This window comes from Galendromus occidentalis, unplaced genomic scaffold (genome assembly GCF_000255335.2).
Source record: "Galendromus occidentalis unplaced genomic scaffold, Mocc_1.1 scf7180000076383, whole genome shotgun sequence".
Taxonomy (NCBI): Eukaryota; Metazoa; Arthropoda; class Arachnida; order Mesostigmata; family Phytoseiidae; genus Galendromus; species Galendromus occidentalis.
In genome coordinates this window covers 41,470-179,326 of record NW_003804372.1, presented here as the reverse complement: position 1 = coordinate 179,326, position 137,857 = coordinate 41,470, and the positions used below count along the sequence as shown (strand labels likewise).

The 137,857-nt window shown below is 51.2% G+C and overlaps 15 protein-coding genes and 2 pseudogenes across 15 annotated transcripts in view; 7 read left to right on the top strand and 10 right to left on the bottom strand.

Moving 5' to 3' along the window:
* Window positions 1–19,072: 19,072 nt before the first annotated feature.
* LOC100902196 (neurocalcin homolog) lies at window positions 19,073–20,176 on the bottom strand. The gene has a single exon (XM_003739077.2). It carries the CDS (start codon window positions 20,117–20,119, stop codon window positions 19,556–19,558), a length of 564 nt encoding a protein of 187 aa, XP_003739125.1. The 5' UTR covers window positions 20,120–20,176; the 3' UTR covers window positions 19,073–19,555.
* Window positions 20,177–24,407: 4,231 nt separating this feature from the next.
* Window positions 24,408–28,309, bottom strand: fws (Conserved oligomeric Golgi complex subunit 5 four way stop). The gene is made up of 11 exons (XM_003739076.1): window positions 28,132–28,309; window positions 27,849–27,982; window positions 27,590–27,736; window positions 26,745–27,073; window positions 26,424–26,632; window positions 26,169–26,328; window positions 25,914–26,052; window positions 25,553–25,801; window positions 25,105–25,383; window positions 24,727–25,004; window positions 24,408–24,633 (listed from the first exon to the last, which is right to left on the bottom strand). The coding sequence occupies exons 1-11, from the start codon at window positions 28,307–28,309 to the stop codon at window positions 24,408–24,410; spliced, it is 2,328 nt and encodes a 775-aa protein (XP_003739124.1).
* A 458-nt stretch (window positions 28,310–28,767) lies between these two features.
* On the top strand, window positions 28,768–31,246 carry Tdg (Thymine DNA glycosylase). Its single transcript, XM_003739075.2, has 5 exons — window positions 28,768–28,881; window positions 29,391–29,612; window positions 29,829–30,033; window positions 30,256–30,461; window positions 30,571–31,246. The coding sequence occupies exons 2-5, from the start codon at window positions 29,478–29,480 to the stop codon at window positions 30,745–30,747; spliced, it is 723 nt and encodes a 240-aa protein (XP_003739123.1). The 5' UTR covers window positions 28,768–28,881; window positions 29,391–29,477; the 3' UTR covers window positions 30,748–31,246.
* Window positions 31,247–45,689: 14,443 nt separating this feature from the next.
* LOC100901758 (facilitated trehalose transporter Tret1-2 homolog) lies at window positions 45,690–49,688 on the bottom strand. Its single transcript, XM_003739074.3, has 5 exons — window positions 49,379–49,688; window positions 48,561–48,844; window positions 47,802–48,041; window positions 47,367–47,508; window positions 45,690–47,227 (listed from the first exon to the last, which is right to left on the bottom strand). Exons 1-5 carry the CDS (start codon window positions 49,420–49,422, stop codon window positions 46,390–46,392), a joined length of 1,548 nt encoding a protein of 515 aa, XP_003739122.1. The 5' UTR covers window positions 49,423–49,688; the 3' UTR covers window positions 45,690–46,389.
* A 3,776-nt stretch (window positions 49,689–53,464) lies between these two features.
* Window positions 53,465–55,405, top strand: LOC100901618 (cell growth-regulating nucleolar protein). The gene is made up of 6 exons (XM_003739073.3): window positions 53,465–53,575; window positions 53,764–53,974; window positions 54,061–54,263; window positions 54,445–54,675; window positions 54,912–55,061; window positions 55,214–55,405. Exons 2-6 carry the CDS (start codon window positions 53,764–53,766, stop codon window positions 55,403–55,405), a joined length of 987 nt encoding a protein of 328 aa, XP_003739121.1. The 5' UTR covers window positions 53,465–53,575.
* Window positions 55,406–56,391: 986 nt separating this feature from the next.
* Gnmt (Glycine N-methyltransferase) lies at window positions 56,392–58,245 on the top strand. Its single transcript, XM_003739062.2, has 6 exons — window positions 56,392–56,783; window positions 56,904–57,060; window positions 57,177–57,361; window positions 57,448–57,644; window positions 57,758–57,898; window positions 57,995–58,245. The coding sequence occupies exons 1-6, from the start codon at window positions 56,738–56,740 to the stop codon at window positions 58,184–58,186; spliced, it is 918 nt and encodes a 305-aa protein (XP_003739110.1). The 5' UTR covers window positions 56,392–56,737; the 3' UTR covers window positions 58,187–58,245.
* Window positions 58,246–59,546: 1,301 nt separating this feature from the next.
* On the bottom strand, window positions 59,547–62,607 carry LOC100901475 (phosphatidylinositol glycan anchor biosynthesis class O). Its single transcript, XM_003739072.2, has 2 exons — window positions 61,649–62,607; window positions 59,547–61,534 (listed from the first exon to the last, which is right to left on the bottom strand). Exons 1-2 carry the CDS (start codon window positions 62,232–62,234, stop codon window positions 59,547–59,549), a joined length of 2,574 nt encoding a protein of 857 aa, XP_003739120.1. The 5' UTR covers window positions 62,235–62,607.
* A 369-nt stretch (window positions 62,608–62,976) lies between these two features.
* On the top strand, window positions 62,977–64,767 carry LOC100901333 (coiled-coil domain-containing protein 22). The gene has a single exon (XM_003739071.2). It carries the CDS (start codon window positions 63,139–63,141, stop codon window positions 64,765–64,767), a length of 1,629 nt encoding a protein of 542 aa, XP_003739119.1. The 5' UTR covers window positions 62,977–63,138.
* Window positions 64,768–65,916: 1,149 nt separating this feature from the next.
* On the top strand, window positions 65,917–66,956 carry LOC100899908 (uncharacterized). The gene has a single exon (XM_003739061.3). It carries the CDS (start codon window positions 66,040–66,042, stop codon window positions 66,829–66,831), a length of 792 nt encoding a protein of 263 aa, XP_003739109.1. The 5' UTR covers window positions 65,917–66,039; the 3' UTR covers window positions 66,832–66,956.
* Window positions 66,957–67,325: 369 nt separating this feature from the next.
* On the bottom strand, window positions 67,326–80,268 carry LOC100901191 (basic leucine zipper (bZIP) transcription factor atfB). The gene is made up of 6 exons (XM_003739070.2): window positions 80,036–80,268; window positions 68,895–69,049; window positions 68,515–68,774; window positions 68,294–68,422; window positions 68,089–68,217; window positions 67,326–67,999 (listed from the first exon to the last, which is right to left on the bottom strand). The coding sequence occupies exons 1-6, from the start codon at window positions 80,245–80,247 to the stop codon at window positions 67,958–67,960; spliced, it is 927 nt and encodes a 308-aa protein (XP_003739118.1). The 5' UTR covers window positions 80,248–80,268; the 3' UTR covers window positions 67,326–67,957.
* Window positions 80,269–95,145: 14,877 nt separating this feature from the next.
* Window positions 95,146–97,200, bottom strand: LOC100901053 (elongation of very long chain fatty acids protein 4 pseudogene; annotated as a pseudogene).
* Window positions 97,201–105,822: 8,622 nt separating this feature from the next.
* On the top strand, window positions 105,823–107,214 carry Trmt61 (tRNA methyltransferase 61). The gene is made up of 3 exons (XM_003739067.2): window positions 105,823–106,318; window positions 106,469–106,901; window positions 106,991–107,214. Exons 1-3 carry the CDS (start codon window positions 105,911–105,913, stop codon window positions 107,212–107,214), a joined length of 1,065 nt encoding a protein of 354 aa, XP_003739115.1. The 5' UTR covers window positions 105,823–105,910.
* A 133-nt stretch (window positions 107,215–107,347) lies between these two features.
* On the bottom strand, window positions 107,348–109,710 carry LOC100899775 (nicotinamide N-methyltransferase). The gene is made up of 3 exons (XM_018641939.1): window positions 109,128–109,710; window positions 108,584–108,855; window positions 107,348–107,974 (listed from the first exon to the last, which is right to left on the bottom strand). Exons 1-3 carry the CDS (start codon window positions 109,646–109,648, stop codon window positions 107,796–107,798), a joined length of 972 nt encoding a protein of 323 aa, XP_018497455.1. The 5' UTR covers window positions 109,649–109,710; the 3' UTR covers window positions 107,348–107,795.
* A 3,076-nt stretch (window positions 109,711–112,786) lies between these two features.
* On the bottom strand, window positions 112,787–113,392 carry LOC108865172 (transmembrane emp24 domain-containing protein 7 pseudogene; annotated as a pseudogene).
* Window positions 113,393–114,890: 1,498 nt separating this feature from the next.
* LOC100899632 (transmembrane emp24 domain-containing protein 7) lies at window positions 114,891–115,917 on the bottom strand. Its single transcript, XM_003739060.2, has one exon. The coding sequence runs from the start codon at window positions 115,786–115,788 to the stop codon at window positions 115,183–115,185; it is 606 nt and encodes a 201-aa protein (XP_003739108.1). The 5' UTR covers window positions 115,789–115,917; the 3' UTR covers window positions 114,891–115,182.
* Window positions 115,918–116,681: 764 nt separating this feature from the next.
* LOC100899488 (Tetratricopeptide repeat domain 1) lies at window positions 116,682–118,488 on the bottom strand. The gene is made up of 5 exons (XM_003739059.2): window positions 118,320–118,488; window positions 117,622–117,826; window positions 117,280–117,490; window positions 116,968–117,171; window positions 116,682–116,877 (listed from the first exon to the last, which is right to left on the bottom strand). The coding sequence occupies exons 2-5, from the start codon at window positions 117,817–117,819 to the stop codon at window positions 116,759–116,761; spliced, it is 732 nt and encodes a 243-aa protein (XP_003739107.1). The 5' UTR covers window positions 117,820–117,826; window positions 118,320–118,488; the 3' UTR covers window positions 116,682–116,758.
* An 11,945-nt stretch (window positions 118,489–130,433) lies between these two features.
* The window catches only part of LOC100899349 (homeobox protein Meis1), a 32,979-nt gene continuing 25,555 nt past the window's right edge, over window positions 130,434–137,857 (top strand). The window contains exons 1-3 of the mRNA XM_029113194.1: window positions 130,434–130,719; window positions 132,702–132,898; window positions 135,245–135,770. Of these exons, the coding sequence (XP_028969027.1) occupies window positions 130,663–130,719; window positions 132,702–132,898; window positions 135,245–135,770 (780 nt within the window). The 5' untranslated portion in view covers window positions 130,434–130,662. The remainder of the gene's footprint in view (window positions 130,720–132,701; window positions 132,899–135,244; window positions 135,771–137,857) is intronic.

Sequence of the window (137,857 nt, the reverse complement as noted above, 5' to 3'; positions counted from 1 at the left end):
GTAGACGCACGCTGATCGCCCCAAGCCATAGCGTTAGATTTCCTGGAAGACGAAGACAGAAAACGGGTAAGATGGAGGGCAACGGAGGTCAGGTCAGTGAATACTCTGATACGCCCCGTAAAAGACTCCGCTCCAGAGCGCTCTGACTCGAGCCCTTGTGGTCCCCCTCTTTCCTCGGCGGAGAAGTCGAAAATGTACCCAAGCAGGGAAGATTCACTGTTCTGATATCTTGTTCATTTTGGACTTCCACCGAGCATCCCGAAGAACGCTCATCTGTTGCCATCGAATCTGACGGGACGCAGTTCTTCAGCGCCTCTTGCTTCGCTCGCTCGGCTGCATTATGTTAGAGCGAAATTACTTTTCCAAAATTGACTTCGCAGTCATTTCCTGTCCTCAGCCAGTCAATACTCGACCCACGCAATCCCACCGGCGCGGCACTGCCGAGCTGGGGCTCTCGATTTATACGTCTGGGACGGAATTGCAAGGGGGAGGTAGCGGGCCTCACATCAGGATGATTCCATGAAATCGGCACATCGATACCGAATTTTTTCTTGCTGAATCCACAATTGCACAAACTTACCTACCTACTCGGAGCTTTACGTTCCTGGGCTGACACAGGAGCTGATCAACGGCGATGAGCCCGAAAATCGAGGGAAAACGTGGACTACGTCTGCGTCCGCCGAGAGAATCGCCGCAGGCTGCCGAAAGTTTGCTGCATCGCACGTGCAGCGAAATGAGGCTCCAGGGAAGCGTGGCAATTAATTCGGTCGGAGTTGATGTGCGCCGATGATTCGATATCAGTATTCGGGGTAATTCCGATGCGGGATCACTTGTGCCATCCCCTAACTTGTGCCTTCTCTTTGACGATTATACTCCCCCCTCTCCCGCGTCCTCGCGAGGCTCTCAATCACTTCTCTTGACCCCGTGCCGATGAGGTTTCCCAGAGGTCATGAACGATTCTAAGGCTTCAGAAGCCACGAGCTATTGAGCACTGTACTCGGAGTCAGCGATCTCGGCGATTAAGACATCCGTCAGAGGTTGAGACCGGACGGAGGACCGGAGCTGTCCTCTGTTGAATGCTTATTGATGTTCCCCTTTCCCACGGAATCTGAGTCTAGGTTGGATTTCTCAGTCTCGCACTCGAATTAGGAACATTACTTCGCGAGTCCTTATGCGTCTGCAGCACATGGAGACCTCACTCTGTCAGGAGAACCCATACCGCGGTCCGGACGGATCAACTCCAGTGCGGCGACTGGTGAGATCTTCTGGTCTCCTGGGATCTCGGTCGTCGATTCAGGAGGAACATGGCAACCGATTCACATGATGGTCGCGGTGAGGATCGGTTGAATCGAGCTGACTTGCTCGTTGCGGTGTTTTCTAGCCATGCGGGGGCTTGCATTGACTTCGCATTCTGTATCCGCCAATATGCACGGCGAAGCTGGATGTCGCTGCGGCTCGGAAATGCTCTCCAGAAATTCTTCCGGATCTAGAGCTCGTCAAAATCTCATCAAGCAAGAAGGCTCCCACCGGATTTTCTTTTGGTCTTGCGCTCAGGAACACATTCATGTGCTACTCCGATTTTCATTGTCAGAAATTCCCGCGAGAGTCCTTTCCCCTGAAGTCGTCAGTGAGATTCCGTTCTGTTTATTCTGACTTGTCCGAGTCCACTTCTCCTTGCCGTTCCCATGTGCGCGAATTATATCTGCCCCCCGGAATCTCATCAGGAGTAAGACTCGATTCCTAGTGATGAGCCGAGGATTCCCGCCCACCGCCCTTAAAATTCAACTCTGTAGGACAGGTTTTCCCCTGCTCGGGACCTAAGGCTAGGTGGGAGACCGTGTCCCAAGTATTGCCCATTTCTCTCGAGCCCTTCGTTATCGGCTCGGGTCTCTTTCAACTCTACATCGACCTCATCTTTCCTCACTATATGGCGCGTGAGCCGTGAGGCAGGGAATTCCGCCGCATCAAGTTCGGACTTGAATGAACTCGTCACATTTGGGGGCTGACCTCATTGGTAGAGAAAAGTTCTGTTCCGACGAAATCCTTCGTCCTCACTAATTCTTTCCCTCCGCCCGTCTTCTCATGCAGTACCCGACAAAGTGGTCGAAAAGTTTGCTTGCTTTCAGAAGCGCTAAGCCGGAGTCACGCACTTGGAATACAGTTCACGAACAGATGTTGGAGCTTCACACAGCGAACTGAATTCCACAAAGGTCGCCTCGAAGACTTCCGGGACAGATTTATTTTGGGGAACACTCTGATCGTTCCCGGAATGAGCCGATCCGGCATCAACCGGTCCCAACATCACGACATCTCTCCATATTTTCTCAGCGGCCGACAATCTTTCCGAATGACACGAATGAGACAATGTATCGAATCGATTCGGCAGCCTAATAGAAAGGGAAATTCGGGACCACAAGAAGAGAACGGAAAATAGAAAAACGGAAGTAGGAATGCTTTCTTTCATGACATTTCTCCGCAGCTGCCAACATCCGCGGAGACCGGAACTGTCGAATGGATGAGACGGTAAATGTCAGCTCTCTTCCGGATCTGACAGCTTCGACAGGTGCGAATTGCCTCCGAATCGAATAGTGCCCCCGGGAGCCCCAGGAGGCGCAATGAAGCGAATTCTATCATTCACCGGAGCCGTGCGCTCATCAGTTATTCACAAGCCCTTTGAAATAAACATCAAGACGTCAAAGTAGCCTCTAGCTCGACCTCCGATCCGATTGTGTTGCGGTTCGTGTCCTCGACAGGATCCTGAAGTCCCGACGCTGGGCATGGGAGCATCGATCCTCCGCGCTGACTGAGCCCCGAGCTCCGCGATCCATCTTTTGGACAAGCGAAAACCTCTTCGTTCAGCATGCGAATCTGAGTGCCCCACTGAACTATGCGAGGAGAGTTCGAGAACTTTCCCCGGGTACCGACTGGAGAGAGGACGGAGCGACGCCAGAGTTGGGAAATTTGCCAAGAACAAGCTGATTTCGCGTCAGAGCTCTGCCTCACCAGAAGGATACGCGATGTCCGGCTCATTGTGGCAAACGGCTGCCGTTTCCTCGACTCTGATCTAACTTGTTTTCCCGTGACAACGATGTATCAAAAGATCCTAATTGGGTCCCAAGCTACAAGATCTTCTCTCGACTCCGACGCCAAGATTCTCCGTGGGGTCTCAGAGGACTCGCGATGGCTGGAATGGGGATCGATGCTCGCGGAAGAATTCGACGCAACCGGTATTTCGAGAAGAACCGGCTGCGACAAGCTTGAGACTATGACGTACGCCGTGAATGAGCCTTCTCTGAGGAAGGGATAATGTGAAGTTCCCGAGACGCGAGAGGAATCATGACAGCTATCGTTAGTTAGGCGAGAAATCGCTTGACTACTCGTTCAGCAGCAGCGTTCCAGCTGAGGATGTCGATTTCGACTCCGACACAGCGCTTACTCCACGTATCGTCGTACGAGGGACTCTGGTCGAGGGAAGCATCGAATCCTCGGGAATGTTTCGAAAATGAAGCTCCATCGCTCTTCGAGGTCCTTACAATGGATGACTCGAATTCAATGAGCCCTCCGCTGCCGGATCGGCAATCGAGAATAATTCGAAATGATCGGCTGTCCCTATCGACGCTCGGTGAGGCAGAGAATACAATTCGATCCTCAGACGCCGACACACCCTCTAGAATCCTACCGAGGTTTTCGAGATGGGAGTAGCTTGACGAGGCCTGAAAGTCATCACTGTCATCACAATATTATTCGACATTGACAGCTTTCTGTGACTCGGCATGTCTCCCGACTCAGTTTGGCGCGAATTGGAGTGAACTTTCAAGAAAGTATTGGGAAGTTCGATTGTGGGCTTTGTACTCGGCAGTTGGATGGCTTAAGCTCGGAACCCATCATCTTTCCGGAGATTAGTACGGCTCCGGTAAGACAGGAAGGTTCAGAAACTTGAGTGCGTGTACAGCGTTTTCCATAATGAGCACTTCACGGTGAGCGTTTGCCCCATCTGATCAACGCTTCCAGGGGAAGACGAGACTAGATAGAGATTATCTGAATTCACGCCACACGGCGTTCCGTCCCAATTATCGTCTCTCGACGGGGAGTCGAGCTCCTCCCAACCCACCCATGCGATTAACGTTTACTCTATTCGCGGATCGTGGCAGACCCGAATTCCCTTTTTCCAATCGATTTTACTTCCAAAACGCTTACATGAGCCCTCACGTGGAAGATCTAAATGCTTCTCCTGTGTAAACGGGACAATGTGAACCTGAATAATGTACTCGACTCGTGCTAGGTGCGAAAACGCTCGATCTTACGAATATGGATCGGAGAGCTGGAATCGGATATGCATGCGAGCCTAATGAACCGCTCATATCTACCTAATTGAAACTTTCGTAGATCGGGAGGCTCATCTGAGTGAGAGGTCATCCTTATTGACCCGAAACTTCTCCTGAGTCACTTTCCGCGATTTTTCGATTCGGGAACTCACTCACTGATGCGCCTCGGGCGATCGCTGACTGGCTCCATGTCTCATAAGGGGTGTGGGTCGCTTACAGAGCTGAATCGATGACGATCAATTTCAGTTCTACAGCAATTCCGGCGGACATCCAGCGACTCAAGGGGTCCTCCATCGATCGTTACGAAACAGCGGCAGGCTCGTGGCCCTAACTGATTAGATGACAGTCATCGATAATAATCTCGGAGATTTTCGGATTCCCAATGCCAGTGGGAGACCCGACAGATATATAGGTACACGGATTCCATCGACCGAGAGGAATTTCGTTCTGGTTGCATAATTGAATCTTCATATAAAATTGAAGGGAGGAGTTGTGCAGAAGGAGGGTCGAATACGCATTTCGTTGAACAGGGACAAGCTCCGTTCGAATTCAGGCTTGCGCCGATGTCGTCGACCGAAAAGACGTCCACAACGACACGATTCGATTCGTTCTCCAGAGCGTTCCTGTCCTCCCGCATTTCGAGCTCAGTCTCCCTACGCATGCGGACTCCGCATGTTGTTACGTCTCAATGATCGATCCGTGAAAACGACGCGAATCGCTCCCGCTCCAGGTCGAAGAGGAAACAGCAACTCCGTCGTTATATGGAACTTCTTTCCTCAAGGGGGACGAGCTCATGGCAATGTTACGAGCCGCGGTTCAGCGAGTAATAAATACGGGTGCGCTTCCCTCAACGGAACGCCATGCCACGATCCACGCTCCGGCTCCCTGCGTTCGGAGCCAGGCACAGCGATTAGAATCGCGAAGTCCCCGCGCATGTATCGGTCCAAGCCGACGCAAACAATCATGAATTCGCCAAATCTTTATGAAGTTTTCGGGATCAAGCCGCTTTTATTCTGAGCCCGCTGCCGTCTCCATGATCCCATGGCATTTGACCAAGGCTGGAGCTCGGAGACGACCTTCGGGGTTTTTCCGCTCTCCAAGAGTTTTTTCTCCTATGTTCTAGAACTGGATCCTCGCAATCGGCTCAAATCATATCGTGTTTCTCCTTGGGTCATTCACGGACCCTCATATTGGATAGAAATCTCTCGAACTCCGGTCTCTGCGGCCCGAGTCGCGTACGGATGGTAAGGTCAAGAGGCGACCGTTCCGATTGATTTTGAACAAGGCGGAGAATCCAGGACCCCGAAGCCCCGAGATATTGAAGTTTATATCAAACGAATAGCGTTCGAATGCTCCGGGGACAAGGCTTGGAGGACAGCTGGCTCGGCAGTCGGCAGGGATGGGGTATTCGCCGAAGTTAAATTTGGAACAGCGCGCTGCGCCACGAAATGTTCCCTACGGTTTCGTATTCGTTATCGTGACGTTCTATTACCTCATTCAAGTTGTACGTCATCGTGTCTCTTGCCTATGTCGTCGTAAAGCTTCATTCATCCGCCGGGATTTCGAGAGCTTGTCACATAGATGCCTGCAATTCCGTTTGCCTATACTTGCTCGTCGCTGCAAAACATCGACCGTCGAGGGAGCCTGAACCGTATTGAACGAATTTTGCCAAAGGTCTCGGCGGAACGACACGAACTGGACTCCGAAGTCCCGGGCTCGTTGAGACTCTGCGTCTCCGCATTCAGGACCGGCAGAAAACACTAAGCGTCGGAAATCGGGTTCGTCGATTGGATCCTCCGATTCCCATTCCCCAATTATACCGATTTTTATCGAGGAAGGACTCAGTCAGCCAGACGCCGGATTGTCTGCTGGTCCCCCTCTGTTTTCGGAAAGCGGAAAGAATTAGGAAAGTCGAATCGATCCCAGCCTCATCCCAATCGGACTCGGGAAATCCTACGGACGACGATTCAGGAATAAATCATCGAGCGAAACTTCAAATTGGAAAATCGGAAGTTCGCTGAAAAGTCGTGGATTGTTTTCCGTCCGGTTGATGGGGGTTGCGAGCACTCTTCGACGGGACGTGACGCTCTCGGGAGTCATTCATGGGAAGCAGATCACAATCTCGCCGAGTATCGAGTGTCCCATGGGCCTACTACTGTCATCGACATATCTCGACCGAGTCAGTGAACCCATCTGAGGCAATTCGAGAGATATATGTACTTGGCACATATCTGACTGAGAGGACAATTCTTCCTAGATCGACCGAGCTCTGACAAACGGAGTCAGGAGCGCTTCCAGTCCCGTCGAGGGAACCGCCCGGAGGTCTCAAAAGACGTCACTTCTTTTCGAGACCTGAACTGAAGAGTCTCAAACCCTCTGCAGACCTACACCCACGCGAGTCGTATCCTGTCGGATCACAGGTGTTCCGACAAGAGTTTCTCCGCTACCGCTCAAAATCTGAGAGCCTAACGTTTACTTCGGACGGATGAGCCCCTGGAATTTCCCTCAGAATACCGATGCGTAGCGAAATTGAGTCCTGGGTCCAGCAGTTCCAGGTGTTGGAGCAAGGTTTGAACATGGCAATGCGCCGCAAAATCCTCATCGATCTAAAAACGTCCGGAGCATTCGGATTTCAGTTCGCGGCGCTACTAGAGGATGCTCTCGAGTCGCCCAGAAAAGTTCGAACCTGCAGGAATGTCGCCCGACCGAGATTCGCCTTGAGGGCCGAGGTCCTACAAGAGGCAATTTCGCTCGTCCCCCTGCCGGCCAGAACATCTTGTTTATCGGCCGCCTCCCTTGCGATCAAACTTTCCCTCAGAACTCAGGAGTCGCGAAGTAATTTTTCCCCCTCGATACCCGGCGATGAACTCTGTCCAAGAGTGTTGGACACGCGCGAAATTGAGCGTCAGACTCCCATCAGTGAGCTCTTTCTAATAGAAGCTCGTATAATACATAGCGTTCCCGTTCGGCTGATGACAGATCGCTCGATCCGCACGAAGATTCATGTGCCGTTTAAGGAGTAGATAGACTGACCGACTTACTGGCAATAAGCAGCCACGCACATACATTTTGATGAAGGTCCAATATATCCCCACCAGCTGGCCTCGACTCGGCCAGGGCGGTGCCGAGGGCGGAGGCTGCGCGGGCGTATCGGCGATTGTTTCCATGAATCGTGCGAAAATCTTATCCGGGAACTCGGATATTCGCCTCGTGGTGTCTCAATCGAAATTTCTCTCCGCGATGGCATTTCTCTCCGACTTCCCATCGGCTCAGGATTCTCAAACCCATGTCCGCTGGTCGGTGGCCGCCGTCGCGCAGAGGAACGAATATCTCGCGATCTGATTTCTGAATTGTGGTGATTCTGTCGAAACCGGGATTTTAGGGGCGGCCGGTCCTCTTCTCCAATTCATCGGTACTCCGCGAGCTCCATTCAAGCTTAATGAGAGGACTCCCCAATTATGAGTGCGCACGGGGCGACGCAGTCTGGTGTTCTCGAATCGACAGATATTCGCATTGATTGGCAAGCGAGCCTCACCTCACGCCGAACAGGGAAGTTTCGTCGACAAGACTGGTCGAGAATAAATGAGGCGAACAGTACGGGAATTTTCCGAAGCGAATTTGCGTCGCACTCTCTTCTTCGGCGCCGAGCTCAGCTTTGAAATTCCGAGCGCGAAAACAAACCCGCTTATGCCGAGGCTACGGAAACATGGATTTCAATCAAAACGAGAAGGAGGGGAATTCCGCTTCGGGATCGACTAACCAATGGTATGGATTTCTGAAAACGTCCTCGATCTCGGGAGCAGTTCGAAAGTTCCGGCTCCGGATGGCGCAATATGGTACCTCCCCTCGGTCTTGAATTCTTCCTCAAGGGCTCATGACGATCTTGAATAACTCCATTCAGAGCTTCTTTTACCACCTGTTGCCAGACACGTCTTGAATGGAAGAAATTCCTCGCCGACTCTATCGGGATCAAAGCTCGCCCGCTCGGTGGTTCCAGCCCGCAGCACGAGTCCGGTCGCGAGTTTCTCACTTTTTCGCCCGGAGATCCCTTTCCCATGTGGAAAGCATGTTTACTCAGCACGGTATGCCGACCAGCAACATTCTTGAATAAAATTCGCGAGTACCCGTTGTCATATCAAGCAACGAATGATGTCACAATCTCTCGCGAGCGATGGACAACATAGCAGATGCTCTCATCACGAGTGAACATCTGGACGAGCGGGGCACGAGCGTTCCATCTGGAAAGTCGCGTGCTCCTGGGGACTACCTAGATATTTCGGAATTCGTGGTCGGGAGCGACCGGGGACGCGGGTCTAGAATCCATTTTCGGCCTGAGCCGGAACTCACCAGATGTCAGTCGAGACTGAAGACGCTGGAACGAGATCGGGAGGCCGATGGTCGTTCTACCGTGGTTCCACGCGGACTGCGCGGGGTTCGAGTCTGCCGTTTTTCTATGAGGACCTCACGGCGCAACAGGTTCGAAGGGCATGGTCTAGAGGGCGCTGTTGGCTATGGAGAGAAAATACAGAAGCCATCCTGTTAGCGAAGAAGGAGTCAGCCAACCAAGTTACCCAGCCAGCCGGCGAGCACGCGAGCAGATGGTGGCCATACGACAAGTTACTGCTCTGCGAAACGACAGACTCTTCCCGAGACGATGAGCATTGACGTTTCCGATCGAGTCGGTCATTCATCTGGATGAAGCCCAATTATTGGGGGAAAGGGAGGGGCAAGGCCGAGATGCGGGAGAAGTCGATAAGCCGCGCTCTCAATCGGTTCGGTGAAGGGATGAACCAAGGACGGTCTTCCCCGATCCCAAACGAATAAAGTAATCGGCTACATCGCCTACCAGCAGGATCAAGCTTTGTTTCTGACCGTGTAGGCGGCTTATTGAATAAAAATTCCTGAAAACATCGGAGAGGCGAGGCTTCGGTAGACGGACCTTTAAAGCTCTTGCACTCGGACGGGAGATAGGCCGGGATTCGGGTGCTTCTCGGTCGGAATTGAACTTTCCTCCGGATTCTTCTCCTGGAGACCCGTCAAAGACTTTAGCGAGAAACCTTACAGAAAACCCTGACGCAATGCCTGAATGGGACGCTCGGAGGGGTTTCCGCAAAGGGCGGCACTCGTCTTTTCGCGAAACCGAGTTCGCGCGGAGGGGCTCACGTCACGCGCCCAGAGCTAGAAGCGCTACGGCGCTCATCCGGTAGTCGACCGCTCGGTGAGTCGAGACCTCGAATCATGGAGACCGAGACTACCTACGAGAACGCTTAGCATTCGCTGCGTATTCGACTGGGACATTGATCAATCAAATAACGAGGCGAATGTCCGATGAGGCTCTTCCAGGAGGCGTCCAGGAAGTGGAGGGAAAAGTTTCTGCTCAGCTGGCGATGAGTTCAGCTTTAGTTCTTGTAGATCAGATTTCTTCGTCGTACCTATAACTAGGTTCAACTAAAGAGAAAAGGCTCCAGTTTCCCCCGTCTTCTTCCACACGGGTAAGAGGTCATATGCAAATGTTACGGCCTCGTTCCTTAACTCGAGTTTGTTTTGTGGACCAAGGTGCCTTGATAGAGTGGTGATGCCTCGACCCACTTAGGAAGTTCGAGGGGTACTACTTACGACAAGTGATCATGATCATCTAAGACGACATGTAAATCCTAGATGATCGAAAACAGGGTGAGAGGTACCGGAAGATATGGGAGACACGCTTCTATTGAGCTCCCGCGTGCCACTGGAGAGACTCTCCGTCAGACTCCAGGTTGTCGATAGATACACAGGGACTGTTGTCCCCCGAGATCTCAGACAAAGCGGTCGAAGCGAGGCTTTCAGTGAGAAAAAGTGAACTATGTAGAAGTGGAGCCGCTTATGGAACAATCGTGTTCCGTCAAGAACTACCACAGCCAGAATCCAGCTCACTTTTGCGCTAGAACCTCGTGAGGGAACGAGACTCCGTGAAAAACGAGCGCGGGATAAGCATTTGCGATCGATTCCTCATCGACTGATCACCGAGGCTTCACGTGGGTCGGGTGGTCAGAGATTGAGATAATCGTCATTCCCCCGCTCGCCTTATCGAGATGGGGCTATCGAGGTGACCGACTCGCTATCTCGGGAATGGGTGTCGTTCTTTCTCATAACGTCGACCAGCGAGAGGTGAACCACACGGAGATCGAGGGATGTGGAGATCTGTGCATGAGCCAGCCCCAGCCAAAAGAGCCTAATCTGTGATATCGGACCACTCTGCGACTCCAAAGCTCAGAGCTGCCACAGAAACGTCCGCGGCCTCGAGGGTGCAGACGTCTTCGAAAGCATAAATAATGAATTGCTTCGCAACCCTAGCAACTGAATTCAGAGGCAAGCACTTCCGCCGGAGAATCTCCGAGAAAGATCTAGAAATTGCATCGTAGATTCAGCCTCGCCTTTTTTCTCGTCAAGTTTGAAGGGTCTTTCCTCAGATTGAAGCCATTCCTGATGAACTTGGGGGTCGAAACCTGCCACCGCGCGCATGGGAAAAAGAAGATGACTCGTCAGAGCCATCCAGCTTCGAGCGACCGCCAACGACGATGTAATAATTCCTGCTCAAAATTCGGGCTTGCGCACAATTCCTCTTTCTGGGACTTTCACCACCGAGGAGCGTATGATTTGGAGTCATCTGAAAAAAGGGCATGCGGACCGTTTCGAGGAAATATCGGGACGATTGACGTCCGCATGGGAAGGCGAGGACGCTGCCTCCAGCGGGGGATCCGTGACAGCTCGCCTTCTACCGAAAAAGATCTCGCCTATCGCGGAAAGATTCTCTCGAAGATTATTCCTTCATTGATTGTAATGGCCCCGTTGCTCTCCGCCGAGCCTAAGGGCGTCACCTGCTTCCGCGTTCGAGTCCTTTCCGAGAATAATGGGCGAATGATGGCCTCCGAAACTTGGCAGATTTCGAGTCCCGGAGGCCGGTAGACCATGGGGCGGAACGAGCCCGCGGCATGTGACGATAATAATTGTTATAATGAGTGGTTTGGGGCGAAACGTGATCCGGAACTAACAGATCCTAGCTAATTCCATGATCAGACTGCCCGAGCTCCTTAGCGGCATCCGCTTCTCAGCTTGCGCCTAATTAGCTTGATGTCGATTCAGGGTCGTCTGAGAAGTTGACAAGAGAAACCCACTCTCGATAGACCCGCATCATCGCGCGACGCAAAGGGGTCGACTTCGCGCATTAGGAGAGGGTTCTCAATCGGGATGCTGTCCGAGTCCTCTTTGGATGTTCCGAGAATTTCCCCCCGGTTCAGGGGCCTGAAATCTGAATGGGGCCTTGCCCGAGTAGAAGGCCGACGCGCGGTTCCCGAAGAAAATTTCACTCCCGGCCCTCAGGAATACGTGAGATTCATGGAAGCATGGCGACTCGAGCGGGGAATGTTGGGAGCGCTGGTTCGGAAGAGTTTCAGCGGTCTGACCCGCGGAGTTTCTCGTCCCCTCGCTCCCCGTTCCTTTCATAGAGGATTACAGTCAGAGCCTTCAGCAACAAATCGCGAACTCATTGCGTCAATTTAGAGGGTCTGTCGCATTGAGCATTCTTCGGAGCAGGCCATTTTCTTGCGTTGAGAGCTTCGGGGATCCCTAGCTTTGCTGGAAACCCTCCTCCCGCAGAAATCAAGTTCCGTCACGTTTTAGGACGGTCTAGAAAATCCAGATGGAGGTCGTTGAGCGGCTGGGGGATGCCGAATGGTGAGCGAAAATTTGACTTCCTGCGGGCTTATCCTCTGGAGAGCTCCTTCAGCTCGGGGTGGGTGGCTGCGAGCCGTTGCGGGACTCTGAAGTCCGAAGGTCAAGCTCCCTCCAGATACTTCAGACACGCATATTGCGAACGCTCGCGTTTTCCGAAAATGAAGGGATTAGAGCGAAATCCCCCACACGTTGACATTTCATACATCGATAGAACAATCTTTGCAGCCACTCTACACATGAGTCGGTTGCATTTCTTCGGAGCCAAGCTTCGTCGGACCAATATCGCAGAGCTTGACTTTTCGGGCCGGGTGCTCATACGGTAAAATGTCACACATGGATACAACGGAGCTTCTGATTACAAAATTCGCTCCCGCGCTGGTGGGGCGTGGCCTCCCGCGGACTCGGAAGAATGGTATCGATGGCCTTTGATTTCATTGGCGTGGCTGATCGCTCGAGCGCATCAAATCGGGTTTTTGTTCTTTGGGTTTGTTTTATAATGAATGCTCCGGGGTACTCTCATCTGCATTGTTCCATTCAAACTTTTTTCTGCTCCCTGGAGAGGCCCAGGGCCATAATAACCCGCCGCCATCTCACCTCTTTGACACTCATGTGTGTTGGCGTCAAGAGCCCTCTGGGTCATCCGCGTGGCTTCCGACGAGCCAGAGAAACAGTTTTCGAGCATCGAGCGATCCCACGATGCTCATCGTTAGCCTAATGCTTCGAAACTTAACGAGAGTCTGAAACAAAGCAGTCAGGTCTACATCGAGCGGATACCCCGTCCTGGTGAGGCTTCTTGACGTCTCTAATTGATTCCAGTCTACATTCCCCAGGAATACTCAATCAATCTTCCTGTGTGCCTTATACTAAACTTGGTCACATTACTCAGAAAGGCATCCTGTGGTCTGCTTGGCTCCGGGTCGGGTAGCCAGACTGGTCTCGGGTCCTACCGGAACCCATCAATCGTTGCTGAAGGCAGTCTGCGAAGGAGACGGATGCTTGTTGAGTAAGCGTATTCCGACCAGCCATCCAGACTTCCACTCGAGGATCGGCTAGACGGAAGAGTCCGATGGGGCGATCGACCTCCTCGAGAGCCCCGATAGAACCCCCCCCCCCCTCCTCCGCCCCTCCAAGGTCCGAACTTATGACCGCCATAATAACGGAGGAAACGCTGTTTCTCTTCGACGTAGACTGATTTCAGGGGAAATGACGATCGAACCCGAGAGTGGCGAGCTCCGGCTGCGCGAGCTGATAGGAGGTCTACCGTGAAACCTCGAGTTCGCAGGATACGCTCCCTGCCGGCCCTCCCATCAGATCTCGATCCACGGGAAATCGTAGATCAATCCAAGAAAATGAACGGGTGCCATGAGGCTTTGTTTTCCATTTCATTTCGTAGGATTGTTGTGAGCTGTGGTAATACGTGCCATCCCAAAACAAATACCTAATTGATAACAGCAATGTCGTTGCTTTTGGCTTCAGCGGCCGCGAGCCAATGCGATTTGCAGTCAGATCGGCGAGGCTAAGCTGATGCCCTATTTTGGAGATATTTGTCTTATTTCCAGGTATTCCTGGAGGTCTGCAACGCGGGAATACAGCGTCAGGAAAATTCCCGCGACCTTCGGGTCTTTTTTCGAGCCCTCGGATCAGCATCAGAAGGTGCATGTCGGGGCTGAGCGAATGAAAGACGTTGCGTTGCTCTCTCCAATTCCTCCCCCAGCGCTCCCGTCTGCAGAAGAAGGATCGGGGGCGGAAATTCCCAATTTTATGGTACTTTCCCCCCTGCGCGGCGTCTGTCCCCCCTAGAACTATCATTAGCTTCTCGTCTCCTTGCTTTCCGGTTCGTCGTGTATTTTGCCTCGGTAATCAGATCTGGAAAGTCCCCGACACCGGTTTCAAATTCTCCGAGGAGCGCCTGATTCATCCGTGTTACAGAATTGAAGCACAGTCCGCTTTCGGGGAGGCATGTTCTGGTCGTTGAGTGGACTAACGTCGGCCTCACACCGCCGCTAATCACGACCTTTGGCAGGACGGTCGAGAGTGCAATCCCCTCGACCGAGCCGCTTCGTTCCGGTGAGAGCAAGGAGATCAGAGTGAACTGTCCGGGGAAGCTTGCCTAGTACTGATTAGACTAATTAGGACGATAATTCTGAGCATTCGGAAGTCTATTGACCGATTGCAACACCTCATCTAGAGTCTGTTCCGCCTCGAAGTCGAGAGGGGGCCAGGAGCATTCGAAATCGAGCCATGATCTACGATCTTGTGACCCCTCCCTCGGCGGACCTTGAGACGACGCGCGGCGGTGGGAGGAAGTCCGCTCCAGCTCAAAAAAAAATATATTGATCTCACAGGAAACAAATCGGGCGACCGAAGGGACAGACTCCAGCTCTCCAGGCTGTCGATTGATGTCCTGAGGAACGTCGGTCGGATGGATCGATCGGGATCAATCGATCGATCGCTACAGGACTTTCGATCGGAGACACTGGGAAGTTCGGATCGAAGAGCGATATCGAATCATGGATGCGGTATCCTGATTTTGACTCTATTGGGAGTTCGAATCGTTCTCGATCCACGCACTCACGACCTCGATTCTCCAAAGCTGCTTGTACTCCCTCCAATTAATTATTCGACTGCATGCGATTCCTGAATGGAAGATCAATAGGGATGGCGAAAATCTGGGCCCGAAAGCAGCGAGGCCTCCGAAGCGCGTTGGCGAAGTCGGTCTGTCGACGCTGCAGCGTCGAGCGCCCATCAAGCTATGCCAAACAGGTGTATGGCCGTAGGAGCACGTGATACGCAATCCCGCACAGGGGGGAGCGCTCGATGGAGGGTATGTGAGTCCCCTGTGTGAAGTCCTCACACCAGAAGCATGAGGATGGGGTACGTCGATACCATCCCATGACGAGGTCGATCTGGATTTTTTATTCTCGAGAAAGGGAAACAATCCGCTCCAAGACTTGGATGTAGATTTCGGAACTCCGATGAGTGCGGTGGAGAGATAAACTTCAGCGCTGTTGGGTGTTCAATGGACGCGGTCGAATAATCAATTGGAGGGAGTACAAGCAGCTTTGGAGAATAGGGGTCGTGAATGCGTGGATCGAGAACGATTCGAACTCCCAATAGAGTCAAAATCAGGATACCGCATCCATGATTCGATATCGCTCTTCGATCCGAACTTCCTAGTGTCTCCGATCGAAAGTCCTGTACCGAATCAGATTCATCCCGATCCCGATCGATCCATCCGACAATCCTCAGAACATCAATCGACAGTCTGGAGAGCTGGAGTCTGTCCCTTCAGTCGCCCGATTTGTTCCCAGTGAGATCAAGAAATTTTTTTTTGAGCTGGAGCGGACTTTCTCCCACCGCCATTCTGGACCACTGTGCGCTGCCTCCCGTCTCATCGGGGGGTGAATCCATCGCGACAGCCTTCTCGGAAGATTGGAAGTGACAAGAAACAAATGATCCGGGATAACTCTCAGAGAGAACCTTCCCTCGATGCATATCAGAAAATGAAAACGCCACCCGTACGCTGGACTTGACATCTTGTCGGACCCGATTCCCTCCACTCGATTACGGCTGTTGTGGCGTTTCTGCCTCCGTCCACGGTTTGTCGTCAATTGCATCCTAGAATGTGGGCGTCCGTCTACGGCGACGATTCTCATGACTCAGCCGGAGCGGCGAAGATCCACCAGCTTCTTCCAGCTCAGACAATTCCGAAAATTCGGAGCTCGCCGATATTTAGATGATCGGTCTTTGCCTTCTTGGAACCTTCCCGAAGCAAACCGTGGGGTCCGGGGTTTCGGCTGATTCCCCTCCGCACGGCCTTGTATCCTTGCTCGTTCGAGTCGAGTGATCGGCTGTGTTGGTGAGCAATACCAATCTGAGAAGGTTCATTGAGAAACATCCCGTCACATATAAGCTCCGAGCATCGCACATCGGGATGAAAAAAATCTGTGCAAGCACTATACCTGGAAAACAGACGCTTTCCGTGCTGTGAAGGACGGGACGTGGCATAAACGCATCGCTCGCGGAGCGCAATATCGGCAAACGGAAACGCCCGACCTGGAGTTGATGACTAACATGGGAGCTGTGAGAGAATCGAAAGGAGGAGGACCTCCGATACCGTCAACCGTCGAGCGAACTGGACTTGTCGGGACCTGTTGTCCAAACAAAAGGGTCACTCAAAATATACGTACGACCGCCCACGGACCGCTTTCGTTCCGGGAAATCCGAAAGCGAAGTTTCCAGAGCTACGATTTTCGTAAGCCGCGATTGCTCCGCGGGATTCTTCCAACCCCACGCTCGCTGTTCGGTTAACTTTTCTAGAATTTTTCTAGAAGCACGAGAAATCTTAGTTTTGATCTTCATTCATCTTACAGCTTTTGATACCTATACCTTATTGGATGATGGGGATCGGGAATCACATGCCACTTGACCATTCCGAACCGTGCGAAAATGATGCGATTCCGGTACGAGATGAATCCGCTCGTCATCCGACGCATTCTCGTATAGACAAAAATCTCAATGATTATCATCAAAGAGGGGATTCCCCTGTTCCTCGTGAAGTCTAACATGACGGTCGTGGGCTCGCGGGCTGGTTCTGGTTAATGTTGCATTCTGAACTCCTCAGTGCTCCGCAGATCATTGCTGCGGTTTTCCACTGTTTCCGTCAATTGACTTACGCTCTCGCGCGGCAAAATATCTGCACAAAAATATCTGCGGTACCGTCTGGGTTTGAGTGCCACTGCTCGAATAACCTGACCTGCCTGTCGGATGGAACGCGTACGCGAAAATCGCAGAGGAAGCTTTCTCCGTCTCTACCACAGACTGACGACACTGGAAAGTCTGAGCACACGGTCTCATCTCAACTCTACATTTCGGACGCCGGGGAAGACCTCCGAAGCTCATCTGCGTGACAGAGCTCGTCCACAAGAGGGCGGCTCAGGGGTCAGGGGATACCCATGAGGTTCGACTCTCGACGGGGCAGATAAGTTCGGTTCGGAGGATATAGATCCGACATTGATCAGTGATTATCAGGTAGAATTCCGGGCTCGGGCGGCTCGCATCCACACGATAGCGGTGAAGTCAGCATCCTGACTTCTCTCTTCGTTCTCGAAATACTCATGCCTCATCGTCGGGGCTGCTGCGCCGATCGAGGCCGGAGAGAGAGTCGATTCTTTCTCTTACACTTTCTTCTTCTCGTGTTCGTGCGGATTTCGGAAATGCTTATACAATTTTATTGCGCTCCGATGAGCGCGCAGAATTTCGGATAATTCCCGCACGCACCTAGAGTTTCACCCTCTCCACTCAACGAGACATACAAAGAAAAGTAGTATTTTACGTTTCGAATGCCTCCACCTTGGCTACAATTCGTTCTGGCGGAGAGGTTTGATCGGAAAATTCTTGTTTTCCTCGCCGCTCCCTCACCGCCGGAACATCGTGAACTCTGTAATGAAGCATTTTCGAAAAACCTGCGATTTACATGAACATCGGGCGGCCAGCGTGTCAATCTTCTGCAGGTGCTCCGGAGACCCTTTCTTGCGTTCTGTACGGGGAACGTATCGTCAATCAATGAGGGAGGAGCCACCGTGATTACTGACAGGAATTTCGATGGATACCATCGGTTGAATTTCGGACTCCGGAGGCTGCTTCTCACGCAATAGACGCGCGATTGTCACGAAACAATTCCGCGTTTCTGCGATGCCCTGGAATTGATGACCCAGCATATCTCCATATATCCAGGTCTAAGCGGACTCGCCTCAAACAGGAGAAGGAACAGAGCTGCATAATTCGGACGATCGGAGGAAGAGGAGAAGCCATCCTCAATCGCAACCGCTCTTTCTGTTTCACGGTAAATCTTTGCGGCGCGAATTTTGACAGAGCACTTGTCGAGATTGTGCGGCTGCTAATCGCACGAGTTGTTTTCCTCAAGTATCGCTACGAACGCAGCGTATAAATGTAAATAGCGAAATTCCAGGTTTTATCTCCGAGCGCTTTCCGCGATCCCGCGGAATTCCGTCTCTTTAATCCAGTTTCCAGATTAGACCGTTCCGGTGGACTTGCGCGTCTTCGTCCCGTGACACAGGTCGCGTCACTCTTCGACTCAAACAATCTTCCGGCCCGCGATCAGGCCATCATCTTGGCAGCCGGTCGAGAATCAAGTCAGCAAAGATTTTCTTCAACGCGGAACATGCAGGAAAACCCCAATCGCTCTCGGAAGGACTAGGGTGACTATCGATCGGTTCTCGAATTTTCGGTGAGCTCCTCAGAACTCGATCGAGATATCCACATTGAGTTAGGGTATCTGAAAATATTGGACTTCATAATTGAAGCGAAGATATGCACTCCAGGGATTGGAGCTGCTGGTTTTGGATCTGGTCAAGTCTCGGCTCAAGTCGAGTCGCTCGAGTCACTCTGACGTCTGTGACCATATATACAAAAAAAATGGAAGATCTACATTCTGAGTCCTTGAGAAGAGCGATTTCTCAGTTTCCGTACGGTTTTCGGAGGCTGCGCAAAGCATGAGCTCGTTGCATGCGTTTGTCGCTCCTCGCCTCTCTCATTGGAGCTGTGAATTGGGATTCGAAGCCTTCACGGTGACAAATCGTCGGAGTTCGCTTGAGTAGTAATGAATAAGCCGATCACGGATTCTGACCGTGACGCGAGCATCGCCTCATCGCCTGCGTATCATATCCTCGGAGTTAGCTAAGAAGGTCTCGTTCCATGACACAATTCGACTCTCTGATTCATTTAAGCACAAATGGCATAAAGACTTCTGCGTCAGGTGGAGCCGGTCTGGGCTTCACGTTTGCTTGCGCATTGAAAAAAGTCGTCCCATATCTGAGCGAGTTCTTGCTCAAAATCTCGGGTTCATGATTATACTCGAGGTTGTACAGTTTTCGTGAATTGGAAGTTTTCGAATTCGCCGAAGGAAAAGAGAAGGAACCGCGGGACGCCGTGAATTTCGCCGAAAGTCGTCTTGAAAAGGGTCCGCGTAGTGAAGCGGGTAAGATCGACAGGTCACTCACTCAGTTCAGGTGAACAGATAGATTTATTTGTTCATAAATAGCGTAGAATTACAGGTCATTGTCTGGATTCAATAATATATTACACATACAGGGAGTCTCGCTGTTTCGCAGCGGGACATAATTTGAGCATCGTGTGACCGAGTCACACTCCAGCCGTGCTTGTGAGTAGATCCGAACAGCGCCACTCCTTCGTTTGAGCCGATAAAAGTCACTCCAATCGATGAATGCATTCAACGTCGCTAATCATCGCCAGAATGTCGACCCTTGATCTATCGATCGATCGATCCGGGAAGGGATTCTGAGCGTACCCGCGGAGTTCGAGCCTAACCTTTTTTTCGCCGCTCTGTTTCCGTCATCTGGAGCTCCCGAAGGAGTTGACCCCGGGATCGACTCATTTGTAAACAGAACTTAGTCCCGCTTCTCTCGGAAACTAAGCTTCGGACTTCGGAATGATTCGGGGTCGTTTGGGGCAATGCTGGTAAAATTCTCATCGACTCACTTGGTCGCAACGCTTGCCCGCCGTTGTGAAATCATCTGGTCCACGATTTTGGGAATTTTTTGAGCACACTGAATGAACTCTTCGAAACTCAATTTCTGGTCTTTATCCTTGTCGAATTGCTTTATGATCGCCTTCGCACTCTGGTCGAGCTCACCGGAACCACCGCGGAGCCGATGATAACTCTGGAATATAGCACTCATCTCCTCCTCGGTAATGAAACCGTCGCCGTCAACATCGTATAACAGGAACGCTCGCCGAAATATTTCGAGCGGATCACCTCTGAGCGTCGCACTCATGGAGAACAAGTACTCTCGAAAATCGACGGTTCCATCGCCGTCAACGTCAATCACGCGGAACACATTCTCTGCAAACTTGTCGGCGTTGCCATCGGGGAACAGCTTTGCGTACATCTCCTGCAGCTGTTCAGAAGACATGCGTCCTTTCGGGTAGGCTCGGTGAAAATTCGCATAGAAATCGGTGATTTCTTTCTCGGTGAAATGACAGCAGCTCTTGAAGTCTTTCAGGTCTTCGGGCGACAGTTTGCTGCTATTCTTCCCCATTTTCGATCGCACGGTCACTTGAAAATTGGTTTGTTTGCAACAATCAGCCGTTTGTTCGAAACTAGCTGGCTCAGTCGACGGTGACAGCTTCGTTGATTCCCACCAGAGGTCGCCCATATGCAACGGCAGAGAGGGAGCAAGCGACAACGCGGATACTAAGCGTTGAACGACAAGACCTTCTCTCCGCGTAACCGCGCCGAGTCGTTCGGCGAGAACCCTCGTCGACGAAAAGGCTCGAGAGTCGCGATTCGCGCTTCGAGGAAAGTGTTCGTGAGATGCATGTTTACGCATACCATCAATTGATATCTCAGATGGTTTCGTCTCACCTTGATGTTGCAATAAGTGGATCCATCGGAGGTATCCCTTCCCTACGACACACCCAGTTTCGCTTACACTTTGATAGCCAATACTCTGCTTTATTTGTTCTCTGATGGTAAATATCGGCTCGTATCATCAGCATGCCTCTTCGGCACTTGCGCGCAAGTGATCCCTTCCCGAGCTATTGTGGGGGTGAGTGACGCTCATGCGTCGCTCTCAACCCTTTTCGAACACGATTCCACTGCTGGGCATGTCTATTGAAGCCACTCTTAAAAACTGCATTTCTCTGGACAAAGGCAGATCATGCAACGCAACATTGGTGCACTTCGCCTGGTTCCCGATGGGTCCGCCACTCGAGATCGCAGGAGTGGTCGGGAACGTGTTCAGAAACATGACGCAGCCCTCATCAGGCAGGTATTCAGCGCTGCGAGCTTCTTACGCCGCTCTTGAGCCAGAATAAAAAAACTGATTTCATGGCGGCACGGTACAAGAACCGCGGAGATGAGGGAATAAACCGGGTGGGCCAGACTATCGCGGATTCGGGTTAAACCCAAGCGAGAGGATTCATCTCGTGGAGGACTCATTCTCCTGAAATCGCCAAATGTAAGCCAAGCTGAGGGAGCGTCATAAGGCCTACCAAAACCGATTTCTGGTCGCGGCTCCCCTACGAAAGTTCGAACCCCTACCAGGGGATATCTACGAGAATGGATTCGGGGCTCAGGATCTTTAAGGATCACGATCCCGTCCCATGCTCTACTCGATCCTAGGAAAAGCGGGACTGTAGTCGATGGAGCCTCCGCTCTCTTACACAGAAAGTTGCCACAAGAGTGGATACCCCGTCCTCACACTTTACCGATTTTCTCAGACTGAAAAGCTCCGAGGCTTGATGAAGTCTTCTGACGTCAATATCGTGGTTAGGGTCTATCTATGACACTATACCACCTCTTTCTGACTAATGACGCGGGACTATTTCCAGCATATCCCTCCATCCCTGATATCGGTGCTTCTTGGAATCGGATGGGATTTGTCAGGCAATCTATCTTCGCGATTGAATTGATCCGCTACTCGTGGAGAATGGAGCCATTGGATTTTTATGTCGCTTCAATACAGCAGCTTCTGTTTTGCGATTCACTATACTATATTCACTGATTCATAGAATACCAAGTGCATATGCGGCGATACTGCGATGACCTAATTCAATGAGGACTGCTTTTCGATTAGGAAGGCTGGAACACCTCTTTCTTGCAGGGGACCATAATATAATCCTCCACATAACATACTCTCGTCGGATCGCCAGGTCGCTTTCTGAAGATGTTGCATCGACATTTGGAAGATCGCTGGAGCTGCGCACGGATCTTCCGGTGGGATCTGGCGGTAACGTTCATATGGAATCGGAACCAAATGTACAGGAGGAGGGAGTCCGACCATGGGCTATCGTCATCCTGGAAATGGATTCGTGTTTATTCCGAAGGACCTGTGGTGGAATACCGGATTCATCCATCCTCTCTCCTGCACAGATTCGCAGGAATCACAGAAATGAGACGGAGGGTACCGTGAGAGCCACATGTTCTTCAAGAGTCTCGCCGTCTTTGAGACCTTTCACGGTCACGTAGGAATCGAAAATCCTCAGGTGTATCCCGAACCGTGTTTCTCTCGATTCCTCAGCTTCAATAATTCGTTTCTTTTTCCGCTGTGTCGGAGAAACATCGAAGCTCTCAGCAACTTTCCTGAAAGGGTGGAACGAGGATTGGTGTATCCTCAAACAGAAAGACTTCTTCTCTCCATCGATGAGAGCACTTCACCTATGTTGAAAGATGGTGATCGATTCCGTTATTCCTATCTGTGATATCCGGAACTACTATTTGAGAGATTCAAAAATTGTTCGAAGGAATATCCCCAGAGGCTTGCATCGTACTCAGAGACGGTCGATGCCTTTCTCTTCCAAGTTCAGCCGCTATTTTGAATTATAAGCAGGAACCTGAGTCTCCACCGGGGAAATCCGCGGAAAGAAAACGCGACTCTCCGCGGCGTCCATTTCGTCTCTTTGGAGAGTCAACTCGGAATATCGCGATGATTCAGGAAGGAAATCCCTTCCCGCGATATCCTCACATCTCGAATCATGAACATTACCCTATGTCTTCATTCGTCGACCACCTGGTTTCTTCGATGTGGCGACTATGCTGAAATGCCTCCCCATACGGCGTAGCACTCCATGAGAACAGGTGGAACGTCAATCTGTTCTTTTTGAAAATCAATACGGTCTCAGCGATGGAATCCTCGGCAAGATTCCAGCTGACGGGACCTAGGATCAACTGCAAGACGGCGCGGTGTCGCGTTCAAGATCGTAGGCGGCGACGAATCAAATCCATTCGACAACGAATAATGAAATGCCGACCTCTTGATCGTACGTGAACTCGTCACGAAGCTCAACGTAGGGAAGCATTCTTCCGTATCTGAAGACGACGTTGAACAGAAAACCATCGAAGACCTCATCGTCAACAGGCATCCTTCGAACAAAATCCAGGGGAGGACACCAATTGCTCTCGACCTCGGTTAATCCTCTTTGCGACAGCACGTAAGCATTCACAAGCAAGAGCGCTAGGGATATTAGGCTGATCACGGATACCCCATACCCTCGGTGTCGCACAGAGGCCAATCTGGGGGAGTATTCTTCGTCTCACTTCAAACGCCCATTTTCGGCTTCTGATGGTAACCGTAAATCGGTACTCAGGCCAGAGTATGCGCATGGGATTACCAAAGTGTAAAACGGGTCACGGAACTCCTACGAATTACCGGATTACTTCACGTCGTGAATGAGCACGATCCAGACCACGAGAGAAACTCGGCCAATGGGGAACCCTGAACGGAAGGAAGCCCCATCTTGCTGCTGGCGAGTCGACGAAATCCGTGAACGACGTGTACTCTTGCGTTTTTCCGAATTCTAATGACAGCTCTCCATCAGCTCCTCGAGGGGTGCCGACGTCCGGGGAGCTGACGGTGAATTATCTTCGTTACTTTAGTTGGAAACCAAGACCGGAGTCTGCCAGAGATTCTCGCGGATGCTCCCCGAGATTCGTCACCTGGAGCCCCAAGTTTCCGGATCATCGTCCTGGTCCTGGGTCTGCTGATCTATCTTTCGCTTCTGGCTCATGTTCGAGTCTGAATCTGACAAATAATAATAACGAATTTCACTATGGAATACGATACAGTGCACGCTTTCCGGGGTCCTGGTCTGCGGTGGACTAGTCTCTAGCCACGGGCTGGAGGGTCGCCGCAAGGATCGATCGCATAGCGGAGTGAAAGAGGAAGCTCACTTATGTCACTCAAGAATCATCAATCTCATGGGCGGAGCACGGGAGCATCGTTCCACGCCGGAGCCTCGCTCAGGAGAAGCTTTGCTCCTCTCCAGGGCTTGACAATGAGCTCCGAGGACGAGATACATATGTATTTACGCCTCCTACGTTTCTCATGCTCCCCGGAGCTATGGCATCTGTAAGTCTCTGCTGATGGGCATACGCGTTCCGGAGTCCGGGGTCCTCCTGGATTTTTGAACAACGAAGATTCCGAGTCGCATACGATGCGCGCGCAAACCTTCGGATCCCCGACAGCCTCGAACCGGCGGCATCGAGACTCGGGTGGTGGCTCGGGTTTCGGGGTCTCGATAATTCGAATCGGATGGCCGATTCTACGTGGATCCTTCGTGAAAACCGGCGACGAACAAGTGAACCGATACCACGAAATCAAATGCGATGTCCCTTGACTCGCACGGTATTCCGGCGAGAACTTGGGACCACCGGAGTACCTCTATCTCTCGGTCGTTGATTGGATGAAGAGCGTCGGACTTTGAGGAAATAAGAACACCAAAATAAGCAATAGCGGATCCCTGTTCTTCATTACGTCATCACTGCTCGTTCCGAAAGAACATGCCCTCAAATATATTAACATCATCGTCGCAGGGAAACTCTTTGGTTCAAACGCAATCAGCCACAGCCTTAGCCAATAGTTCGTTGATGAGAAGGTACACCGGCGGGAACTGTTTGATGGAATTCTGTTTGACCCAGCGTAGGTACGAATCCAACGTGCCTCGTATGAGGACCAGACGATCCTTCTCTGACGGATGTTGGTCCAACCAGCTCGAATATTTCTGAAGACTCCACGACGCTGCTTCATGAGGTGATTTCATCTCAGGAGGTGCCCTGGAATTTTTTGGGAATCTTCTGTCCTCAAATGCGCAGAGTGAATTGCGGGGCAAGTTGGGTTTAATTAGGAGAAAAGAGTCACACACTTACCGGGCGAACAAGAAGTGCAGAACAGTCGAGTAAGGAACCACCGATCCGACGGACGGGGACTTCGCGATCTGCTCCTCCTCTTGGAGCAGCAGCGGTTTCAAGGCCCGCAAGGAGCGGAACTGCCTACCGAGAGAATCCTCATAGGACTCAGGGTTGAGTTGACTCAGGATCGTCTCCAATTGGCAGCAGTCTGCAGCGAGCTTCAAGCATCCTCCATCGCTCACGGGACGCAGAAGCGTTGCGAAACGCAAGAAGAGCTCGATCGTGCGGGATCCCATCTGCAACGGTAGAGAGTCGAATATCACATTCCCCGTCGAGCTTGGTTTCTACAATAGATCAAGATGTCGAGTGGTAAGGGGAAATGGACGAGCTCTTTACCTCGCGGACCATGCCCTGAACCGTTCCATTGACAGGGAAGAGGATGACGTACTCCGATATAACTCTCTGCATGAAACCGGTGAGTTCTCGCATATACAGAGAACAGGACATTTTCTCCCCATTGCTCTTGATATCGTATCTCTCCCCGTGCATCGTGAGGAAAATTGCTTCGATTGCGTTCCCGATTGAAGAGAAAAGAGGGGCCAGGGAAGACGTCAACGTCGAATCGATGTGCTTGAGCGAGGACGACATCACAGATATCGAGGTGGCATCGCAGGTCTGCGGAAATTCAGAAACAAGTTTCAGGACTCATACTGCTCTCCGATCTTCCGGAATCTAATCCAAATGTTTCTCTCCAATATCGATGAAAAATTTAATTTCCCCATGATTCTAGCCGATCATCCGTTCTGAGCACGTCCCCAGGCTCGCATGTTTCGCACAAACTCACCAGGCTTTCGGTGAAGGACGCCACTTGAACAGAGAACTGATTCAATAATTGTAGAGCGATTCCGTTATTCTTTTGGGTCACGTTCGCGGGACCTATCACTTGGATGGCATCCGGAGTTGAAGACTTTATGACAGTTTCCTCGGCTCGACTCGCCAGATGATGAACTGTTTTCGCCACATTTTTAGCGACTTTGTGTAAGAGTTGCGAATCCCCGACAGATTCGGTGACGCGGATCTCGGACATGATGACCTGCCGGAAATCGACTCTCTTCTCAGGCGTCCGAATGTATTGGCTAATAACTCAGAGGGAGGAGCTCTGAAGATTTTCGAGCTCGACAAAACTTATTCGGTATCCATCTTACATTAACAACGGCCAGAACATCTTCCTGTGAAGGCGGGGTGTTCGTGAGGCAGAGGTTGGCGCTGTCGAGGAGCCGCGATAGTGATCGGCTCAAATAGGCGGTCTCAAGGACTTCAAGACGCAATTTCGCCAAGTCAACCCTGCCGAATAAAATTTGTTCAAGTCAACCATCCCATCAATTTCTATCGTCGCAACATCATATGTCCGGCTTCGGGACGGTGATTTGTGCCCCAATCGCATCGGATCCGCAACTCACCCTTCTAGTTTCGTGGTGAAAATCTTGATCAATTTCGGATACTCTCCTTCGAAGGCTTGACGAACGAAGGTGGATTGGCTCGAGGCAGATACCAATTCTTCCGAGAGCATCGCGCTCAGATCCTCCCACAACGATTCGACCAGACCGGGTTTCCCCTCATCTGAAAATTAGGGAAAATGTTCGGATCAATAGATGGGGGACCGGGTGCGATTCTGGTACAGATTGATCTTGATGACTCGATTTCCGACTACGTACCACTGTAGATTTGAAGGAAGGTGGCATGACTGATTGCGTCTTTCCTCTTCGCCATGACGGTCTCCAGCCCCGCGACTTGAGCCAACTGAGCGTTGATGGCTCCGGTGAGGTTTTCGATCGCATTCCACAGGTTGCCCCGGAAAGCTGCTCCCCCACCGAGAGCGACCCGGCCAGGCGCTCGTCCTGCGGCTTGCTCGTTTTGCGTGAGCCTGCATTATTCATGATGATATCAATATCAATTTTCCGCTCAAATCGTTCCCTCATTCTTCGGTTTATGATGAATGAATTGGTCCGACTGAATTGATTCAATCGAAAGCTCACCTATGACTGTCGAGAGCTTCCTTTGCGGCCCGCGTGTTCTTCTCCCGGTAGTTCTGTAGAAGCCATTCAAGCTGCTGGGAGAGTATACCCATATGGTGCAACGATTGGAGGGCAATCGCGATCTGAGCGGCATTCTGTGTTTCTAGAGAAGACTTGAGCAGATTTTGACATTGTCGAATGAGATCGACTCGAAATTCACTGAGGAAGGTGAGATGCTGTCTGACTGCGTTCACCGAGTGGACCCCATCCCCGACGTTCGACAGGAGGTGGTCAACCTCGGCGATAAGTTGTGCGCTTTTGATCATGTCCTTATTCTGCTTGGAATTACTCTGTGAACAAAATTTTTCGCTTATTGTAGAACGCGATCCAGCAGGGCTCAGTCAGATTCAGGGGTTTTTCTTCCATTCATGCATTGGGGTGGGTATCCTGATGTTTATAAATGCAGTTTGTGGAACACAGTGAAATCTCAAATTTTATCCGCCCCCCCCCCCCCGGGAATCCACCTCGATCGCTATAACAACTCCTAAAGAATCGCCTCGATTGTGTATCAGCTAATCGTTCTCAAAATCGGTTTAAACATTCGAGCTTTTGATTTATTTCTGCGGAGCACGAATTTCCTGAACCCTCAAAGATGGTTGTGTAATCGAAGTAATTCTGTATTCCAGTGGGCGGCTCGATTTTTCCAAGCTTCTATGGGGTTGGTGTGATCGAGGTTCCGATCATCCTGCGACGCCCCGACTATATCGACCGCTTCTGGCACTGATAATAATTAGCTGACATGATGGAGGTTCACGGGAGTACAGGTGTATTCAAGGGATTGGAAAATTCAGGAAGGAAACGCTCACCTGACGCAACTGCTTACATATTCCCGCCAATCTCGCGACACTTCGAGCCAGCTCGCAAGTTTCATGGAGGCGACCCAGCATCAAGGTCTGCTGTTCAACTTTCGTATAGCATTCATTCATTCGACTCTGGAGGCGATCGCTGATCACCTGGAAAGTGAATTCGATGGAGTACGAGATTGAAGGACGACGGAAGCCGTCTTTCACACTGCCTCGGAACCGGACAAACTTCATAGGAGGTATCGAACATCCTTTAACTAACCTTCAGAGCTTTGACTGATGTGAAGGTGTCCTGGAGGCTCTTCTCGAGCACCTCGATGTCCGTGGCATGGCTCAACAGCTGTTCGTATTTGTCGCCCACTTCGTGTCGAATCTCTCTTTCGACAAGCGAGATTCCTATGGAATCAAATCGATAGGTACGTCTGCTAAAGATGCAGGATCAATCGATTCCCTTCGATGCAGCTGTTTCGTCGAGATGCATTTCGGCTCAGATCCGGCGGAGAGCTCATCCAGCTGTCATTCAGTACCGCGAGCTAGATACTCACCGGCTGATATCTTCGCGAGGTTGTCTGTGATAGCGAGGTTCTCGACTGCTTTCGCGGCAACGGTTTTGGCATCGAAATCATCATCGAGAAATTCGCAGTACAGAGGATCTGAGCGCAGCTGTGGGATGATCAGTCCACTCGGCGAGGAATCGGCAGAGTTGCAGACGCTTTGCTCCATGGTTCTTCACGAACTCGACTGAAATCGGTAGTTTCCCCGATGAGCTCAGGCGGCACCTCGGAGTTCTTTCGAGGCATCCCACAGGAGGATAGGCTCAATGAATCATCAGACTGCGGGAAGGAATGCTCCCGGCTGAACTCACCTTGGTCGAATTCATTCGTTCCTGAAAAACTTCATTCGCCAGCAGTGGGTCGGTGACTCAGGCACTCTTTCGGGACCACCTTCCAGTCAAGTGTGTAATGGGAGACGTTGTGTCTCCGATCAGAACCTCTCCAGAAAAATCGAGTCGCAACCAAGTTCGAATACTCGATCCGGCTTTTGACGTGTTCTATTTTGATGCGGTAGCGGGAGCTCCTACGGCTGTTGGTCGTCGACGAGCACGACCATCTGACAATACGTCGACACACGGACGGCGAAACAAGCTGTGTCTGGGATCTAGCCAGAGAACGATGAAGCGCAAGTTTCATCCGCGCGCGCAAACTCAGTGGGACGCCGTCAGCTGAATTGGAGAAACGAGAAGAACAGCCACACGATTTCGAGGCAAAAAGTGTTCTTCCGAAGGTCCAAACGGGGTGAGTAAATCATCCTACGAGGAATCAGATTTTTCGCCGGTTCGAGAATCCGAGACGCCATCAGCTGCTTACTTCTTCAAGCGACTCATGTGGGGATTCGCATTAATTCGGGGCGTGAAGAACTCCCTGTGTATTTCTCGAGCTCTCGCTGTCGTCGCGGAATCCACGTCCGATCGTCGGATCGAGTCGCTGCGAGATGCTCTGTTATAAAACCAAGTGAGATGTCTCGATCTCTCTGACAGCAGCGGTGAGGTTTAGCTCGAGAGGTCAGATGCTCGATCCATGATCGCCTATACTTTGAAGTGCTGAGGAATCGGATTGTAAAAATAGCGGAGCGTTGACGATCGTAAAACAGAAAAAGAGAGAACCCGAGCGCCGTCCACTCCTATCTTCGGCTTCGTTTGCGGAGGCGCCCCAGACGACTTGTCGATCTCACCACTTTTCCCGTCCCAGTCGGGCTCTGTGACACGAATTTATGCCCCGTAGTAAAAAAAAAATTCGTTCCCCAGATCGAAATTCGATCATCGGATTTCGGCTCGATCCACAATCTCCCGAAAGTCAGCTTTCTGTCACTCGCAAAAGACTTGACATTCGAGATGGCAACCTCGAGCTCAGCCTTCAAGGGCTATTTGTCAGCATTTGCGCGTCCAAGTGCAAAGAACGAGGAGATCCCTGGACCGCCGGCTGGTAAAGCGACGGGCTCGGATTCGGCTGCAGAAGCCGACGAAGAGGTTTGTCCGACAGGAAATTCGAAGCTGATAAAATCATGCCATCATTGCCTCCTTCGAAATTCCGTATATCGGGAGGAGGATTCCGAAACCCAATGAGTCGGATACGAGAGTTCCGACACAAAAAATGTCTCGGGTATCGATCCACAGAAATGTTGAAGGGGTGGTTATTATGAACGTATCGTCAGCGTCGCCAAAGAAATCACTTTATTTGTCCAGGTGCTGCGTCGGACACTCCCCGATTTTATCCGGCCTGGTCTCGATATGCTTCTTATCGGTATAAATCCGGGCTATATGTCGGCGAAAACTGGCCATTATTACGCCGGTCATGGAAATCATTTGTGGAAATCTATGTACGACGCTGGCCTCTTCCCTTACCCGATCGACTGGCGAAACGATTCCGAAGTCCTGGATTGGAACATCGGTGAGTCACTTTTCCTGCTTCGGGAGTACAGTCTTTTCCTCGGGAGTCTTAGCCATTTCTCGGAGCCAAGTTTCCCTTTGCATTGTGGCGCTCCAGCACTCGACGAATCATTTGTCCTGATAATGCATGGATCTGGTCTGCCGCTAAGCTGATAGAGACAACTGTCAAGTGTGGGATCCATGGAAATTATTCGAGTTCGAAGACAAAGAGAACGATTTCCAGGCTTGACAAACCTGGTGCCTCGAGCCACCCGTGGTCAGAACGACATCCTGACAGAAGAGTTCCAAAGCGGCGCTCAAGAACTGCGTCGGAAAATCTATGAGTTCAAACCGAAGATACTCGTTTTCAATGGACGGAAAATCTACGAAGCATTCCGTGGTACCGAATTGCAGCACTTCGGATTGCAGAAGAGCATGGGACAAGTGCAGGTAAGCTCAAGTATACTGTTTCGTTTTCCCTGCTCTTCGGGCGTTAGATACAAGCTGTTTATACAGTATATTCCAATTTGCCGTGAGAGGGAACTCCTCGTTCTTCCAGGTCTATGTGATGCCGTCCTCGAGTCCTCGGTCGAGCCTCTATCCTCGGAGGGAAGACAAAATGCACTTCTACAAGGGCCTGAAAAAATTGTACGACCACGTGAAGGACGGTGTCGCGTTGGATGTCGATGAGATCCAGTTCGAGCCGAAGAAAAGAACAACCAAAACCACTCCATAGATCGAGATTTTATTCCCCGTTCCGTGAAATTAGAGAGAGAGAGACGAGACGCTCCCGATGAGTTCACTGTCATTCCCCTTGCTCCTCCCTCCCTCTCTATCAACTCAACTCACACGGAGATCACGGAGACTTTCCAACTTTCTCGTAGAACATTATTCAAGGCCCGAATCCGATTCCATTGCGGAAGGCAATGGGGCAGATACAGATCAGCTTGCTGTAGCTGAGCCGTTTTTTCACTGAAACTCATGCATGATGTATGAGACGCACAATCAGCGTAGGACCTAGCAAGGCGGGGTGAATTTCAATTCCCACCTGTCGGCTGTTTAACAATGAACGGGAACTGAAAGCGTTTCTCGCATCATCGGAGGGCCGCGCCATCGTGGGAACAAATACTATATAGTGAAGCAATAATGAAAGTAGGTACTCGGAATCTCGAAAGCGACACAAGCCCGATACTCGGAGCAGATAATACGTACGTATACGGGAAATAAATTCCAAATACTCGCTCCGCGCTGTCGTTCTCCTTCGTCAGCAAACTTCGAAGGGGGTTTGGCTCATTATTCCTCCCGAATCTTGAGTTCTCCAGCGCCTTTCTTCTCCCAGCCCCTATGAATTCCAACGATGGTATTCCCAAAGGATCGAAAATTCAATCAATATTCGAAACCACGCCCACCTTCCTCCAGAGCTCTGTTGCCTTGTTCGCTGCTGACGCGGTATTTGCTGTCAGCCGTGGCGGTCAAGGAGGGGTTCCGCACACAAATCAATGTCAAAATTCTGGATCTGTTCGGTGAAGATATGAAGACGAGCGGAGAGCAGCGATTCCGGCAGAACGTATGGGGGCATACGGGACTTGACGAGATCGAGTATGGTCTTGATACGGATCGGACGAAGATGCTTCTCTGCAGTACCAAACTCATATTAGCTTCCCCAAAACTTCTCTATTTAGCTCGATCCCGAGTTTTGTAACATCGAGAGCTCATGTATTCCTTGATGCTCACTAATGCCCGCGACAAACTTATCATTTCCGACTCCTTCGACCTCTCATCAGCGATCACTGCGATCTTCAAGTCATGCGCAGCCTTAAGCCTGAAAAAGCCGAGGTCCCCTCGAGCTTCGACCATTGTCTTACGAGCATCGACGCGCCGACTGCCCGGAAAAAAACCCATCGGTCGATGTAAGACAAGTTTCCGGGGCGGCAGCTCTCCCAAATTAGGTTGACGGGTAGCCGAAAGGTCAGAGTTGAGTTCAACTCTCGCGAAGAGACCCTCCGAGAAGCCTGCGAGAGTCGAGCTCGATCACGCTCCTCGCGGCAACATGGTTTCCATCATATCAGGACGAATGCCAGGATAGATGCTATCGGACGCGCCTGACCGGACTCTGCCTCAAGATCTCCCGCAGGCGATGGAGGTCGACAGCGACAGAAGTCGCCGCGACTTGCTCGCCTGTTGAAAGAGAGACCCAGCAACTTATCGTGAAACAAACAGCAATGACAACAGTATTGATCGTCTACCAGGAGGAGAATGCAGAGAATGCAAGATTTACTTTGCCAAAACTTGTGGAAAAACTGCCAGCACAAACTGATTCAGGTGGGCAGAAATTATTATCAGTCTTCTCCGACCATTCGTACCGGTGCCTATGAAATCAGTCTGAATCGTACAAGTAGAATCGGGATGTTCGTTTTTTTCGGAGTTCGAGTCATCACCCACCCTCCCCCCGTGCACAGGATTCGCCCGAATATCGAATTAGGTGAGCGCAACAATCAAATTAGAAGCGGCCGCCGACGCGAGTTCCGCGAAGTCCATGCATCTCCTCCGGAGCAGCGACGATGGAGGTTTCTCTCTCAGTACCTGCAGAGATGGACTGTAGCGTATCGCTCTGGAGCGGTGAACTCGCTTCGTATGCCAGAACACATCCACGCTCATTTTTTTCTCCATTCTTCCCACCACTCCAGGCCTTCCGAAGAGCTAAGCCGCGAAGCGGTGCAGCCCAGAGCTGTACTTCATCAAAGTCGTTGACGGGTCGTTTGCGCCCGTTTTCGTGTAATACTCGACGGCTTTCTGTCTTGACAGCTTCTCGGAGCCTCCGCGCGAGACCCGCAGCTCGTTGCCGACGAAAAGTAACGTTGCGAATTCCAGCGGCGAGAACTCGTATTGAAAGAACGATTTTGAGGGAATCGACTCGTTCGAGGAGGACTGGGGATTCGATCGAATGACTGATAGGGGGACGGCTGCAAACTTATCACAGGAATAAAATTCCTAAATGCCCTTCTGCCTATCTGCACATGGAATGTTCAGCTGAAGCAGAAGCTCGTTCGAATGGTTCGAGTAGCGGGCTCGCTGCACTCGATCTCGGAGTTGTGGTTCGGTGGGGCAGCATCTGAAGTCGCTGGTGGTCGATAATGAAATAATGAGTGTTTCGTCTCGGTGCAAGTCGTGGTCGGCGCTCCGCTCGCGGTATTCGCAGTAAGCCGCTGGCGAGTGCTGGAAGACGGCCTTCTGGTGAAAACCTCTCTTTGCAAGGGCTGTGCGCGATATGCTGGCGCTGGTTTGCTCGCTCGCTCGAAAGGTACCCCACTGAGCGCCGATAAGGTCGGCCGATGTCTTCAGCAAGTGAACAGGCGTGCATCGTTTCGAAGAGCAAGCTTTACTCTCGTCGGCGGTAGCCATAGGAGCACAGCAAGCGGCGGCGGTTGTTGCTTCGTCGCGGCCAGTAATGCTGGTGCCGCCGCACCATGCCGAGTCAAGTCCGATAGTTCGAGCGTCTTTCAGTCAGTCAGCCAGCCAGTCGGTCGGTCGGTCCGTGGCTGCTCGGACGGACGGACAGATCGACGATCGTACGAAACGACCGACAGCCGTGCACCGCCGCCCGCTGGGAAAAGCTTCGACCGCTTCGACCGCTTCGACTCTTCACCGAACGAATTGAGAGGAGCGCGCAGCGTCTCTTGTTCGAGCTTGGATCCCTTTCTGAAAGACTGGTTTTTCGTGACTGCTTTCGATCGGAGCAGCTTTCGTGGTGGACTCGGCGCACTGGACGATCTTCAGACTTACATGCACGCTCCTCTCAATGAGCAGCCGTCTCTGAGCGCCGTCAAGAATATCAAGCGAATAATCCGATGCTTTCTCGTCTTTTTCTCGAAACATTCCCAGATTTTCGCAGCTCCGCGAGAAATCATTCGCTCAGAGTTAGCTCGGCCTCAGATAGAGACTTCGCGTTGGAATCGGAAATGCTTGCGACACCCGGACCGGCATGATTCTCTTGACTGACTGGCTGATTGATTGGCTGGAGTTGTTTGTGGGAGCGACTGAAGCAGGTAAAAAAAAACTTCCGGCGACGGTCTCTCACTTCAGCCTCGAGCCATGCTTCTATCCAGTTTGATTGTCGGATAATAATCGTTCAGATACGCGGACTGTGATCTCCCTGGTTCATGGAATGTTTCTGACGGACAACAACCTATAGGTCGAGAAGGTCCGCACATTTACATTCGTTTTGCTACATCAACGCAGTCCCGCTTGTGGATAGCGAACCCACTAAGACGATGTCGCCCGTTAGCAAGTAATTATCGAGACCGTGAACGTTTACTGTTTATCCTCTGACGGGTCCCAGAGCTCCCTCGCCAAGAGCGTAATTGACTTCCCCCCCAATACTTTCGAGCATTGCCAAGAGCTCGCGGGATGGTCGTGCCCCGTCTATTCATATACATGACAAATCGTGAATTGAAAAGCGGCGATGGGAAAAAGATGGAGCGCGATGTCGAATGGCTTTACCCTGACGCTTGATGATTTCGGCCAAATCTCAGGATTTGAGAAATCCAAGAGGCGCTTTCTGAAAGATTATTACCACCCCGTCATCGCTACACGTCCTGGGAATGAGGAGGAGTGTCGACCTGTCCCGTCGAAGGTGGTACAATGAAATTGGAAGCGAGTTTACTTTATTTCGTGCATTGAGGCAGGTGACTGTCGACTACCCGCCCAGTCAGCTGCTCTTTCGCGATCGGCCGGGTCATTCGATGGATGAGCAGAGCAACGCCGAGCGCTACAATTTTCGTATTAGCGACGCTGCTGTGGCATTCGACCATTAAAGTCCGTAGTGAGTGAGAATCTCTTCGGGTTATCATAGCCGACACATAGAAATCGTCCAGTCTTGCTACACCAACTCATGCCTGATTTCCGCGGGACTAAACGGGTCAGCATTCTACCCGTTCGCGTTCGAGCTCCCCAAGTGATAAAAAACATGAAAAACAGACGATAGAATCGATAGACGATAATCGTGGCGATGGTCATTTTGCGAATTATCTCAAGAGACGTGAACGATCAATAAAAAACTCTGAGCCATGCTCCAGGAGGTGAGGTCCGGGTCGAGCTCATTTAGCAGCGAATATAGAGCGTCTTTCAAATGCTGTTTCGCCTTAGAGTTCCGAACCTCTCACTGAATGACCTTTCTTGACTTTCGTGCTCGGAACGAATCATCCAGCCTTCCAGGGGGATTCGATGGACATCAGCCTTTTCTTCCAAGCATTTCCGCGGGACACGTCTCACGAGCGAGCTTCGGGACCGATCTGTGGTCGGACAGCTGTAGGGTGGGCGCATCGCCTACCGATCGATCACTCGGCTTCTAGATCTTTTGGCAACAGGTTTCGTTGGTACAGAAAACTCGCTTTGGACTTCCACTGATGGTTCCGCTAGAGAATTCGCAGTAGTTCGCTCCGAGTCCAGTCTGAGACTTGGGAGGCTCATGCTTATTTAATCTACCTACATATCTTCATGGAATTCGTAGGATTTTCCTCATCTCGAATATCGTTCGTAAGTCTGCGTTTCGGCAATTTCTTCTACTGCTCATCGTGCACACACATCATCGGAGGAAACCGAGACTCGTAGATCGACTTTCCAACAGCTTCCACTCGCTAAGATGCTTCTATTCGTCGATGGCCCATTGAGCCGCTGGAATTGAATAAGTCGTTTGTGGATGGATCGGAGCTCACACTCAAGAAATCAAGACGTGCTGGGAGTTAGGAGTGTGAAGAGTGTCGTCCAACATCTCAAGATCAAGAACGTGTAGTGCCCCGGTGTTCCTCACCGCGTGAGGAAACCTCATCAGAAAAGAACAATGAGGGAAGAAGAGCTTCCGCAGAGGTGTCAGACTCATAACGCGGTACAAACCACCAACGGCCTGGCACAGATTTTTGAACACGTGTTTTCTCACCGCTTGTTCCAACTGAGCAAACAGGTAGAAACGTAAGAGACGATTGTAGTGTTTTACAAAGCCCCAGATATGAGAGTAAGACCGCTGAAGGATTTAGTCTCAATTTTGGAGCAACTTCGAAGAGAGGGGGGTCAATTGAGTTGAGACTCGCGGTGCTTGTACCGGGAAAAGCTCGACGATTTCGAAACATTCACTAATGCGGATGTTCCTCCTTCTGCAGGGCTATTGCGAGATCTCCGCTGCCGATTTCGACCGATCCCAAGTATGAGCGGCCTGGAGGAAATCGCCGACCTGTCCCGGAGCGATAGCCAAAGTTTCGTTCGAGATCTTCGTACGTAATGGATCACACTCGTCAGTTCCAGGTCGAGGCTTGAATTCCTTGACAAATGGATAATTGGATCTATCTATATTTCTCGTTCGTATCCATCGTTCAGGTCAACGTCCCTGCAGTTGTCATCGCATACAACACATAAACACAAATCTTGTCAGAAAGGAAGGAAGATTTTTTTTAGCTCCGTATCAAACTAGTCAGTTTTGATTCTTGGCAATTTGACGGGGAACGCAGGTGAGGGCTCTCGTTCGGATGAAAGGCTCCCTGATTTGAATAGTCGAATTCTCTGAGAGAATGCAGCCAAATCGTTACTCGCTCGGCTTCACCGAAACAATCGAGTGAGTTTTAAGGAACAATGGGATCGATACAATGAGATCTTCGTCCAGCTGTGTTTTAATTTCGGAATCATCAATGAAATTATTCAGATGCTCCTGCGATGCGTGAATATCGTGAGCTTTGAAAGTACCCAGTGTTCGAAACCAACCGCTCCGACGATCGGATTCCACGTTCTCGCTCCGGCTAAGTTCGATATACACGACTTCACCCTAGTGATTTTCTTCTCGCGTTTCCTCGGCGAACCTCCGCCCGCTATCGAGCGTGCGTACGATCCGTTACACTTCTGAGCGTTCGACCGGAGCTGATTTCTGCTCGATGGAAGCTCCTTGGCGCTCTCGTCCCGAAGCTCGTTATCTAGCGTTTCTCCGCTAAGACTGTCCATCGTTCTGGCCCCTCGCTTTTCTTTTTCGCTACTAATCTTCGTTCTTCATCCCGCAGCGGCGGCGAGCTTCTCGACTGTCTGGCCCACCGACCAACCAAGCGAGCGAGCGAGTGAGCGGCAGGCGAGCAAGCAAGCGAGAAGGTAGGCAGTGAGTCGGGCAAACAGGCGGACATCGTCTCCGTGAGGTTTAATGAACCAGAAATTACCGAAGTCGGTAGAAGCAAAGACTTCGACAGCACGCTGGACGGCGGCGGGCGCATAGATGAATGTTGATGCCAGCTTCGACGCTAGGCTGGCATCGTCGACGCTGTGCCATCGCTCTAGTCAAGTGCAGTGCCCCTCGAAGTGATAGCAGTGGAGACGGGGAGAAGCATCCACGAGCGAGTGAACCGCATTAAACGTTGGCCCTCTTCGATTGGCAGTCCGTCCGTCGGTCGGTCGGTCGGTTGCTCGGTCGCTCACTCGCTCGCTCAGTCGGGCGGGCGCTTGGGCAACGCAACGTCAGTCGCATTAAGCCCCTTCCACGTTCCTCGTTTTCTATCGGCGCAGCATCGGACATCATCTCTCTCGATCTTCTGTCTTCTTATTCGCTTTTCGGCAAGTGTAGACCATTAAGCCGACTGAAGTGCACGGGACTAACTCAAGGGTATACATATATGCCGCGCCAGGGATGGAGTTCCGAAGAGGACGGCGACTGAATTGTCCCGTCTATCCTCTCCTATGAACTCTCGGTCTGAGACCCTGAATTTTCGCGAGAGACACTCATGAATAAAAACGGCTTCCGGGCTTCCGGAAATATCCGCGACAAAGCGCATCGTCATTCTTGAAATTCTTGTTCCTCCGAAATCGATCTCCCAACGCTCGCTCCTTCTCCGTCCCAACGGTCCCCTACCCACCAAGAGCACTCGGCCAAAGAGTTGGCAGGTTCTCCAACATTCCAGATGATTCCCTGGAGCATCCAGCTCCACAGCGTCGCTTCGGATTTACGGCGATTCATTCACAGTCAGTAGTATAATCTCCTAGAACAGGTTTCGTATTTCGAACGCATTTCCAACCAGCGTGAACGGAATCTCGATGTTCCTGTTTTTCAGAACTAATGCAAGTATTTACGATTCACGCGAGAGTTGAGCTGTCACTGCATCTCGGCACGGAATGTTATCCGGCCGCAGAACTCGCCGAAGAATTCTGAAGAGTCCTGCTATCGGAATGAACTGTGTTTTCGAAACGCTCCCGGGACATGTTCTTCGGCGTTCGTTCGGGCTAGATCGACAAATAATTAACTTGGCATCGAGACGGGACGCTCTTCTGTGAAACTCCGTCTTCGGAATAAACGACACAGTCTTGCGTACGATCTTCCTGGAAAGTCCGGGTGAGGAAGGTGAAAATATTCGGGAGAGAGAGAGTCGCCTGGATGGGCTGGAGATAGCTTCCTTCTGTGAACATGTTAGAACAAGGACGAATATTCTTGTCGATTCGTTCAGCGGACGGGAAGGCAGCAGCCTCTAAGTCAAAGTTGGATAACCTAAACAGGAGGAACCACTGATCGGGCCAAGTTCAGCGAAAAACCCTCGCATACCACAAAGACAGACGCATCTCATACAAAGCTTGTTTGTTCGCGTCTGTGTGTGCGTTTCGTGTGTGCATATTCCAAGTATGAGAAATTGCTCGATTCGGGAATTTTGACGCGAAGATAGCGCTCTTGAAGTCTGACACTCCCTGTGTTGTGTTATGTGTCTGTTGAGACAGTTTGGCTCTGCGCCGAAAAGCGGCGGGTCTTCGAACTCGCAGATACCTCGCTCGTTCGTTCGTTCGCTCGCTTTCCTCTTCTTGTTTCGCCGTCTCTATCCCTCGCATGTCTAGTTGTTTCCTTTCATGGATGGCAAGCTGAAGTCATCTGACAGCATCGAAACATTAACATGCTCAGAACGCATTTGCGGCGGCGCGGCGGCGACGAAGACGTTCGCTACCCATGGTAGTTTGTTTTGAGGCTTCGATGGGAATTCGCTTTTTCAATGCACAGGGAATCAGGGATTCTAGCTCCCGAGCGGAGCGGCATCGGGAGGCCCGACAGAGCCCGGAACAGAAAAAAATCGGAAGAGGATTTCGGATGAAATTTATTGATAGGAACTCTCCAAGCGGGTTCCCTCCCGGGAAGCCTCGAGCGAAAATTAAGCAGAGTTCCGGAGAAACCTATTCGGGGCAAGCGAGTCCGATGCTCCGGCATCTCGGAAATAACCTCCTAGATTTTCCCTGCTGGGGGACCACGCGTCTAAACTTGCGCTGGTTTGGGCATCTTCGTCTACCCGTGAGGATTTTCGGACCACAGGGACTACCGTGGCCGGGGCATCCAGGTCAGGGGTTCCAGGTGGTGCGTCGAAAAGAAAAATCTCTTTGTGGGAGGTTTCCCCGAGAGCAGACCGACGGCAATGAGGGAGGAAGGAGGAACAACCTCAATCTATTCTTTCACCTCGGCTTTCAGTTGAGCAGAAAAACCGCCAGACGGATCGGGGTCGGTGTCTCCGCGCAGGACACATCCGAGAAAGAGATACCGGCAGCGAGAACAACGACGAAAGAAAACGAGCTTTTATAATCCTTGTAAAATGAGCTACATGCGGGCAGTGCTCGGTGAAGGAGCCGATTCGAGGTTCCATTCTGGGGCTTCGAAACTCGTAGGCGAGCCACCTCCGAAGCCACCGGCTCCGCTTCAGAGCTTATCGGAGAGCCGAGGAAGAAGTTGAAGAAATTCCTCTGTGGGCCTCAGTCCTGCCCGTGTTTGGAGGCAACCACCGGTGGGACGGGCTCGAGACTCCACTACGGGGAATCTATCACCACCGGGAGGCCTCAAACAGGTCTTCGTTGGACTGAGAAGACATCGACATGTAACATTCTCGTACATGCGGAGCTCTCCATCATTTCGAACGCCACTCACAAGATGAAGCGTGCAGGGCCGGGGATCTACTGCCACGGATCCAACCGAAAATGCGGACGCGAATGTTTTCCTGAAAATTCGCTCAACGACTTACCTTCGGCAGGATTCTAGATACTTTCCATCGGAGAAGACTCGATGAATCAGGCTGAGAGTGCGAATTGTTTTTAACTTTGGTAACCTAGCTTTATGATACGTAGGGATAATTCATCACTCATACAGCTAGATAACCAAAGAAAAGAAGCAACGCTATGTTCTGAGTTCTGTCTCGATGTCGGTGATTGGTTCCGGGCAAGGTCGGTCGTTGACGGGAGTTGAAGGACCTGGAAACGCTCTGAGAGAACTCAACCCAGAATATAAAGCAGTCCGGCAGCGAGGCCAGAGCCCGAGCGCACGGCTCGGTCGGGGTACTTCGAAAGAAGAGGACGATACGACAAGTTTCGGGAGCTCGCGACTCCGAACAGTAGTACGATAGGCGTGAAGACGCGTCTGCGCTGAATATGGGTACACGGCGTGTTCGCGCCATCTTCGTGGCATCTTCGCGTGGGAGCGACCAGAAAGAGAGAAAAAACGAAACACCCGGCCTGTCTGGCGCCTCTAAACCACTTCACGAAGTTTCACGAACGATCCGAAAACGGCTTTCCGAGAATCGAATCGAGTTAGTCAAAATCGCTCTATCGCGCGCGGTGACGTCCCGCCAAAAAGCGCGGAGCTCCTCAACCTCCTCAACCGCAGTCCCAGGTCGGTGTGAAGTGCCGAGTAGTTCCGAGGGGCTGCTCCAGCGACACGGTCACCTTGATGGAAATGATTCAGGCGTCGACGTCTTCCGGCAAGTCATCCCACATCGTCAAAAGCGAGGATAAGTGAAAGACGGCGAATCCGCTGATTCAGAGTCAAAACATCATCTGATACCATTACCGTCAGGAAGCTCTTGAAATCATTGGGCTTGGCTGCTCGTCCGTCGGTCGGTCGGTCAGTCAGTCAGTCCCATTGAATGGATTTCGCCTGCCCCGAGTCGAGTAGGGCAAAGTTTCCATGGAGAGAGCAAACGCCAAGTTTCTCAGTCAGTAGGCGCTGACTACTGCACTTCGAACGACCGAAGACGGCTGGCAGCACTACGGCAACGTCGACCACTGCGGCTACATGGCGAACGAGGAAAGCTGGCGAAGACGAGAGGCCCATGAATCGAGCCCATGCTAGAACCGCTGCTGCCGGGGGCACCACCTCAGATTAGAACGCACCTGCCTACCTGCGACTCCCTTCACTGTCTACCTCACCGACGTCGTTGGAGGGGGAACGACGAACGAGCGGACAGATGAACGGACGGACGGACGAACGAGCGGACGGACTGGGGAAGAACACACCACAAATGCGAGGAGACCGAGCGAGCGACGAACAGCGCTACCAGCCTGGGAGGGGTTTAAAATTGAGCTTCAATTCATAAAATATTCAGGTGGAGTCGTCCTGCGACAAACGATCATCGCAAGCAAACGGCGGGCGGGCGAGCGAGCGACACGAGCTCGACAGGAACGAACAGAGAAACACCAAATAAAATTCGAAGCCGCGGCAACTGGGTCCCCCTGAGCGATTGGGCGCATGACGCCCGACGCACGGAGAGTCCCCCCCCCCCCCACTGCACGGAGCGAGTGCCTAAGGATTGCGCGCTTCTGCTCGCAAACACGCTGTATTGGCTCGGCATGCGCCTGACAGTTTTGCGCAGAATCGAACTCTGCGCCCATCCGGCTGCTCAGCAGTTCCACTGGGGCTTGCGTCAAGTGTGACGTCTCGCTCTCAGCCGTTTTCGACACAGTCGGTGCCGTCGCGGATTTTTCTGCCGCTCCGTGCGAGGAAGCTAGCAAGGAAGCAATTCACTGCCCGATGAATCGACACACACATCGCGCTGGCAGAGACGGCGCGTACTTCCAAGTGGGAACGAACGTAGACCCTGCTCCGTCGGTGAACGGTCGGACGGTCGGTCGGTCGGACCGATGGATGGACGAGCGAACGACCGACCGACAGATAAAAGCCGAGTCCTTGGAGGAAGTCCAAGTTGAATACAAATGAGCGGCAGCGGCCACCGCATGGCATGTTGACGCCATCACAGAAACCGTCAAGGATTTCGCGACCAAATCCGCCTGCTTGCCTCTTCGTCCGCTCGCTTGCTCATCGCCGTCGTCGGTCTACGGCCGAAGCATGACGGCTACGAGCGATGGAATCGAATATTCCCAATTTCGCTCAGCCACTCAGGGGGGGAGGAATAGGCTGACATCGGTCGATTCGAGGAAATTCCGCAATTCCCTCCTCTGACGGGGGGAAATCTGTTGATTCCCTTCGGATCGGAAATCGCCTCACCAGCGACGACGACGCTCAGAAGACACAGAAATTCAGTCTCAGGCTTTGAGTGAAAGCGGCGACGAAGAGAAACGGTCGCGATAAACAACGAAACCGGCCCGAGACGCTTGGTCGGTAGGACAGGTGACGTGATTCAGTCTAACCGGCTCGAACCGGAGACGCGGCTCGCAGCGAAGGCACGCTCAGCAAGAGCAATCAGAGACCGGCTGGGGAAAACTAGACCGTTGGAAAGGGGAGCAAAGAAGGGAACCAAGAGTAGAATGCAAGGATTCACGAGCGTAGACGGGTAGATGATAGAGGATGCAAGCGTTCGGAGGAGGGGTAACTTGTTAGCAAAGCAGCACCACATCACAGAGTGTTTTTCTCTTTTTTAAGCAAAGACGCAAGCAGAGAGCTATGTAAGCAACCGAAGTCTCACTCGTGCACCGGACAATCCAGTTCGGAAAGAAGTCACATCTTCTGGCTCACAGGTTGGTTCTTCGCTCGGTAGACCTCGCTCAGTCGGTCGACTGCGTGCTTCCGTCGGGTGTGCGCTCCTTACTTCGGCGGGTGGTTTGGAGGTCAAGAGACGTTGGCGTCAAATGCATCAGCCAACGAAACAGCGACCGTCTTCGAAGTGAGGACCGATCCCCTTTCTCAAAAACCCTTGCTCGATCTTTGAAGCGATGGAGCGCTGAGGTATGCGACTTCACGAGGGTATGCGGCGACTCACGATCCTCCGCCAACAGTTCCGTGGCTTCCCCAAACCCCGAAAAGCCGCTCGACGCTTTCCTCCGGACCGTCATCTCCCGCGGCTCGTCCGTGTTGCTCACGCAAGGTCCGCGACGTTTTCCTCTGAAACGAGACCGGGAACCGAAAGATTCCTCCGGAAAGCCGAGCGGCTCGTATCCGACGTGACGTATCCAGAAGGTGCACTGCACCCGGAGCTCGCCTCTTTTTTTTAGCCATTGTGATGACATCGTGGAGGTTAGTCATCCGAACACGGTGGATGGATACCTTTCGACTCGATTCACCACCTTTCCGAAGAGGCGCCCATCACGGATCCAGGTCGAAGGACGTCGTGATCGACCTGGCGTGATTCAGCTCCGGGGATCTCCTCCTGGAAATCGTGCGGAAACCGAATACTGTACCGAGCGTTGGGACATCGATGCGAGCGAGCCCCTCCGATCAGCAATCAGTTCATTTTCTAGATGGATTGTTCGTCGAAGTGAGAGCTAAGCGAGACAACGCTCCGGAACTTCTCCGGGGAACGTCTTCTGCTGTTTAACAGACACGGGAGTCGTCAAGCGTAAGCGTTGCCGATGCGATGGAGACTCTGAATGGCCTTGAACTGAGCCTCGTCATTGTTTAGCTTCCCCGTACGGATGGGCGGAATCGACACTGATACGTTCAGTACTTGGGCCGAAACAGCACGCAAAAGATCTATCTTCGATCGGCGCATCCTGAATTCGATTTTTTTCATTATTGCTAATTTTTTAACCGGCAGTGACTCGATGAAGTCTCCCTCATGGGCTTCTTGGGGGCATAGCGCTCAGGCTAGGCGGAACGAGGAGATCCTTATCATTTTTCGTATCTTCCAATCGATATTTGAGCATCGCCGAAACTGGGACTCACGCCATGGAATCGACAGAGATGTCTTGTTGAAGGGATCGCTCGATCGAAGACGATGACGTTCATAGTCGAATTCACGAGAACATCTTCTCCTTGTTCGATCGATCCGACGAGGAACATCCTTTGGATTCTGGTCACGAGAAGCTTTCTTCCGATGTCGATTCTCAAGACGACACAGATAATAATAATCGTTCGACCTTGTTCAACCTTCACAGTATACGGCCACCATTCGGAATCCTGCTCCGCTTCGATTGATTCGAACATTGATCTTGCTTTGACGAAGTGAATAAAAATTCAGTTTCGCATTTCTTTCAATCTTGTACGAATCTTCGCTCATGGTCCTCCGGTTGGAGTTTCCTTCCTTCTCCTCGGGAATGAAGAGCGGACGATGCTCTCAGAAATTGAATTACAGCCCGCTTCGGGAATCTACGTGGCGGTCGAAACTGCTCAGGGGAGAAGAGCAGAAGATGAAGTTCCAGGCGAACATCATTTGTCAAGCTCCGATGGAATTATTGCAGAATGCTGGACCGGTTCAAGTTCTTGAGTTCTGAATCGAAAAATGGAAAGCGTCTTCTTCTGATCGAAGTTTGCCGTCGCACCGTCTCCGAAACTGAAGACGCCCCGGGCGGGCGAAGTTTCCTCCGAGCGCTCCGCTTCTTCATCGATGCTGCTGAGAGTAGCGCCGTATTGACTCGAAACCTGTTTCGATATCGGCGAAAAACGTTCCGCTCGCGCTGGGGACTCTCTCGAGCGACCGCTTTCGAATCCCTCCGTCTCAAGAAAAACGGCCACGGCGGACCGACCACGAGCGAAGCAGATAATGAACATAACTCACTTTTGAAATTATTACAACATATTCTGCCTCAGGACTCAGTGAGTCTTCGAATGGATTAGCACCCGAATGTCCACGGCCGTTGCGAGGGAAAGTTATTCGCCAATGATTGGATTCGCTCACTCTGCTGAGAATTTCAGCGGATGTCAGGTACCCGTCCGACGCTCTCGGGGATACAGCAGGAGACGCTTCCATCTAGAATCTCGAGCCCATCAGCCGGGACTCTTTTGGGAGACAACTCGCAGTAACTCCGCGGTGTCTGTTGCAAGAATATTCATCTGAATCCTCATCTTCTGGTCGGTTCCCGGAGAGCCGACGCTCGAGGCGACTGATCGGCGCCACAGAAAAGCGCACGTAGCCCAGCAGACTCCATACACCTCTCTAGCCTAGAGAAGCATGAAATGGGTTGGGAATTGAAGATTACCGTGTTATTACTGTCATTTCTGCAGTGACGGAACAACACGGCTTCCAGAAAAGACAAAGCAAGGATGAAATAATCCCGGTGACGCGAGATCCGCAATTATTCGTTATGAAGCGAATCAAGTCAGAAGTGTCGCACTATCATGTCGTCAATCAGGGAATCGTCTCAGATGGCGAGGTTCAAGGAGCCGGGATCTCGATACCATCCCCCTCCGGAGCTCGATTCCTTCTCTTCCAGAGCTGGAGCTTGAATTCGGGATCTTACTCTGACGTTGGGCCATTGATGATGATGCGATCGACTGAGGGTCGAAGTACGTTTTCGAATCGTCGTCCTGAGGTCTCTGATGGATTCCAATTACCAGCTCCATTGATTCTGAATCAGGGTCTACTCCTTCTCCGACCGTGCGAGGGAGCTAGACGTAAGTAGAAGGCAGGTGTCCAGAAGAAGCGGAATTGTCAGTTCTCCCGGCTCAGATCGGGCGGAGCTACGCTCTCCGATTAAGTAGGTAGTTCGGTTTTCTAAAAATCGAGCTCCCGTCGAAGGCTCAGTTTTATATTTATTCGGTTCGCTTATTCGTTTACTAGGGCGTATTCGCATCACATGATCAGGAAGATGAACCCACGACGGTAAATGTAGCCGCGAACAACGGCTGAGCATACACTGTTGAAGAATGGAAAACACGGTGCTGAATTAGATGTAAAGCAACAAGCACCGTTGATGAGGAGGTTCTCCCGGCATTTGTTATCTCATCTAGAGTATCTAAGACAGTCTTCCTAAGGATTACTATCATTCCCTGTTCTCTTTTCAAAACGAAGCTAATCGGAGTGGGGTGCGAAACATCGACACCACCGTTGAAACACGTTCGTCCTCTTCGGTGCGAAACATCGACTATCGAGGCTCGTATGAGAAAGTCTCAATCAACATATCGAACAATCCCACAGGATAGATGCCCAGCATCCCAGTGAGAGTTCTCTCAGCGTCTCAATGGTCCACCCAGGACCCATCGGAGCCATGACTATTATCCTTGACTAAAAGTATTTACACCTTCGTTGACAGTTCGAGCTGTCGCAACTCAGTTAAACGCACGCACTTCATTCTCGCATTCCCAAATCGCTCACTCACTCACTCAGTTCTTGCACGCGAAGCCTTCGGCGACTTCGCAAGAGGAGATTCACACTAGAGCGCTAGCTGCCCAGCCCCCCGTCGCAGCCTCGCCTATCTATTGACTTAGCTCTGACAATGAGATTTTCCTTCAAAACTGAGGCTCTTCGTCCATGTCCTTGACTAGAATTTGAGGACTTTGCCGTGCAGACTTTTCGCTGTCATCATCATCATGGTCACCGACGCTCCGACCTTCGAGAATGGCTTCGATTTCGTGATGACTCTTGTTCGCTGTTTCCGGAATGCAGAACGCGACAAACAGGAAAGCCGTCAAACACCATGCCGAATACATGAAGAACACGAAGTGCGAACTCAGAGCCTGAACCAAGTCGTCGTAGGTTTTGATGAGGAGGAAGAACGAAGCCCAATTCGTCGACGTCGCCAGAGATGAAATCAGACCCGACACCTTGGTGGGTGCGATTTCCGCGACCACAAGCCACGGCAAAGGTCCGAAACCAATCGAGAAACCGATGACCGCCACTACGCAACACAGAACGGGCAGCCACGACAGCGACGTTTCCTTGTACTGACTGAACGCGAAGCCCGCTAAAGACAAGCTCATGAGGAGCGCCGAGAACATCAGTGGAATCCGGCGGCCGAGGTTGTTGGTGATTTTCGAAGCGATGGCGTTCAGCGCAACTTGAGTCCCTTGCAGCATGATCGTACAGTAGACAGGGTTGAGGGACGGTGCGGCGTCCCGCATGATCGGGACCGCGTACATCATGATGGCGTTGATCCCGGAAAATTGCTGGAACAGCATCAAACTCATCGCTATTCCTGCAGCTTTGAGCGTCGATTTGCGGAACAGATCCCGGACCGACAGAGCGCTATGGAGGTCTTCCTGAGTTCCTTTCATGATGAGAATTTCCAAGTGCGCGTCAGAATTACTGCCGTGCAGCGCGCTCATCGCTTCGATCGCCTTGTCGACCCTGTAGAGAGAGAAGAGATCTTCAGGTCGATACGCATTATCTTTGACGTGCTTCGGGCCAAATCCCACGACTGTCGAATTCGAGCAGTCGGGAACTTAATATATCGAAGCTCTCCGGGGATAGAACACAAGATACTGACCTTCCTTTGGAAACGAGAAGTTTCGGGGAGCGGGGCATGAACAGGAGCAGGAGCCCCATGCAGGCTGGCAGACAGGCGCTGCAAAGCGCCAGACCGCGCCATTCGAATAAGAAGCCGCCAATTATGCCGCAGAAGAGAATACCTGGAAACGGGATGTTTAGTACTTATTTAGTACGTTCCCGTTTGTAACATGATCGAACTTGATGCTCGGGTGGGGCTAGTTCGAAAGCAGGGACATGGATCGAGCGAGGGGAATCCTCACGTCAAGTAATCTAGAATCCAGACAGCCTAGCATTTTTTTGGAAGATCGATCGATCAATCTGAATGAGAGGACTTTCAGTTCCATTATAATTTGCTTCTCGAGCATATCCCCGAGTCTCGCTCGCCTCATCAATCGATGGGGTGTTTGCGCGCGATTAATGACGAAATATTTACCGCCAGATATGATGCCACCGAAGAGTCCTCCTAGGAGACCACGCTTCTCTTTCGACGAGATTTCTACGATGTACACTGGTCCAGCAACGCAAATCATTCCAGTACAGAAACCTGTCAGAACCCTTCCTGTGAAGAGTTCGAGCGTCGATCTCGCGAACGCGATCACGAGCCATCCGATCGAAAAAGGTATGCAAGCGGTCAGCAGGGTGATTCGACGCCCTATCGAGCTAGCGAGAGGAGCTGTAAAGGAAAAGATTGACTCATTTACAATAATTGGTCGCAGGGCGGGAAAGCCTAAAGCGTCTGAGACCTCATCCATGCCTCGAAAACGTCAAATACGATCGAGCGTGACGTCACGGCCGCCGGACTATCCATGACGAGCCGCAAAAAAAAAACTGTTGACGGAACTTTCCGAAAGAAGAAGCATCCGAGTCCAGTGTGACCGGAGACACCTACGGCGACTTCGAATGAAAATCGACTCTTTGTTTTCGTCTAGTTCATCGAATCTAGTCTAGACGTGTTCATGTCCCGATGACGTCGGTCTGTTTTAGAACATACCACAATAGTTTGTGTAATTCGAGTCGGTGTCTGGGACATTCGATCTGTGGGCTAATCGACCCGGCAACAACTGAATCCTTTGTTCTCGGTTTTCAGACCAGAATGTTCTTTCGTCGGATGGAAATTTCCGATGCCTCGCTCAGGAAGTCGCGCCGCGGCTCGACCTTCGGTCTTCCTTCGATCTCGAAGTCCGGGACTCACCTGCCATGAACGCGCCGGGAAGAGCTGCCAGGGCCATCAGACTATTGAACCAGGCGACGTTGTCCGAGTCCCGCATGGCCTCAGCCACTATCGAGTTCGAGTCCGCCATCGACGAGATTGCCATGGAGGGGTATCCGACAACGGTGCCAATAGCCAGCGCACCCACGAATACCGAAAAGGCCGCCGGGTACATGAGTTTGACACCGGGTCTGATTATCAAGCCGGCGGGCGAAGGCGGAGCATCCTTCGAGTTCACAGGGTTTTCCGGTATGTGGAGATAGCACCTGGAAGCATGGAAAGATTTTGCTTTGGGGCTAATCAGATGATAAGATAAACTCGCAGCATCAAACTAATCTGTTCATGAGATGGAGTCCGCGTTTCTATTTCCGGACGAGTAGTTCTATGTTTGGAATATGTTTACAACGGTATATAGGACAAGAGCGGAAGGCGCCGTTCTGGGGCTCAATCCGGTGCCGAGTCCACAGCGGTCTGATAAGAAGCTCTGCCTCGAGTTTTTCCGACCGATGAATCTCGAATTCGGAAAAACACGAAATATCCCCAAGTAATGAACAGGGTCAATGCCATATAGCGGATATGTACGTATTGGGGCTGGAGTCTCCCCCGGATCTTAACAAGTCTGGGAGAATTCATCGACTGAGGTGGACGAGGGTCCGACACCTCGTTGCTCGGGCGGGCAATTCCTCCTTCTTTCTCGGTGAGCGGCTTCGATCACAGATCCCGGAAGCGAGCGGCGCAGGGCATGTTTTCCCTGATTTTTTCAGAGTTATTCCCGGGACCGTGAAAATGATTCAACTCACCCTCCGTGCGTGTTCAGTTTCGGACGTCCGTCGGCGACCGTCATTTTCGGAGTTGGATGAAGTCCCGTTCACCGTATTCCTATCGGATGCCCTCCGGCGTTGCTGTCCCGTCAGGATATCTATGCGGTCGTGCTGACGATCGATCTTCACGATCGAACAGGTGTCTTAGAAGGCCGAACCGGGGTACAAGATCAAGGACCCGTTCTGAACTTCGCTCTCCACTTTGCACTTGAAGCGAAGATGAGCTCTTCGGAGGAAGAGATCTGAGTCCTTGGCTCTAATGGGAGTGCGTGGAGCGACGACACGATGTGATGGCCAAGAGATTGACAGCTGTCTTTATATGTGGCCAGACTAGCGTCGTTCTGGCGGTCTTTGTCGATCCACGAGGATACTCATGTCTGGCGAGGAGGTTGTGAGAGCACGGTCGGGGTGAACGGAGTTACAACTGAGCGCATCTGCATGTTACGCCGCTTGACAACTGCTACAATCAGCAGCCAGTTGGCTGCAGTCGACTCGAATTGCTCAAAGCCAGGAGCTCGCAGCCTCCTGGCGCCACTAGCTGCTATCGGCCTTCGGAAAAATTCCATTCATTATCCTTGCCTTCATCACTGCCACCGCCGCCGGCGCGGCGGCGTAACCATCTTCTGTGAGTGGCCGCGCGAAGTTGAGGCGCCACTCCGTTTTGCGCCACTCTTTATCCAGACGCCGGCGACAACCGGCGTCGACGGCGATCATCGACGACAACGATATTGACGTCCGAGACCATCAGTGAATTACGCCTTAGACCTTCAATAGCGGCTCACATGTGCTGATTATTATTCATCGTCTCTCTTTCCGGATGAATGGCCTGAACCCGGGTCTCTCCGATCCGGGACGCATCGAGGGGAACGGGTTCGCTCTCCTCGACTTCCTTACATAATCGCTAGGAATCGACGTCTTCCGCACAATCACTCGCGAATATGCCGGAGCTCGGCTGGCCTGCAGGGCAACCAGGAGATACAGATCTCGATCTCGTAGGTCTCCGAATCTCGCGATTCTGGACCACGAAAACATACGTGTATGGAACGCCGCTAGAACAGATTGCGAAGGCTACGAGCGCCGCCGTTAACCTCGACCCGCGGAGGATAAGACATCAAAGGGATGTCACCAATATCTGATGCAGAACTTCCCACTGATTCGGTCCCAGGGTTTCACGTTTCTGATCATATCGCTAATTCTTATCGATAATGAATAATGGTGATCTGTATCCGTTTATTCACATTCGTTCGAACAGAAAGTTCGAGACTCCCGTCGTCTCGGATTACAACGATACGATGTCGAGGCATCGCGAAGTGCTCTCGGACGTCACCGAACGGCGCGGCGTCTGTGACGTGGCTAACGCCGAATTCGTCTTTGACGTGACACTCTCGCCGGTTTCGTGGTCTTCCGTGATCAATTAAGATCCTTAGTATTTCACAGCTGTCCCTCCACGATCGTCAGGAGTCATCGAGGGAATCGAGGGATGCATCGATCGATCGGTCGATCGATCGATCGGAAACGATCAGGGAGCTCTCGATGAAAGTGAATCATGTTCGACAATGCTGAGTGAGTTCGCGCAATTTTTTTTCTCCCTCCCCGCACTCGAATGAGATCGGAGAAAGAAAAATAATTAACCTGAGAGGTGATGGAGATTAGAGGGCAGATCGTGCCCCTGTGATATCTTGTCACAGCTCGTGCCTCATCCCAAACGCAATAATGAGCGACTATCGCGCCGCGAATGAGAAACTTATCGTGATTAGGTACGAGTCGATATGATTGAGGGGAGTCGAATGAGCGCGGCACTTTGATTGGTCATCAACCTCTACGAACCTGGAACATCGCACGAACCGGCAATGTGATACACAGAGAGAGGCCTTGAGAGGTGGAATGTTTTGAAAAACGATCCTCTCTTCTTATGAAATAGCCTACCTGCCCTATCACCATGGGGAACCCTCAGCCAAAGTCGTCGGCAGGGTCGACCGTGCCACGAGCGGAGCGAGGAATTCCGCAGAGTTAATTGACGAATAAGGGAAGAATCAATCGCAAAGTAGATTGCTGAGCCTAGGACAGTTTCCCGGGAGTCTAATTCACACCGATCCGAGCTCCTCCGGGTTCCGCAACGTTGCCGGAACCTCCGCGAAACTTCCGTCCAGACGTTCAGATCGGTCGAAATGTTCTCGATTCGATCGGACGGTGAAGTCCTCAAATTCAGGGAATAGCGACCTGATAATATCAATGCTCGCTCGTAGTTTTCCATCTCGACAAGGCGTATAGCAACGCTCTTATTCATGATGATGCCGGAAGTGTTCTATTATTCCTGGAGTGTAACAACAAGTGGCTTCTCATCCTACTCGGGATGCACTCTCGAATACGAAAGACCTTTTTCGGGACAAGCGACACGAAGGGACTCCGGAAGGTCGATGTACCCGACTCATTCCATGATTCGAGGATTTCTCGAAAGGCTTTCATGGAAGTCGCGGACGCTCCGGGGGTCGTTCGGGACATCGAGATGAATGCGGCGTATGCCGACAATCGAAAGGCGGAGTGCCGGCGATGCGGCTCATGGGGACCGCTGTTTTCATCTCGTGAATACTTGTGAAGGACACGTCAATCTCGAAACGATCACCATCCAGTTCGAGCCTGATCTCTGGCGTCAGCGACGTTCTGGGCTCGATTCTACTAGTGCACGGCTTGGTTCGCTTCAAACGGTCTCCCGTAGCTCGAGAGTCCGACGCTACAACTGTTGTTCCGGTGTAATCAACGCTGTGTTGAGAAGAACACGAAAGAAAGCCGACAATTGCAAAGCTCAACGGATATGACAGAGACGATACGCCACATTGACGTTAAGATGATTTATTGTTCCTGTCTATCCTAGACTATCCAAAGAGAACTCGGACATTGGTGTAGGTCTGCAGCTGGCTGAGATCGTGCAATGTGTAACTCGATAGCGTGTGGGGTGACTGGCTGCTGCTCGGTGTCGTCCACGTGCCTCTCCGCAGCTTGACAGCATGTGCAAAAGGGCCGCATCGAGGACAAACGTCGGAGGAAGAAAACGTAGCTCGTTCCGACAGTGTTCCGGAACGATTGGCGGCCCAAGAGGAAGAAATAGAGAGAGATGCCTACGCCAGTGACGAGAACCATTCTGAGTGAGTATATCCGACCACGCACGGACTCAATCGGTGACTTCACTCGGACAACGGTAACTCGTGAGAAGAATGCCAGCCAAGGACTTCTATGCCGGCTTCCGTTCGTTTCGGTAACAACGAGCATTGATTGAAGAGGTGATCGCCGTGTTTGACATGGTACCGACCTCATGGGGGAAAATATTTCGGGAACGGGGCTCTTGGCAACTATGGCCAGCCCTCAATTCTTGAGCAGGGCGCTTTCTACAGTCTGAGTGCTTGCGGTCAGAGCCTAATCCTTTCGTTTCGTTGTGGCCGATGTCCAGTTGACATCAAGGAGTTATCGGACTCCTCGAGACGACGGTTGGGAGCGTGAATGTATCAAAGTTCGAAAGGATCTATGAGGGTGGAAAACATAAGGAAAGCGTTCTCTGAGCAAATCGGTCGGAGGTCGAGAAGAGCAAAGGAGCTTCCTTCCTACCCTCGATCCACTGGGATTTCCCCGGTCCATTCCGTGACATCAGGACTTCTCTCGTGGAGATACAAGACTCTCTAGAGACAGGGACCGCGCGGGGATATTCTCGCTTTCCGGGCGACTTGCGAATCTTCTGACCATTATCGGCATCAGACCGGACTTCTACGATGCGATGTATGGAATGAATTCTCTGGATACGCCGTTCGATGAGACGGAACACGGAACTCCGACTCGATCTCTTTTTTCGCCACTCATGCCGGACCGATCGATGTTTCTAGACAATCGACGGAATGATTCTCGAGCTATACGAAATATAGTTATCGGCAGAGTAGTTCACGCAATCCCTCGGTCGAGGAGTCGAGGGACGATAGCCTCTTCCGCGCCCAGTGTTCGCCAACTCTGAGCAGGCAAAGATCACAGGCACCAGCCGATGTTTTTCTAAACAAAGAACGCACGTGAAGCTCCCTCCACGAGTGCAGCGCGGAAAAGAGTCGTCGGAGTCCCTTTGCCTGATATCCCCTCGTACGAATAGCGGTCCCGTCCACTGCGTTGGCGTGATTATAGCCATTGGGCGAACCCAAGGTATCCTAAGATCCGACACAATGATGAGATTAGCGATAGAGAATTCGCGACCAATCTGTTTCTCCGGAGATTCCCAGGGGAAAAATCCTCCGACTACTCCAAGGAATATCCTGTTCGGGTACCATCAGTGGATGGGAATTCGCAACGGCTCCTATTCCTGATCTGACGGTCATGTCGTTCCTTCGCAGATGGTGGTCTTCAGTTGTGATGCTTGTGGGGAATCACTCCGGAAGAAAGACGTCCAGAAACACTATCAATTCAATTGCCGTCGCTGCGAAAGCCTCACGTGTGTAGATTGTAAGAAACAGTTCTGGGGCGATGAATATAACGCTCACACGCAATGCGTAACGGACGAAGACTTCAAATACGGGCTCGTGGGCGAGCACAAGTGCGATAAGGGTGCGTTTTCGGTTCCTAGTATGTTGAATATTGTGCAGCCTTGCATGCACAGCCGCGAACTCAATTAACTTTTCACTCACTCGCAGGACAAAAAAAACAGGACTTGTGGATTTCGAACATAGACGACCTGCTCGCGGACCGCGGCACTGATAAACGATTTACGCCCGTTTTCATCGAAATGCGGAAATTCGAGAACGTCCCCCGTAAGAAGAAACCGTTTCTGAACTGGAGCAAGTGCACGATGAAGCGATTTCCTTACAAAGTTGTAGAGGAGGCTTTCGATTTATTGGTGAGCTTCAGTATGATCGATTCCAGTTGATGCGTTCAAGGGTCCATCATCCATGGCGGAAGAGGCATCGGGAGATTCTCCTGCTCGGCCACTCACTTCCGATGGATTCGCTCCGTGATATTTTTTTTCACACGTGCTCTTCGTAGAGATTGTACTTCACCTGTACGCGTTTTATTTCCAGCTGGAGAGCCACGCGAAGAAATTAAAGGCTCTTAACGACGCTCCTAATGGAAACAATTCGAAGGGTGGCAAGGATTCTACCACGCCTCTGGCCGCTGAAAACGGTAAATCATCCGCGAGGGGCGATGAAGAGACCAATGTGACCTCGAAAGCGAAGAAGAAGCGCATGGCTTCGGAGAATGAAGAAGATGTAGATGAGCCGCGGCCAAAGAAGAAGAAGAAGAAACTCGAGGTAAATAAGAACCCAACTATACAAGCCCTGACTTTAGTACCTCTGACTGAGGAATCGGACGTATCCCTTCTAATCATCGGAACAATGAGCCTTGCATCGGAAAGTCTTGCATGCGGAGCTCCCTTCCGGGCGACATACCTGATTCATACAATCGACCCCGGAGTCGCAAATCATTTGAAATTATCGGCAGCAAATTGGAAACAAATGAAAGGACATCATCTTCTTCTTCTTCTTAGAAGGAAACATCTGAAGAGTTGCAACAAGACACGGTGATCTCAGAAGGAGCCGTCGAGAAGAGAAATAAGAAGTTCAAGCTTGAAAAAAGCGTCGCGAGAGTTCTCCTGGAGAAAAACGGCGCAATCAAAATGAAGAAACTCATCAGAAAGGTTCGGGAACCTCTTAGATGTCAGCATCAGCTGCGTAACCATATTTTCTGCGGACTAGTTTTACATTCTTCCTTCCAACGATCTCATCGACTATCAGGCTATTGGACGGGATCCCTAGATATCCCATAAAAAGAGAATCATTAACGCTCCAGGTGACAGCTCTGTACACAGAGTATTGCGAAGAGAACGGGCATTCGAAGGCTTGGGACGTCGATGAAATCTCGAGCAGAGTCGAGAAACTCCTCTCGAAGAACGAGTGTTTCCAGAGCACCGACGGATGTGTACAGCTAACAGAGAGTGGCATCGCCAAGTTCTCTGCAGGGAGAGTCGCGCCGAGCGCCTAGATGTCGCTCAATGATGATTACGTTTGTGTAAAAATAGATAGGTTCGCTTAGGATGCTCCGTTGTATAAATAATTTACCTGGACGGGAGCATATAATCTTGACGATAGGTATCTTTCGAACTGGAAACCGATGATTCGAATACTCCGTGTTGGGTATGAATAAAAAGTGGAGAGCACGTTTTTGTGTTTAGATGAGGTGGCTCTTTTTCACCGGCTCAGCTCGCATTCGATCTACGGGTCTCCTGTGGAAGAGTCAAGCGCCTCTTGGCTAGTTCGACGTGGATTCTTGATAGGAATGCGATCGAGAGGACGCTGCATTATTATCAAATGATTGCGCGACGTAGACTCCCAAGAGGAGAAGCTCCTACGAGACCTTACCGCCGACGGAGCCGTGTTGTCGACTCGAGCGCCGATTGCCGGGAATAGATCTCGCCGTCGAAGCCCCGCCATGAATACGAGTCGGCCTCTGAACTTCGCCCCGCCCATTTCAAGGGGTCGGAGTCCCCTCCGCGGAAGCGTAAACATTTCCATTCATCTCGCTGTCTCGGATTCTCCTCGGCTCTCACCGTCGACACGGTCCTTTGACTAGATTGTCGAAGTGAGCCATTATGCAGGCGCCCGAAAGGCTGCCGGAACCAAATGACGTAATGACAATGAACGCGACGTCGCGCTGCTGAGCTTGAATAGTCGAAAGTCTCTTTTGCGAGCCCGTGAAGCGTGAGTTCAGGGCATGTCTGCGAACACAAACCAATCAGGATCTTGATCCCATCTCGCTAATCCCATGGCTTGCAAGTAGACGATCCTTATCTCATGGTCATTGACAGCAGGAAGAACGATTCGGGGCGAGCCCCATGATACGGTCGTCGTGGATGAGGAGATGACCGCTTATCAGCTCCATTGGATTTTATCGATGACCCGAGCAGGACTATCACGTGTGCTTTCTCTCTTTCGTCGGAACACGGGAGTCAAGTGATTTTCCGGCTGGATCGCTCGGCTGAACAGATTTCTGAGAAGTTCCCGACGATGATTCCTCGACTGCCAGCCGGCCGACCGACCGCTCGAACGGAATCGTCTTCGCCTGAAATCTTTCTAGGTTGTTCGGTGGCTTGAGAGATGAAGGGCTCAAGTCTTTTCGAGTTCCAGCGGGAATCTCAGCTCAAAGATAATCGAAACCGCAGACAGTCCGTGATCCGCGGAGATGCGTTCGTCGATATCGATGCATTTACAATAGATAGTGATTGTCCCTTTTCGCAGGTGAGTTGCCGAGTATTTGATAATCGCACTCAAACATCGTCGCCTTCTTCGGGATTCCGCCAGACAACCGGTCGACATCATGAGCGAAACGTTCCACGGGAGATCCAAGGGAGTCGCAGCGGCAGGTGAGTCAATTTTCCCTCTTATGCTCTCTGGCGGTGATTCCTGTCGGATCCGACGCCCTAAATGGATTCCCCCCCGCCCCCTTCGCGACGGCTCATCACAAAGCTTTTCATTCCGATAAGGTGTTCCCGACCAGTATGCGGATGGAAAAGCCGCCAAGTTGTGGGAAGTTTACATCGGTGAGAAAAATGATCGAACCAAACATTACAAAGACTTCCTGACCGGTAAACTTCGGCATTTCGGCATAAATTTCGTCCTCGACGTCGCGTGTGGTACTGGGTGAGTTTCATCCCGAACTTCGTTAAACGGGCGACACGAGAAATGATATCGATGCGCATCTATTGGGAAATCCCGCGAAGAGTTTCCACTTCGATATTTACGATACTCGCCGCCAGAATCGACTCCATTATGCTCCTGGAGGAGGGCTTCCGCGTCATGTCGACGGATGCGTCCGATAGAATGCTGAAGTACGCTCTCAAGGCTCGCTGGAATCGAAGAAAAGAAATTGCTTTCGATTCTTGGGTGATCGAAGAAGCTAATTGGCTAACTATCCCAGACGACATTGTTAAGCCAGGAGAAGGTGCATATCTTCACAGAAGTCGTCTCATCAATCATTTTAAAATCATGTCTGAAACAGAAATCGTACGAGTCCCAGTGATCCTCTAGGTTTCGACGCTGTGATGTGCCTTGGGAATTCTTTCTCCCACCTACCAGATGTGCAGAAAAACGGACAAACTCATGTGAAAGCAATACAAAACTTCTGGGAAATGATCAAACCCGGGGGCTTTCTAGTCATCGACCACAGGAACTACGATTACATTCTCGACCACGGCGAGACCCCTGCAAAATCCGTTTACTACAACGTGCGTGTTCGAAGATCTGATTCCGCATCTGAAATACGATGTATTCGCTCCTTTCTAGTCCACGCGAATATTGATGCGAGATTGAAGCTTTTCCCTCTTCCCTCACTTCGCAGTCGAAACACATCAAGTCCATCGACACAGGTGTACTCTTCCTGAACAACAGGCCACACCAAGTCACTCTCGATTACCACATGGACGTTTCTCAGCTACGAGAGAAATTTGATCTGACCACTGACACCGAGTTTACGAAGAAGGTGCGTCCCGATTGTCCTAATGAGATCGAACAGCAGAAGTGGAGAGGCTGCTCGTTCCGTTCCCCACTAATGAGTTTTGCTCTCGTATTCATCCAGGGCCGCTACGACGGCGAGTTAAGCTCCTTCTTCCGATTGTCCTACTTCCCCCATCGATTGAAGGATTTCAACGCGATGCTTACCGAGGTCTTCGGGAAAAACGCTAAACACGAGATCTTTGGAGACTTTCAACCTCTGGGAGAAAACAAGGACCCCGCCTTCTACGTACATTTCATTCAAAAAACCCTTTGATACATGCTGTATATAGAAGTTCACGCATCATCCAACCCTGAATGAAAAGCTCATGACAACCTCTGAACGCCTCGTGAGATTAGTAAAGGAAGCATGTTCCAATATTTTCCGGAAAGCGTCCTTCGATGGTGAATAATGGATTGGGAGAGCGATGGATTCGTTCAGAGATCCGAAACTGTCGACTTCCAAAGGTCAGCTCCATCGACAGGATTCCCCCAGGATTCTTCTCGCACAGCGGCACGAAACTTGCATATCTTCGACGCATCACGACTCCAAAAATATTCTGAAAATTGCAGATAATAATCCGATGATCCTCTGGAGTGAATGTATGGGTAGTACGTATGGGACGCGATTCCACCTCAGATAAGCCCAGAAGGTAAAATGAGCGTCTCCTTCTCCTATCTTCGATTGCGCCGCCAGGAATCCGCGGGAAGATGTTGGATGGATGGATGGATGGATGGATGGATGGATGGATGGATGGATGGATGGATGGATGGATGGATGGATGGATGGATGGATGGATGGATGGATGGATGGATGGATGGTTTATTGACCCTCTCTGATTATATCTCAGTCTCAATATATATCAGAAGACCCTGGTTCAGGGGCGATGTCTCCAGCAGGTCGATTCATGTGATATCCTTCTTCGGTTCGGGTGGTAGTCCTCCTCCGTTCCCATTCCTCTAGTAGCACTTTAGTCCTCGTGATCATCCTCGGCGTGCTGTCTTCATGTAGCCCTAGTTGTCTTTGCACGATATACTCGGCTTCCGGCGGGCTGTCACATTCCAATATCACATGTTCCAGAGTTTCCTCGGCCTTGCCACATCTTTGGCAGGTTGGATCGATGTTCTTAAAGCGTGACCGATATCTCCTGGTCTGCAAGCATCCTGCTCTCGCATTCGCAAGGAGGCGACTGTTGCGCATCCCGAATCTCTGTCGTGAGGCCTGGGTCAAGAACAGGTCTCTGTCGTCATTTGTAGGATTTGGTAAGCATCCGCGGCCCTGTATGTTCCACTTTACTGCCCAGAGGGACGGCATGAACCCCGAAGAAAACTCGACAGCTGGGTCTTAGACAAGGAAACTTCTCCCGAGCCCGCTCGAGCTCTGCGTTGGACAATGAAGAAACAGTTTTCGACGGACTCTCCGAAGCACCACCCGCCTTCAGCGGGGTACATTTATTCTAAGATGGCCTAACTCTCGCCTTCCCACTCGCTCTCGTCATCCATTTTCATCCGCCTAACTACATACCTCCCATCATACTATACATGCGCTTATGAAAACTACGAGCTGATACACTTCTCGTCGAACTCGATATAAAAATCTATAGAAGCCCGCGAATTCTTCGGAACAACAGAGTAATTCATTTCTTCAGTCGATCAGATTTCCTTCTCGGAGGCCTTTCGGGTTCCGTTTGTTTTTTGGAGGTGTTTTCCAAAAGACTCAGATGACCGAGCGTCCAATAGGCCGAATTCTTACAAATCAAAATCCCGAGAGCGATGCTCAACAGAAGCACGGTCATCTCGACAATGGTGAAAAGGAGCTTCGTCGCGAAAACAGCCCACAGCATGAGATGCTGACGTAGAATGAAACACGCCACACATTGATGCGTCAATCTTGTGACCAGAATAGCTATCAGAGAACTCCTAGAAATATGTTTCCTCATCACCGCGGGTAGAAGAAATCCTGTGAGAATCTGTCCGCTGAAAGTGTTCAAGACCACCCGGATACCAGGTACAACGAGACTGGATCCGGCCGCGCCGACGAATCCAGCTTTCCATTGAATTTGTTGGAATGTGTTCTGATGGCCCGTCGCGAAGAAGGTGTTCGTCATGAGGGCCGCGACCAGCGCGCCCTCCAACTCTTCGGGAACGGCCCGCGTCAGGAACATGAGCAGGAGACATACCGCGTGCACGAACAGGGACGGAACGTGCCGCGGCGTTGTGTACACGCTCAGCAGGAGCCATAGGCCGAGAGTGTGGAGGATCACATAATTCAAATGCAGGATCACCCGATCTTTCGCGAATTTCCGATGCAGGACCAGTAATACTTGGAAGAATATCGAGCAGACGGCGCTGACGTTCGGCAGGACGTGGATATAGGTCGCTAACGCATGGATTTTCTTCGGATCCTGAGTCTGCAGGAACCAATACGACAACAGCGTCAGTGCGGCTATGTACAGCGCGGAGAGGATCGCGGGAGCGCTGGCCGAGAGGGAAAACGATTTCCCGAAGGTTTGGCTCACGTGATGGCGCGCGAAAGCCACAGACGCGATCACTGACGCCGCGGCCAAAACGAACCACACGCCGCCGGGTTGATCTTCGGTGACTTTGCATCCCTGTTCATGACGGCACACGGAACCCAGAGGTGATAGGACCCGCAGCAGGATCATGAGTCCCACGATGAATAATCGTTTCCATAGGTTTCGATTCGCCGCCAAGATCATGAGCAGAATACCCTGCAGCATGAACAAACTCGCCAGGTCCTCATTGATTATGAAACTATTCGAGAAGTGCCCCAAGCAGACAACAGCCGTCTCAATGACCACGACCCAGCAATAGAGCGAACGTTCCCGACTGTTTTCAGTGGAGCTGAGTTCGACGTCCTTCATTGCGCCCAGCGTGGCTATTAGAGAAGCGACGGTCAAATGTACAACTCCCAGACCCATATAAGGTATATTGAACACTGTGAAGGCACTCCGGGCGACGCTTTGAACTTTCGACAAATAGTCTGTGGCAGCTCGATATAGGGCTCTGGCGCTTAACGTATCATTGAAGTTCACTGCGAGCACATCCCATAGTCGATTCAATTGATTTACTTTGAGCGGAATCAACTTGAGCAGATGTGAAGACGTGTTCACGTAACGCTGGACCTGCTGAGCGTTTATCCACAGCGGTACGAGTTCCCGACCATCTAGGGGTCGGGAGAGGAAAAGAGGTTCTATGAGCATGCCCAAGCTCGAAAACGGAATAGGGATGCCCATCAGCAACGATAGCGAGGGCACTATATCGATTTGGGACACTTTGGGATCGTCCGTGATATCGTAGTACTTCACGAGGCTGTCCGTCCCCGGAGCGAACATGAAGAGCGCCGAGGTCTTCTCCTCGTCGGTGTCGCCTCCGTGATCTCCTGAGAGGGTCATTCCGTGGTCTCCGAACACAACCAGTAGATCCCCCGTTCGGAGTTGACGACTCACATTGGCGACAACTTCGTTCATCTGTGATAACTTGGAGCCCATCTCCGGATGATCCTGGTGGTACCAATGTCCACAGTGATCCACTCCAAGAAAGTGGGCGATTAGTACATCGGCATCATCTGTCGCGAGTTCCTCGTAGATGTGCGAGAGGACACCTGAAAGGTTTTGTAAAGGGGACGTCAGTCTCACGGTCCTCGAGCCGCTCGGGGAACTCGGGAGCACATCATGGACTTGCGAGATTCTCGCCCGCTCACTCGTCTAGAACTAACCGTCGTCGACCGTGTGAAGATCGTGAACAACGAAAGAGGGGTACGGGTAGCTCCTCTTGAAGGAATCCGGCAGGAGACTCATCCACGTATCGTCACCCATGAACACAACACTGAGATTATTAAGTTTCATTTGTCTGACGAGATTATCTTCGTTCACCGATGTCTGATAGAAATTCGTGGCTGCGTCAATGAATGTCGGCATACTGCCGGTCAGCAGCGCCGTCAGCCGCTGCAGGGTCGTCGTCGGTGAATCGGCGACGAAACGCGCGTGAAACGTCTGTCGTGGGAAGTGAGAGCGAAGCTTTTCGAAGATTGGCATTCGGTTCGCCCAATAAGCGGTTGAGTCTTCTTGGTACACAGTAAAGTCATATTTGAGCGCATCAATCACGAGAACTACGACACGATCGTAACGCCGGTTGCTCCAGCAGGGCAGCCCGTGCGATTCAATTTGATGGAACTCATGGAGATCATTACAAGTCGAGGTTTTCTGGGAGAGATTGCGGTGCAGGAAAAATCCTCGGCAAAATAGGTAGGCTCCGATGAAAACCAGGAACAAAGTCGAACCGTGGCGGAAATTCGCAACCATTTTCGCGGGAAGCGCTCAGAACGTCGTAAAGAATGCTGTGGGTTCTATTTCTTGCGGTGCGGCGTTCGAGACATGACCGTCTCCCGTAAACGCGATCTGAGGACGATCACTCAACGCTACCGGTCTCGGAAAGCCAGTGCGCGCATTCGAATCTTAACCGTTTCCATGCGGTGTCCGCCCGGAACCGAGTGCTCCTTGTTGTTCTTCTCCAACATTCGCAATCCGCTCGCACGGATGATTCGTCGCACGTCGCTTTTCGTACGGAAGCACGATAAAGCAAAAAGTCCGTGCGAAGATCACAGCAGTTCAAACATGACACTTGACAAATGAAATGGAATCTGCCTGTATATACACACGGGGGACACGATTACAATGATATGATGATCGTGATGATGATGATGATCTTTGCCTCACCCCTGAACCGATTCGGGCGGTCCCTCTGCACCCTCTCCGTTAGACGCTGACGTATTGCTCCAGGTGGGTTCCGTGATTCCACGATGGATGCTGCTCGAGATCCTCGGGATCGTGGGATCGCTGTCAGCTGCAGTCGGAGCCATAACCAGCAACTCCAGGATCTTTCCCAGGATCCATCGAGGGAACGTGAGCTACGATATTCTTTGTCGAGAATCGAGCTGTGTCTGGGACTTGTCGGGCTCTCTCGATGGACATCTTAATCAGCTGAGAGTTCCTGAGAGGGAGGCGTTCCAAATCGAAGCGAGTGACAGCTATCACTCGCTGGAACGATGTCGTTGCTGTGATGAATGTGTGTCTCGGTCGGAGTGCGCGCGTTCGAAGTATCGTGAGATGACCACTGTGCCCTGCTGACAAATTGGATCGTGCTTTCAAGCTGATATAGGACGAGGAGAGTTTCATGAGGTTTCGCGCGTTCGGACTTACATAGCGCATGGAGGACGCCGAAAAAATAATTCTAGAGCACCTGAAACAGGTGGGCTGCTCAATTGAAGTCGAAAGTCTGAAGGATCTCGACGCCGAGACGACGTTGGACGCCGTGGTGAAATGCCTCAAAGCAATTATTCCGGACTTCGCGGCTCCGAGTTCCGTACCGCACAATATGGTAGCAAAATATAATTTAGGCATGAAGCTTGCCGACGCCATAGTATCGCTGGGCTTCAAAGGAGAACTCGGCTACCAGTCGTTTATGTACAGCAACGAGGTCGAGCTGCGTCGAGTCTTCACTTTCCTCATCGAGAAAATTCCCAAAGAAGAGAAGGTTTCTCCAGTACAGGCGAAAGGATTCTCGTTTAAATCCACCTTCGCAGCGGCGGTGCGCTCTGAAATCGAGAAGCCTTGGCTGCCCACCTATGCGCGGGACGAATCGATCGGGCGTCCTGTCAAGACCCTGAGTTTCCGGGAAGACCTGAGTCGGATCGAAGACCCGCACACATTGATGGCGAGTATCCTGAACGAGAATGCGGCGTTGAGAGCCAAGGTCTCCTTGTCGAACGATGCGGAATTCGTCAAGCTCATCAGGATCATCCAAGAGAAGAAAGCCTCGCTCCAGAAGGAGTCGTCCATGCCCGAAGATGTTCAAGACCAGGCGACGATAGAACAGGAGGAGCCGGAGGCGGTCGAAGTCCGACCGGACGAGCTCGCCGTTCTAGAAGAGCGAAACGTGCAGTTGGGCGAGGAAATGGAAGTTATCGATGCCGAACTCGAGAGGGTCACGAACGAAATGATAAACGTCCAGGTTGCCTTGGATGAAATGGTTTCGATTCTCGCACAGGAACGACAGACGAATAAAATTAAACTAAAAGCACACGATCTGATCGGGGAACACGGGATCGAGGGTGCTTTAAAATTCTGTACAGATTATCTCGAGTCGCTAGAGTCGAAATCGATGAAGTTAGCCGTCGAATGGGAAGAGCACCGAGCGCCACTGGTCGAGACGCTGCGGAAACTTCGGATGGACAACTCGGCCAAGGGGAATCAGCAGAGAAGCAAACGAGAGAGAATGGAGAGGCTCCAACGCGACAAGCAGAGAATGGTCCAGGAGTATTCCCTCAAGCGAGAACTAGTCAAACAATTGCAAGCGGAATGGGAGAAAATGGGCTCCAAGGAATCGAACGTCACTCAACGATCCTCGTACCTGACCCGAATCCAAGAGATCGTCTGCAGTGTCACCCGACAGAAAGAAGAAATCGAAAAAATTCTCATCGAGAACCGGAAGAAGCAGCGGGAGATGAACTTGCTAGCGGACAGGTCGGAGCGTTCTTTCGCCGCAGCGGAACTTTTCTTCGCCAAGCAATCCGCTAAATCGGAAGACGCGAAAAAAATGCATCGAAATGTCGGGGAGATCCACAAGGACTGCAAGACGATTTTCGAGGCCGTCGACGGCAATGGGACGCTGCAGAGGGAGATTCGTGATTTGGAAGAACGTATCGACAAAGAGCGCCAGTCGAAGGTCGAGCAGAACCTCGAGAGAATTACCGCGGATTTCAACCAAATGAAAATGGAGAACGACGCCATCGAGACGGAGCTCACCAAGAAAGGAGTAGTACTCGGCAACGTTTAAAGTGTGCTAGTATCTGAATAAACACCTGCAATTAAACGAATTATTGCTTTGAACAGAGATACTACCGACGGCTTTTAATTCTCCCAACAGGTCTCTCAGGTACAGTTTCCTGGAGCTTTCCTTGCGCGCAGCCGAGAATAGTTCCCGGTCTCAGGTGCCTTAAAAGACGCGAATGCCTCCAGGTCAGGTTCGAGCTCTCGCGTTTCTCAGCGAGGAAGCATCAATTTTCGAATTCCGTTTCAGGGACTCTCCTGCCCGCCTCCTTCACATCGACTTCGCCACTCGTGCGTATTCGCCGCGGGTTCGGCTCGAACTTCTCATGGAAGTGATCGAAAGAACTTATCATAAGGCTCTGCGCGCTGACGTTGCCGCTGATATCCTAACTCCTGGCAAGTTGATAATTCTGCACTCATGGACTACTTCCGTCGTGGCTCAGGTGGTGGCCGTAACCCTGATGTTGTCGGCTGCAGCAAGGCATCGAGCCAGTCAAAGAAATCGCGCCGCAATCTCGAGCGTTGTAAAAACACGTCTGACCTTGAATTTCACCCAGAGTCGTCGCGCGCGGCGAAGGGACAGAAAGGCGTCTGCGATCGACTCAGACGGAGGTGGTCGAATATCACCGCTTGATCATGAATTGCCGGGATACTCCGGAACTGCTCTCTTCCCAAACAAGCATCAAGATCAGCGGTCTCACTCCGGAATGAAGTGCACTCGATATCCGGGGTAGATCTTCGGGCTCCATCTGGAGCTATCGGGTGCCAATGACGCGAACTCGACAATGGCTTTGAGGAGATCCTCAGCTGGCGTCGCGCTTCGGCGAATCGAGACACCATGATGGGGCCGATTTAGCCGGGAGCACGCTCCTTATTTTTGAGTAGAAAGGCAACTCAGAACGCTTGACAGAAGAAGGTACGCCTCACTCGAGCTTCGTTTCTTGGAATGGATTCATAGTTCGAGGCGAATTCAAGGCTATGGAAAGCAGTCACACGGAGACTCCCATAAACTCGTAAAAAACTCGAGATCATAAAAAATCAGATCTCGAACAGGTTCGATGGAAGTATGAAGCCTTACAGAGGAACATCTGCCTTAAATGCTGACTTCCTGTTCAACCATCACAATCATATAAAAGTAGTCGATCGATTCGCTTCTTGAGCCGAGTCGGAATCTCGAAACTCGCAACTTGGTTATCTTGTGGCAGCCCGCTAGTCCCCAGAGCCTGTCGCGCGGACGGATTCCAGAAAGGACTCTTCCTCGGGATCTTGGAGTTTCGCCATGTCTCAACAGTACAACAGCATCACATCATTGTACATGAAGCGCCGCCTCAGCAGCAAGCATGTTTTGGAGAAGAAGACGGTCAAATCTATCGTGGGTCCGTACATCAAGGGCGCAAAAGTCCTTGAACTTGCGTGTGGCTTTGGATTCTATACCTACGACCTCGTAGACTGGGGCGCTGACTCCATTGTTGGAGTCGACGTATCGTCAGGTATGTTGGAGGCATCCCGCTGTCTTGCGATATCCCATGGACGACAAATTTCGAAAGTTCAACTCGAGCTGGGCAACGTGTTCGAGCCGACAGCTTATCCCAATGGACCCTTTGACATCGTGTTCGGTGGCTGGATGCTCAATTACGCACCTGATCTAGAGACCTTGACCCAGACCTTCCGAAATATCAATCTGAACCTCAGGCCAGGTGGTTTGTTCGTTGGCATCACGTGTCCGCCAGCGAAAGACCCCGAATCCTGGTTCTCTGCCGGTGACATGTCCCTCGGTGAACCGTCGCTGATCGCGCAGCTCGTCGAGAGAGTTGACGACGGGATCAAGCTTCGGATCAAGCTGCGAAATGACGGGGACGATGGCTTCGAATGCTACTACCTCAGGCAGGATGTTCATGAGGTTGCCGCAAAAGCAGCCGGGCTGTCAGGTCAGATCCAATGGAAGACGACGAAAGAACTGAATCACCATGATCTCGTGGACGACGGCTCTCCGGAGCGCAAGCGATTCATCGAGGAAATGGCGGAGAATTGGTTCTCAGCCGTGGTGATTTCCGAACGACCAATGAAGTGAGAACGGGGAGGTTTCCGTTTCCAAAAGCGGAACTATCGCACAAGCCCGCGATGCGCACTCATCCGCGGCAGAGCCGGCGATGTGCGGGATTCTTTTGCTGCAACGTCAATAAAGTAGTCGACATATATGATGCTATCTGATCTCTGGAGACAGTCGAAAGTGATCCCCATTCCATCATTCTTGAAGGCCTCTGGGGAATATATGAAACCTTCGAGTGAAGAGCAAGCGATATGCAGAATTCCGATTTTATTTATACTTTCCATCATTTTTCACCTAAACAAGTTCGGCTTGGAAGCCAATCATGTCCGAAACGTATTGAATCGCAACCAAAAAACTTCATGTTTCTTCGATAAAGGAAAACTTGAACTCAAAACGGATCAATTCCACGGTAACTTAAAAGTTCTCGGGGTCGCCCCGTGATTCTTTTCTACATTTATATATGTACAATCGAACAAGGTCATTCAACGACCGCTTTCACTCCTCCCTTTCATACATATGTAAAGTATGTATAAGAAATTTTTGTAATGGTACGTCGGATCCTTGGGGTTGGTCTTGAAGATGCCTCACAGATTCCAGAGCATCGCCGAGAGCACAGTTCCGATACACGCTTCCCAGCACTCTCGTCTTTGCATCGCTCCCAGACATGGTGAGGGAAATGTCTCGATTGTTGTCCATCGAGATTCAGCGGAAGAATAAGCGACCTTACATCTCCGACCAAAAGGTTGCACGGAATTCGAAGAATCATATCCTTCGAAAGAAGAGTAATTTTCGTCTCGGATCAGGACATGCCGCAACATGTTCCCGCGAGGCAAATCCCACAAATCTACGCCGATAGAGGGCGGAGAAAAGTTATTTTTGTACAGAATGTGAAACACTTCGTATACCTAATATTGCTTTTCTTCCTGTTTTAAATAGGTTTCCACCATAGATATTTTCCAAGCGTAACATGACAAGTTCGAATATAAGTCGGATGGAACGTCGCTTCCGTCGTTCGACGTCGTTCTGTAACAAGAGGCTCCCCCTCCCTGTGACCATAAGCGGATTCAACACATTAGTCCGAGATTTTTTCTCACAGATTCATTCAACACAATGGATTCCTGGAGATCGAGAATCCACGGTCGGAGGCCTAGCCCATCGGAGTCCCGCCCCAAGAGCTCCATTGCTGGTTCTGGGAGGGAAAAAAAACGTCACGAGGTTAGAGAACCGCCGAGCCTGACCCAATCGTTTCCGAAATCTCGATATTCCAGTACGACCCACCTGGTCGGGGTAGGAGGCAGGGGTGCAGGTCATGCAGCACGCATGATTGTTGAGTTTTTCTCTGAGGTGGAGGATTTCCGCGCGGAGCTCTTCGATTATCCGCTGCTGTTGCTGGTTTTCCACGCGAATCTGCAATTCGAGGATCTTTTTGGTCTCGTTCTCATCGTCCGCTGCGGAGCACTGGATAATATATCACCGAACTTACGCTCGCGTGGTCGCGAATCAGTTGACTCTGTTGATGCCGTTTCTTCTCGCGACATTTCGCTGCGGCGACTTTATTGCGCTCTCGCCGCCTCTTTTTCCGAACCTCATCTTCGTTTTCGCTTCCGACGCTCTGTGAAGGCGAGATGGGGAGCTCTGAGATTCCCGTCACCCGTATACCGCGGGCGATCGGTCATGAAAACGAGGCAGAATCGGAATGCTTACCGGTTCGGATCGGACTCGGACGCGACCTCTTGGGTTATCGTGACTAGTTCCAGGCTGGGGCTCGAAGCCGGATGAGGGATCGTAGTTCGAGCAGCTACTCGTTACGCTGTCGGTTCTTTGGCGGAATACCAAAAGCTCCTCCCGGGTCGGCTTAACATCGGCAGGGCTGCTTCCGTAGTAGGAATCGAAAGTTTGAATCTGCGGCGGTTGCTGAGGGTGCGGTGCTTGCACATGGTGCGTTTCTGATGGGTTAAAGTCATCTGCGAAGGTTCGGGGGGTCGACTAAGGATATTTCCAATCGAGGCCTCAGAAATCGGAATAGGGTCTCAGAACTCGATTTTCGAGCTTCATTTATCCCTAAGGATTCGAATAAAACTCACAGGGACTGGTAGTATGGCTGTTACGGTAGATCTCGTTCCAAGAAGGAAGCGTCTGAGCCGGATCCTGTTCGATGCCCTGCGCAGGGTTCTGAACGTGCGGCGAGTGAGACGCGGGCAGCAGCTGTACGTTCAGATCTTCGGGGTCTCCGAAGGAACTGCAACATAGAATGGCCGGTCATCGGTTGGTATAGTGGGGTCAGCGAACCGAAATCACTACCGCATCTTTCATGGGAGAGCCTCTCGACTCTCGAGGCTTATTGAATTCAATATCTGAGGACAACGACTCCTTAATACCCGGCGCGCGAGCGGATGCAAAAATTCGGACCTTGGCTAATAACCCCGACCGCGCTCCTGATGTGTTGTCTTAGCGAACACGGTCCCAGCAATTGCTCATGCATTTATCTCGTCGCCATGGATGGATTGCCTCGACGAATCTACCCAATCACAGTGTTAGAATATATAATTCTCAATCCCCGGCTCCCTTCTGTGCGTAGGAGCGGGCAGCGTTGAACCACTTTCGTAGTGGTAAGGAGATTCATTGCCCATATTCGACGAACTTTGTTCATGTTTCCGAATCGCTCCGGTCCTGTTCAAATCGCCCTGGCTCCCCGAGCTCCATGGGTCACAAAATCGATCTCGACAGTCGACAGAAATATTCCGTCTGAAATCTCCGAAAGAACGAGTGTTTCGACCCTTCTGAAATTCAATTTCCATTCGGAAATTCCGATGAGGTCCTCCAGAAATTGTCTCGACTTCATCATCACTCCATACACAGCTGACACTCGCCGAGAAAATCTCGATGCCAAGCGAAGACCTTGCGTGCTCCCCGCATCGAAGTTTCTGTTTTCTTTTCTCTCATCACACTTGTGAGTCTCGACGATGACTACGAAGTATAAATGAAAGGAATTCCTCACGCCTTTTAGGTTGTCAAAAAAATCACGGAGAAGAAAAAGCCACACGAAGAGACGAATTTCTCGTAGTTGACAGGTATCCCGCTGAGATTGGTCATGGGCGAGGCGTGTGAGCATAAGGTTCTGATCGTCTTTTGGATTCCCGTCGTCATTGTGGTCGTCGCTCATTGTCCTTCATGCGGTCGCTCTAACCGACGGCACGGAGCAAGGACTACATCAAGGTTATCGCAACAGACACCCGACATCCTTAGAAGGTTGAGCGCTTCACATTGACATTTTTGTCGAGCACCGGCCCATTTTCCGTCTCATGCCTAGAACAGATCCCGACTTTCTGTATCCATTAAGGCCGGAAAATCATGAAGGCAGGCTCGCCCACGAGATTCCTGATTGGTTCGAGATTCCATCTGAGAATCCACTTGCCGACGTCGGAACATGGGTGCATCGAATAAATAAATGTACGGCGCGGCGCATCAAAATTGCCCGTAATCGCCGATGGTACGATTATGGTTCTTTCATTGCTTTTTCTCGGAGAGGTCCCATCAATTACTCAGGAAATGGTCTATGGAGACCTCCAGAGAAAATTCCTCGGAGGAACGAGTCTCGAGCGAGTTGGATGAGATTCTCAGAGCGCAGACCACTGGTCGCATCTCGCTTATGAGTTTCACTTTCGATTCCGTCTTGTTAGCTCAACGATCGAGCCCGACCGGGAAGGAACTTTCAATTGAGCGTACATATATTTATCCGTAGATATGAAATAGATTTTCTGCCTTCGGAGACTCTCCGGGGTCAGAAGTCAGACGGGACCATTCATCACAATTTAGCTGTTAGCAATGAAAGCCGTTAAGCCTGGAATTGATTGTTACGCTCTTGTTGCCGAGCCGCAACAACACTCCTGGGAACGAAGTCTTGCGTCGTCCGCCGAAGGAACGGCTCCTACCCACGGTAAGCTCCAGACCACATTCAGTTGTGTGTTCCACGCGGAGATTGCTTGAACTAAGACAGAGCCCTTGAGAAGGGATGAAGTTGCTGGCTTGCTCTTTCTACACCCGAGACCGCGGACCGGAATAACCGAGAATTTCATCGATATAGATCTCTTTTTGAGCCTCTTCCACCGCAGAGCTCCTTTCGGGCGGACTTAAGCATCGGTACTGCTGCGAGGACGGACGGAACATGTAGGGACAGGATTTTAGAATTAGTCAGAGGAATCCTATTTCTAGCTCCAGTCGAGGGGCAAGTTCAAAGGTACCAGAGTCGAACTTCAAGCGGGGAGCAGCTGTCCCCGGGACATCTCCTCGTATCTCCCCGTATACCGATGCGAAATGCACATTTAGGTAGGAGGGCAAGCATGGGAGTGAGGCGTCGAATTCGTCGAATGAATCGGAGAAGAGAAGAAAGATTCTAAATCCTCGAAGTCGGAGTTGAGAGCTGCCCGAGTGGCCTCAATCATCGCCCTAATGGGCAGCTTGAGGGAAAAAATTGCGGAATCGTATAGGGGTGGAGCCGCGGAATCCGCGGATCAATTGATCGGCGATTCCAATCCGGAGATCAAATGATGTACTAGTTGCATACTGCCCTTGGTGTGTATCAGTCGATTCGTCCGAGAGCACTGCTCCAAACACTTTGGCACATCGCACACAATCATCACCGATGGCGCTGCTAGCTGACAGTCTCGACAAATGGATAACTCCGCGGTAACTAGTAGTAGTCACGTGATCATCTGGCTTCATGCCGTCACCGCTGCCGTTACTCCTGTTACTCCCACTAACTACACATGACGAGTACGATCACCGCGACGTCGACGTCTACGAGGATGATCGCTGGCGGAACACATACCACCTCGTCCGGGGCTCCATTTAACTCTGCATTGTAGGCCGTTGCGATCGACGTGGACGATTCTCAGAACCCCAGACTACAGATCTAGGACAGACACCATTCCGCGAGACGGATCAGACAGCGATGATGTCTTACTCTACGACTGTATTGTCGCCGCCGCCGGTGCCACCGCAGTCGCCGTCGTGCTGCATCCAGAACTAATTAACGTCGCTTGTAAGGGTGATTCCTGAGAATTCCGCCATTGAAAAAATTTGACCTTCGGTCAGAAGTACTTCATCACACGTCATCGGGGTGATTGACAAGATCAGGGATCGAGATCTCCCTGAGCGAGGAACCGATGTGGAGTCGGCGAAGATTCGGCTCGAAGAAATATCGAGGCTCCACTCGGGTTCCCGCGGATGGGACAAAGGAAGTCCCAGGAAAGCTGCGAGAATTCCTAAGCTGTCCGATTTCGATATCTCATCCCGGCGATCGATCACTTTGTCGATTTCGATAATCGGTTGTGATTAGTGATTAGGTAGCAGGAATACAAAACTTCCCGTGATTTCCGTTCCTCTGGAGCTTCATCCGGCCCGAATCTTACCGATCTCAGCACCTCCGCATCCTTTCCAACGCAATAACCGAAGGCCCAGTGATCTTCGGAGTCGTTCCGGCACGCTCCACAGAGACGAGATCCGTGAAGGACGATCGGTAATGGGCAGATCGATTGAAATCGAAAGCAAGTTCTGACGCTCGCTCTCACGCCGCGGTTCCTCTCGCGCTCTGTGGCCTTCACACTTGAGCGATCTGGGTCATCTAGCACATGTTACGTGGAAGCGCTTTCTATTAGCACTGACTGAGACAATATATCCCACCGTCCCTCGGTCGATCGGAATCACTGCACGCTTGACGAACTTGAATGCTTTCCGCAGAGCATCGACCGTGAGTCAATTACCGGATATGACGTCCCTTCCGGAAAAGGGGGAGCTAACCTCTCACTCAAGCTTTTCAATACTTCATCGGAAGGAATTTCCCGAGAGGATGCTTCGAGATCAGCGGTTCAGCAGAGCCCGAGATCGCTGCATGGGACCACACAACAAACGTAACGACGAGGTTGAACGATAAGGATCATCATGTGATCCGATCCGGACCCGCTATCGGGCGCCAAATGTTCTGACAATTTTGCTGGGAGGGGACGCTGCCAGCTAAAACAGAGGATAAGGTATGAAGGAAAGCATACAGACATTGCTGAAGTACCTCAGAACGCTCCCCGCCATCGAGTCGCCTGTATCGTCTCGAGCAAACAGTTTGTTGAGATGACAAGATTGACTGAGCAAACAGTCGATCGCCGGCTTCTCTACACGGCCAGCGCAGCGCCGATTCGTCCCGCACCGAATTTCCAAATGAAAGGAATGCATGCAACGCGAGATTAATTCGACTCTAAGAGCGGGAAAAGTCGACGGTGTGGGGTTCGAGGATGACGTGTCCTCAAGCAAGCGTTCGCTTTGATCCCGGCATAGGGATTAAACAGACTAGAAAAGGGTGCTAATAACACAGCTGTTACATATTCCGAACTCTGGGTGACAAGCGATTCGAAATTTATAGTGGTTTCCGCGGCGTAGAAGCGAATAAAGCCCATATAGTGAACGTTCCAGATTCTGTATTCGGAGATGACCCCGATTCCGAGGCGCGGTGTCGTCACTGGGACCTGGTGTCCACTCTTTTCGTTCGAACAGGTCCTCTGCTTGATCACCTCTGGTGAAGGTCATGCCTCTAATCCCGAACATAAATCTCGAAGCTCCCATCCATAGCAAAGCCGACCGAGGGAACACCTCATGGCATGACCGCGATCCGTCCTCCGGAAAGTTTATGGAGGGACTCGCGGTTCTTTCGAAATCGATAATCATTGCCGCACGAACGAAGCGAGGAAAAAATACCACACTGCTCAGATACGCCGATGCAAGGCAAGGGCCAGACTACCACAGTACTGCGAACGGAGCCGGCGAAGTACCATGTCCTTCATTTCCATCTCGGCAGCTCGTGAAACGCTTTCTGTCTACTTTACCGCAATAAACCGCGGAATGGATTTTGCGGAGAATCTCCGCTGAAGATTCTGTTTTGTTTCTGTTTATTAAAATCGACACGGGAACCCATTCTTAAGAGTTCTTCGGCTCTCACCGCCGCAAGTCGGGGAACCCAAACGCTTGAGGCTTTGCAGAGCGCAAAGAGTCAGTAGGGATGAGATTCCGAAACCACCATCTCGCGACTCCTAATCGAAGCTTCGCCGACGATATCAAACAAACCGAATCTCTCAGCCGAGAAAGGACCGGCGGTTGGACGAGCCGGTTGGACGAGCCGGAAACGCCGTATAATTAATGACATTTGTTTAAGCACAAATAAAAGATGATTTACAGTTTCTCGAGACCATTATCCGGGATACCAGCTATTGCGGCGGATTTCTCCGCTCGACTGAGGAGTGGCTCTCTTTTTATAATACTCGTCTAGCTGGCGGAGGAGACGATCAAGAAAAAGTGAACAATTTCTGTAAACAGATTTATTAACAGTACCAGCACTTAGCAACAGATACCCGTGGCGGCAATCGTGCCTCTATGGCGATGGAACTACGTTTAGAAGACCAAAAGCTCGGGGCATGACCTTTGGTGAAGATTGTGGCGAACCGTTGAAGACACTTTCAGGGTCGAAGCTGCTGCCGTCTCTGCTGCCACTTTTGAAGGTGTTTTTGGCATCTTTCATGGTTGGGAGCGGCAACTCGTACGCTGAAGGAGTATCCGAAGGCAATAGCCACCGATGCTACTAGCTCGCGCGCCATCAAAGTTCGAGAATTCGGATCAGTGTTCGCTCCGACTCGACCCTCTTCCAGGGCCCTTAAACCTGAGAGCGTCGCAGAAGCGACTCCCGAATCCTCGATATCGAACTGAAAACGTGAACACTGTGAGCCCGACTCGTCGACGGTTCTATCCTTAATCGGCTGTATTCACGATTCCGATGGACAGAATTTTTCAATTTTTCGTCCGGCTCCTCCTGGAGTATGATCTACCTGAGGACGATCCGACTCGGAAGTACGCCCACGTCCAATGAGGCAAATTGAGGAATGCCGATCGGGGAGGCTTTATTAGCCCCGAGGAGAGCTTGCGATCGAGACACTCAAACAATCAATGGCGCAAATAAAAACGCGAAACGGAAGAGTAAACGCCGATCCGCGGAGAGGGCCGCAAACGAGTCAGCTAACCATATTACTGGTTGTCTCAACGCGATCAGCCGTGCTCTTTCAGAAGTTGACGGTGGCATCTGCGTCATTTACGACACCCATGCAGGCAGTGATCGGTACATGAATATAGAAGAAATCACAGAGATTCGTGAACTTTCACATTGGATTGACCATCAATTTCGGGAGAAAGAATAAATGGGAGGATAAGACATGGAGAATGTTTCAAAGAGATACAGTCCTTCCAATTTATGGGTTGTCAGCCCGACACCCCAACATTTCGAGTATCCGGTCGGCATGCGTTTTCGCCGGATAGCGCTGGCTCCCACGTCGCGTCGATCGTTTGGAAAATGGCTGCAGCGGAGTATTCTTCGAGAGGCTCAGGAAATTGGCTCGACTCCGACGAGAGACTTGTTCGTTCCCGTCGAAGTTTGATGAAGCCTCGCCATTTATCCGAACGATTGGAGGAGACTCACAGCAATCCAGTACCGAAACTGATTTTCGGAGCTTCCTCCGCCGCTACGAACCGAGTTCTGATTGATATCCATTCTTCCGATCGAGTCTCTTCGCTACTCCCTAATCCTATTAACGTTAGGGAGGAGGCTCGGCCATCGATATCATTCATTTCTCGTGTAAGGTGAGAAATCGGCGCGATCCATTCCGTGGTATTATATATTGGTTTGTGAGCGTCCGTTCAGCTCTGCGGGATCAGCCTTCTTTTTTGAAGAATTGAGCTGGGACCCGTGGGATACACACGTTCGCGAGTCGCCGGAAGGGTATTGGAATGGATTCTCGACAAATTATTCTTCACCGCTAATTTTGATGAATGACCAGACTTGCTTGAAACTGCTCATCATTTTCCATAAGCATTAAGATCGAGACCCCCCACCGGTTTTCGTCGTGGGAGGCGCTGTCTGTCTCTCCAACCACCTTTCATGCATGCTTTTACTTTCCGCAATTACCATTTCTCCATACGATTCTCCCCGGGAACTGCGAAGGAAGAGGAGATTCTAGCCAAGTTTGGTCGAGCACTCGATATCAACATCGCCCGTCATCCATCTGCCGAAGAAACGGAATGGTCGCCTCTAGGGTCGAGGATACTTTTCTCGAGACAGGGAAATATAGATCGAACCGATCTTCGTTTGGAGGCTATACGAGAATCTTAAAGAAGATCACTTGGCTCGGACCCACTGTCCCCCCTTAGCTTCCAGTCGACTAGTCGGACCCCGTAGTCATCGGACGTTCTAGATGGAGTTTAGTTCTTCTTCGAAAAGCGCATGCCCGTGAAATGGAATAATCATGCGTCTTCAATGAAGCTCGAGCCGCTTCGGAGGTCAGGCCAATCTTAAACCATCGGTCATCGTTTCTTTCGAGATTTTTTTTCCGAACTATCCCATTTTCCCCCTGTCCACGCTTGAGCCGAACTCCTTCGGCTCACGAAACATCCTCAAAATTCGTGGAATACCAATGACGATCGAATCACGGGAAGAGAATCATGGTCCTCCGAATTATAGAGAATTCGAGATCCCTGTGAACATCAAGGTGAGCCTTGAAGGAAACCGAGGTGTGATCGTGACGCTTCTTCAGCGGCGACTTATCACGCGATTACGCACGGCTTTGAGCCGAGCGGCTCCTGGACTCTTCGACCGGCGTACAGGAAATCGCGAATGTTCCGAGCTGTGAAGCTACTTAATGAAGCCGCCACCGTCCTCGTCGTCGCCTTCACTGATGGAGATACTAGTGGGCAGGGTGGGTCGACGCTCCGTTGTGGTCGACGGCAACATAAATCACTTTGTTGAAATGGCGCCAAATTCTGTTTTATTTTTTTTAGCAAAGTAAAGACATGGACACGCCTTCCAAGCTCCTCCCTGAAGACTGGTCACTCAATCAGCGTCTTGTTAGTCGGAACGGAACGAGAGAAAGGATCCGCTCGCTCTCCGGTATATTCAGGAGATTCGAGCAACCGGTAGAAATTCGTTCATTCCATTCATCGTCTGTCCATGCGTCTGATTCCTTGAGGATTGATTCGAATGAGATCATTTTCGATCATTCATCGCATCGTCTCTTTTACGCGCCTATCGAAATTCGATCACTCGTCGAACAAACTCAGATCTCTGGGTAGCCTGATAGTTTCCGAAATTGAGTTCCTAATAATACCTCTATGATACGGATGGCTCGATCTTGGTGAGTTCTGGCTCGAGAACAAAAGCCAAATTCTGATCATTCAGGGAACGCGCAATGGTTTTCATATGCTTCCCTATGTGGCTCCCGTCAGATTTGGCCAAATCGGAGGCATAGCGAAGTTCAGGTAGGTCCTTCGTTCGCAGCCAATTTGGCGAGATCGTGGAGGAGCTGAAATTTCTCAAATAGCAATTTGCATAATAATTGGACGCCTGATACACAAGAGGTCTCCTCGGCCCGAACGTGCCGTGATTAATGATAAGTCAAACAAGAGGGGAAGAGATCCTTCAAACAATGGCTCCGTCTCTTTTGAGCAGATTATGGATCAAAGAAACAGAATCAGATCGGCCGCCACGCTCATCCGATGTACCTACGCTGATGGCTTCAGTCTGAGAGCGCACTTCTCGCAAAACTCGGTCGACGCGATCCCACAGGAAAGACACATGCGGGCAACAGAGTCGAATTTGGAACTTATCGCGACCCGTGGAGTCGGTCGCGCCTCTCGCACGCAACGCATACTCGATCTTCGACGTCTTTTCCGGAAAAATAAAATCACTCATCGTGGTGTGCGATTCCCAGATGAACGCTCTTGCTTGCATGTTACTATGCAATGTCATCCGATCGCGATTCTTCTGTAGTGACGCATAATCATGAATCGGTTCGTTGGTGACTTTGCCGGAATCAAGTGCACCAAAAAGATGACTCATACCAAGATCGATGTTAGGCGATCCTTCGTTGCGTCGTTCTATCCACTGGCGCGCACTCGAGAAGCGAGAATGCCATGACCAATACGGATCGGCGTAATACGCTTCACGAAATCGCTGTTCTCCCGCGGTCGAAGTCGAGGCTTCCGGCTGGTAGCCTACCTCCAAGTAACGACCGCTATTATTCGATTTCTAAGCAGCCATTGTGGATTCTGGCTTCGTTCAGAAGTCATGAAGTCGTCTCGCCATCGATGAGCGTCCATCACGAACCTCCGGAGCTCAGATGACAGTTCCAATCGCGGATTCCACCCAGGACTCCGTTCCGTACAAAATCGAACCAGACATCGGGCGCGAATAATGGAGACTCGTTCATCATATCGCCGGAGCGCTCTTTCGGCTTCCAGCCGTCTTCGGAGCCGAGTTTACAGCCCGAAAGTCTCATCTCTGCGTGGAGGCGATTTCGGCAGCGTTCGAAGGAAGAAATTCGCCATTTGTTGCATTAGAAGATTTACGGCGGTTTTCTGCGCTGCCGCCGACCAGACGAGAACGGCGGGAAACGCCCTCAACATCTCAAGGGTCTACCTGCTTGACGATAATGGCTCTCGTTGGCAACATTTTACATAATATTCGAACAAGGAGCAAAAAACTCGTTTCCGGGTTCGCCATTCTCATGGCTGAGCTCCCGCTCACGTTCTCACGGATCCGCGCGTATTCTCGGTTCCCGTTGAGGCACACGTTATCCGAGTGCCAGCGGCGATCTCCGCTGAGTCATCGGGGGAATCCCAGCCCTCGAACGGAGCGATAATCCTCACTATTAGGGAGTCATGAGTAAATCTCAAGTACAGGGGGAATTCGATGAAGCCGAAGAAGTGTGTAGGGGTCGCACAAGACTTCGATTACGTGTACAGTGCTTCGATCACTTGTGTCGAGAGGGATCTCCGGGTCAGCTGGGATTCTTGGATCGCATCGAGTTTCCCAGACTAGCGATTCGATCGCTCGAATTGCCATCTCTCTTCGCTTCCGCTCCGGAGCCGTACAGACTGGGGCGAACCTTTCTTGTCGCTGATTCGAAGATGGGCCGCGGCTCCGCTCAGGACAAAAAGCGTTTTCGAGGCTCCCTCTACGCGTATACCGACGGAAGACACTTTCCACCATCACTTCTGATCGTGTTCCGTTCCCCCGACTCGTCGTAGACGAGATCTTCGATTTCTGCGAATGGCGCTGATTCGAGAGAATTCTTTTCGAGGGCTTGACTATTGATGAAATCCAATCCCGATCGATCCGCAATCGGGGCTCGGAAGGCGACTGGCAGGGCGAAGGGGAGGAAATTCTGAATCCAGACACCCCGCCGGCTTGTCCGAGTGAGAGAAACTCGTTTTCCGACGATCGATAGAATCAGAAAGATGATAGTTTACCCACTGATCGAAGCCGCGATACGGACAATACAATGGCATCGTGAACTGACCACAGCGTGAATCGTGGAACACTGCAGCTATCCGCGCGCCGCAAACCGGTGATTTGGCTTGTCAGCCAACGTTTCTTCTTCCGACGTTTTGTAAAATTGTTGCCTTTTGTATTCGCGAAGCCGATCGTCTGTCCATGCGTTAAAAGCGGGGAGAAGAATTATTTAACCAATAAATTCTCACGTCGATGTGTCTATTCGATGAATCTCAATGAATATGCTACGAAACGTCGGAAGGTCGTCGGTCATCGGACCTTCATTCGCTCGTTCGCGCTCATCGAGCTCGTCCGAGCTCGCGAACGATAATTCACGCGCGCGGTATCACGATCGTCACAGGAATTAGTTGACAGCGAAGAGCCTCGATTCCAAAACGATATTGATGCAGCGTGTTTCCGCTCAATGCGAAACTCCCAGAAAACTCGGGCTTTGTTTCGACAAAATTATTGAGCTCCACCCTTGTCGGGCATCGTTCTCCCCCGAACATGGAAAAGGATTCAGAACATCGCCATCCCTGCTCCGATTCTCCTCACTGAGATCAGGCTAGGAAGTTCCAACCTCCCTTAGAGTACACTGACCGTGAAACAAGCGATAACATAGTCGGTAATGCGCAGCTTTTGCCGGTGCCAGGCTGTCTGCCCGGGTCGACGAAGAGGCTTAGGCCAGAGAATTCCGACAAACTTTGCCTTGGACTATGGATGAAACACCTAGATAGCTTCTGCATTCCGAGCTTTGAGCAAAGACCGCTCGTTCCAGCTGAATCCACCTCCCCTGATTCTTTTCCTATCCGAACGAGGAATCATCCCGACTGCCTCCGCGTTCCCAGTCCCAAATACAATCGTACCAACCTGTCGAGCCACCTCCCGCTGGAATTCAGAAGATCCTCGGAGAGATGCATGATGTCCATGCTCTCGACTTCCTGGAGACTGTTCATTGAAGGGTCCATGTCCCGTGTCATGTTCACCACTTGAGAACGCGCATCAGGCGGCACTGAGGGTCTGGGCACGGGAAACGCGGTGTTCGAGCACTCCACACTCGTATCGAACGGTATAGCACGCATGGGAAGCTGATTTGAGTTTGACTCTGCGAGAGCATCACGACCGGGCCAACTTAAAGCTTGTGACCGCCGAGCACAACCAGCTGTTATCTTTTAATCCCCATGCAGCTAGAGAGAGAAGGATATAGCAAATGTATTTCCAATCCGCATGGCGCGTCGTTCCGCTCCCCCCGGGGAGCGTCTATTCCAGAGACCAAGGAATGCGTATCTCGATTTCCGGCATCTCAGCTCCGGATTGGAATCTCAAGAACTGAGAAAACTTAAGACCTATGCGCGGAGGACAATCGTTGACAGCTGTGCGCAAAGCGTTGTTCCCGCTCTTCCCGAACCCGTAAAGACCGCAGTGCAGCCGGCACGACGTTCCTTTCTGGGCTTCTCGGGATGGGAGGGAATTCCAATCGGATGAAGTTCATGATTGATCTGAGTCGATATTCGATTTATTCGGAGCATCCCTCGATGTATCGCGAGGGTCGAGAGGAGGGGGGAAGACAGGAGCGCGGAGTTGAGGAGCTCGAGGGGTGACGCCTCTCCGTTTTCCCGAGTTCCCCCCTCTTGAGGGATGATCTCCGGGCTTCCGTCAACTTCAGTGGGAAATCGGAAATTCCATCTGCATATTCGAACAAATTAAAGAAAGATTAAGCGGATCTACTGCCTGCCAACATAGGATTACGGCAGCTTTTCACGCTTGCGAGAGCTCTCGTGTGATCTCCGAGCATGACTGGGAATAATGCAATTGCTCCCCCGGCGGTCTTCACTGCGAGTTCTGGACCTGGGGCCTGAGATATGACACCCTTCCATTCCTGACTCTCAGAAAGCCGAGTGGACGTGATCCGCAAAAAAAGATTCCGCATACTTTCGGGGTGCTCTCTCGAGCGTATTCTACGCCTCCCCCCCTGGAATTTGACGTCAATGGCGAGTTCGACTTTAGGAGAAGGACTTTGGAATCAAAGCGTGAAAACCTATACCGAGTTGAGTCGATGCTCGATTTCGAGTCTCGATATGGATTACACCCCGATCCGTGAAGAGCTTCGAGCATCATTCAAATGCGCAGCGCGATTCTGGCTTATCTCACGGGCTGCCAATCATTTCGAGTCCGGGAGTTTGGCGGAGTCTTTTTCATAAGCTCTCGAGACTAAAAAATGTGAATCATTAGGCGTCGTTCGAATGTTCTACAAAAAATAGGTTACACTATAGGCGTGATCTCGATTAACGGCGTCGTATCTTTGACAACGACCTATCGAAAACCGACCACCTGTGAAGCCGAACCAACCGATTATACGCTTCCGCGTTCGAGATCGACAGATACCCTCATAAAAAATATTGGAAGAATCGCAGCATCATTCCCGAAAAGTTTCAGCGGACTTCTCGAAAGCCTGAGCGGAGTGTTCCAGTCCCAAGCCAGATTCAGGGAAGCACCATCGCGCCCTCAATCCTCGAGGCGTTGACATTCGATTTAGACACCAAGCTAATGGGGATCGAGACGAAGGTCGGAATGTTTTCCGGGGCGAATGGGAGCCCCTGACTTCTATACCAATCGCTCCGGGTCGCTGTTATGGGTATTAGCTAAACCAACAATAAGCCGTATGACTATTCGATAGAAATGTGTACCCTGCCGACTAGATTATGCACAATGCAAAAAAAGCCTCCGGTTGCAGATCTTGTTTTCGCGACTCATTCGACTCTAGCCCGGGACTAGAGCATTCGATGAAGCCTCTCGTTCGTCGGCAGGAGCCGAATCCAAAAATCTATGGTCTCGAGCCGCCCTCTGAGGGTGTCGGTGGTGTTTCATTCGCGAATTCTTCGAGAAGCTCGCGCGAAAATCCCGAATCGATTTAACGCGTCCTAATCGAGGGATTTTCGTTCTTTCCGAGGAAGCTCTACTTCGTAACCGCTCAATGCATCTCCGGCACCCGGAAGGACTCGGAATATAGAGTAGATCTCGCAGCGACCGTTCCTGTAACTATCGCTAACCTCAATGATGCGGATGTCGTCGCTTCCTCGACTCCTTGGTCGAGGTCTTCCCATCATGATGGAATCAGCTTTTTGTAGGCGAATCTCTCCATCCCGCTATGAGGCCGACGAAAGAAAACCCAGAGCGAGAGCAGTTCGAGAATTCCGTGTACGAGCTGTGGAAGTTAATTCTTCCCTGAGTGACGACTAGTTTCTTCTTCCTGAGTTTCTGCGCACTTCGATGCCTTGTTTTATTGTTCGTCGCTTATTCGTCAGGCATTGACAGTTCCGATAGGTTGTCCACAAATCATGTTCCTGATGGCTCGTGCTCTAGAAATTAGAGCACCCGCATGCGAGGATGTGGTGCCTACCTAATTGCCTACTCCCACGGGACTTGCGGACGCTACTGGCCAGAGGGTCCAGAGGTCTTTCCAGACTTTTCGAAAGATGACGCGATCCCCGTGAAGGATAACCGAGCAGACATGCCCCAGGTAGGCCGTTGCGACAGCTCAGCAGCAGTCCATGACTCATGATACGTCTCGGAGAGTCTCGACAATCCCGGGGAAGCTCTGAGGAATGTCCAGCCTCTCACCTCGCAACCTAATTGGATGCGCTGATTGATACCGAGAACATATTCATGTCATCATTGAACTTGACCTAATGTGAAGTGATTAAGTCGAACTCTGCGCGAATACGTTGATATCACTGAGCTTCCGAACCGGGGGCGCGCTTGCTCATTTCGGCCTTCCACAAATTCCAGTGAGTGCATCATCGCATCGCTCATAATGCCCCCATCAAAACAAACTTGGAAACAGCAAAGCATGACTCAACGAGGGAATAGGTTTCCGAACAGCTACCGACGGGGCAGTCTCCGCAACAGTTGGCTATACGAGAGCCGTTGCTCATGAAGGAGATGCCGCGTCTGGAGTCTCCCGAGCGAAGAATTTTCTAGCGAGGGCTTCGAGGTATCGGCCTGGGGTGACCTCGAGACCAGAACAGGGACAGGGCCCTCATCCGGATTCAATCGGTTGGGAGCTCAGAGCTATTGTCCTCTAACGATTCTCTCCATGGATGAACATTCAAGAGCAAGTTATGTTTGTATACCGGCTCAAGGCCGTTGGTGGTGACTTCAATAATTCGCGATCATATTCTGCATGGTAAAGCTCAAATCCGCTGAGTCACCGCCTAGGAGCACCAATCGCTGCCATCAGGGTGATTCGCACACTCGCGACCGTCGAAAACATTCGAGCCACACGCTCCAATGAATCTCCGTGGGCGCCATGCTCCCGATCCGCGAATCGACTCGTCGGAAATATTGACGGAGGTCATCAGGTTAAACCGACCAGCTTTCAATCGATGACCAACGTCTATCAAAAGCAGACGCCCGCTACTGCTCGGTTGCTTCGAGTGTTACGTCTGGATTTCGTTACTCTTTCGGACATCTTCGCTAGGAGCGTTCAAGCGATAAATTTTCCGCTGATCACTCGATGTCGACCACGCGTCCACCGTCTCGGTTGAGACAAATTTTCGGCTTCGGTCCATTATGGTCGTTTTTCAAATGAAGTTTGGAATTGCCTGTTTTCTATTTTTCTTTCTTTCTCCCCCTCAACCTTTCGAATGACGGGATATCGCTCCGCGTGAGCCGGGCGACGAATGGTCCGAGAGTCGGAAATATGATCGCCTTACTTTTCAAAATCATCTCAATAAGTGAGGAATACATGAGAGCTTGGTTGATACATATCGTCGGGAACACCGAAATCTTCCATGTGATTGAATAATTTTTCCTCAATTTTCCCATCCGCATTGTCACTCTTTCCTGGTGAATACACGTATGCCCCATCTCCGTATTGTTCGAGGTGTGTACTACCGCGATTTGCTCCTCGAAATAAAAAGAGCAGAACGTCTCACACCGGAAGCGAGTGACCATTTTTGAAGGAATTTGAGGAAACCGCGCGAGCCGCTTGAAAATCGCCGTCGTCGGCGAACGCGCGTTGCACAATCAATCAAGATGAACGGATGAGTTCGAATTTGCATTATTCGCGAAATAAGGAAGCTCAGCGGCCGATGTCGGTTCAAGGCTCCAGCCGCTCGAACGTTGTTTGCGTTGAGCGTTGGAACGTCTTGCGCCGCACGCCCACAATGTTCGGAATTCTGGCGAACAAAGTGGCCTGCTGACTGTGAGCGCCCTATGGAAACTCGAAGTCTCGTTCGGCGCTCGCCTTTGCTTCTATGTGGAGACGTCGATTTCTGTAAGTTGCTCCAAGCACAATCTGTCAGATTGGTCGGTGACGGTCGACGCGACGGCAGAAGTTCTGTACGCTAACGAATCCCATGAGTAGTGGGCGGTATCAGACTCTAACTAATCTCCTCTCGAAAGGAATGGATTTGTGTGCTTTATTTTTGGTGAAAAATTTCGATACATTGATCCATTGTTCTGACGGGCGATCGCGGACCTAAATTTAGATTCCGGGACGAAGAAGAAGAAGATATACGGTCGGAAAACTTCGTCGCTCCACCAGCTTCTTGCGCGCGGATCCGTACGCAGAACAGCTGACCGGGGAGCAGCTGATCGGCCACATAACAAACAGCTCTGAAGCGATGGTTCCGATGCCATGGCATAAATTTTGTGCAGAAGACGTTCGTTGCATCCAAATATATGACAGACGCGTCCGTCTTGATTTTTAATCGAATTCATGTCAACGCGTGTGAATCCGCTATCCCTCGTGGAGTTTCGTCTTCAACGACGAATTCTTTATCCGCTCTCATCGGATATACGAAAACGAGTTGAACTAGTTTCTTCAGCAAGAGTAATTTCTTCCTGGGGAAGTTGAACTTGTTTGATGTCAGGTGCCCGAATCCCGGAATTCGATCGGAATGCAGTTGGTCGGTCGTCTTTTTCGTCTGAGCGAATTCCGAGTCGATGTTCGCATGATCGCGGAGCTCAGGAGCGTGCGATAAACCCCTGGCCGTTTGGTTCCGCGGGGAAGGGTGTGAACACCAAAATCTCATGTATCGATCCTCCCGGCCCGGATTCCGAGATTATGGACACTGGTTCACTAAGTTCATTCGAACAGAAACTCTCCCGGGAAAGAACCGAGACTGTCTCGTGCTCGAACATTTGACCCGACGTAAAAAGTTGGAATCTCCAGTCTTTCCCGCTCTTTCCTTGCAGCGGCAGCGAGCAGGTGTCTTGAAATGGCAACGAAGGTCGTTCGCGCGAACCTCCGGCTCTCATTGGTGAGCCCCCGGCAGCGTCTCAGTTCTTTCCGAGCCGAAGTCACCCGTTCAGAAACGTTTCGGATTTGACTCGGGATATATATAGTGATCGAATCGAGAAGCGTTCAGCGGCAAAGTGACCCCGAGCCCGAGCGAGGTCGTTCCTAGTCTTCGCACCGTTGTACACCCTACCGTCCGCGCCACACGGTCGACCAGGGAGCGTGTTGGAGTTTAGTGAAGAACGGAACGCTTCAAGTCCACGAAGTCTAGGAGATCTAGAACTTGAAATACCCTCCGATCATGAAATATGGGAATTCCACTCGATTTAGCGGAAAAATCGGGAGATGGCTCCGCTGGCGACCGCTACAGTCCGCCACCGCAGAGTCTCTTCTCAGAATCTTATTCCAGAAGCATGCTTCCTGACGGGCGGAAAGCGAAGTCACAGAGCGCGCCCTCTATGCGCAAATGCTCACGCTCTGTGTCCATCAGGGGAAGTTCCCTCGTTGAGTACGTGGGGGAACAGATTTATGCCGGTTGGACCCATTTCGTTTGTCCTCTGACAAAGCCGAAATGCTCATTCAGAGCATCCAGGTCCCGAGAGAAGAAGCAAATTCAGCATTCAATGATGGCTTTTCCCTATGCACGTATCCGCTTATTCAACTCACATGATTCATGTGAGGCGGATAATAAGAATCACAATATGATTCGTCGGAGGTGCCGTGCAGACTGCCTTCTTGTGAACGAGCGAGCAGGGTATCTTCGGAGCGATTGCTCTTGAAACGATTATCCGCGCGAACATTTGCCTTTTTCCATTAGGGTACGAAGTCGGAGAGAACCAGGTATGTGACTGACACATATGTGACTCATCCAGAACGCATGGATGCTCCATTGGATTTTCTCTTGCCTCGAGTTCTAGTATGCAAGAATCGGGGGAACATTCCCTGGAGTAGATTGAGCTCGGTATTTTTGCCTGTAAGACCGTACAGCGGGCCCCTATCATAGATGACACATTTAGCTTCCCGACGTTCCTTCGAAAGAATGCTCTTGGACGGCACAAATATCGGTCATTATCGTCGCGAACTGTGCGGAGGACTCTCCCTAAGCGGGAATATAGGGCATCCGAAATCCCATAAAATAAAATTCCTCGGAATCGGGCTCCAGCTATGCCTAAAAGTCGGAGCATGATGATCCAGGCAGAAGAGGCAAGCTTACGGTATCGTTGTCATCTACAGTCTCTTCCCTCGAAACCCCCTATGGGATACGTACGAAATAACGGGGAGAATCGACTAGAGGGGGAAGATGAATTCCTGATTCTCGCAGGCCTCTGAGTCGATGAAGCCCAGAATTTCCACCCGGTGTCGCCACCTCGGAAATTTCCCAACCTACGGGCAGTCGGAAGCGAGATGATGTAGCTGGTAAGCAAGGAACCGGCGGATACCTTCACTCCGAAGTGATCTCTGTTTTGCGCTAGATAAAATCCGTGAAAAGTTCACGCGGTCGGGGGAGGGGGGAATCTTTGTAATTCCTGATCCTGCACCCCACTTATATTGATCCAATCCGAAGTCGATAAACGAACAGATTAATTATTATCATTATCATCCAGGAGCAGGGAACCTCCAAAACATTGAGCTCGGATTGAGCCTAGCAAAGGATACATCCGACGTCAGAAGTCTCCGCTCTCTGGAGCTTCCAGAGAACGGGCCAGATCTTGCCTTCGCTTCTATCTAATGTCAGCCAAGCCCAGTCTCTAGGTGCGAGGGCCCTTCGCATCAGACTCCTCAAGGTGTCTTCGAGCCGATGGATCGGGTATGGGCAGTGGGAGCTCACGATCGTAGCAAATTCGACTTCGCATTTTGACCTGCGTGGCCGGTAGATCAAGATAGCTGTGCTGAATACTCTGTTTTCTCCAAGAACATGCGTTCGACTTGAGCGATCGGTACTGTGAGATCGGAAAAGGTACTCGGTACTGGTAAATTGCCAAAGAATGGACTCCCGCACAGAGCTAAGCGAACATATCTTTTTCACAGAAGTCTGGGGCAAAGAATAATTTGAAACTCATTCCTACGCTAGACAGATCTGTCTCGTTAACGACTGAAAAACGACCTTTGCTAGCGAGACGTTTCCGATTGGATTTCCATTTGTCCCCGGTACGGATTCATTCCAGCGCATTGTAGGTGAGATCGGACGAGATGAATACTAAGGCAGACAATTGCAGACAACGAACGACTCACCCTTTGATGCGGACGAAATGTTTGCTCTCCAAATGACGAGACTCGTTCCCCGTGTAGCGGAACGAGTTCAAGTACAACTCTTCGTACTCTTTCTGTATCATCGTCGTCCTCTCCTATCAGGTTATCATCATGCATTCGACCGCCACAGAATTCACATTATCCTCTGGACGCTTGGAACAATCACAGACGGGGCCGGAGTCCCCATTCTTTGCTCTCGTACGCTGCGCGAATCCCCCTCGAGACAACAGCCGGTCGGTCGGCTGACCGACCGATGGTTCGGATGATGAACGAGTTGAGAAGGCGATGATTACACGGATCGGCCGTGGAAGATCTCCGTAGAAACAAACAAGTATTAAACTTCAGTCGCGCGGCTCTCCTGCGTCACAGACACGGTTAGCGTAGAGACACGTTTCGAGCGGATCGCGAGTCAGCAGAACGGGCGCACACACGGCGGACGATACACACGTACGCACGTGTCTTCTTCGATTCGTCGCTCAGAAGTTTCTCTGGAATCATTTCTTGTGCGATGTTCTTCCAGCGGCCGTCGAAAAAATTCTTTCCACTTTTAAAGCAGTCCCTCCTACCACGGACCGTTGCAGCGGCTGCTGCAGAAGCCACGGAGCCATGACGGGACAACAGAAGCCAGGGCAAGCGTGGATCGGCTAATAATGAGCTCCGCTATTATTATCTCTGCTGTGTGGAGACTCATGGCGGAGAGTAACATTTTGCTCGATTGATTCATTCCATTTATTTTATCGCAATTAGGCTGATCCTCAATCCATGGGAGGTTTCCCGTGACATCCTGCCTCTGGTAGGGTTCCGATACCCTGTTGAATCATCGAACGGAAGGGGATAGGTCGCAATCATCGTTCTAGCTTATGATCCTGTATTTTGGGCTCCTGAGCGGAAGCGTTCTCTTCCTCGGGGGGACGCAGATCTTCGGGGCACCACAAAAAGTGAGACGTGAAGGAGGGAGTTGCGAGGAGTGACAGATGGAAAACAATATCTCCAATCGTTCTTCTGTTTCGGCAGTCGCTCGACGCAAATATCGAATACTTGTCGATCCGACGCTGAGCCGCGATACAGGGATGATGAGTGAGTACTGCACACTGAACTAGATCCTGAAAGTTCCCCGAACGGACGACGAAGAATCGCGTAATCGACGAACCATCTCCAAAGTGAGCCGTCAGAGAAAACTCGGGGGAAAGGGTTGGGGGTTCCGCCAGAAGCTCGAGCAGTCAGGAGCCATTGCTTGTCCAAATCTTCCGCTTTCGACTTGAGGCTCGACCTTCCGCGATTGCGGAAGCGATTAGTGATACTTGCACATACACGAGTGAGCTCCATGTCACCACAGCTAACTCAAACATTTCCCTTGCGTATCACGTCATTTTCTCCGCGAGGGATTGTTCGCTTCGTTCATTTGTTTCATCGAGATATTCTTGAGGCTTGGAAGCGGGTCGTCAGGGATTTTCACAAGCCTGAGAAGAACCGCGCCTCGACGACCCGCTTTTCTGCTGATCGGAGGTTGAGTTTCCCTGCCTTTCTGAGCCTCAGAAGTAGAGTGAAGTAGACCTTGAGAGGGTCGGGTCAGGCCACTGTTTCCGAAATTATCAAATTCACGCAGATTGACGAGGTTGGTTCTCTTCGAAGAGAGTATGTAGAGAGTTCCACGTCTAATTAAACGTCTCTACGTCTCTACGTCTCCACGTCTCGGGGGCATGACACTCACAATTCGTATTCGCTTATCTTCAACTCTCGAAAAAGATTCCCGGTCATTGTGCGACTGTAGACGGAGAGCCTGTGGTTCAAGTCAAACTCGAAAGGGAGAGCAAAACTTGCTCGAAGTGGAGTTTCTCCATCGAATGATTGAAGAGCTCCTATTGTACTCTTGAAGCGAAGAGTTTTTGTGAACTCAGGGCTTCAGAGATGGGTAAGCATAGCTATCTGGGATGCTTCCTGGGACTTGATCCTCTTCCTGTTCATGTGCAAAGCACGAAATTCTTGAAGGGCCAGCTCGAACGATCGAGATTCCTGATCGAGTGAACTATGCTTCGCCGAAGTCCCGCGAACGTTACGAATCTATACAGGAGCTGCGAGAAGCTTCTATTCGTCACATTGCGTCGCGCTAGAATAACACCGGAGATAATTAGACGGTCGAAATATTATGTTTCGCTCCCGGCGTCCTTTCTTGCTTGCGGCAGCCTAGCGAACCCTCGCCAGCGTTAGCGCCACCCAGTCGGCCGTCAAGGACCGCGCTCCCACCAATCGGGGCCAATAAACAAGGTTGGCGCGACTTCAACGAGCGCGAACGTTCGTCAGGAGCCGCAATGAGAGCTGTTGATGAAATGGGAGACACATCAGATATCCCATGGCGGTCGAGCTGATGGAAACGGATAGATATTCCCCTCGAACAGATTTGCTCGGACAATATGGACAATTTCTTTTTGGGGGGGGGGGGAATCTCGATTTTCCTCCCGGATAGCGAATTCGCAATCGTGATCGGTGCCTTAAGATTTCCCGGCCTCCCAGCGTGGGGAAGGGCCCACCGGAAGGAAAAGTTGGAAAACTATGGAAAAAGGACGGGTTTCACTTGGATGCATCTCGTGTCGTTCGAAAGGAACCTCCCCCCGGAAATAATTTATTCGCAGCTTTTCCCTCTGGGAACAAGCGGCAGTGGATATTAGACCACCGCAATCGCTTTTTTCCGGAACTAAATACATACCTAACTCAAGAAGTTTGTCTAAAGAAACCCCCTTTCCGATCTTTGTCCATGGGTGATTTTTTGAAACATCTAAATCCATGGAGGCACCCGGCCCCGCCACCGCTGCTCGAGGACCTAGCTGTACGAAGCGTTTGTGGGACATTTCATCTCCGAAAAATCTATGTTCAGTGATCCAGCTTCGCCCCGTTGCGGCGCGAATGTCCATGTGCGGTCCTCAGCTCCATGCTCCCTCCCGCGATAGCCGTCTTCGTCGTCAAGCGCTGTCAACGTCAAGAGTTGATGGAAGCTGAGGGACACTTCATGCCATTTCAAATTTAACGGGCGCGTCCCAATCAGTTGAAGTTCGGCTGTCGTCCGGCTCAGGACAGAGCAAGTTTGGCTGAATTTTTCTGTCAACCGAGCGACCTTCGATGACTTTGCTTAGCAAGACGAGGAAGTGCATCCTCACTCGACTCGTACTGCTGTCGTCGCGAGGGTGAAGGTTTTCGGTCTGAACACGAGACATATGATTCGGCGTGAGTTTCGATTTCCTGTAAGGATGCACGAGGCGAGGAATCGAATACCTACACGAATTATTCATCCACGGCGCTCCTTTTCCGGAAATGTCCTCTGAGGATGTCTCCTAATAGATCACGGGAAAATTCATGGGAATCCTTTGCACCTCTTTCATAAGAATAGATTCAGAGACTCTTATGAAGTCATTTCCAGACTCGAGTTGCCCTGGCTTCCTTGGGGTCGTCGAGCTGGTCAGCTGAGCCCGCCGAAGACGTCGATCCCTATCGTCTATGCTTCGGTCCAGCTGGTCGCGGTGCCGTAGCAGAGGTTAAGGGCAGCGAGAAGATGGAACACTACATTTTTTCGCGGATTGGCGAACAGACAAATTTAGATAAACAGACACATCCTTTTAACACGATTTCTATTGCTTCCGCTGCCTGGTCGTTTATCATGTATAAGACGGTGCAAAGCTTCCTTGCTCGGAACTCTTCCCTTGTCTCGTTTTTATCTTCGGTTGCATCGCCTCCAGAAGTCGGCGATACTGTTGCCGTTGGGGACCGTGGTATTTCTTCTGCAGGAAAACCATGGAGAATTCGAGGACTTGTGTTTCCTCGCTCCGCGTCAAGGTTAGTTCTCCTGATCGACCTGAGTCGGCGATTTCGATTTGTTCCTCCCGGTCGATCGGACAGAGGGAATTTCAGACTGTACTTATTCGCCCCAAGTCCCTATTCCGTGTTGAATGCATGTAATCGGGAGGAGGACTGAGGCGACTTGTGGGCAAGATAAAGCTCAGCAATGATCTCCTCTCTTACTTTCTTGGATAGAATCTTGGCGAACAGACGGTATAGGACAGTCGATACCGTGATCGGGCGATAAGAGTGGAGGTTCCCTTTTTTCGAGTTCGATTTCTCGATCATGGATACCCTCCGAAGTCACAGGAAAGTTCCGTGAAAGATGCCGCTCCTAATATCTGGCGGTTTCATCGAACGGGTGTCGCTCGTCCAACAACAGTTCTTTGTTTCTATTTATGAAATGGACGACCCCGGCCGAGAGTGTCTCGCAACAGTCGAACTGAGCGGAGCACGCACAGCGGTGTCAAGAAGCTCACGGTATACCTTGGAGCTCATCTTCGTTCCCATTTATCCTGAGAAGCGGTTTGGACGTCGGCGTACGTGTCAAATAGGGATCGATTGACCCGTAACGAGAGCCGCCTCCGTCGCATCGACCTCTCTATCAAGATGCCCTCCGAAGACAAACAACAGTATAGATCGGACAAGCGCTGCTCGTTCCTTCTCGCTTCGGTTGTCACAGCTGGATATGTGTGTACGTTCTATTCGAAGAATTCCACTCTGACTATTTATCTGTAGCGGACGCGATTAATCTCCCTTTCTGTACAGTGCTTCTGCCGGTACTCTCAGTCATTCATTGATTCGCTTCACCTGTCGGCTCTTATACTTTCAATGTAAATAACATACATATTTATGGGAAGCCGCCGAGAAACGGGGCCAGGAATGCACGGCTCGGGCAGCTGCTCGAACGCATACCGAGAAGACACCACAGCCCCGAGCACTCTCCCGGAGCGTTCGACGGGAACGAGCTCGGGAGCACGCTTCCCACCTTGAAGAGGTGCCTGTTTGCGGTCTTCACGAACTCGGCGTGTCGGTGTGTTCTGGGACAAATTTCCGCGGCTCTCAAGTGCGTTGGCCGGGGCGGGTGTAGCATAGGCTGGAAATCAGCGGAAATCATTCGTTCGGTTTGGCTGCCGAAATCAGAAATCCTCGGCATGCGTCTGACGCTGTCTGTCGGATAATCAATGAGTTGCTCAGCCGCTTCATCGAACAGTCTTCCCATCAGTCTGTCGGTCACTCAAGAGGGCCGACGGAACGATTGAAGGTATCAATAGGTCACCGCTATCGTGAGATGTGCCACCGGGACTGTGAATACGGGTGACTTGCGGGAGACGCAGGGAGGAAAATGTCCTTGGGGAGAATGTCAATGCAATATATGTTTTCTTTCACTTTTGAATCACAGCTGTATTTTGAGTCCTATGAGAGAAATCGATCGATGTTTCCGTCCGAAGTTCATTCGGTGGCTTTTTCTGCCGTGAGGGGAGTCGCGTCTGTTGGTCGGAGGGGAGGTTGTGACATGGGAAATTATGAAATCGAACCTATAAAACACAACAAACATAGCATTTCAATGGATGAGAGTTTTCACGGACAATCGTGACTCCTCCATGATGAATTCCTCGCTGTCAAAGAAAGTGGAGTGCTCTGGAAAAAGGCGTGGTCATTCTTTTCCGATAAATTTTTCGAATTTTCATGCGTATGCTTTCTCTTTCACATTTCTGAAAATCAAACTGTAGTCGCGCTCAGCGCTCCAGCGATCGTAACCAACAAATCATCCCCATCGCTATCGGGCGATTCGCGCCCATGGAAACACCGCCAACAAAAGAGCAGTGTTTGAGTTATTCGATGAAATGAGACTTCACCCCGTATCGATACATTATTGCTGGAACTTCGGATCCTTCCTCGGACTGTCCAATTTATCGGCTATCGGGAGCCGCTGATGGGGCATTCGAGCCCTCTCATCCGTTCATGTGGATTGACAGGGACACGGGGGATTGTCCTTCCACGTGAATATGAGGATATGGTCTCAGGTAAAAACTTAGAGGATCGCTCTGGAGCTTGAATGGCCCAAAAACTTCTGATCTACAATGTCGCAACGCGCTTGTGAGATGAACGACGACTGCACGACGAGCATTCCGATTGTTCGTCATGGTTCGGGAATTCTATTTGGGCGCTTGAATTTCATTGAGGTCGTAAATGAGCACCAATTCTCCGCTTAGGAAACACTTTCAGGGATTTTGTAGAGCACCTCGCGGCTTCTTCTCCATCATTTCAATCATTTCGAACGCCTTATGCGACAATGAGAAATCCAATTCATACATCCACATGACGCGCCATTGAACTGCAATGATAATTTTGTGGGGCCCTTATTCGGCCTTGGAACCGATCGCTGGGGCAGACATTTTCATAATGATATTATTCGGCGAAAAAAACCGAGAAAGAAAATGCAGCAACAATCACAATCAAGGGTGTCAACGGTCGGAATGCGACGACCACTATACATTGAGATCATGCGTTTGTTTCCTTGGCGGCTTGATGAAGAAGTTCTCCCGAAATCTTCTTCGCGATGGTTTCGACTCGCTTCATTTTTCGCATTTAGCCATTCATTTTTTTCAGTGAGCGCCCACGACAGACTTTCTTCAGAAATTTTCTCGAGGGGCGACAGGACCGTTTCGGCTCGGGACGGATTATCATCGCAGGATGCCCGTAATGATGTCATTTCGAGGGACTCTTCATCGACTTTTCCCTGGGAGCCGTGGAATCCGAATAAGGGCCAGCTTGAGCCACAGTGGCTTTGGGCTGATATCGAGAAAGATTACGGAGATTTACAGATAGGAGATCGAGAGCTTCCGCTACGAGCCTTATAGATAAGGTTTGAATAGATCCATGATAATTCGCCGGTGCTGATGCACCATATTCGGCGGCCTTCGAGATGACTTTCCGGGTTTTTTTGGGGTTAGCGAATCGATGCTCACCACTTTTCTCATCGGAAAACGTTGTTAGTAATCAGTGTGCATTCTAGAAAACTTCGGAAAGATCATCGAAGTGACGCTATGCGAAAATCGATGCGACAGCTCAGACTGTTGAATTTATTCGCGAATCTTCTCGTCAATGAGCTCCAGGAAGCGCAGAACGGAGCGGTCACAGGGCTCGGGGCCGTTCTCATGAGAAAAAGCTCTCAACCCAGGAAGACTAATCCGATGGAGTTGCTCGCCGTGGAAGCTCATACATAAAGTTCCGCTTCTCCACCCGATCGGAGCGAATATCCTTCCAGTCGTTGAATGTGCTTTCAAGGGTTGTCCCCCAAATTGTTCCCATCCATAGACTGCCTCGAGCAGCGCCGATAGGTTGACGGTCGATCATCGAGCAAGTATCATCCGGTGACGGGAGCGGTGCTGTGTCGGAAAGAATAATCTCCATCTCCGAAGCACTTGAGAATCCCGCCCCTTTCGAAGCCCGTGGTCGCGTGCGAGATCTATCTGACCTACAAGGAGAGCTATGTAATTACTCGGCCGACGAATAGTGTCAAACCCATGCTGCCTCCACCCCTTGTTTCCCGAGTATCCTTTGAGCTATCGAGAATACTTCATTGAGATCCGATCGAAAGCTCTCAATGGGGGGCGAAAGCATACCACAGAGTTCTGTGTCGCCGCCGGCGACCTCAAGCACTCTTTTTGGCTTCTCGAGCACGTGAGTAAGCTTGTCTGTAAAAATGACTGAACATAGCGATGAAGTAGAGCATGGACGTCAATGTGATCATCGAGGTGAGCCTCGGGTAACCGCAGTCGACGAAAAGAGGGACACACATGTGGAATCCCGTGATCACGAATTGCGCGATTTGCATTCGGGTGAGGTATTTCTTCCAGAACAGATACCTGTCGGTTAAAATCAGCATGAGGATGGATGATGTCTTGCCATAGAGTTCCCTAGACTCCTTTCTCTGTTTCCCACTTTATAGAGCGCAATTCGGCGCTCCCGTCTCTTGAAAGCTCTCCCGATAATCCCGAGATGCAGATGATAGTCGAGATCTCGACTTATAGCAAACGCCAATACCTCTTAACGACTAACCTCATTGACACTTACTTGCTCATCGCTGGACCGAACGATGAAAGAAAATAGTAGAAGTACATGACAACATGAATGAGCATGTTGATTTGAACGAGAAGCATGGCTTGCCCGTCGCTACCGTACGCCAGGCCCCACCAAGGCAGCGCGACCGAAATGCAGTGATGCGAAACATTCAAGATGGATGCCTGGAAACAATGATCTAAATGCTTCCGAAAGTTATTGTTTATATCGGGGATCCGTCCGTATTCGGTATTCCCCGAACGATTCGCCTAGGAGACTGCCGAGGTATTTTGCCCGGCGAGCCCATGTTATTGGTAAAGCACGAAAAGTGCCTCAGGGGGAAGAAGGAAGCTTGGTCGATGATTAAAACTTCTTCTCAGCTATTCTGAAGACCGCCGGACAGACACGAACCTGACAACTCAGTGAAGTGAAGGTAATGGGAATCTTCACCCTTCACCAAGTTCGGTATAGCTTGCGCTCGCCTCGAGCGCCAGCCGACAAATAATAATCGATGAGATCCGTCATCCGTGAGGGTTGGCCATAGCTATTATTTGGACTCGCGACTGATGAGACGCGGTCTTCAAATTGACGGATCTTCCGAGGGAGTGAGTAGTGCACCGATAATCGATTGAAAAGCCGACCGAAATAATTACCGAAAACACCGAAAAAAAATGAGCTGACGGCTTCACACGCTGTGCCTCCGAAAGCCTTCAACAGAAACGTCAAAGTTCCTCCACCTCCTATCATGCGATCCATGCGAGTCCTAGCGGAGAATGTCTGAGGGACTGATTCAGAGTAATTTTGGGAGGGACTCAGATAGAGGACTTATTGTAGAACCAAGTTCATCGCAACGCCAAGCCCTGTGAGCCTTGCGAGTTAGGTAGGATGGTAGGCAGGCCAGCGACTCAGAGCGTGACCGATTCGGTATCAAACACATATTTATGCTCCTGGTACGAGGTGCGCCGTTTCTTCGAAACGTAGCCGTAAATACCCCGCGTGTGGTTCGGGCTCACGGATGGCAGTCGCGAGTGGATATCCGGAAAATATTGTCGATGAAATGCCGCGTCCATGATCTATGAGGATGAGGTCCGTCGACTCGATTAGACAGATGAACTCCACATCGCCAACATTCAGCTCGAGCTCAGACCAGAGATTAATCAGGCTCGGAAACGAGTTCGATTTGAGGCAATGTCTGGACCCGAGAATGGGATGTAGAAACCAAATCGAGAAGTCTCACCTGATTGAATTTCTTTCTCAGCACGAAAAAAACTGTGTCGAGAAACTCCACTATCCGAACGATGCTGTAGTAGTATGTCAGCGTCAAGATCCGGAGCGTCCGCTCGTCCTTGAGGAAAACATCGATTCCCTGACATATGAGATTATAATGACCTCCAATGTAAGTCAGAGGCGCCAACTTGCTCAGGAAATAGGCATTCGTGCCCACGAGTGTTAGGTTGTACAGTCGGATGAAGTTCGTGAGTCGGCACGGCTTGCGATCTCGCATGAATCTTGGCAAGACAATTTTCACTAAAACCACGTAACTGGATAGAATCAGCGACAAGAGGGACCAGTTGCCAGCGCCGGCCCAGCGGGCCGTGCGCGGATCCCGGGCAGGGACCACGAGTCCTGGAAGTGCGACGGGCAGCATGCCGACATCCGCTCTGGCTCGGTCCGTGTCGCGGCCTGACTCCACTGCGCGGTTGCTTGGAGACCTTTGATGCAAAGTGCTCTGGACCCTCGAAGTGCGTTCAGCCGATCGGAGGACCTCTCTGTGTTCTAGGAGCGAATCGGCTCACCAATCCGAGTGAGGAAGGCAGCAGCTTCTGAGCGACCCTCCGAAAACTGCCTCCCTGATTTTGATTTCGAGGATTGATGAGTCCATCCGCGCCCGTGAGATCAGTTTCGGTGCTAACGACCGGAACCAGCGAACGCTGAGGATATCGAGGCCTGTGAATCGCTAAGAATCGTGGACTGGGTTTCCTTTTTTCATGGAACTTAGACATCATATCCCCTAGAAGTATCTCGGGTCTCCGCTCCGAATATCGTCATGGCTGGTACGGGAGAAACGAGGGGCGGATTGCCGTATCCGAGTTCGTCAAAAGATGGACGCAAGGCTCTCCCTGACGTGGAGTTAAACCTCCCAGAGAGTTACCAAGAGGCTACAAGATCGGCTACCTCCTTATAGTCTGATCTGACGGAGCTTTTGCTCCTAGCATCGGTCGAATCGCTCATTCGAGACTCGAAGATCTCGATCTCGAATAAGCTCCCAAGAGTTTCGGGTTCAGAATTCGGATACATCAACACGCTGTGTCCTCTCAATCCAGAAAACAGTCTTGAACCATGGGGGACCAAAGCCCGGGGACTCCCTCGATGACGGAAGTTGAAGACTTCGAGATTAGCCTCGGGGGTCTCGCCATCAATCTGGGGATTACCTCAGATATCCGGAGGGAATTCTCAAGTCGAGGAGGGTAATCTGTGTTCGTGAAGTGAAGCGAAACAGGATCCTCCGGGATCACTGCTCGGCCATCGAATGGAGCTACACAGACATGAGATCCTCTCCTCGAAGCAGGATAGATGGCATGCATACCAACGCCATGACGATGGGAGCCTTCTCCTGTATATGCATATCAGATATTTACCGCTCTCGAACTTCGGGTCGACCGAAGACTTCTGGGCGAGGGGTGCGCTCGAATCCCGTATAATGAAATCAGGCGATGCGAGCGATTCAGGATTCAGGATGCGATTCAGGGCTGATTGAATACATGTTCACGTATCGAGTTCTCGCTGGGGTTGGTTGATGCGTAAGATATACTTGCACTCATTGGTACCTTGGTTGATACATAAGATATACCTACATGAGGCACGGATATAGATATCCATCATGGCTTCCCTTGCGGCCTAAGCTCGACACTGAGTGACAGGCTGCAAGGGGAGAAGAACTTAGGGCCGTTGCAACATATTTCTGAAAAATTCGGTTCGTCAATAATAATCGATAATCGGTAATCATTATTCTCATCCAATGGGAAAGGAATCGTCTGTTTCGTTCTCTCGCGATAAGGCGCCGATTCCTTCAAGCCATCCATGTAGCACCTAGAAACGATCAGCTTGTGTCCGACTGATCATGACGACTCTTCATTCGTGCGAGTTTGAAGAATTCAGAGGACCAACACAAGATCCGTCAGCGCGGTCTTGGCGCGATGCCCGGTGCCCTCAGAGCCAAAGATGGGTATCTAATCGTCGGTCAAGACGATCCTGCGGATGACGATCTCGCCGTGGTTTGCGAGGTAGAGCGGCTGACGTCTGCGCGGGAAGTGATGAAGCCGCTTGCGATATCATGAGGTAATTCTAAGGGTGCTCAACCCCAGCGATCGGAGTTCCTTGAGCAGAACCGCTGAGTTCTGGGTAGTCTGGTATTCCTCTTTTCTTCAAACTACAACCCATCTTATCAATTGGACCAGTCTTCACGCTCATTCTGGCATTGAAGGAGCGTGGGTAATCGGTGAATAATCTGCACATTATCTTACCATCCCCGCTTATTGCATGAGTATGGAAGATGACGATTAGTATATGTTGGACGCCTACGGAGCAGCCTCGAGCTTATAGCCTTGAAATAGGCATCCGATGCAGTCAAGGAAGTGAGAAGCAGACCACTTGCCATGTGACCCTTGGAGGGGGAGGAGTTGTCGATCGTTGCGGCGACCCAGAAGGGTGTACCGACAACAAACTGACAGATGACGAGTGCGCGGGGGCGATTCCGGTGCCGCGAGTACTAACTTCAGACTCGGGAAGCTGAGCACGGCATTCAGCCGGCAATGCAAGCCCCCATCGAGGGAGGAGCGTGCCAAAGAGAACCAAGAGGAGGATGCATCGGTGGTAACAGGGTTGCTTCAAAGGGGGAGCGTGCTCGGGCAGGTCCTGCTGCGGACAGTGCTCGAGACGAAGCGGGAGACTACGATCAGGAACTCGAGCTCTTGTGGAGTTCTTCAATGAAGGGACCCCCTGCAGACGGATGAGGTGGCGGAAGTCCGCCGCGAAGGCATGTCGGAATCGGGCATCCGGGACGGTACCGCCGCGAAATGGACCCCGATGAGGTGGGAATGCCCCCTGATGTTCCCATCCGCTGCGGTGGCACCCACCGTATGCTAACACGCTCCACGAGAGGGAAAGACATCGAAAAGCGACGATCTCGGCGAGCTGACCAATCTCGCTTCAAGGGGGATAATGCCGGCCCTTGCGACACGAGATTGGGCGGAGTCATCTTATAACATAACGGAATACACAGCCTGATGAGGATCTTGCTAACTTCTCGCGCGGGAATGTACGATAATTACTTATTCAGCGATTAGAAGAGTCTTCACGCGAGAGGTCGACTGCCCATCTCCGCGAAAGATGGGAACGAAGGAGGAAACAATGGGATGGAAGTCGCGAGTCTTGATACGAAAGTGGGCGATTCGCGAGAGTGAAGCTCAATGAGGTCGAACAATAATAGAACGAGGGGGGTCGAGAGCAAACCTTAGACTCGTCTGAGGTTCAGTCCACTGTCTGGTATTCTGGAGACATTTCTCTTCTTCTATCTCAAGAGGGAGAAAATAGGTGACCTCAAGCTCAAAATACTCAGCTCTTATCGCCTATGTTCTGCGCTGAGCTGCACTTCTCAGATCAAGGCTCCTTACGCAACCTTTCACGCTGCCCGCAGTCCATTCTGAGCGAATATTGGGTCAGATTTCGACTCTCGATGCACACTGATTCGGAACCGTCGATATCTCTGAGCCGTCGTCGACAATCTGATCAAAGCTGTCATTCTTTCGTTTATGACAATTACCCAACGCTTAGATGTGAATGGACTTTATTCTGTGATTGTGAGCGAATAGCGCGACCAGACAGAAGGGTTATCGCTCCGATGGTTTTCAGCCATCAACGGATTCGGGCAAGCCTCCGCGAGTTTGGATCCGGAATCATCGGAAGATTCGCTTGCTCTCCTAGATGATGCCTCGCCAGAGAAAATCTCTTATCGCCGCTGCCCGGAAGTCCCGCGTCAATAAATTTTGAAGAGTCACCCACGCCCTCTGTATCTGAGCTGCTGCGGCGTTAGACTCATCGGAACGCTGAGGAAGATAATCGACTAGCACCCCCTCCCCCTCCGAAGACCGTTCATTCCACGGGCAAGTTCATCGGTGAGCGGACGGGAGTGTTGCCTTCGTTATGAACTCCTTCCGAAAGACGAAAGTGCGATACTCGGTCTAGAAATAAATTGAATGACCTTCCCTGAGCCTGTCGGTTACTGTGTCGATGCTGATTCGGCCGCCTTTCTCCGAGTCAGCAACTTAACGAAATCAGAAACCAGCCGAGCCCACTACAGCGAAGTGATGTAATCGCGGCGCGATCCACAGTAGTCGGTCAGAACTTTTTCGTCGCGGCTCCCTTCGTTCATTCATTCATCCGGAGCACCTAGCGTGCACAAACGGGTTCTGGAGAGATTCGCTTAGCGAGCCCCGCCGTTACGGGGGAGTGTCGGCCCCTATATATATAAAAAAGCCGGTCCTCGTTCCACGGCGTGAGTCGCAGTTCCTCGGAGCGAAATGAAGTTCCAAGTAAGTATCCTCGTTAGAAAGCCAGACTTCGACTCACGTGAGGTCTGAGGTTGAGAAAGATAAGAGGACCCCCTCTTGGCGTTAGCCCTGGCCTTTCGAGAGGTCCACGGTCCTCAAACCGGAGTCCTTAACTTCGGACCGTTCTCAGGCTCTATGAAATTGTCGGGGAATAATTTCGGGGAGCGGAGGAAGTCACAGAATTCACTCCTTGCAGGCCCTCATCGTAAGTGCTCTCGTGCTCCTTCTCGGACAGCTGTCCCACAGCTCTCTGGTCGAGAAGAGACTCCTGCGGGGGGGAGCCGCGTGGGGAATCGTCGGTATGGGAGCCGCGGCTCCTTTCGTGGTGCCCATTGCCGTAGCCCAACAGTTGTATCAAGGGGGAGCCAATGCACGCTACTTCCGACGAGTGCTCAGACCCTTGACGGCGACCCAACAGATTGCACTCTAATTGTAGATGAGCAGTGAGGAATCTCGGATTCGGACTTCCTCAGCGTCATGATCTCTAAACTCTAAACCATCTTACGTGAACTACGTCAGTGTGAATTTCCCCATGTCGCTGTCTGTGTGTGAGCGTGCGTGAGAAAGTGCTCGGTCGCGTGTCTGTAGATATTAAGCTTCCAAAGCTATCCGTTTGATGCTTGTTCGTGCAAGTGTGTGTGACTGTGAGTCGAAACTGTCAGTGTTTACGGAATAAAAACCTGTCTGAGGGATGTCTGAGGGATCGATTTTCTTTTGCGACATCGAAGGGTCGTTGACTTGAGAGGAAACGTCCTGCTTGAATTCGTGGCCCTCCGAGAAATGAGTCGGGCTGTTTGCCCGAAGCGAGACGCTCCCGGTGACTATCTTCATATCTCTTTGAAGTTAAAGAGTGGCAGGTGAATTATCGGGGATCGTTGCTTCCGCCTCTTATCAGAGCACCCCCCCTCTCGCCCAGAAGCATCCGGAGGAGTAAGGGTGCTCAAGACTCTAGGGAAATCAGGCTCCATCCATACAACTTTTTTATTGACTCTGATCAGCTTGGAGTAGAACAATCGGAGGGAACAAACTCAATCCCTGAACTGACCTCGGCGGCCTCATGTTTTTCTTGACTGAATGTGTTCGAGACTCTCCTCAGGATCCCTGTTGAGCCTGAAATAGACGGATAAGGCTAATTGTCAGCGATGTTCGCGAAAACCTCGTGGTAGATTCTCGAATCGATCTCGCTTCTCCAGTTCGAACGTATCGATCCTGGATAACCAGGCTCAGAGTCTGTCCAGAGACAATCATCAACCGGTTGTCGATGCCCATGGAGACATTCTGCGTGCAAACGTCGTTTATGTACACCTTTCAATCAATACTCACTCGTGCGAGGGCCAAGAGCCGGGTCCACTTCTTCAAATTCTCGTCTTCTCCACAAATGGGGTCTTGTTTCTGTGAATCCGCTCTGGTTTGCTGGGAACGAGAGAGGGATCTCAATGGAATTCAAATGCTAGAGTCGCGCGATGTGGAGAGTTACTCGGCAAAAGGGGCATCGGGATGGAAATTGGGACAATCCTAACCTGGTTCTTCATGACAGCAGCTTGGATTCGAGACATCGGTCCCGGTTTTGGAACCGACGTCAATTTGGAGTTTGAGCGCGTGTTGAGCGCGTTAGGGGGGCCGCCATCTCGCGCTCTCTCGACGTTCGAAGAACTTCCACTCAAGTTTTTCGAAAGGTTTGACCGCGCCTTCGCCACTGGTGAGCTCGATGTTAGAGGTTTACGCGCCAGAGTGCTCGCCGATGTAGAACGCTGAAGCTTCACCTGAGAACGGAGATGTTCCTCAAACCCGGATCATTTGGGAGCTAATGTCCATTTTTCCCTTAAGTGTCGGCAAGGAACGCTGTAGAATTTCAATTCAAGTCTTTAACCCCAATCTACCTGGGGTGTCTTGCTCTGGGAGCATTCGGAGGGTTTCGCGACGCTCCTCAGTAGATTCGGCCGTGATAAATTATTGCTTGACTGAGCTCGCTTCAAGGTCGCTGTCTGGAACCGAACAACGTCGATTTGAATCCCATTGCTCCCTTCCTATGATCCCCGCAGGAGATCCCGCCCTACGTCGTTAATGATCTCAATCTACCCCAATGAACGAATCAGTCTTCCGATGCAACATACGTTGAACAAAGTCGAGTATCGAGCACTCGTTTGGAATTTCTACCTGAGGTGTTTTGCTGTGGGAGCTCTGATCGGGCTTCGTGACGCTCCGCAGCGGAGTCGGACGTGATAAATTACTGGTTGACTGAGTTCGCTTCAGCGGCGTTGTCTGAAATCGGGGATTCATCCGCATATCGTTCATTTTCAAAAATCTATAAAAATTTTCGGAGGGCATCCATTTCTCAGGGGATCGTTCTCACCGTCGGTGCCTTGGGCGTTGAGTTGGGTTTCTTCTTCTCATTGGTTGTATCACGCAGGTCAGCTTTCTGCTTTGAAACATTCGAACGTGTCGAACCAGCGAGTGGAGAAGGTTGTGGGGTCTTCTCGGAATGGAGAAGCAATCGTTGTATTATCGTGAGAACGTCATCGAATAGGAGCTATCTGTGACGGGAACTCCCTGGTCTGTGGTACTGTCCACCCGGTATGTGGAGCTCACCTTTTTCGGTTGCGTCCGAGATCCCAGACCTACGGATCTCAAGGGTGTAGATGCACTCTTCAACGGCGTCGATTTCGTCGAGACCGTCTTCGAGTTCGATTTGCTGGTGGTCGCCGGCGTTCTCTGGAAGAGTAGGGAAAGAATAATATTTAGCTCAAGTTTCCATTTCAAGGCTTGTCGCCAGCCGCTCGTTTCCCTCATAAATTCAGGAATCTCGCGCAAAATGTAGGGCAGCAGGTGAGAGGGCGGATCGCATACCTTCGATGCAGAAACGGACGAGGTCTTTGAGGGTGTAGGTCCTTTCGACGCGTTTCTCGACGGCGTTGGCATTCTCTAGAAATGAAGGAAGTATCAAGACGAATCCCTTCATTCCAGTTTGAAGGAGTATCGAGAAGAATCTCACCAATCCGGGTTTCGGCGTCGTCATATTGGGATTGGCGCTGGGGGTGACTGATGTTGTCCTTTGCGTTGAAACAGGTCGCTTCGTCGAAGTCTGGAAATGTCCCCTTGATTGCTCCTTTCCATCAAGCAAGCCATGGTTTCTATTGTACATGTGTTTACGTGAATCCCCCTGCACGTTTCAGTCGGGATTGCGTTCAGAAACGCCAGAAATCTTACTTGTGGGTTTCGAGAGCCTGGTCGGACCTGACTTGCAGGATGAAAATTCTCCTTCAAGTCAGGCTTGACCGCCGTTTTCGTCTGCACCTAAAACGAAAGCTCTGAGTGAAGCTCTGCGAACACATTCTCAGCGAGGGTTCACGTCGTACGGAAGTCTCTGAAGGGCCAGCAGAGCCACATTGGGAAAATTACAGTCGCTTAGGCTACAATCTCTGCATCGCCGTTCCTCGTAAGGAAATTCTTTCGCATCTGAGATATTGACCAGAATCTTATGAGTCTGGATGTTCAGCCGACCTGTTCATTTGAAGGTTCCGAACTCTTTACCGCCGGAAGTGCGATATTCGTTGGGGCTTTCCCGAACTGAAGCGCTTTCCGAACCGCAGGAGTCTTTGAGTTGACCGCAGATTCGGTGCTCGATTTTTTCCTGAACTGAAATCGAAAATGAGCATTGACCCGAGGGCAGTCGCAAAACATCCATGACTTGTCTGTGGTCGCATCCAGGTTTGTGTGATTCGAGGTCTACTCACATCGAAATCTAGCATTTTCCGGGCCGTAGACGCTGGAGCTCGTTCTTTCGCGGGTGCGGAGCCGATTTTGAATGCCGGGGTTTTCAAGCGCTCCGCCTTCAGCTCAGTTTCTTTGCGAGTCTTCATCTCGCGGTATTGATTGAGACGAGCTCGCCGCTCGGATGCATCTTCTTTCGGCTTCGGTACCACAACTGCAACTTATATGAGCCGGGTTAAGAATCGAAGCTGATCATACTCTTCCTCTTCACGCAGCATACCGCGGAGTACTACTCACCTTTCTTTTCGGTCGTCTCAACCTTACGCAGATTTTGCATGAGTTTATTACGCTGTTCTTCTCGACGAGCCGCGAGACCATTGCGTCGGGCCTCGACTCCCTTTTTTGCAGCACACATTTCCCGACGAAACATCTTAGGTCGACGCCTGGAGCCAGCTCCGAATATGAATCGACGAGCCCTCCAAAGCTGTCGCGACTTTGCGTACACTATTATGTCAGAGTCGAATTCACTCAACGACTTTCGAGAATGGCCCTCGTGCGTCCACAATTTTTCTCCAACAAGGAGAGTTCAGAGGTCTTCAGGAATCGGATTCCAGAGACCAGGAAGACCACACGGCTGCGTACCCGCTCTGGATTCGGATCTTGAGCTCACTTCATGAGTCGGAGTCTAACGGGCTCTCCGATAATTCTTCCCGCGCACCACTACGAGAAGCTTCTCCCCAAAACAAGGTCTCAGTCAAGGGTCGACTTCGCCTCACTATCAGCAGAGACCTAACATCCGCGGAAAAAGATGTGGTCTTTTCATTTCACGGCTTCTACTGCTGCCCCACGAACCTCGAATTCGCAATAATGAATTCGAACTTCTCCTCCTCTCCACTGCGTCTGCTCACGCGGTAAACAAACACACGTGAAAGCTGTTTTGTCGCGGAACTGAAATAATAAAATCGAATTCATTGAACTGTGATCTGCCAAAGTTCTCTCAGCGACACCAGTGCTCGGAATCCGACAGATGAACTTAACATGAGCTTTGTGGAGCATAAGGAGTGCCCGGCGGATGGAGACACTGTCATTGTGTACTTGAATTTCAACCTTTTCTACGCGCTCACATTGAAGGCCGGCGAAACGTTCCAAACGAAATACGGGGCTCTCCGACACAATGACGTGATCGGCAAACCCTACGGGAGTCGTGTGCCGGTGAAGAACGGCTACGTGCATTTCTTGTGGCCGACTCCGGAGCTCTGGACGTTGAGTCTTCCTCATCGAACACAAATTCTATACGCGAGAGACATCTCATTGACCGTATTCAATCTCGACTTGAAGCCTGGGAGCATTGTCATAGAATCGGGGACTGGCTCTGGATCAATGACACACTCACTGGCCCGAGCCGTGGCGCCTCGAGGGAAAGTTTTCACTTTCGACTTTCATCAGGTTCGTTTAGAAGTGAAGTGATCTAATTGAGTGTCTCAGAGCTCGAGGGAACGCTCCGGAGGAAATTTCCGAGGATTGCTCCGAAGGGAACAGCCGAGGATTGGTCCGAATTCTCCGCCCTCCATGACCTGAGTCATTTACTCCTTACAGCAACGCTCTGAAATCGCTCAGAAAGAGTTCGATGCCCATGGTCTGGGGGAACTGGTGAAATGCGCCCACAGAGATGTTTGCGCCGATGGCTTCGGGCTTGAGGGAGTCGCGGACGCGGTTTTCTTGGATCTCCCACACCCCTGGCTCGCCGTTGAGCACGCGGTCAAGGCCTTAAAAGATTCGGGCGGGAGAATATGCTCTTTCTCGCCGTGTATCGAGCAAGTTCAAAAAACTTGCGATAAATTCCGAGAGCTGCGGTGCGGCGAAATCACGACGCTCGAGTGTTTGGAGAGACCATACGAAATCAAGAAGATTCAGATGGCGAAGCAGAGCGGCGATCCAACGAGAGGCCTCGAATATTTCCTGGGAGAAGACGGTCTTCCTTTCGACACGACACCAGCTAGCGAGGAGCTCAAACTCGAAAGCGCTGAAGGTGATTCACCGTCTGCCATCATAATCATGACCACGATCAGCAGAATCGGAGGATTTCTCTCATATGAATGATCTTTCATTTCTCTTCAGGTCTAGGAGAGGAGCAGATTACCAAGAAACCTCGCGGTGGCAAGACCAATGGAGCGAGGAGAGATCCGGGAGGTGATCAGATTCTGACAGCGGTACCATCTGTAAATATTCCGGGCCACACCGGGTACTTGACCTTCGCGACGTTTTTCGGGAGAACCGAGGCGAATATCTCGAATTGTGGGGCTGTACTGCAAGACCATGAAGGGATTCCAGACTCCAGCTGATTGAGCTTTTCTATGTATAATGTGCCTGTTTTCGTTAATACGAGGCGAGATATTCGAGGAAATAGAAGAATCTTCGATTGCTCACCGCGTCGTTGAGAAATTTGCCCCGTCATTTCCAGAAATCTACGCGTGGATGAGTTACGTTTTTTATTCATGATTTGATGTCGAAGTATGGGACACATGAGCTTCATTGTACAAATCTGACCGCTCAAAGGTACACTCGGAGCCCTTTGAACACAAGCGCGCGACCGATCGCGTTGCGAGTCTATTTACATCGGAATTACTTTGTGAGTTACAGTGGCTCCGGGGAAACAGCAAACATTCGCGATTATGAGACATGTAGTTTCGTGTAGAAAAACACCGACAGTTCATTCATCAGCTTCTCTCGCGTTACGTCAAAACAGCACCAGCGTTGCACTGGCTGTAAACTTATATGTATAGCATCCATCGACGCTCCTCTTTAACAATCTGACAGTTTTCGTCGATTATTATCGAAAGAGCAATTACCTACAACCTCCGTCCGGGACCTCCCCTATATTTGCGGTCTCGACAGATGCAATCCCGGTAGGATCCAAGACGTTCTACGTCGGAATCGGGAGCACTCTCTGCGCTACGATGACGAACGCCGACTCGAATCGATCTCCGTAGAGGTGGCTCTGGTTTCTCAGGTGATGGAAGGATATAGTTTTGAGGCCAGCGTTGTCGATAGCCTTCGTGACGATGTCATCGCTAAGAGGCAAGCAGTCGAACGTCGTCTGACCTGGAAATATGAACCATTGTTTTGAGTTCGGAACTGTTCCGAGGATTCTCTGCAAATATCCAGGGGCGCGACTGAAAATAGATGAAATCAGTGCGTCTAGTGACGACGATATTTTCTGGAGTTTCGCATCCGCAAATGGGGCAAAACAACGCGTGGGTGGCGCCATTCACAAGGCAGCGGTTGTTACCGAAATATTTCGGGTACTACCGGTGCGTGAGTCATTAGATGAACGATCGTGTTTTTCACACTCGGTGTACGGATATCCACAATGGGACACGAGATTGTTCTGGAACATCACGTGGAAGACACGGACGGGCAACGCCGCGCCGCGCGAAGATGTCGAGTGCCATCGTGTGTTTCGGGATGAACGCCACCGCGTGAAGCGCTAAAATGCCTGCTAAGGGCCGGGCGTAATTCGTATTGAAAGAGTGGTTCTCCCACCGCTTCGTAGCTCGCGCGGGCTCTCCTCCGTTTGCCGTATACAATTCTGGACCGTCCATCGGATTTACCATGATTGGAGCGGACCGCAAGCAAGCGCACGGGGAGGGGGGGAGGTCGGGTCCACATCTATCGACAATGGGTGTCAGAGGAAGCGCGGGCAAAACTCACCGATTGTGTAGCCAGTGGTTCCAGTCAGACCGCACTGGATGAAGAAAGCTCCGGGTTTGAGCATTTGCTGTGCGATCTTCCAAACGGCGTTTTCATACGTGGGCACATCGAGACAGGCGGCTTCCAAACAAGTCGAAGACACTACCACATCGAATCTCGCGTCGTTCTGACTCTCTTGCAGAATGAACGGGGCCGTGACGTCACATCGGCACGTTTTGCTCACGGCATCCTTTGTGCGACGGATAATCTCGTACCCGCCATCAAGCATGTTGCTGCTCAGGAAAGAAAGAAGATTCGATTACTCAAGCGCAGAGCCCTCTGCTCAATACCAACGGTCTGGGGCTTCCTCTCGAGTCCCTCGAGGGTTTTCGACCTGGAAACTCCCCGCGATGAAGACCGGTCGCAGGGCTGCGGGTCGGGTGTCTTGGATTCATCGAATCGTTCATCAGGCCGATTGGTCAGGCCATCCGGGACGACCGTCGGTATTCAGATGCGGGAAGACACGCGAGCTAGTCAATGATCGAAGTTCCAACCTAGCACCTACCCTTTGTTTTCGAGGGCAGCGACAACCTTCGCCAGGAAACTGATATCGAACGCGTCAGCCATATCGTTTCTCCATTTGTTCAACTCGATGAGGTTTGCATGGGTGAAATCTGCCATCACGATGTTCCGGATGAACTGCGATCCACTGAGGCTTGCATACGCGGTGGGGCCGCAGCCGAGATCCAACATCTTCAGGTGATCGAAGTACTCGACGTCTGGATAACGATACTTCTTCGCTTCTGCCTGCTGCAGCTTCGCGTAGTGTCCATTGAAGAAGTCGTGGAGACACTCGAGGAAAAATCGATGCACCGATGTGAACTCACGCATGAGCTGCTGATAGAGGACCGCATTGAACTCTTCGCGGTACCTCCGACGGAGTTCGACGTACACTTTGAATTTCTCCACGGGGTCGATTGGAATACCGATGTGGCTGCGGAGCTGTTTCTGGCGCTTGAGCGAATTGCGCTCGAGCGACTGCGGTGAGGATCCGAACCTCACGGTCTTGTTTGCTGTGCGCACCATTCCTGGAAGATATGTGAGCTGCGGTTACCGGATGCGATACCGAGTTACACGACGACGACGACACACTTGAGCGTCTACACGACAGAGCTGTGCACTGAAGACCACTACGGCTTCCCTCATAGCAGGGAGAGAGTACTGAGAGTGGGCCGAACGACCTTGGTGCCATCTTAGCCGTGGGTATGTCTCCGGAAATCGATCGACGACGACGTCGCTCGGATCTTTTCTCGAATAAACTCCGCTACGGTCCGATCCGTATTAGAGCATCTGCGAACGTAAACGCTCGAATGACATCATCGTCGACGGGTGGACGACACGGCGATCGGCCGCAGGCCGGAGATCACGCCGACTTATTAGGACCTACACTTGGCTCAGGGTTAAGGCCTTGTGAAGGCCGCTCGTGGCGGTCAAAGGTCGCTCTCCGCGGTTCAGGCCCACGAGATGCCTTGAATTCGTGATGAGCGTTTCCCTCAATGAACTTCTGACCGGAAAGTGTTCTCTATGTCGACGAGCGTGGGTCGCCTCCCTTCGCTCACCGGAAAAACGGCGATCGTTGTATGTTGCGTCGCGTTACGGAAAAAGCTCAGCGGGAAGAGATCGACTCACGATGATTTTTCCCATGCAAATTCAAATAGACGGTTTCCAAATTCTTATCAATGGCGGGGAGCCCTCCTTTTGCGCGAAGTTCATCGACTCCACCGCCAGATGTCTGTTCACTGATCACGGTGGCTCAGAATAATCGACACTCGACCAGCTTCCGTAACTCGCTCTCGATCACCCCTTTTTCTTTCCTCATGGAGTCGATTCCGTGTCCTGACTGATACATTCCATCATTGTAGTCCTACAACCCGGCTCAATTGAATAATACAATGATGGGCACCCCACGCGATCAAGTCCGGTCGTCTAATCGCAATGCTCTCGCCCAGCCGCTCCTTTCCCGTGTCATTACAGCCAAATAAGCGTCGGAATGAGCAAACAAAAGACGAATCATCGACTCAGAACCGACTCTCTCATTCACTCAGTTCCGAGTTCTGTTTGGTGAGTCATCTTTTACCCACTTCGAGCTCTCTGTATACAAAGCAAGCTCGCGTAACGAAAAATGTGTAAACCTTCCAGCTTGTGTGAGGTGGACCTGATGCCTTATTTCGGCTGTGATGGCGACCGGCGGATTGATCGATCCCCGACTACAGCCCCGAAGTGTTGAGCTAGAGATTCACCCGAGCGGAGGGACCGGTTCCGAATAGAGGAGAAGATGCACCAATTTATTGGATACGACGCAGTTCGGCATTTGTTCTCTAGAATATGTCACGGCTGTCCCGTTGAGCTACGTCTGGTAGCTTCCAGCCAAGAAAAAGAGATGTGCTGTTGTTCTCTACGAGAGGAAGGAAAGTAGGTTAAAGGTTCTGGGAGACCTTGTCAAAAATTCTCGTTTTCGAATGACACCGCAGCCCTGTGTTTTCACTCGAAGCTCCGGCGGCTACTTGATGAAGTTTCCCAGAAAGCTGCCAATTGATTTATGTCGTTCTTTCCTGAGAATCTTGAACCACATCGTTCCTCCCGATGTGTGAGATACGTAAGTTGAAGAGTGCAGTCAGCAAATCTTTCGGAGTCCCTGACAAAAACTTGATTGAATCCTCCTCGCTTTTTTCCTGGAGAATCCCGCATGGGTGATCGTTACAAAGGAACTGAAGTCTCCCATGAAAGGTCGTTCCGTATCTTCCGTCGGGCATTTTAGTGCCCGAGGAAACTGGATGCCCGGGAGGGATTGCATCCAGCGCTCCTCCCCGTCTCTGTGCGCTGAAACTTCTCCTATTCATATGAGAGTGTTTTATGTGAAAATCAACGTGTATCGATCGAAAAGATGCTGAAGAGGGGGAATCGGGAATAGTGGTCGAACAGCAGACCGAGGCGACTTTGCATCCTACCGAGCGATGGGTTCTTCTCCTGCAGTTTAGGTATTCTCAAATCTCCGGAATTCCCGCTCAAATACCTTCGAATCTCCCTTCTGGAAAACGGAGTATTTGTCTTGACGTGGCTGAGCGGGAGCGCGAGCTCGTTCGTGGTCACTTACAGGAAGCACAGGCGAAATCTGGCCAGAGAGGAGACAGGAGCGGCGCTCGCCTTCTTCTTTTTCTGGTCTTCCGCTGCTTTGGGTATGTAATAGGTGCCTGTCTGCTCGCTTGTCCAAAGGGAACGTCATTTGTCGTATGAACAGCTGTGAAAGGTGTTTTATACTCCCGCACAGCAGGGTGTAGCCGCTCGAATAAGTACCTTCGAACTCTTTTCCCTCGGCTCTCGGAGTCGCAACCGATGATCCATCATTTTTCTAAACACCATCCTCGAAGAGGTTGAACTTCTGGCTCTCGGTACATCTCGGTCTGCTGTGACGAGCTTCATTATAGGAGATGCCTGTCACGAATGAGACTAAAAGATTTGCGGGGCAGCTCCGAATGACGTTCGCAGTCCACACTTGTGCAACAGAGTCAGTCCTCTCGGAGAGCAGAGAAACTCACTCACCATTGCTCCAAGCTCGGAGAAACTTAGGACGGTGGCGCACTAGCAGCAGATTGTCAGCGAATCCGGGGACTTTGATCGGTTGGTTGCTGGCTTGGTTTGGAAGAGTGCTGTTTCGCCCCCTTTCACAAGTCGCCAGCAAACATCATCCACTGTTCGCGGATGACCTGCTTCCTCACGCTCGCCTCAGTTATGACAAGGTGCCCCGCGTGTAAGCTCTTCTGAGCATGATAGGAGGGGGAAGACGACTTCCGAAAACTGTGAAGGATCATGGAACTCAAGATAATGGTAGTTCCTGATTGCATTCAGAGCAAGATCACGGGAGTCGAATGATATATATAATCGTGCGAGCTCTAGAACTCGAAATGTTCCTGGACTCGCTCGGGTCAAGTGCCGGGCAATACTCATCTCTCCTCTTTCCCGATGGGCGGCGCGACGAAGAGTTTCCTTGATAGTTCTTCTTATCGGCGAAGGTGTTGCGGAGGAAGACATGCGATCACAAGTTCGACAAACAAAACTTTATTCCATCCTTGGATAAAGGGTGTCCCATGACGCGTACGAAAAAGCAAACAAAGTCTATGTACATATGTGTTCAGATAACGGGTTTGATTATTATGACCGATTCCGCTAGCGGGAACTTCGCTTGTGGCTAAAGAAACTTCTTATGGCGACTGTATGCAGGAGGAAGAGAGCCACAATGGTAAGACACTCCGCCATTGCGAACCATAGGACGGAACCATATAGCTCCTCGGTTAAGCTCCTCGCGGACATTTCCCGCAAGCGATGACGGGCCTGGTAGGATGTGATCTCTTTGAGGTTTTTGTGAACCTGGACCACGCGATCTTCAAGCTCCTTGACCGCCTCAAGCGTGATGTTCCCGTTTGAGATCGGAGCTCCAACTCCATCTTTGAAATCCATGTAAATCACTTTGCTGCTGTAGGTTGAGAACTCGTTGGAGAAACATACACTATACGGACCGCTCTGTGAGGTCTTGAAGGGAATCCTTCCTGAGGATCTCCCTTGCTGCTTGGCGACCACGGCGTTCTCTGGGCCCTGAACGAGGATGTCAACATCGTGCTTCCTTCCGGAAATGACTTGGAAACTGACGGATACATCGACACCTCGTTGAAAGTCTTCGAAAAAACACATCCGTTCGTTGTCGGGGAGCTCGAAGGTAAGTTCCACTGCCACTGCGTAAGGGACTCCGAGCAGTAATAGTGCCAGCCGCCACATCTGGCCACCACACTACTTAAGCACTTCGTTTCCGAACAGAGAAACTCAAACTCAGATCGTCGATTCTCCGAGGATGAGCAAGAGGCGATGAGCCATGTAGTGCACATGGGACAGCAATGCGTAGGAGGGGGCAATCATGTGCAAGGAGGAAGTATGCATGGATTTTACAAGTTTTCATGAATCGTGAGCGATACCGCTTCATGGAGAAGCTATTATTCAAGATTGCCGCACCATCAAGCCACTCATATGGAGGACTTTGAGAAACCCAAAACAGCTCCTATACTAGACACCCGGCCACGTAAGGGATTTGAGAGAAAGCATAAACGAAAATACAAATGTTATAGACGGAGAGAGACGATCACTTGGAGATGATTTATCTCGATAGAATCACGATTTTCCAGTTGACGAGGTTTCTTTTCGCTACTCGAACTCATCGCGAATCGGAATCACTTCGGCATGGGGCGATTCACGATTCCCTGCTCCGAACCGGGAGAAGAGGAGCCCGCTTCCTATTCTGACCTCTACCCACTGCTTCTCAAGTTATGATAGATTCCTCCTCGCACCGATCTACATATAGATAACGTCCATGTATCTCTTCTCCCAGGGAAACGCTCCCAGAAGCGAAATTCGTGGTTCCGATGCTGGAGTCCCCGATGCGATTCGTCGTGTCGTGTCTATTAATCAACACTGCGAGGTGTAGGGACTTCCCGACCCCTCCGCGATGGACTGAAGGTGACCCCGCCGAGGTCGAGCTCAAACCTTCGAGAAAGTTTCTTGATCTTGGATGAGTGCGCTGAATCCGTCTCGCCAAACGCTGCAGAACAGGGTGTGCTCCAACGCCGTGAGATTCTGGGCGGGATAAATAGAACGAGCATTGAGGGAGTTCTGAGATCGTTCGAAATATATCTGCAGGATCCCCTTGACCGCGTCAGGCTTTGTTATCGCGGATTGAAGCCCGATCCAAACATTCCTCTTTGTTTTCGCGAGCAACCTGACCGAGTCGCAGTTCACGCTATACACCTTGCACCGTGAATAGAGCCCGCGGTTTTCTATGGGCATCGGACTCTTGGCTCATCTAAACGTAGACTTTTCAATTGCCCCTCGCCTATGGGGAAGGGGAAAATGATGTCATCCTGAGCTACAGGAAGGATGCATTCGATAGCTCCAATCCGGATATCTTCAGGCAACGTAGTTAGACACTGTAGTGCTGTTGTGAGATCGACCCGGGCGGGGGAGTTTCCTCCCCTCCGTCAGCAGGGATCCTTGGACCTCATCCACTCTCCAGGCGGCCGGTGGACCAGAGTTGGAGATCGCGACAGTCCGCCGACTTATCGAAACACCGTTGAGCCTAGCTTCACTCAATACCCGGACTAGGTTACTAAGAGAATGGTCCAGACCGTATATCTTGTAATCCAGCGGACCAGAATAGACTCCTGACCGCAATTCCCCGACCGTGCCGATTCATATGACCGCTGCTGAGGAAAATCGCGTCTTAGAGTTTTTTACAGACATGACTTTATTGCGTCCACTCCAAGCGCACACGGAACACACATTTTTTTTCGCTTTCTAAAAATATAGAAGATCTGCTTAATAATGATGACAATAACCTAGACCAATTCGCAATGAAGACTACGCATTCGACGTATGTACGATAAATATTCTCTCATGAACTCAATCCTAACAGGCATAGTGATCATCACGAATCGGCCCGAATTGATTCCCGCTTTATATTCAAATATTTCCACCGTCTTTTTCATCTATGCTCTCTGCTGTACACTTCCGCCGTCGTTCTATCGAATGCTTTTCTTGTCGCTAAAGAAACTCTTCATAATCATAACATAACTCAGAAATATCGTGATGATGCCAAAAGACTCGACTGCCGAATACCACATGACCTCAGAGTTGAGATCCTCTGCGATTTTCCGGCCGTGCAGCTCTCGTAAACGGTGGTGAGTCTGATAATCGTCAACAGTGTTGAGGTTTTTATGTATTTGGGTCATGCTGTCCTCCATTTTCGTCATCGCACTCTGACGAACGTTGTCCTGGCCGATGGGAGCTTCTTCACCGACCTGGAAGCTCATGTAGACCAGTTTATGACTGAAGGTGGAGAATTCGTTCGAGAAACAGGCGCTGTACACTCCGCTCTTCTGAGCTTTGAATGGAATGGTGTCGAACTGTTTCTGTTGCTGCTTGTAGATTTCCACTTTATCCGGACCGTGTACTGATATGTCGACGTCGTAGTTTCCTCCGATGATGACTTGGTACTCGATGGTCACTTTAGTACCTTCTTTCACCTCTTCGAAGAAGCACTGGTTAGCATTGTCCGGTAGCTCAAATGTGAGCTCCACGGCAAGAGCAGATGAAAGCCCGAGCAAGACTAACACCGACGACAACATGGTCGATCCGAAAGTCCGTGTCCCGGGGTCGGAAATCAACTCCGGAGTCGAGGACGTTTCCGACAGCTGCCTTCTTAGAAACACGTAGCTCTGCAGCGGGAGCACTGTCACAAAACCTAAAAAACAAACCATGATACCAGACGAATTCGACCGGAAGGAGAGAAAGAGGGTGGAATCACCATGAGCAGGGGAGGCGCGTAAATTCGAATATCTTGCGAGGGCTCGTGAGCCGTAGTCTTCTGACCTCTGTGTGCGAATAATGATCACAAGTTCACTTTGGAGGCCTTCTGAGAGGGATTTTCCGCTTCGACTTGATTCGTATCTAAAAGCCTAGATTCCCGCTGCAAGGGAGCGTCCGTCCCCTTATCTACACTGATCGCCCGAACAGGTGTAGGGTGTAGCCTATGGAGCGATTGATTAGGTTCAGGCACTTTCGCAGCTTGAAAACTGAGTCCTCGAGCGCATCGTAGTTAGTGAGATGAGGAGGGACCTGATATCTGATCAGAGGTGCCCTAATGGTTCTCACGGCAGATGACGATCCTGGATTCCGGGTTCAGGATTGGAGTCCAGCAGGAGCTGGTCCCTGATTGAGACTTCAGACCGCTTGGAGAGCTGTCCGCAGCGATCACGAAATACTCGATGTCTCCACGGCCGATTAAGAAGGCAAGGAAAGGGTCACGACAGATACACTTCTCGAGTTTCGAGGAGTTCATTTATCTGTTGCAGCATGATGACTTTCTCCACGGACTGCCGTATGGCGATTCCAACGCGTTGAAGAGCTTAGCTAGTTATTTTCAGGATCGTCGTTCACAGTGCTGATGTGCGGCCAACGTAAGGGAAAATCATTCCATTCTTGAAAACGGTTCTCAATAATTTATTAAATAATCTTTTCACACATCATCACCCGCGGAAACTAGTATTTCCTCCAGAGATTTCAACGGTCTTCCTCGAATCCCCGAGTGAAAATTCTTCATTTCTGGCCATTCATCTGCACGCTGTACCCACCGGCTTCGTTTGGAACCATGGAGAAGTTATCCGTTGATAGGCCGAATGGTTTGAGGAAGACGTTTCCTAGTTGTTTCAAAGAATCTGAAATTTCCGGAAAAAAGATTCACACCCGGTTCTGAATCTTCTTCTGTATCCAATGGTCGACAGACAGGGATTCGAGGGAGGTCTCACCCATCATTTTCGCCTTTAGTTCCTCATCTCGTTTTCTTATCTGTTCCTTCAGCTCTCTGATGGTCGAAATATGAGCGCAATTCCCAGGTCTCAGCTCGAGTATCTTCTCGTAGTCTTTGAGCGAATCATCCAGATTCTCCAACAATTTGTTCAATCGAGCTCTCCGTTCTAGAGCTTTCAGATAGTGCGGGTCCAACTGGAGAGCTGCGGGAGAGTCACGTTTGGTATTCTCTGGAGCTTCCCGGAGCTCAGGCTAATGATCTACTTCGTCGTCCGCTGATACCAATCTGCGGCCTCAGGACACGAAATTACCTCGGTCGAGGTCTGGGAGAGCTTCTCTGTTCTGATGATTGCCCATCAACGCGGCGGCTCTGTTGGCGTGGAGTATCGAACGGTCTTTTCCATTTTTCAGGGGACAAATTTTGAGAGCTTCACTGTATTTCATAGCGGCGTCGTTGAAGGCTGAATCTTTGTACAAGTTATTTGCTTGCGCCCTCAACTTTTGGGAACTTTCGTAACGCTCCTGCAATTTAGGGAAAGAATCGGATATGAATGATTCGCGAATAGTATGTGAACAATCTTTGTCGTATGCTGGAAATTGGAGGAAATCGAAGAATGATGAATTAGGAAGCTTCTTCTCCCATGTCTCCGTGCCTGCAACTGATCTGGGGTGAGGAGGGATTCCTCCGCTGCGAGTGTATCTTCAATCTGCCTGATAGGGTCAACTTTGGCCTGGTCCTTTTCGGATTCTGCGGGCGTCTGGGTTGCCACAGGCTCGCTCGATTCCTGGGTCACAGTTTCTGTTACAGTCTCCGGTTCGAGCGGTGGAGCGTCTCTCTCCTCTGGATTCATTGCCTCGCTGTAGAGGAAAAAACAAGATGATTCAAGGCCCCGCCGGAAGCAGATCTGAGGATTTGCGTTTTCCGCGACAGTACGGCAACTCCACCGCCTCTCCGTGAGCTCCGCAAAAATTAGGAACACCGAATGCTCCGCTCCGATGAATGGAATCCTCCAATACTCGGAGTGAGAGAGCTCTACGATCTACGATGGACCGCTTCCATCGTTCGGCGATGTGGGGTGGTCCGTAAAAACATCATCTGACTAACTCGCAACAAGGACTTGCGACGTGAAATTCGGTCTGTTCGGACTGGGTTTTCGAAAAGCAGAAAATTTTATGCGAGATCTGAGGTAGCACAACTGTGTTATTCTCCACCGCTTGCCTCACGCTCCACGAAAGTGATTCCCTGCGATGCGCGGAAATCGAAATCTTCGAATATTTACATCGGCTGCGGCAAGTCGGCAACGAGAATACTATCTGCAAAAAGTCAACCTCAGTCAGTCGGTGAGCTCACCTCGAACTGCTGGATAGACTACCTCGCCTTTCACAATATCTCTTTCGGTGAAGCTTTGTCTGTCGTTTTTAGGGACAGGCGCGTGACATCAGCCGTTCATTGCACGGGGGGTTGGGCGGTAAACAACAATACTGGCTGACTGAGTGAGAGCAGCACCATCAGAAAAGATAAACACGCAGGAAGCAGACGACGTCCAAAGCTCCGTCGCGCCTCCGATGGAGGGCAGCACAGGTGCAGGGGAGGATCGCTTTGGAGTGTGATCTCAACAAGTCTGACGATTGGAAATGATTCGCGAAAGGATCGGTCTTTCTCTTAGCTCGAACTCTAGGATCCTAGATTATTCGTTCAAATTGAATTATTCCGGCGAGCTCGAGGCCGATCGGAGGAGGTTCCGAGGCCCGGGGCGAGGTTTCTTGGATCATTAGCTCATCTCGGAGGATAGAGCTCCTCGCCCATCCTGATCCTTCGCACTCGATGCGATCGGAAACGATCGCACGGTTTTCTATAGAACGATCGGAAAGCTATCATCGGAAAGCTACAGTAGAAAGTAGAGATATGGGACCATATGAAGGTCCAATACACGCCGAGCGAGAAATACCCGAACTGATCCCGACGAGCTTTGCTGAACATTTGACGATTTCGGTCTCGAGATACGGCTTTTGTCGACACTCGCGGTGGCTGGAAACCGTGATTCCAATTCATGCGTCACCAGCCAAGTCGAGAAAATGAAAGCCACCTTCCAGCTTCTAAACGACGAGTCCATCGCTTCGCTATTCGCCTATCCGCCAGTGTGCTCCGTGATTTTCATGCGAAGACACGTCCTGAAGCTGGATTTCTCACAAGTCGCTCACGCAATTGATTTTGTGCGTCAGGTGCTCGACCTATTGGCGGAACCGATGCCTGTCCGATGGTTTACTCGCCTCGAAGAGGAACTTGTTCCGAGAGAGGAATCCGCCGCCGGATTTCCTCGGGGAAATCTTGAGAGGGTATACCTCATGCTCCGTACTATCCCAGATCCACATCAATCCTTTTGTTGGGCTCGATCTTATCTACGATCCGACAGTCTCAGTTCCGACCCACAGCGATCTCGTCTTATACTGGGTCCGCTCTGTCTTAGTATTACTCCTCTTTTATCGCCGAATAAAAAGTCGAGATTGCTTTACGATTCGGCTTCTGTGACGTTGGCGTCGTGCTCAATCTGCCTTAAAGCTCTCTTGCTGACGTCTGCTTGGGCTCCTGAATAGAAGGGAAGCCATGAGAAGCGATATATTCCTGGGATCCTGGGGACACCTCCGCGGGCTGTCTCCTCAAGATCCAGCTTCAGGAGCCGGAACTCCGAGAGTTTGTCAGCCGAGGGCTTCCGCTGCGAGCCCATGCACTTTGGAATTCACCCAGGAATCTCCAATGATGTAATTCCTTCTTGAGGATGACAAACAGCTGAACTTTAGGTTGGCATCGAAGTCGATCTCCCGTCGCACAAAGAGTCTGTCGTCATCTGACGCCGACTTCCGAATCGTTCGCTGCCAGCCGCGGAGTGGACGAAAAAATGTCACACACCTTCACAATTCACCCTGGGAGACCAACAGACCGACACACACGAACACACACAGAACCGCACATATTCCGACTCACACAGTCAGGCATGCTTCCATGGACGGACGGACTCGGATATTCGCGCGTAGAAGCATTGTCTACGGCTATATTTCATCGAGACGTCGGAGTCCCGTCGAGCTACCGCCGCTCATCCGTATGTCCTTCCATCTATAGCTCCGCTCATTCGTTCGTTCGTTCATAAACACAATCGGGAATATCTCAGCCAGACCGGATTCGGGCTGTCGTTGCTTCGTCCCCTTGGCCTGGCTTTGTTTCGCTCCGGCGCGATCGTCCTCCGGCTTCTAGACCTGGTTTCGAATCTCTTGTCCGAAAATGGTGCCAGAAATTTCGATAAGGGAGGAGGACGACGGAGATCTTGCCTATCCCGAAATCCTCGGGATGGGACCTATGCGGATGAAAAAAACAATAGACGGCGGCTCTGAAGAACTTCCTAGTCGCTCGTTCGACGCATAGTGGTCGCATCCGTCTTTGCTGCCGTTGCAGTCCTCACCGAAAACCAAAGAAGTAGGTCCTCCAGCGGGGACAACAAGTCATGATGATGGTGACTACAACGACAACGAGAAAAGAACAAGCGCGCGAGAGAGAACGACATTCAGACAGGGAGAGCGAGTGACTGAAGCCAGCGAGAGAAAAAAGACAGAACCTCTTCTCGGATCCCCGCTGGGCGAAGTTCACTTCAAGCCGTGAGATGAAACCTTCGATGGCTTCTCGACGGGATTTTCTACATCCATGAAAACCTCAGATGTAAACCATCCAATACTTTGAGTCACTTCCATCGGAATCCATTCCTTCATTTAACGATCCGATGGTTCGACAACTCATTCTGCGGAGAATTTTGATACAAGCTCGATAGTTCGTGACTGCATAGATGCAGGGATCATGTGATCGAATTTCGCGGACAGTTCTCGGTCAAATCTTGCAGATATCATCCCGAGAATTCCCCCCCCCTTCCCCCGAGATTCTGCTCGATGCTCGTGAATGGAATCATCATTGGGCATGTCGACGACAGTGGCGGAACTAGGAAGGCTTTTTCGAGACGGAGCTGAAACCCTTCACCGGCCCCGATCCCCCCATCGTAGCCCCTCGACTCCAGAGAAATAGTGATGACGAACCCATGAGGAAATCACCGTTTTCGATTTTCGTTACTTTAGAAGAATCCTTGCGACTTTCAGCTGAGCGATGATCGCGCCCGCCTGAATCTGGAAGCGAGGGAAAATCTCGCCGAAGGAATCGAATCCAATTCAACATCGGATATCATCGGAGCTGAATATTTGACACAGTCAGAGAAATTCCGGGCGAGAGAAATAGCTTCGCAGAATCTGAGCTGACAGTGCGAGCAAGACCTAAGAATATGGCTTTTAGTATGCACCCTACAGTACTTTGACTCCAGAGGAATGTCTCCGGGCGTACAATGTGTGAGGTAATTCCACAAGTTGGATCGCTTGACTGGACTCATGTCTCCGGGTTCGCGGAATCCGATGAAATTCGGGCGGGCAGAGTCTGGGCCTGACAAGGTCGACGAAGCCAGCTGCATGAATCCTGGAGGGGTCGACTCCATAGCTCCGTGAGCCTCGGCCCAGATCCGCCCCTGACCGACGAGCTGTGGAAAAATGCTGGGTTGTGGATTTCCAGTCGGCCCACCTATCGTGGTCCATTGACTCAGTGATGTTTTCAACTGATTGGAAAATTCGGAGCGTATAGCTTCCTTCTCGCCCTTGTCATCGTCCCTAGGAACGTGAGCTTTAGAAGTTCTTTTTAGAGCCACTGAGACTCCCCGAGCCGGATAAGTCTTTCCGGGCTCAGCGTCTTTTCTCGAATTTGATGCACGAAGTTTTCCAGATCAGTTTCTACCGACCGGGGTCCGATTCGCATCGGCTGTTGGGATCCGCTTCGCTCTGACTCGATGTACGACGTATGCGTTCGTACAAAAGCGCGTAAAAGTCGTTCAAGAGTTGTGATTGACGGGCGCTAGACGTTCGCGTCTCCGACTTCGGCTGGTCCGTCAAGCTTTTTGCTTTTCTCCGTATTGAGCCCCGAGTGATGGAATCACGTCGCCTGATGTCTTGATTGATGTTTGCGAAATGTTTTAAACGCGTCTGACGCTAATGCGATTTTTCCCAGTCATACTGACTCACCGGATTAATGCGGTCATCCGCGAGGCTGGCTGGTTTTTGTCTCTCATTCCGGAATCGAGGGCGAAGTTGGTATTAGTGGCGATCGATTGACCAGTTCCGCTTGGATTTCCATCGGAACCTTCCGCCGTGCTTCATCTTGGTCCTCGATCGATTAGGGAGGGCCCGTCCTCGGAGGTCGCGGATACTTCCCGAATAATGAATGATAATATTCATCGGTCGAAAATTGATGTGGTACACAGATTCTGCTGATACATGATTCTATCATGAATCGATCGGCCGACTGGAGTTTCTCTGTCACGTCGACAATCAATCAGTCACACCGTCAGTCCGTCAGTCGACCGGTCAATTCATCGTCCGGACAAGCAGACTGGTGATCTTGTTCGGCCCTTCTCTGAGCAATCGGCTAGTTGATGCTCATGTGGCAGACATTGTGAGTGAGCTACCTGCCAATCATAGTAGACATCCGTCGCTCTAAATGGTTCCCCACTCATGGAGTCGTATCCCCCTTCACCCTCCACAAATTGATCCCCCCTGAGCAGTGAGCATTCATATGACTTCGGTCATTCGCGACAGCAAGCATTTCAAAGATAACGACCCCGGAATATTCTCGTGAGTGACTTCCGACTTCCGACCCTAAGCAGGAAAAATGAAAATGAGACTGTCGTACTTTCATGCACACGATCAATCGTTCCTGCACTTCTGCACTGATGAACTCGCGATAATGATGCTGTCGAGAGCGTACTCGAGGTCATCATGCGTCGTCCTGATGATCCATTGATATTTTCGATCCGGTATCGAGCAATTCTTCCGCCATCGATCAATCAATCGAGGCCCTGAGGTCGAAATCCTCCTCGGGATGGCTACGAGCCCGAAACCCAGTTCATCTCTCTCATATCTCATCGATGGAGCATTTCCCCGGAAGATTCCCGAGCGATCTAGACCTAGACTCGCCTCGATAACTGACGATGATTTACAGGTCGGGTAAGTCATTCACCGTGGACTCTCTTATCCTTACGCATAACCGTTCGCTTTGCATCAGTGCTATGTATACTCCCGACCCCAACCCCAAGGGTGATCTGGGTCTCAATAAGTTGTCAACGGATTAAAAAAAACTGTTGCAATAAACTCCGGATGCACGGGAGTTTATGGACCGCCTTGGGTGAATAGTCCGTTTTCGGAGTAGCCTGCATGGATTCGTCGTCGACGACGTCGACGAAAGCGTTGACTACAGCCGCTTCGTGTCGTCGGTCCCTTGTGAGTGTTCCCTGCCGCAGCCGCATGCATGCTTCTGTCCCTCTGTCCGTCCCCACGTCCACCGTCCATAGGAGCGTTATTCGTGCTGCTTAAGGGTTGGAAGTGCCTGCTGTTTCTCGGCGGCCGGCGTTCGCTCGGTCCTTGCTTGCCTGTCTCATGGCTGGTCGACTGACTGCCTCCCTCCCTCCCTCTTTGCCTGCCTGCCTGCCTGCGTAACGACAGACAGACAGACAGACAGACAGACAGACAGGCAGACGGACCGACCGACCGACCAACCAACCATCCAATCTACCTCCCTCCCTTCTCGTGCTGCTCTGTCCGAAGTGGCCGCCGCTACCCACTTGAGCAGTTTTTCTCCGAGAACAGAAGCTGCGGAGGCCCATGGGCGGAGCTTCGAGCGCTCGAAGCTCCGCCCCCCGGCCACCGCTGCTGCCAGACGTGGTTGTCGTCGTTGTTATCGTTGTCGTTGTCGTCGTCGTTGGGACGGTTGCCTGGCTAGCTGGTACGGCTGCTGCTGCTACGGCTGCTGCTTCTCGTCGCTAGCGTTGTGAAGAAGAGTGTACGCCGTGGTAGTGGTGGTGCTACAACGACGGCTGGTAAGAAGGCAAACGATTGTGTGCTGCGAGTGAGCTCGAGCGGCGGCGGTGGGGCGACAAAAATCCACCGAACGGTGTCCCCTCGAGTTTCCAGTGCTTCACTGCGACTGCAGGTGGAGGATTCCGGCAGTCAGGGAATCATCCAGACAGACAGGCAGTCGATCGATCGCCTGCTCGGTCGGTCGATCGGTCGTTCGCTTTGTCGGTCTGAGCTCGTGACCAACCGGGCTGTGAGGCAGCCTGGTCAGAGAGACGAAAAAGCACTCGGAAAACTGGTGCTTCTCACCAGTTGCAGCTGAGGGCGGCATCTGCTGCAGGTGCGGTGATCCCTCAGACGCTCGGATCGGTAGGACGTCGTCGTCGTCATCGTCGTCGCCGTCCTCGCTATCGAAGGTCCTTGCCGCTACCGTCAACTTCAGTGGTGCTCGCGCTCTGGATGCTATCGGAAGTTTACAGGGACCTCGAAACTGTGCTCTCAGTGAGGTGCTTTCGTGCTACGGAACATCAGAATCGGCACTTTTAGGCAACGGAGGCAAGAAAGCTTTGTCTGAGGTGTGAATGGTGCAGACTGCGTTGAGTCTATCGTTGTCGGATTGAAGACGATCTTCTGAACGCGGTCGACGCTATCGTGTCGGCTCGGCTAGGTTCCTAGCCAGTGTGGTGACTCCGTGTCCTGGAAGTAGTTGGCTGGCCGGAGGACGGGCGGTGCTTGACCCCCCCGTTAACTTTAGTGCAGAACGGTCCGCTGTCGTCATTGTGGTTCGTCGTCTCTTCAAGCGTCCCGCCGAAGGAAAATTCTCAGAGATATTCCACGTTTGCAACGACAACTCCAACAGGAGCCGGAGCAAATCGAGGAATCGAAAAGAAAGAAGAATATCTGAAGGAGAAAACATAAAAAACAAGCGAAGGACAAAGTTGCAAGGAAGCTCTTCTGGAAGCTTGAGTGAATCTAGGGAGCTCTGAACTTTGTGCTGGCAGCCATATAATCAACAACATCTACAGAAAATGGCCGCTCATAGAGTGAGTATCACTAGTCTCAGAGTGAAATCCGTGAGGTAGGATAAAAGGCTTCCTGAGTAGCGATATCGATCGAATTAACTCGGACGGAGCGACTTCCGAACTGGGAATCAGAGTTCTCGAAGTCCACAGCCATAATACAGAGTTCCGCGCAAACGTCTCTCGGAATCTATTTGGGTACCTCGTTTACGTCCAGAGGTTCCTGATTAAGGTTTGTTGACGTGTCTCGAGTCTCGGGAGCCATTTTTACAGCGGCGCTGGATTTTCATTCCATTGGAGTCCTTCGGTCCTTCTCTATGGCCGTTTGGAGCCCACGGCTCAGAAATCTCGGGATCGTGATTGAATTTCAAGATTATGGAGCTGAGATTGTTGTATGGTCGGAGATAATCGCTCAGAACTCAATCGGCTCATCTCGTTGATTTTTCATCGCGTTTCCATCCGGGGGCTCGGTATAAGAGCTCAATGCCTCTCGATAGACCGAACAAATGGAGGAAATCATAAGAAAATTGCAGTCAAGCTTTCGGAGATTATTCCGATGTCAATCCAACAAAGAGGGGATTTGGGCTGAAGAATGCTTCAATTCGATTGTATGTCGCCACTGAGGTCGTACCCACTCGGTGACATGGATCAGAGATCAACAACGAATCAAAGCCGGTGAACGATCGGCGTTCGAGCGATCGAGCAAAGCCGTGGTCGGGGATCGCAAAGCGCAAGCGTCGAACGACCGTTGAATCGACGAATAAATTAATCGATCAACAACGGGAACAACTCCGAGACCGAAGTTGTCCGCTCGAGCTTCACGGAAGCAATCGCCCCCGAACGATTGCGCGAACCTCAAAACGCCGGGTTCGTCTTCTTCTCCGGACCAATTTGTGTCTATTAGGCTGATTTAAGCTCGAGCTTGGAACCGCTCGATGCCGTGAGGCGCGGTTAGCGTTCCCATCCCGTTCCCGCACATTCCTAAAATTGCGCGGAATCTGGTAAACCGCAAAATTGAACCCGAATTGCGTAAAGGTTTGGAGGGTCGTTCGTATTGTTACTGATCCATGCTACGATAACGCAACGTGGGAAAACTCTTCGAGACTCCCGTTGAAATGTCACAACGAAAGGTGTAAGATAATCGCAGGTCATCGTGTTGCTCTCGAGAGGTGACGACGAGCCCTTATCTCTTCTCAAGTGCCTGCCTCAAACGTTCGGTGGAATTCTTGTTTCGGGCTTCTTCTCAAGTGCGCGAAAATTGTACGTGTATCTAATCGAGAAAACTCCACACAAGGCCCGCGATCTCTGTCATCAATACTAGGCAGCATGTGCCTATCCGAAGAGGGAAAAGAGCCCGCCACTCTATTGAGGTCTTGTGCCCAGGAGCCTTCGGTCGGTGGCGTCGGGGTCGTGGGAGCGCTGGCCAACCGGATAAGAGCCGAGAGAAAAGAGCGATGAGGACGGAAAAAAACGCGGAAAAACGTCTCCGACCCGACACCACCCAAACGTGCGCAAACTCTTCGACCCGTCAGTTCTGTCACCCGGTACCGAGACCTTCCTCCATGCCTGGCCACTGTCCAGACCGTAGGAATGAGCAGAGGGAAACATTTCGACGAATACCCACTGGAAGACCGATTTCTAGCTTAGGAATCCCTCGCACTGAAAATTGAGGAGGACATACGATAAGTTCTATTTTCTCGGCATGCATCTCTCAAGCACCGGGTCGTTGCTCGGAAGAGCTCTTCAAATGCTCTTCAGCGAGGAATCACTAAATATGCAGAATTCAAGCACGAGTCTTTAGGCAGGCTATAATTATAGATGCCAGTCCCAGTGAGATGTTTGACTGCTCGCTTGGTGAGTTGTTTAGCTCTTTAGCTCTTTTCCTCTCTGACTGACTGAGTGAGTCGCTCGCTCGCTCTTTCGCTGACCGAGTGGCAGTCAGGCTGGACGCCCAGCTTGCTTAGTTGCGTTCGCTTGTTTCGAAGTTGCTTCAGTCGTTTTTGAGATAGATCCACCTCGGCACGACTGCTAGCTGGTTGGTTGGTTGGTCGGTCCGTCGGTCGTCGTCGTCATCTAGTGCTTTGAATATGAGCTAGGCAGGCAGCCAGCCAGCGAGCAGGCCTGGGCCTCTCCGAGGCGCTACCCCAACCAGCCAGCAATCCAGCTCGCCTCGTTCATTCGCTGGTTGGTCGGTCGCTCCGTTCGCTCGCTCACAGCTCCGTTCTCTCGGATCCCTGACAACGGGCACGATCGCCACCACCCTTAGATGCCGCTTATGTTCGCCCGCGAGCTTGGCCTGCCGATCGGCTCACCGGCAGAACTGCTCACTCTTAATTCGAGCCTCCGTTTGGTAGAAGAGACCACAGTTTTTGCCAAGGTCAAACCTTCGCCTGAGCCGGTATACCTCGAGAATAGTCAGAGAGAGTCTTCCGAATTCCTATTTTCGTCATATCGATTCGTTATCGAACCAGAACCGAAGGAACGAAGCTCCGGGAAAAGTCGACGTGGGTGGCATTTTATTTCTTTCTGCTTGGCTTTGATTTAGAGATTCGGCCCGATGTTTGTTTCGTCGCTGTTCGAGACCGGAGCGGCGTGCAGCTCGATTGGAAATTGTGTTCGCAGCTGAGGCGAACGAATCGCCCGTCAACTCGGTGGCACACACATCGATGCTCGACCGCAATTAGAGCACAGGCGACGAGCCTGTGACTCCTCCGGCAGTGGGCTGTCGAAATCTCGGATTTCATTCAGTGTTCATCTCGACCCGACTAACGGTTTGGAGACGCGGGAGGATATCGAAGCGATTCCTGCATGCACCCACCGACTCGCGGGAAGGTTGAGAAAAGCCGCTCCATTCCGATTTCTTGCGTCTCTGTGTAAACATGTCAATCTGAAAACACCGACCGTCGCGCGTCGTCAAGCGCGAGTGGAGAGGGTTCTCACTCGAGTTAGGTGGAAAAAAAGCGACGGAACTTCAAGGAACTCCCGTGCAGTCCCGGAGAGAAGTCACTAATCCGTTTAGTCGTTTGCGATTCTTGGCGACCTAACACGATCTTGGTCCGCGTCGAGAGACGGCCTGGTGGGTCAGCCCATGAATGGATCGCCAGCTCATATTCGTTCTCTCGAGCATCTCTAATCGGCAGAGTCGATTCTGAGATCTGTTCACGCTTCCGGGAGTGCACCTGTGAGAGGGATGACGGCGAGTGCGTGTGGGAGATCGGAGCCTTAATCTCATGTGATCGGAGAGCGCCGACTCCGCTCGATCTCGAGGACGCAAGAAATTTCTGAGGAAACGCTTTGAGCGGACGAATTTTCTCAGGCACCGGGAACCGGGTGTGTGCTTTCTTCTGTCACACCGCGAGCGGTTCGCTACTTCGGTGGCTCTTCTCTTCGCTCGAAACGTTTTACTGGAACATATTTCACCATCCAAAACGAACTCTGATCGATTCTCAGAAGTTACGCTGCTCGTCGTTTTTTTCTCTCATCCTTCTGATTAGATTCAATCGAGGGCGGAAACACGGAAGCTCTGCTCCAAATTGCCTCACGGGAGGCATGCATTCGCGCATCTCGATCCGGGATCGAGATCGAGGCTACCGGTTTGATCGACTCGAGCCTGCGAACATCAGCTGATCGATCACGCCGCTCGAATCGCTCCGGAAGTGAGCCAAAGCGCGAGAACTCGCTGCAATGAAACCAGATGGTGGTTAGAATTTGTTGTGGAAAACTTGTGTCTTGGGAAAATATTCAGAAAGAACGAACGTCTTCCTCGATGGCTTCGACGACGCTCCGCCGTCTGCCCTACTGCTCAGAGAGAAAATCGTCGTCGTCTTCGTCCCAGCTTCTGATTCAACAACAAAGCGAGGCGACTCGCCGTCTTCGCCGCAAAGAGGACTTCTGCAGGGGCACCGCAACACATATCGAATCGAGGTCGATTTTATTCAACAATCGAACACCTTCTCTGAAGACACAGCCATCGAACGCACTGGCGCATCCGAGCGCAGGGCATGCTTTGTTATCGGTCGACACCTACTCTTCTGACCTGACGTGGCTTTTACTTCCCGCCCCTCTGGACTCGCTCTCGGCGCATTATTTTGGCTCATCTCACGGAATGAGAGATGGCGGGACGAGAAGATGAGGGGTGGGGGGCATGTTCAGCTGAGCTTGATCGCTGAATTTGTCTCATCGCTTTCGGGGAGTCCACCGGTTCAAAATAAAACCGCAAGCTCCGGTTTGCTTTGACCGATCGTCAAGTTTTCGGTGGATACTCCACGTTTGTAGTCTACCGTTCCCGCTCGTTCATTGAGTCCAGATCCTGCCATTTGTCGTTTTGGGACGAGAGCGCGGGCAGTAAATGGGGGCTCGGAAGCCCCGAGGTCAGGGCGTTTGGGGGGAAAAATAAGAATATTCTCTCCTGATGAGCGCTGTTGACCGCCGGCCGTTTCGTGTTGTCATCCGTATGCAACGGAGATCGGTGTCGCTCTCGTTCGACGAGACAATTATCACTGGGTGGCCAAGGCGGAGTGTCTACACAAAGTAAGCGATCGATTGATGGATGATTGGGTCAACGGACGACAATCCGTCAGAAAAAAAAGGAAAAACCCTCGTCTCTAGATTTTCCTCGGAATTGATCGAGCCCACGCGGCGTTTCGGAGCAGACCGGAGTTTTTCATGTGCAGAGTGTATACTCGGATGCTCGTCAGGTGATTCGAGCGAAATTCATTATCTTACGTGAGCTAAAAGATATTTTCTTTGATGCAAGCCCGACGCGGGGAGAGTCGTCCATTCGTCATCAGCAGTGTTGCGTCTCGAACACCGCCGCCGCCGCTTTCGGCAGTGGGTTCTGAGCCTGCAAGAGCAATCTACCTTCGACCCAGGGGTCGACGAGCGGAGAGTTGGGGGCATGCGGTTCGACTGCAGCACCATCGCCTACGAGCGGGTTTGGGTTCGATTGAATAGTAACGTAGACTCGAAAAAGTGGCGTTTGTGGCTAACTTCTCGTAGGACTCTGAAGAGTCTAGCGATCGCTTGTTGGACGGTTCCTTCCCTGAACGACCAACGAACGAGAGAGGGTGTTCGGGTACCTCTCACAAGCGGCCGCATGGTTCGGCCGTGGATGATGCATGACGCGAGTGATTGATGTGGAAGCTCACTTTGACGAGGATAGTGCCACTGTGCTGTGCTGTGTTGTGTGTTGCACACCGATAGACAGACTTCCTGCGCCAGCGATCCTCCACATCCACCCTGCGGTTACAGCTGTGCGATCGCTTTGAATTTTTCCCGCTCTCGGTCCACGATGTGCTCTTGATGTCATCGCTGACGAGTGCGCCGACGTTTTTTTCGCGCTTGTTGTACCGCTGCGGGAACGGACTGGGAGAAGAATAAAGATTCTCTGCGAGAGGTCCATGATCGTTCTCCTCGGGGACTGTCAGTGAACTCGATGGATTCGCCTACCGAGTGGTTCCCAAATGATTGATATGTGTTCTCTGTATTCCCCGGTGTGCCGAATTCGGTCGTGCTCGACCAGATAAATTTCGGTGTCGTTCCGCGCAAAAATCGGTGGAAAAATCGTCGTTCGAATTTCGCAACACCTAGTGGAAGTGACTGTGGATTTGTGAAGGAACTGACTGCCCCGTGTACCGCTAGGATTTTCAAAGGACATTTGTTGAGAGGGGAACTCCGGTGTATCGGGAATATACCGGCACCGTGACCGACACCTAGGCGCAAGCTTTCAAACGAAGAATATAAGTTTCAATGGATATACTGATGCGATTCCCACTCGCCCTCGACGAAGTCGGTGAACCGATAAAAGTACGTTGAGATAAGCAGACTTTTCCAGTTATTATCTAGGAGCGACTCCCCTTCGCTCGGAAGCTCGAACCATCCTAATCCTCCGTCCTCCGAAGGAACAATCATAACTATTGAAGAGGCTCCCTCGGCGCTATTTTTCCGCGAGGGACCTCTTATTCCTTTGAAGAAGCTCGCCCACAAATGGCCACTGGAGACAGCGGTTGAAAGGAGCCGGATCTCAAGTGAGGGAATGGGCAAAATCCACGCAGACGGCCGCCTCTCAAGCTGGAAGCTGATTTTACGCGATTTTAAAACGTTTGAGCGGGGATGTCCTCCTAGTTGACCTTTTGCACCTGATGTGTGGCGCTGGTTATCGAGCGGTCATAAATCTTAGCGGCTGACATAATCTTTAGAGAAGTTGGACAGTGTTATTGTGGTCTTTTCCCGTTGTTGTAAAGATACGTGCTCGTATATGTCTGTTGGTTCGTCTATCTGTTCGTCTGTCTATGTGTTCGTATCCAATTTCAGAGGCATAAACACGCGGGAGGGAAATCTCATTGGTGCCATTTCAAGAGGCGATCGTTCTTCTTCTCGCGCTCCCGCGCAGCGTCTCAATACGAGATAGAACGAGAGGAGTTTCTGTCTATTGAGGAATTTGTCAAATTTCGGACTCCGTGCCGACGTAGCGACTGAGGGCGGGAATTATCCGAGCTCTAGGAATTGACGAAACGAATCATCATGTGAAGATGTAAACTAGATTCTTCCGACAGAGAATCGATAGACTCCTCCCATGTCTTGACGGCTCGAATTTTCCGGTCTGCGTGAATTCTTGTCGGAGATCGTACATCACGATGTTTTGCAACAGTTTAGCAGATCGCGACGGAGATTAATCGCTTCTCTCGCGTCGTGGATTGTGAATATTTAATCGAATCGCGGCCGAAATGAAGAAGCGCCACCAGAGAATAGACGAGCAATTTATCTGGTCCGCCGATCTGGTCGCTTATCAGCTCTCCCAGAACCCAGACCCCGGCCAGACGACGGCTTGTATCTTTCGATCTGAATGGCGGTAGTTACGTTTAACTCATTGATTTCTTCACCTTGATTGGGGCTTCGTCGAGCAACCAAATCGCTCTAGGCAGAAAAAGAAGAAGACTACATCGACCGCCCGCTCGGCCGTCCTGTCGTCGGTTTCGTGGTTATGCGTTATCCGCCAATACGTCGCTGACGAGTCGGTGTGGGAAACGGTGGGGAATTTAACAGAAGAAGAAGAAGAAAGAAAAAGCAAAATACATGCTCCTCGCTGCGAGTATTTCGCGGCGGAACGATACACCATGCAACAGTTGCTGATCGTCGACGGACCCCGTACCAAAACGAAAGAATCCAAAATGTTGCGCTGCGGGAGAGTCTGACGTAGTCGAAACGTCAATCAGACGGATCCACGGACAGATGCCAGTTGCCTGGTCGCTTCGAAAGCAAGCATCGAACGCGGGAACGACGAGATTCACAGGCGGATGAGAAGACGTTCGGACGGTCAGTCAGACAGACTCTTTCAGACCAACGAGCCCACATCATTTTCTTCTTCAGCTGCAGTCTAGAGCCGAGGAAGGAATCGAGGAAGAAAAAAGAAATTCAAGCAAAAACGACCGTCCGAGTAACTTCCCCTTAAAAGCGAACGCTCGAATGCGAGGGAATGTTAATAGGCTTCATAGAACCCATCGAATTGAATTGAAGCGCGATTGACGTAAACCCCGTTTTGGCTCGGCAGCCCGTCGTCGAAGCTACCGGACTAGACGCTCGCCCGACTCGACCTTCGTTCTTTTGTCGCGGCACCGAGTTTACTGATGCGCGGGCACGCAGATCCTTCCAGTTGGGAGCAGATGCCACGCTATCGGGACTGACTGAGTTTCGGCGTGGAAGGAACTTTCGGATAGGTGGCAGCGTTCGACGACGACGATTTCATGCGAGAATGAGACACTAATATTCTTTAATCCTTTCCCTTGCAGTATGAGGATTCCATCCCTTCGCATTACGCTGCAGGATGCGTGGACTACGGAGACCCACGAGGAGGATCGGGTCTGATGGCGGGAGCACACTCGCCGGCGCCTGTAGGAGGCATTGCGTCTCCTGCTCCCGGCTACGCGTCTCCCGCCATGGGCTCTGTGCCGGATGTCCACAAACGCGACAAAGACGCCATTTACGGGTACGTATCCGCGAACGACGACGCAAAAACTCGCTTCCAGACAATACCCACCGCTTTTGGAATCGGGTCGGGGACGGGAAAATATCTTGTCGTTGACTGATGCAGGTTTCGAGGCGCCGCGCCGTTCCGCACTCACTCAGTAATGTCTCGCTGGAAGATATGGTGCATGATTTACGACAGAAGTCCGATCTAGATTTGATCAAGCTGTTTTGATAGATGGCAACTCCTCAGTCCTTGTCGACGGCGCGGCGATGCCAACTGCGGACCCTTGCGTCTCGGTAGATATGGACGAGAGAAAAACACTTGGTCGCAGCTTTCCTCGAACTGACCGCCTAAGCTCAGATATCTGTGTCCAGCCGAAAGTTCATCGGTACAGCCGTCCGACTGTTGCTTGATGCGTCTGTCAAAACGATGCATATCTTGAACGATGCATTCTGCACCTTTCTCGAGCGCTCCGTTTTTCGTTGTGTAAGAAAACGACGACGACGATGACAACGACGAGATCTGGGAGAACGAGCCACAATAGCCGCGACAGCAGCTCAGAATATGCTCGATCTCTCTGACGAGAAATTTGACCTGTGAGGAGGATTATGTAGTTAAGTGTTGTTGTTGTCACCAGAGGACAATGCATTCCTCTCGGAGGAGAATGCTGTTCACTGAACGGATGGATGCTTCTTCGTTCGGGGAGGCTCGCTTCCATTCCGCGCGGACAGTCCTACAAGATCACTATGCGTAATTCTCCTTATTTCCCCTCTTGGAGACCCTATTCTCTCGAACTTCCTGTCCGGGCCCTTCCTCGGCTGGGAAATCACTTGACTGGCTCGATACGGACCGACCGACAGACAGACCGGCAGGCAGGCTGGCTGGCTGGCCGAGCGACTTGCAAAGCGGCCGTCGATCGAGCCCGCATCCATGAGTTCAGTGACGAGCGCATTGTCCTGCTGTCATTTTTGATTAGCAGTAGCAACGGAGTGAGTTACTGTTCACTGAACTTGGGACGCATAGAGGAGTCGAGCGATCGACCGGCCGAGCGCGCGATCGGCTTCTACATATAGTATACTACATACAACGAAAACGACGACGACAACGACGACGACTCTGACTGCGAGTACGAACGAAGATCAGGAGAGACGTCTAAATATGTCGACAACGACAAAGCTCGCTGGTTCCTTCTTTTTTTTCGCTCGTTTCTCTCGCTCCCGGTCGCACTCTCGGCAGATGTGGCATTGTGAAGTTTTGTACTCGGCAGCACAGAGCAGATGCGGTGACGCGGAACCTCTCGTTTTGTCGCAAGAATTGCACCATTTTCTACCGAGGTGTCCCGCAAAACCGGCTCTCTCTTATCGCTCACGACATGCGAATCTTCGCGACCTTCTCATGCTTCATTCGATTCGCGCAGCTCTCTCCGGGGCGAGGAGAACCTCTCTCGCCAGTATCCGCCGAGCCCGCCAACTCGGCACCGAGGCTCGAGACTCCGGGATGCCGGAACGTAAATCATTCCGGGGATCGACACCGGAAAAAATGAGAGACCCTCCGGGGACTACGTACGAAGTCCGACGTCGCATCGATTCGCTCGAGAATTCATTTTGAACGTTATCACCCAACCTCACGGATGGGTCGGCCCAGGTCTGTTCTCCTCCAGAGATTCGCTGGGTACGATTGGGCTTGGACGGTTCTGGGTTCGATCTCCGAGCTCCGGCCAGACAGACCGAAGCTGTTTGTTCGTTTTGCACGCTCCTAATTCGCAAGCAGATCAGGAGGCTAAATAGGTTTAAGCTTTTCGCTGAGCCGGACGAACGGATAAAGTTTTTCTTTTCGCTTCGTTTTTGTCCAAGTGTGAAAACTGCTCTGATTCCATCGGGCTCGACCCCATATTTCTCTCATCCTCTCTCTGACTATCCTCGCGAGTAAGGCAGCTACTGCTGATGTCGGTGAGAGAGAAGCCAGTTCACTCTCCTGCTGCTTAGGTGCGGGTCCTAATCCCTAGATAATGGCACAAAGCGAACCGGATTCAATGAGCTGACAAATTCAACTGCTCCGAGCTTGGTCGATGTTGTCGTCGTCGTCATCGAAGTCCGAGCGGCGTCGCAGCTTACTCACTTATGAGGTCGCTCTGTGCTGCGAGAATGTCAGCCGAGCTAAATCATGCGCAAGACAGAGTCAAGAACCATTGACGCGTTAAACCGGCTCAAACCAGAGCTGAAGTGCAACTCAACACTTCAGACATCGTTTAGGCTCTGAACGTCGAAAAGCGCCATCCAATATCCTCTTGCACCGCAAGAAAACAGTTCGCCTCCGGAGATTTTCGTCACTCGGAATTAATTTGATTTTTCTCTCCGTTTCCAGGCACCCCTTGTTCCCTCTATTGGCGTTGATCTTCGAGAAGTGTGAACTGGCCACAAGTACGCCGCGTGAGCCCGGAGCGAGCGACGTATGCTCCTCAGAGTCATTTAATGAAGACATTGCGGTCTTCGCTAAGCAGATCCGACAAGAGAAACCATATTACACGCCTAACCAGGAACTCGACAGTCTCATGGTTCAGGCTATCCAGGTTTTAAGGTTCCACCTGCTGGAACTGGAAAAGGTCCACGAGTTGTGCGACAATTTCTGTCAGCGTTATATCAGCTGTCTCAAGGGCAAGATGCCGATCGATCTCGTCATCGACGAAAGAGACAGCGGCCCCGGCGATTTGGGAGACAACAACCACAACAGCGGCAGCGGCTCAAACGGCGGAAGCATGGGCGGTGGGGGTCATCATGGGAGTCACGGAGGTCACGGGGGTCACGGAGGACACCACACTCCTCACGGTGGAGGAAGCCGGCCCGACACCACTGGACACAACAGCACCGATTCTAATTCGACGCCTGATCAGGTACGTGAAGCACATTTCAGAGTTTGAAGGGAATTTATGGATTCCTTCTCGGACCCCCCGGCAGCATTGAATCATCATATACGCATCGGACTCGGGAGAATTTTCTTCTTGACCTCAACTCTCGGGGTTTCGTCTCCCGACCGAACGGGAACGACTGAGGTCCTGTGGCGGAATGGGCTGCTACAGTCAGAACTGTCGGAAACTGCTTGTCGACGATGACACCTCGCCCGATGACAGTTGAGCCTCACCCGGTTTCCTGTACGTTATGACCGCCTCTGATACAGCGCGAAAAACTCGTGAATGCTACAATTAATTTAATGGCAGCCAAAGAGAAAAAGAGACAGATGCGGGATCATGGCGTTGCTACTTCCCTGATTGTCTGTTCTCTCCTCTGTTCGCGCGTTCAGGCGACGGTGAGTTACCGGTCATGTCAGCGCCGCGTTTCACAGTTTCCCTCCAGACGTTATTCGGTCGAAAACAAAAACTCTCAAGCCCCTCGCGCGGCGGATTTTCAAGCTGGCGGGATTCTCCACGGAGCCAGTTCGGAAGCGCATATGAGCCTCGCTGAAGTTCCGTACACTTCTGTCCCTCACGGTGGAGACAGATGTCGAAATTGTAGAATCAATAGGCGTCGAAACCTCGATGTCCATCGAATTCTGTGCGAATCGGCTCGCAGATACTCTTCCTTCCCTCGAGTATTATTATTGTTATCAAAATGCCGCACTACATCAGATACGGGTTTCCGACGAGTTTGGCGAACATTCGCCGTTTCTTCCGCTCGGACCACTTGAAACTTTCCAGAGTACAGCTCAAGATTCTACTTGAGAATACTCAATATCTATGGAGCGTCAAAAGGGAAGATAATCCTCTCCGACGCAGTTTCTCAAGCTCGGAAGAGACAGAGTGGCAAAGGCTTTCGGAGGCAGACGGATACTCTCCGAAATATTCTTGTGGCCTATGGTGACGCAGCTCGCTACTTTTTTTGTCTTCAATTCAAGCTGCCCGTCATAAAACGAACGAAGAATTCTGGTTCACGGGGAATCCGGATCGGACATCTACGCGCAATTAAACACAACGTCGTTTTGAGCTTCGGCGCTCGCCGTCGCCAGTGGCAGTGCCGTCGACTACAACATCACAGCAACAGGACACCGCAGTAATGAACGCATTAAAAACAACGAACCGTACTGTCGTGAGCGGGAGATCCAGTGACGGCAACAGTCGTCAGCCAGCCTGCCTGGCGGCCATAAGGCACCGTCAACAGTGGGACTGAACTCCCTGAATGAGCGAGCGAACGAACGAGCGGACGAATTAAATCCCCGGCGTTCTCGGAGCAGAGATAGAAGGGAACGCAAACACACGGACACCCATTGAGACGGTGAATTCGACGGAATGGCAGCGGGAATTACCTCACAGAAATCTTTCCAAGACGATTCACGGAGAGTTTCGTGCCGCTGATCCGTTACCCTGCCGCTCCCCGTGAGGAGTCTTCACCCCGACGGAAGAGATTATTATGAAACTCAATGTCCCGATTCGAATTTGCGGAAACTGCTCAGACACGTGCAGCTGCGAGCAGCCTCATGAAATATTTGCTATCGCAGCGGACACACATCCTACTGGTCGGGTTCGGGAAATTCCGATAAAAGCTAGAGTGGAATAATCGTTTTGGAAGTTTCGACTCGACTGGATTCCCGGGGAATCTGAGGGATCAAGAAATCTAGCGAGTCAACACGCTATCAGAATCGATTTTCCTCCACCGAGACTCGTTCGGTCCGGTGACGTCTCGGCCGGAGCTCTCGAGCTCGAATGGAGTCCAAAGCGAGATATTCCCGATGCAGAGCCGCTCCGCACAGCGAGATAGGATGTCACCTTGAATCCAATTGAATGAAAACGAGGAGGACGGCTCGAGCATCCGAGGTGGGGGAGGTTTCGGCCCTCGGTCCATGGGAGCGGAGTTTTGTTTCCGAAGGTGTCATGTTGCCATTACTATACCAACACCATCAGCGTCTCCGCTTGCTCCCTTGGTCGCTTCGTTGGTCGCTTGAGACTCATATCCGATAACAATTACCGCGCGGTTGTGAAGACACCGG

Bases quoted from the DNA above. Each gene is read 5' to 3' on its own strand.
- LOC100899908 (XM_003739061.3), top strand. From the start codon at position 66,040: ATGTCTCAACAGTACAACAGCATCACATCATTGTACATGAAGCGCCGC.
- LOC100899775 (XM_018641939.1), bottom strand. From the start codon at position 109,648: ATGGTGCGCACAGCAAACAAGACCGTGAGGTTCGGATCCTCACCGCAG. The intron at 108,856-109,127 runs GTAGGTGCTAGG...TTTCCTGAGCAG, and splicing joins GCTGCCCTCGAAAACAAAGG to CAACATGCTTGATGGCGGGT. The intron at 107,975-108,583 runs GTGAGTTTTGCC...TCATATTTCCAG, and splicing joins AACCACTGGCTACACAATCG to GTCAGACGACGTTCGACTGC.
- Tdg (XM_003739075.2), top strand. From the start codon at position 29,478: ATGGCAACCTCGAGCTCAGCCTTCAAGGGCTATTTGTCAGCATTTGCG. The intron at 29,613-29,828 runs GTTTGTCCGACA...TTATTTGTCCAG, and splicing joins CTGCAGAAGCCGACGAAGAG to GTGCTGCGTCGGACACTCCC. The intron at 30,034-30,255 runs GTGAGTCACTTT...AACGATTTCCAG, and splicing joins AGTCCTGGATTGGAACATCG to GCTTGACAAACCTGGTGCCT.
- LOC100901618 (XM_003739073.3), top strand. From the start codon at position 53,764: ATGGTGGTCTTCAGTTGTGATGCTTGTGGGGAATCACTCCGGAAGAAA. The intron at 53,975-54,060 runs GTGCGTTTTCGG...ACTCACTCGCAG, and splicing joins CGAGCACAAGTGCGATAAGG to GACAAAAAAAACAGGACTTG. The intron at 54,676-54,911 runs GTAAATAAGAAC...TCTTCTTCTTAG, and splicing joins AGAAGAAGAAGAAACTCGAG to AAGGAAACATCTGAAGAGTT.
- LOC100901475 (XM_003739072.2), bottom strand. From the start codon at position 62,234: ATGGTTGCGAATTTCCGCCACGGTTCGACTTTGTTCCTGGTTTTCATC. The intron at 61,535-61,648 runs GTTAGTTCTAGA...AAAACCTTTCAG, and splicing joins TCTTCACACGGTCGACGACG to GTGTCCTCTCGCACATCTAC.
- LOC100899632 (XM_003739060.2), bottom strand. From the start codon at position 115,788: ATGTTGTCGTCGGTGTTAGTCTTGCTCGGGCTTTCATCTGCTCTTGCC.
- LOC100899488 (XM_003739059.2), bottom strand. From the start codon at position 117,819: ATGAATCCAGAGGAGAGAGACGCTCCACCGCTCGAACCGGAGACTGTA. The intron at 117,491-117,621 runs GCACGGAGACAT...CCTAAATTGCAG, and splicing joins TCACCCCAGATCAGTTGCAG to GAGCGTTACGAAAGTTCCCA. The intron at 116,878-116,967 runs GTGAGACCTCCC...CGGAAATTTCAG, and splicing joins ACTAAAGGCGAAAATGATGG to ATTCTTTGAAACAACTAGGA.
- LOC100902196 (XM_003739077.2), bottom strand. From the start codon at position 20,119: ATGGGGAAGAATAGCAGCAAACTGTCGCCCGAAGACCTGAAAGACTTC.
- LOC100901191 (XM_003739070.2), bottom strand. From the start codon at position 80,247: ATGCGTGCTATACCGTTCGATACGAGTGTGGAGTGCTCGAACACCGCG. The intron at 68,775-68,894 runs GTGAGTTTTATT...GAACCTTCGCAG, and splicing joins CAGCCATACTACCAGTCCCT to ATGACTTTAACCCATCAGAA. The intron at 68,000-68,088 runs GTGGGTCGTACT...TTTCCCTCCCAG, and splicing joins CTGCCTCCTACCCCGACCAG to AACCAGCAATGGAGCTCTTG.
- LOC100901758 (XM_003739074.3), bottom strand. From the start codon at position 49,422: ATGACGGTCGCCGACGGACGTCCGAAACTGAACACGCACGGAGG. The intron at 48,845-49,378 runs GTGAGTTGAATC...CCATGCTTCCAG, and splicing joins AAACTGAACACGCACGGAGG to GTGCTATCTCCACATACCGG. The intron at 48,042-48,560 runs GTGAGTCCCGGA...TTTCCTTTACAG, and splicing joins TCCCGGCGCGTTCATGGCAG to CTCCTCTCGCTAGCTCGATA.
- Gnmt (XM_003739062.2), top strand. From the start codon at position 56,738: ATGAGCGAAACGTTCCACGGGAGATCCAAGGGAGTCGCAGCGGCAG. The intron at 57,061-57,176 runs GTGAGTTTCATC...ACTCGCCGCCAG, and splicing joins GACGTCGCGTGTGGTACTGG to AATCGACTCCATTATGCTCC. The intron at 57,362-57,447 runs GTGCATATCTTC...GTGATCCTCTAG, and splicing joins CATTGTTAAGCCAGGAGAAG to GTTTCGACGCTGTGATGTGC.
- Trmt61 (XM_003739067.2), top strand. From the start codon at position 105,911: ATGAGCTTTGTGGAGCATAAGGAGTGCCCGGCGGATGGAGACACTGTC. The intron at 106,319-106,468 runs GTTCGTTTAGAA...TACTCCTTACAG, and splicing joins TCACTTTCGACTTTCATCAG to CAACGCTCTGAAATCGCTCA. The intron at 106,902-106,990 runs GTGATTCACCGT...ATTTCTCTTCAG, and splicing joins CAAACTCGAAAGCGCTGAAG to GTCTAGGAGAGGAGCAGATT.
- fws (XM_003739076.1), bottom strand. From the start codon at position 28,309: ATGGAGCAAAGCGTCTGCAACTCTGCCGATTCCTCGCCGAGTGGACTG. The intron at 26,329-26,423 runs GTACGTAGTCGG...CCTAATTTTCAG, and splicing joins CTTCCTTCAAATCTACAGTG to ATGAGGGGAAACCCGGTCTG. The intron at 26,053-26,168 runs GTGAGTTGCGGA...TTTATTCGGCAG, and splicing joins TTCACCACGAAACTAGAAGG to GGTTGACTTGGCGAAATTGC.
- LOC100901333 (XM_003739071.2), top strand. From the start codon at position 63,139: ATGGAGGACGCCGAAAAAATAATTCTAGAGCACCTGAAACAGGTGGGC.